General features: G+C 41.9%; 1 protein-coding gene across 1 annotated transcript; it reads left to right on the forward strand.

Annotated features, from left to right (window-relative positions):
* Positions 1 to 43,612: 43,612 nt before the first annotated feature.
* Positions 43,613 to 110,638, forward strand: grpr (gastrin-releasing peptide receptor). Its single transcript, XM_073045835.1, has 3 exons — positions 43,613 to 44,072; positions 58,317 to 58,668; positions 101,735 to 110,638. The coding sequence occupies exons 1-3, from the start codon at positions 43,669 to 43,671 to the stop codon at positions 102,131 to 102,133; spliced, it is 1,155 nt and encodes a 384-aa protein (XP_072901936.1). The 5' UTR covers positions 43,613 to 43,668; the 3' UTR covers positions 102,134 to 110,638.
* The last annotated feature ends 33,541 nt before the right edge of the window (positions 110,639 to 144,179 follow it).

Here is a 144,179-nt window from a genome sequence, read left to right on the forward strand (position 1 = left end):
TCACCAAACAAGAAACAGCCTATCCTGATACCTTTCAAATCATTGTTGGGGTCTTCGTTCAGGCTTTTTTGAAGAAATATCTGCACAATTATCATCAACCTATCACCTGCAGTGCCAGTGGTCCCAACACATTCAGCAACTGCTAGTCTATGATTAAGAATCCCTATCATTCTATGCCTAGACTTCATTTTGAGAAACCTGATCTCTTGGCTGTCCTCCTTCTACCTGCATATAGACAAAGGTTAAAGAGCAAGGCTCCAAAAGTCAGGACAGCAAAGAGGTGGTCATTTGAGACAGAAGCGTGGCAACAGGATTGCTTTGAGTTGGTGGACTAAGCTGTGTTCAAGGACTCATCAGAGGATTTGAACCAATACATTATGGATGTCATGGACTTTATAGAAACAGCTGTAAATGTCTATGCCCCACAAAATCATTCAGTTTTTTCCAAACAGGAACACTTGATGAACAATGAGATCTGCAATCTGCTGAGGACAATGTCCACCTACAAAGTGAAGCCAAGCAACAGACAGGGTACCTGGACAAGTACTAATGCTCTGTGATAGTCGGTTGGCTGGAGTGTTCACCAATATCTTTAACCTCTCGTTTTAGCTGTCTGAGGTACACACCTGCTTCAATTATACTGGTGCCTAAGAGGAACATGATAACCTGCCTCAATTGCTATTGTCCAATAGCACTTGCATCCACTGTGATGAAATGTTTTGAGAGATTGGTGATGAAATATATCCTACCTGAGAAGTGATCTGGATCCACCCAACAGGTCCACAGAAGACGCCATTTCATTGGCTCTTCACTCAACCCTGGAATATCTGGACAGGGAAGATGCATACATCAGGATTCTCTTCGTTGATTACAGCTTAGCATTAAATATGATCATCCCTTCAAAACTAAACAATAAGCTCCAAGAACTTGACCACAATACCTCTTTGGATCCAAATTTCCTCACTTTCAGACCCCAGTCAGTTCAGATTGGCAACAACATCTCCTTCACAATCTCCACAAAACCCCATGCTCTACTCACTTTACACCAATGATTGTAGGTTAAGCAGAAGTCCAATGCAATATTTAAGTTTGCTGACGACACCACTGCTGTTAGCCAAATCAAAGGTGGTGATGAAATCAACATATAGAAAGGAGATTGAAAATCTAGCTGACTGGTGCCATAACAACAAGCTCTCACTCAATGTCAGCAAGACCAAAGAGCTGATTATTGACTCCTGGAGGAGGAATCCAGGGGTCCATGAGTCAGAGCTCTTTGGGGGAATCAGAGGCAGAGAGGGTCAGCAACTTTAAACTCGGTGTTATCATTTCAGAGGATCTTTCCTGGGTCCAGCATTGACATAAGTGCCAGCATGGCAGCTCCTCTACCTTCTTAGAGTTTTGTGAAAATTCGGCATGTCACCTAAAACTTTAATGAAATTCTGTGGATGTGAAATGAAGAATACATTGACTGGTTGTATTACGGCCTGGTATGGAAACACGAGTGCCCTTGAATGCAAGATCCTACAAAAAGTAGTGGATACTGCTCAGACCATCTCAGGTAAATTCTTCCCACCATTGAGCACATTTACACTGAGGGCTGTTGCAGGAAAGCAGCGTCCATCATCAGGGACCCCCACCATCCAGGCCGTGCTCTCTTCTGGCTGCTGGCAAAGAAGGAAGGCACAGGACACTCAGGACCCACACCACCAGGCTCAAGAACAGTTATTACTGCACAACCATCAACTAGAGGGCATAACTTCACTCGTCCCATCAGTGAAGTGTTCCCACAACCTATGGACTCACTTTTTTAAAATTGCATATTTATTTACGTTTATTATTTTGTTTTTATTTTCTCATTTTGTACTGTATTTGCAAGTTGCCTTTTGCACATTGGTTGTTGCCTATCCTATGGGGTGGTCTTTCATTGATTCTATTGTGTTTCTTACATTTACTGTCAATGCCCACAAGAAATTAATCTCTGGGTTATGTATGGTGTCATTTATTTATTTTGACTTTGAACTTTGATATCTGTTAAACAAACAAAGTGCATTGAGAGATAAAGAAATAGCAGGAACAATAGACAGTTAAAGCCAGGATATCAGCAATTGTAGCGTGTAATTACAGCTGATTGGGAATGGATAGAGAAGGGTTTATGATATTTGGGCTAATGTATTGACATCAATAAAAGCGGATTTAAATAGCACAGCTAAATATCTATCCATGAACTTGACTTATGTCATTACTTGCTGTATTCAATCTGCCATTTGACTTGTTTACTTCATAACAGCTGCTGTGTTCTCAAACAATAACTTGCAATGACACCTTCAGTATCCGAAGGCAATGATGGAACAATTGTCGTACATTAGAGAACGATCAAAACGCCAGAGCACAGAAGGCAAGGATGAATATTTGAGGTGTTGAACTGCAAGGGAACAAACAGCTGAGATGCAAAGATCATTGGTCAAGAGAATTCATTGTAATTTAAATTTTGCAGTTGGTGAGATGCAGTGAATTTTGCAGTGAGTTGTATCTCACTGTTTTAGATATTAGAAGATATTGGCGAGTGAGCTTTATATCAGAGTTAGAAAAATTTTTGGTAAAAATCCCAAGAGATAGGATTTATGTACATTTACAATGCAGGGTTTGATATGGGAGAGACAGCATAGCCTTATGTGGGGGATATCCTGCCTTAAAGACACTTTTGAGGAGCAACTAAGAAGACTGATGAAGGTAAGGCAGTAGATTTTAACTATATGGACTTTACAGAAGGCATTTGACAAGTTCCTGACATGGTAAACTGGTTAAGGAATATGGGATCCGAGGCAAGCTGATTAATCGGATCCAAAGAGGGCTGTAGTGGAAGGATGGAAGTGATCAATAGTGTTCTGCAGAGATCAGTGCTGAGACCCTTGTGTAATGGCACTGATGTGAAGGTAGCAGTTATGATTAGTAAGTTTGCAGAATACATGACACTATGGCTGGCAAGGTGAGTTGTCCAAGCAGGACATAGATCAGATGGAAAGTTCAGTGGAGTATTGGCAAGTGTAGTTTAATCCTGACAAATGTGAGGTGAGGCATTAAAGAGTAGGTGAGTTAAACAGAGGTAGGACGTACAGAGTAAATCGTGGGCCACTAAGGAATGTTGATGTACAGAGGGACTTGGGGGTTCAAGGCTAATGTACCCAGAAAGTAACAACACAGGAAGAGGACATATGGCAGGCTTGCCTTTGTAGGCAGGGCATTGAATATAAAAGTTGGGATGATATGTTGCAACTTTACAAAACACTAGTTAGATTGCACTTGGAATATTGTGTGCAGTTTTCTTTGCCTCACTATAGCAAGAATGTAATTGTACCAGAGAGAGTGCAGAGCAGATTCATCAAAACGTTGCCTGCAATGGAGAACTTTAGTTATAGGGAGAGATTTTTAATAGACTGGACTTGTTTTCCCTGGAGTGACAGAAGCTTAAGAAGTGATCTGGAAGATGTATATAAAAGCCATAGAAAGGACAGATAGTCAGAATATTTCCCCTGTGATGGAGGTATCAAAACAAGAGAATGAGGGGACAGAAGTTTAAAGGGGATTTGAAGGGAAATGCTTATTCAAAGAGTACCTGATATCTGAAATGCACTGCCGGAAGAATTGATGGAATCAGACACAATCACAATATGTAAAAGAAATTTAGACGGATATTTAATAGAAAATGCGTGGAAGGATATGGACCTTCTGTAGACCATTTGGATTTGTGTAGACAGTGCAAAAGATCTGCAAGTATGTGATGAGCCAAAGAGTCTGTTCCAGCTCTGTGACACTGTGTGGAAAAAATACTGAATTAATTGCAGAGCAATTAAAATAAGATTTTGAGGTTACTGCAACTTTATGGGGAAATGCCACGATCTTTATATTGTCATGTTGGCTAAGTAGAAATATTGTCCTATTGAATCTGTACTAAATAAGCTAGCTCTCTAGTCCAATTGCAAACTCCATTCTAAAACCATTGAATCCTTCCCCTTCCCAAGAAACACTTCGTAACATAATCAAACCGGTCACAATTTTGGATTTACTTTCTAGCCCCAAAAGAGCTTCAGACCACAAACATACTGAGATGTACATCAACTGTTGCTGATAAGCAATAAACTTAATGGAAGATGAACATTTGATGAACCCTGAAATTTGCTGGGTTTCCATTTAACAAGTGCCCTGTGTTTGAATGCTGGCATTTTCCAAGAGGGATGAGCGATGCACTGTGCTCAGTACACTTACTGAAAAGGTTACTTGGGTAAAGACTTAGGACCCTCTTGTCATGGGGACACTGAGGGGCTGAAACCTATGTGAAAATTCTTGGGCTCATCACTCTCTCTTGTTGTTGATATTTTATGTGCCATTCTGGATGCCAATCTATTTCTGTAACGGATGTGATTTGTAAACAATGGGTGAATGTCTGATAAGTCAATGACAACATAACTTTTTCTGACCTTGTAGCATGTGGGGTCTGTTAACTTCTGTAAAATGTTTGTTAGTGAGTAAACACTGAGAAGGTCTGTCAAGTGGTTTGATAGTTGGATTAATTAATTATTTGTGGATTCAGGCTTATTGCTTATACATGTAAACTTTCATGTACTTCGTAAGCCCAAGGAATGTTGAGTAAATTGCTTTTGTGGATAGAAACCTAAGGGCAGTCCAGACCAACTTGCCCACCTCTTGCACTGCAGTCCGATTGATAACTACATATGAGAATATGAGATAATGAGGACTGACCATTATAATGTCTAATTGGTCTTTGAAGTAATGTCAAATGCTGTATTAATGGACACATTTGAATGAAAGAAACCGGACTGTGTTAATGGGTGAGAGCAAAGTGTTTGTCTGTCCTGTGGCTGCTCTGTACTTGTGAAGCTTGTGGGTATATTTGGCTGTTTTTTCAGTTTTCTTTGAACTTCAGCTGGGACCGGCATTGTGATCAGTGCTTGGGACCAATGAATGATTTCATGAGCTGGAAATTGAAGCTCCGCTGGCAGCAAGAAGTAAGTGGTGACTAAGAATCTTGAGCCCAGAAGTCTTTGTGACTTGCAATATAATATTTTTCATTGTTTATTTATGCTATCTATTTTATGGTATTAAATTAGGCTTAACTTATTTCATTGTGCTTATATATTCATTATCATGTCTCCTGGATACTTGAATAGTTGGGTCTGATTAACACAGCTCATTGCAATTCTTCAACTTAAAACTTCCGTACCAGATTCTTAAAGCTTCACAATAGTTAAACTGACAAGTCAATGACAAATTAACATCTTACACAAGCACTTTTCTTCTTGATCTCCAGTACAATTACGTGCTTCCTTGAATGTAGCGATCAGAAATGTACAAAGGATTCATTTTGTGGACTCACACACAGTTCATAATTATAACCCCCCTTTCCTTATATTCTATGCCTCTGTTAAAAACCTTGCATGCATTGTGAAGGACAATGAGCAACCATTTTATAAGGCGTCAGTTGCTGTAGTTCTCAATCCAACCGCAGTGCAACAGGCGGGCAGGTTGGTCTGGACTGCCTTCAGGTTTCTATCCACAAAAGCAATTTATTGAATCAGTTGCTCTGGTAAAATTAGACTTAGAGAAGATGGTTGTTCAAGTGATCACAGTATCTGATTCTAGATTATCTGTGTGGAAATCTTGCTAGCATGTTAGTCATGATTAATCTACAGTGTTATTGGGTTATTTTAGGACCAGGCTACTGTTGGCGCCACCAGAGGTCTAAAGCAGTGCAGCAACTCACCCAACTGCTTTTTAATGAGAGTAAATTCAAATCTACTTTGCCAGTTTCAATTTTCAGAACCTCAAAGTGATGCTGAATAGCTAAAGATTAAAAAGCCAAGTGAGGATTTTTCAATTTGCTTTCATTTTACAAACTTACAGGCAGAACAAAAGCATGTCTGTGGACTGCTGCCAAAAATTCCTTGCCATTTATTAATCCTGGTGAATAGCATAAAAAAACATGGAATCATTCCGAACAAGAATTGTGATTATTAATGGTGGGTGTTGTTGTTAATGAATTTAAGCTTCCAGGAAACAATGGAGTGAGTTGTATTTTTCTGGCACATTCACCTCACTTTCAACTTCTTTGACAATTTTTCTCCATTATCTCTTCTCTGCTGATAATTCAAGTAGGGCATTACCACATTTATCAGTCTACTGGACTTGACCTTTCCCAGAGGAAAAGGGCTGAACAAGCTGGTCCTTCCCACCCAATTAACTAAGAAAGCAATAAAAGAAAAATGTCTTGCCTTTTACAACATCAGGATGACTGTCTTTGGTCAGTGGTATTTCTGATGTGAGGTTGTTGTTGCGGTATAGAAAGGAGACAAACCAAGCTGTTACAAACATAGAGAGGCCTCTTTGCTGTGGGAAACACCATTGCCAGGATCTTTCTCAACCACCTTCTCGCTATCCCCTAGTCACGGTATGGATTTCATCATCTAGGAACAATAAGACCATAAGACATAGGAGCAGAAATACACCATTCAGCCCATCGATTCTGCTCTACCAATCAATTATCGACCATTCATTATCCCTTTCAATCTCATTCTCCCACCTTCTCCCCGAAATGTTTGACGCCTTTACTAATCGAGAACATATCAATCTCTGCTTTAGATATACCCATTGATGTGGCCTCCAAAACTATCTTAAGAGAATACTCTCTGGCTAAAGAAATTACTTGTCATCTCTGTTCGAAGGGGAAGTCCTTTTATTCTGATGTTGTGCCTTCTGGTGCTAGACTCAGCTGCAAAAGTAGAGTGTGAACAACCAAAGGACCTAACCACTAACCGTAGCCACCACTTACTCTCGTCCACACTGCACCACAATATGCAAACCTTGGATCAGCCTCTTAAGGACACACCAATGGACAACCCCTTAAGAGAACATCATACCTGATCTGAGTGAATTCACTACTAATGCTACTAGACACTCCCACTATTGAAAACACCATCAACATGCCCATTCTATCTCGGCCTTTCAATATTTGACAGCTTTCAATAAGATTCCTCTCATTCTTCTAAACTCCAACGAGTACTGGCCCAGAACCATCAAATGCTGCTTATACATTAAACCTTTCATTCCTGAGATCATACTTCTGAACCTCCTCTCCAATGCCCCCTTCCCTTTTTGGATAAGGGCCCCCAAACTGTTCACAGTGCTGTCTGATCAATGCCTTCAACAGCCTCAGAATTACTTGCTCACTTTTATATTCTAGTCCTCTCGAAAGTAATGCTGACTCTGCATTTCTATTTCTTAATACCGACTCAAGCTGCAAGTTAATCTTTAGGGAACCCTACACTGGGACTTCCAAGTCCCCTTGCACCTCCAATTTCTGAATTTGTTCCACATTAAGAAAATAGTGTATGTCCCTATTCATTCTACCAAAGTACATGACCATAAACTTCCCTACACTGTATTTCAACTGTTTCTTCATTGTCCATTCTGCTGATCTGTCCAACCCCTTTTGCACAGTCCCTGCTTTGTCAACACCGTCTGCCTCTCCACCATCTTTGTATTGTCCACAAACTTGACCGCAAAGATATCAATTCTGTCATCCAGATCATCATCATTTATCATGAAAAGAAGCCAGCCGCTGTGAATGAAGGAGATAGAATGAGGTAATGGACATATACAGTAATGTAGGCATAATGGCCATGCAATGAGTTACACTTTGTACCTAGGGAAATGCAGAGATCAGCACCAATCATGATATATGGCCTTCTTTGACCTCAAAAAATTCTTTGATTCTGTCAACTGAAGTCTGCTCAGAGAAGAAATCCTTTAACATTCGGCTGCCTCGGAAATTTGTCTCCATTCTATATGAGTTTCCTGGTGACAGGTAAGCCATCTAGCATTCTGTCTAGATGCATCTCCCTTGGTGTAGCAACTGCTCTTCTCAAGCTGCAAGCAATTGGGGATAGATGTGCACGCAGTCCAGTCTATCATAAAAACCAGTCTCCACTTTATTAATTCTTTCTAGACATCTCACTGTCTTGGGAAAGCAGCCAGTATAATCAAAGACCTTTACCCCTCTGGGCATTCCCTCTCTTGCCCCCTTCCATAGGCTAGACAATACAAAAGCCTGAAAGGATGTACCACCAGGCTCAAGAAAAACTATATCCCTCTGTTACCAGACTCTTTAATGGACCTCCTGTGTGATAAAGATGTAGTCTTGGTCTGCCAATCTACCTCATAATGGCCTTCGCTTACCTGAAATGCACTTTCCTCTGTAACACCATATTCTAAATTATTCTATTGCTTTTCCTGTTTGTACTATCTCAATATACTTATGATTGGAATGATCTGTCTGGATAGCATGTGAATAAAGCTTTTCACTGTACCTCAGTACATGCGACGATAGTAAATCAATTACTAGTTACCGAGTACTACTAAACCAATAGTCCTACAAAAGCCCTGATCACAATGCAGAATGATATCAAGCACACCAACATCATTATCCAACAGTTTTCTTAATAATTCTCAAGGCATTAATCCATTTCACCTCCATAAAGCTTCAGGCTGGAGTGATGCTAATCTACAGAAGAAGGAATAGCAATGTTCAACAATGATCACCCAGCTTTGGTCATGAGTCTGCACAGAACAGATGCTTATATGCAAGTCTTGAAGCCAAGCTCCAATCATCACCAACTTGTTCACTATAACTTGCAAGAGAATATGTCCTAAGCATATCAAAATTGCTCTGTCATCTGAACTCCAACACTTCCCTAGACAATAAAGGTTCAAGAATAAACCCTGGAAAATAGAGACAGCTCTCCATATCTTGGGAACAACTTCTTGGCAAAGGCAGACATTGATGATGGAATTCATCAGTGTTCTCCATGCATCAGCACAAACTTTGGTCAACTGAAGCAGAAAAAAAGATTTTGAAATCAAGACCTCAACCCCAACACAATGCTCATGATATACTGTACGGAAAGATCCTTGTCCTCCAGTTTGCTAGAAAATAAATAAAGTCCATGATTTGTCCTGATAATTTCTCATATCACCAAGATTCTCTGAGAATTGTCCAATTGTAGTATTGAAATAAGTGCCCAGTTTATAGCAGGAACGGCAAGTGTCTTGTGAAGCAAAGAATAGAATATAATTATTATTTCTTTTTAGTTCATTTTCAGGATCCTGACATCACTGGCAAGGGAAACATTTATTACATGTCTCTAATTGCCTTGTGAAGTTTGCAGTGAGCCACTTTTTTGAAATGCTACACTCTTTATGGTGCAGATGCTCCTTACAGTGCTGTTGATATAAATCAGGGGTTCCCAACTTTTTTTATGCCATAGATCCTTACCATTAACGTGGGCCCCAAGTTGGGAACTCCTGGTTTAGTTCCTGGAACTCCAGTTCCAGGACTTAGACACATTGATAATGAAGGGCTAGAGATATATTCCAAAGCAAGATGGTATGCAACATAAACGGAAAGACAGTGCTGCTGGTGTTTCCATGCATGGGCTTGGGAGATGATAAATTGCTTTCACTTAAATAGAAAAAAAATTACACAGTTATGTTAGATCATTAAACACAGGGCTGTCCAAAAGTATGCAAGCAATTATATTTTAAAAAATTGGCATTTAAATGTACTGAGGATATAGAGCATAAAAGAGAGGGAGATAATTAGCAATTACTGTATGGTAAGATAACTGGATAAATCTCAAGCCACAATAAGGTGGTTCAGTAAGAAAAAAAATGGAATTATATACTGGTGCACTTAAAAAAAAGACAGAGTGTGAGACCGAGAGTCAGGTACTGAATCAACAATACTGTTAAATGGTTGTTGAAAAGCTGCTGGAAATCTGAGAAAAAAACAGAAACTGCTAGAGCTGCACGGAAATACTGAGTTTATGAAATCATGTCGGACACAGATAAAGTGAAAAGCCTATGTCCATTCCTCTAGTCCAGAACTTAGAGGGCTTAGATGAGGGGGTGCAGCGAAATTTAAAGAGGCACAATGGCAAGTTTTTCCACACACGGAGAGTGTTGCATATACAGAAGGGGCTGCCAGAGGAAGTGGGAAGGAAGGAAGGTCCAATTATGGCATTTAAAAGGCATGTGTACAACTACTAGGAAAGGTTCAGAGGGATATGGGCCCAGTGAAGGCATATGGGGGTAGTGCAGTTAAGCAACTTGGTGTCACGGATGTGGGTGAAGGGCCTGATTCCATGCTGTATAACTCTATAACTCTAGGTCCAAGAGCATCCGCGGAGAGAGAAACATAGTAAACATTTCAGGTTTAGAGAGCTGTTGATCTAAAACCTTAACTCTGCTTCTCTTTCTGAAGATTTGCCTTGCCTAGCCTAATGTGTATTCCCACTCTTTGCTATTGCTACAAGAGACATTCTAGACAGAGTAGGGAATTTGCATAATGGTGCCCAGAAAAGGTTGAGCAAGTATAGGATCCGATTTTCATTCTTGACAGAATTAAACTAAGAAAAATTCAGAAGGAGATCCCAGAATTATGTAACAACAAATTTAAATTATTATAAAGACCATGATCAATCATCATTGAACAATATAAATGTTGATAGAATCTTTTGTGCTTGATTGAAGATTATAGATTGTGATACATCATTGCCATAAATTTGCAGAGGTTGCATAATTTATGTGCTAAGGCTCAGACTGTTTTCACATGTGGAACTGGGACATGCATATTCCAATATTCTGTATGGTCATCCATTCAATGTATCAATGAATCAACCCACAGTATTAATGTTAAACACTGGTAATTCCATCCCCCTCCTTTCCCCCATCCCAGTTTCACTCTGCCTCCTCCTCCAGCTGTCTATCACCTCCTTCATGGTTCTGCCTCCTTCTACTACCCATAGTGCTTTCTCCTTACATTCCTTCACCTTTCCTGCCTATCCCTTCCCTGCTTCCCATTACCCACCCCTTGATCTTTCCTCTGATTGGTTTTTCACCTGGCACCTACCAGCCTTCTCCTTCCCACCCTCCCCCCACCTTCCTTATAGGCCCCTGCCCCTTCCCTCTTCAGTCCTGACGAAGGGTCTCAGTCCGAAACGTTGACTGTTCGTTCCCAGGGATGCTGCCCGACCTGCTGAGTTCCTCCAAGATGGAAGATAATCAGCCAGATTGAATTTGTCCTTTTATTGTGAACAGAACATACAGGCTGTAAAGTATTCTACTGGATAACAATATGACTGACCAATGTAGGACAAAACAAATTGAACTTTGAGGCTGTGTAAAATAATTTACCTACAGTATATTTTTAAATTCCATGAGTCAGTCCAGATGCTTCATAATGAATAAAGATTGTCAAATGGATGAATTTTTATCAAAAGGAAAATCTCTAACACAGATTATTCAACTTCAGAAAGAAACAAATTAAAGAATGAGTTCAATAAATGACAGTAAATAAATGAAAAATGTAAACCCATGTTTTTAACTGAACGGCAATTGGTATGGAACAAGTAAGAATCTAAACCAGGAAGGATGCCATAAATGGAGCCAGCATATTATCATGGTTGGGAAATGTGTGAAGATTTATTATGGATAAATCTGTGAAAGTGCTATCGGAGTATAGGAAGACGATAATTAATGACTATGTTGCATTAGTTAGGACATTCTATAGAATGAAAAGGACTAGCAAAGTTGCAATAAAGAGATCCAGATTAAAAATGATCCACGTGTATTGCCTACAGATATGGTAACCTGATCTCTACAAGCCTTCAGTGTCTATGAAAAGGCTACATACCTGAATGAACAAAGTGATTTTCCATTTTAAGAAAAATAAAAGAAGTTGGAGAAGGGATAATGTTGAAGTTGCAGATTTATGAATGGAACTGACAAAATCATTTGCAATGATTCAGTTTGTAGGATGATATGTAAGACCATAGCCCTCCATACCACTCCATACCCCTCTCATCCATGTACTTAACCAAATTTCTTTTTTTTCATTTTTTCATTTTTAGAATCTTTTTATTGATACGTAATCATCAACAGCTATAAAATAATACAAAACTTTAACAGATTAATATCCATACAATTAACAAAGCTGAAGAAAAGAAAAAAACTGATCTTGAAATATAAAAATGGAAAAAAAATTATATATAGAAAAAAGGAAAAAAAGAAGCATTTATGAAGGAAAAAAGAAAAAACGTAAATTCTTGTTCTATATGTTCCAACCATTGTTTAATTCAATTTAAAATTGTACACCGTTATTACTTAACAAAGGAGAGGCTACCTAAAATATTTTCTAGTATAGATAACTATTGTGATAGATGTAAAACTGAAGTAGCTACTTTGTCACATATGTTCTGGTCATGTTCTTCTTTAAAATCGTTTTGGAGATTTTTCCGGTGATGTCATCGTCGAGAATGGCAGCTTAAGTCACTAGCTCCTATAACTTTAAATACTCCTAATCTACAGGTTTTAGTTTTTACCTCTCTTTTAGCAAGAAGAGCAATCTTGCTTAAATGGAAGGAGTCTACCCCTCCTACGCATCTTCAATGGCTACGTGATATTATGTCTCATTTAAATTTAGAAAGGATCCGCTGCTCAGTCTTAAATTCGAAACAATCTTTTTATGATATCTGGGGACCTTTCCTAAATTACTTTTCCAATTTATAAAGTTTAACAGTGCACAGACTTTTATGTATATTTTTATCTTCTCTTCTTAAGTGAATATTTTTTTTCTAATTTTCCATTATCATCCATCAGCTTTTTTCTTTGGTAGTTGGTAAGGGGTTGACTTTTTTTATATAAAAAATTTATTTTATGATGTATGACTTATCTTTAAATTTTTGATTACAGAGTGGTATACATTTATGTATTATGCTATAACATTTTGATCAATTTTATCACAATATATGAATGTACACAAGTTATGTTGAGATGTATCTATGTGTTGCACTCTGTAAATCTTTTTTTTCTCTTCTGAATAAAAATATTGTAAAAAGAAAAGAAAGTCACTAGCTCCTCCGAAAAAACACGTATTAAGCCCTGTTAACCCATCAAATATAATATTTTTCAAAAAATATTTGAACTGAAAAGAGGGGCAAGAATGGGGAAAAGAAATGGAAATTTAAAAAGCGACACTGCGGAGCCTGCATAGGAGAGGAGTACAGTGATCGGCTCTCCGACCCGACCGCATGCTAGCGAGGCGACTGCTGGGCCTCGTTCAGATGAAGCGGCGAATATGTTCAAAATCCTGAAAGAGATAAGGGAGGTCTGGAAAGATATAAAGCAACAGCTCCGTGATATTAAGGCAGAGCTCGCCAGCGTTAATCAAAAAATAGCGGTGGCAGAGACTCGAATTCAGAAGGTGAAAGATCGCATTCAAAACATGGAACGGATACTGAGCAAGACAATAAAAATAATACATCACCAAGAAGGTAAACTGCTTGACCTGGAGGGAAGATCACGACAGAAAAATATCAGAATCTACAACGTTCCCGAAGGAGTAGAGGGCAGGTCTATGATGGAGTTTGTCGGAAAGTTACTGCGGAACACATTGGATCTTCTCCCGGCTATGAAGCTGGAAGTCGAAAGAGCGCACCGCGTGCTCATTCCAAAACCTACCCAGGATAGAAAGCCACGATCAATAATAATTAAATTCCTTCGGTACAGCACCAAGGCGGAGATTCTACGAAGGGCCTGGGGTAAGAAGAGAGTGTTTTTAGAGGATAAATTAATATACTTCGACCAAGATTACCCCCCCCCCCCCCCGTGGTCCTCCAGAAACACAAAGAATACTCTCAAGTAAAGCGAATACTAAAGCAAAATAAGATTAGATTTCAAACTCTGTACCCTACTAAACTTCGAGTGTTTTATGACAACGGGATGCAGTTGTACCAGACAGTGGAAGAGGCGACTACAGACATGAAGGCCAGAGGGTTGTCCGTCACCGTGACCAAACCGAGGGAAAGCCTGACTGAAGAATTATCCCGCTCTGCTTGGGAAATAATGCGAGAATCGAGAAAGCAGGAGACGGGAGGAGGCCGAGAGAAATATATCAGAAAGAGACCGGGAGTTTCCCAAAAACAGTCCTCACCCCCTTCAGAAGAGCCATAAGGTTTGGCTAACTTTAAAAATGTTGAGAAGCTAAATGGAAGCAAAAGTACATGGTGATATACCTATCTTGAGAAATACTTATTATAATGTGGATTTTATATTACTTAGTTGTTATTCTTTATTCGCTCACTTATTCCTTTTTTGCCACCAAAATGAGAATATATATATATGTATGCATATATGTGTATGTGTGTAATGTATGTGTGTATGTATGTGTGTGTGTGTGTGTGTGTGTATATATATATATATATGTATGTGTATATATGTATATATGTGTGTATGTATATATATATATATATTTGTGTGTGTGGATATATATATGTACATATAGGAGGAGTACACAGGGAAATCTTTTCTGTGTAATGGATTTGTTCACTGACTTTTATGAATACTGCAATGGGGGCCCTCAACTCACAAGTAGGAGGGGTTATCCCACACAGCTAAACATTTCCTCTAGCTCAACGCAGGGTCATCTACTAGAGACCTCAGCCTTGGAATCACACGTTTGTTGCCATTTTTGTTATTATTTGCGTTTCTTGGTTCTTATTTGTTCAGGGAGTAGATCGATTAAGTTTTATTCTAATTTCAATGATACATTGACAGATAAATACAGATGGCTAAGGACAAGGTAAAATTCATTTCGTTTAATGTAAATGGGCTATTAAATCCAATCAAATGTAATAGAATTTTATCCAAAATGAAAAAAAGAACAAGCCCACGTAGTATATTTACAGGAAACTCATTTAAGTGATAATGAGCATAAAAAAACTAAAAAGAATGGGCTTCACTAATCTGTTTTTCTCCTCATATAAATCAGGACATAGCAGAGGAGTTGCTATTCTTATCTCAAGTAAGCTAAATTTTGAAAAAGTATTCAAAATGGGAGATAAAGAGGGCAGATATATTCTGGTAAAGGGGAATATAGAAGGCAATTCAGTTACTTTATTGAATATATACGCACCCCCAGGAAGTAATATTGGTTTCTTTCAGAAAATTACTGATATTATGGTAACGAAAACAGAAGGTCTCCTGATATGTGGGGGAGACTTAAATTTACAATTACAACCAAACTTAGACTCTTCCAATAGAAAAACCTATGAAACAAAATGTTTACATAAGGAAGTTAATACACTTTTTGAGGATGTTGGTTTAATTGACATATGGAGGGACTTTTCCCTGACAGAAGGGATTACACTCATTATTCTGCTCCCCATTCTGTATATACAAGAATAGACTATTTCATAACATTTGGAAAAGACAAAGACAAAATAAACACCTGTGGAATTGGGACAATAGATGTAAGTGACCATGCACCTATATATTTATCTGTTGATTTTGACCTACAACCAAAGAATACTATTTGGAAACTAAATTCAAGTCTACTCAATGAATTAAAAAAGAAATTGGTCTCTACTTAGAATTTAATGATAATGGAGAGGTTTCACCTCCCATTTTATGGGATACTCTGAAAGCGGTCTTAAGAGGGAAAATTATAGCGATATCTTCATATAAGAAAAAAATAAGGAATAAAACATTAGAGGAATTACAGAATAGGCTGAAGGAACTAGAGAAAAAACACAAATTGAATTTGGCACAGGATACATTAGGGGAAATTAAAAGAATTGGGAATGAAATAAATAATTTGGCTACGCAAGAAATCCGGAAAAACTTCATGTTTCTGAAACAGAGACATTATGAAAGTGGATTGAAATCTATGAAAATACTGGCATGGAAACTGGAAAAAAAAGATAGCAGAAAATACAATTCATAGAATTAGGGACCCAAGAACGAAAATGATAAAAAATAAGCTAAGTGAAATTCAAGAAGCTTTTGAAGTGTTTTACAAAACTCTATATTCCAAAGTTCCAGGGGGAAGCATAACCCAAATTGACACCTTCTTGAATTCTCTAGAGTTACCCACTTTAAGTGAAGAACAAAATAGAACGATGACTGCTGACATAACTGAAGTTGAATTAAAAGCTGCAATTAGGAGGCTTAAATTAAGCAAGTCACCAGGATCAGATGGGTATACGGCAGAGTGGTACAAATAACTTAAAAATGACTTAATTCCTGTTTTACTCCCCACACTGATCTGGGTCCTAAAAAAGGCACAAATGCCACCCAGTTGGACAGAAGCGATAATCTCAGCTATACCGAAAGACGGCAAGGATAAAATGGAATGCGGGTCATTTAGACCAGTATCCATTCTTAATGTAGATTATAAGTTATTTACCTCCATTATGGCCCAATGATTAGAGGAGTTTCTACCCATACTGATACGTAATGATCAGACAGGTTTTATACGACAACGCCAGACACAAGACAATATACAAAGGACACTTCACATTATAGATCATATACAAAAAAATAAAGTCAAAGCAATAGTGATAAGCGTGGACACTGAAAAAGCATTTGTTCGGTTAATTGGAATTTTCTTTACAGAGTTTTATATAGATTTGGTTTCCAAGACACAATTATTAAAACTATACAGACACTATATGACAATCCTACTGCTAGTATTAAAATCAATGGATATTTATCAAATAGTCTTACCCTAGAAAAGGGCACAAAACAGGGTTGTGCATGGTCACCACTACTCCGCATTATATCTGGAACCATTAGCTCAATACATCAGACAAAATGAAGATATCAGGGGAATTACTATTAAAGGAACAGAGCATAAATTGGCTTGTTATGCGGATGACATTTTGATCTACCTAGGGCAACCAATATACTCTTTACCTAAATTGATGCAATCCTTTGAACAATATGGTCAATTATCAGGATACAAGATCAACATAGATAAAATCCAATTACTTTCATTTTTCTGTAGCCCACCAAGAGAAATTGAAAATCGATACCCCTGGGCATGGCACACAGAGTCTTTCAAATATTTGGGCATCATTATGCCAAAAGATTTGGCAAAATTATCAGAATGTAACTATCTGCCTTTATATAAAAATAATTAAGGAAGATGTGGTGAGATGGAACCTGATTCCTTTTTTCAGTCTCAGTTCAAGGATTGAGTCTATTAAAATGAATATACTGCCCAGACTGTTATATCTCTTTCAGACCCTACCAATAGAGATTAATCAAAATCAATTCAATGAATGGAACAAGATGCTATCAAGGTATATTTGGCAGGGTAAAAGGCCTAGAGTTCATCTCAAAACTTTGCAGTTAGCAAAGGAAAAGGGGGGATGGGGCCTACCTTCTCTTAGAGATTATTATTTTGCAGCACAGTTGAGAGCTGTGATAAGTTGGTGCAACCCATCATATGACGCTCAATGGAAAAACATTGAGGAGTGGGTACTTCCCATCCCCATAAAAGTAATTTTGGCTGATAACAACCTGCAAAGATACGTAAATACTATTGATAACCCATGGGTGAAATTGACTCTTAAAATATGGAAAACTACTATAAAAGAATATAATCTAGAGGGAGATATTGCAATTCTTAAATGGTGTGCATATGACTCTGATTTTATACCAAATAAATTGGATGCTAGATTTAAGGACTGGACAGCTAAAGGAATAACAGTTCTTTGCAACATAATGAAAGAAGGAACACTGTTTAGTTTTGAAATGCTTAAAGAGAAACACTTATTAGAAAAACAAGATTTTTATCGGTATTTACAGATGTGACAATATGTTAATAAGACACTTAAAAATGTAACCAAGGCAAATACATGCTTGATAGAGCTCTTTAGAAAAGCATATAATTCAGATAATGGTAGTAGAATAATTTCAAGCATGTATAAGGGGTTGTCAAATCTTAAAACACATTTGACTTCATACATTAAAACAAAATTGGAGAAGGAAGAATGGACAACAATATGGAGATATCAATGGAAGTGTACCAGTTCACAGAAATGGAGGGAGTTTGGATGGAAAAACTTGATAAGATATTTTATTACACCCTCTCAGAATTCCTATTATGATAGTAACCTTCCTGTTTGCTGGAGAAATTGTGGAAATCAAAATGCAAATCATTATCATATTTTTTGGGACTGCCCTGTTATGAAAAACTATTGGAGGGGGATACACAATGCCCTACAAGACATCTTTAAATGTGAAATACCCTTGGAGAGTAAGACCATATATTCTGGATATATACCTCAAGAATGGTTGAAAAGAGATAAATATTTAATGAATATACTGTTGGTGGCTGGTAAAAAGACTCTTACTAGGAAATGGTTATCACAGGAGAGCCCAACTTTAAATACATGGATGGAAATTACAATGGACATTTACAAAATGGAGAAGATAACAGCATCTGTTAATCATAAGCTGGAACAATTTGATTCATACTGGGAAAAATTGTTTAACTACATAATGCCTCATAGGCCTGATTTTATTCTCACAAATCAATGAATCTGTTGTAAAAAAAAAAAGATCACTCCCTACTTGCAAATAGTTCTTTCTTTTTGCTTGTTTTTTTCTTTCCACTCTTTTCCATAAGTGTATACCTCAGATAAATACTTTGTGGAGATTTGTGATAAATATGATTATATGATATATATGTACAATGTCCGAAATACATCTTGTGGAAATGTTTGTTTGATGATGAACTACAATAAAAAAAATAAATTACAAAAAATTAAAATCGTTTTGGAAATCTTTATTTTCTACAATTTCTAAAGCTTTGACAATTAATTTACAACCTAATAGATTGACTGTTCTATTTGGAACAGTTCCGCATTATATTCAGGGTATCTCATCTTCAGATCAACACATAATTGCATTTGTTACACTGCTGGCAAGAAGGGCTCTTTTATTAAAATAGAAAGATATTTCTTCCCCTACATTAATTGAATGGTTTTCTCAAGTGATGTTATGTCTTAGTTTGGAAAAAATCAGAAGTTTGATTTTGATCCTTTGATCCTTAATTTGATTTTGAGAGAAGATGGGGTTTGTTTGCCAAATATTATCATTTAATTTGAATTAAGTTATATGGTTTCCTTCCAAATTTTATTTTTTTTATTATATAAATATGAAATGACGGTTGATGACTCTTTTTATATATTTAGATGCTGGTCAAACGTATTGCTCTAGGGGATTGATTCCTAATGGGTTTTTATATATTGTTAGTGGGGGTTTTTTTCTTAGTTAGATGGGGTTCTTCAAATTTCTCTTAAATGTTGAAATCACACCCACATCCATCACTTCCGCTGGTAGCTCTTTCCAGACTCTCACCACTCTTTGAGTGAAGATCCCTCTCATATTCTGCTTAAACACTTTACCTTTCACCCTTAACCTACAGTATGACCTCTCATTCTAGTCTCACTCACCCTCATACCTCTATCAAATTATATAGCTCATTTTTCTATGCTCTGGAGAATAAAGTCCTAAGCTATTCAACCTTTCTCGATAGCTTAGGTCCTCAAGTCCCAGCAACGTCCTTGTAAATTTGCTCCATACTCTTTTAATATTATTGATTTTTTTCCTGTAGGTAGATGACTAGAACTGCATACAATACTCCATACTGGCCTCACTAATGTCTTATATAACTTCAACATAGCATCCCAACTACTGTCTTCAATATTCTGATTTATGAAGGCCAATGTGCCAAAAGCTCTCTTAGCTACCCTTTTTATCTGTAATGCCACTTTAAAGGAATTACGGATCTGTATTTCAGATCACAGGTCCCTTAAGGCTGTTATAGCTGGGGTGGTTATGCGGATAAACTCCCACTACCTAATAAATGCCCCCAGTGGCATGTGTCTCTAATAGCCTCTGATAACTAAGTCCATCTCCTTGCCTTCAATTTTGGCTCAGCTTAGTAGCCTGGAAGAACCGCTTCTACTGACAGGAGAAGGGACAACAGCAGGTTACTGGCACCTTAAAACCAGCTGCTTAGGGCAGGTGGGACTCATCAGCTGTTGTTGGCAGCTCATCTAGGAGAAAGAAAACTCTGATCTCAAATTTCTGCTACCTTGCGGCTAAATCCATTGACGTGGACAGTTTTGGGAGTAAAACCCGAGGAAAGATCTGGAGCTGGGGTAAGTAATGCAGTCTTACTTTGACTTCATCGCTGACTGGCAATTCCTGAAATGCTGCTGGTGCCAAACAGCGTCGGTCTCTGCCGTTCCTTTGGATTCAGCAGCTTTGTGGAAAGGGTGAGCCTGCTACATGGGCAACAGCTTGTTCTCCATATCATACTATCCTGGCTTGCATATCATGTAGATAGTTGACGCAATAGACATGGTCAACCCCGACCAACAGAAGGGCTCTTTCCAGATCCCTCTGTTCTGCCACACTCCCCAGTTCCCTACCATTCACTGTATATGTCCTACCCTGGTTTGTTCTCCCAAAGTGCAAAACCTCACAATTTTCTGCATTAAATTCATTCTGCAATTTTTCAACCCATTTTTCCAGCATGCCCAGATCTCGCAGCAAGCTTTGATAACCTTCCTCGCTGTCCACTACACTCCCAATCTTTTGCTGATACAGTTTACCACATTATCAGAATTCAGCACATTATTGTCCAATTTGTTAATATAGTGAGATGCTGGTAAATTGTGATATCTAGAAGAATATGGGCAAAAAAACAGAAATGAGATTGGGAAATTGGTAAGTAGGTATTGCACCCATGTACTCAGGCACAGTGAAATATGTGCCTTGCATACTGTTGACGTATATCAATTCATTGTAATGGTGCATTGAGGTAATAAAGGGAAAAAACTAACAAAGTACAGTACAAAGTGTTACAGTTGCCGAGAAAGTGCAATGCAGACAGACAATAAGGTACAAAGTCAGGACAAAGTAGATCGCAAGGTCAATATTCTATCTTATCATACAAAGAGACTATTCAATAGTCTTAGACAGTGGGATAGAAGCTGTCCTTGAGCATGGTGTTTTCAGGCTTTTGTATCTTCTGCCCGATTGGGATGGAGAGGGTGGGGTGGGTGCTGATGGAGGAGAAAATGTCCAGGGTGGGTGTGGTCCTTGACTAGGTTCACTGTTCTACAGGGTAACCGCGAAGTGTAGACAGACCCTGAGGGGAAGCTGTTAGATACTTAATGCATTTGAGACTACGATGAATTGATCTTACTGAGCAAAAGAAATGGAGATCAAGCTGAAAAGTGGATGAAGTAAAAGGTCGGTCATAACAGGAGAGTGGGACAAACAACTCAAGAGTCTATTTCTAATTGTCTTATCATTTAATTATGTGATCTATTTAACTCAATATAATGTTAATGACACTTTGCAGAAGCATCATCAAACCAACTCTGACACTGAGCCATGGGACATAAAAGTCTGATCAAAATGTTGATTTGAAGGAGCACATTGAAAGAAGAGGAGTAGATAGTCATAGACATTTAGACAGTTAATCTGGCAGCAGAAAACACAGCTCTGAGAGTGATCCAGAAGCCAAATTTAGAGGAATTCAAATCCCTTTGATATTCAACAAGAGGCAGCAAAAGAGATTGAAAAGACATGATGAGATTGAAAACAAGAATAAGAAGCTTAAAACTGAAGTGTTTTTTCTATTGCCCTTGTAGTGCATGTATACAAAGCTATTCAGTGAGTTAAACATCTTGGTAAAAATCACCCGAGATGGAAGCTTTCTTCAAGGTTTGTAACAAGATCTTCTTTGTGAAACTGCAAAAAGTTAAGTAAAATACATAATAAATTCAATACAGAAGCATTGCACACCTGAATATGCTTGTACTGTTGATTATTCTCATAATCTGTGTTAACCAATGTAATAAACACACACAATATTCCATAATGGTGACATGTATACAGGAGTAAACTTGTGTTGCAACAATAAATGATAAACATAATAATTCTTTCAAAGTATATCTACTAAATATTTACCAATGTCAGGAAAAACTTAAATCTCTCAGATATTGTGGTTTCAAATGTAAATAAAGAGAGGAGGGAAATGGCTGTCTTTTCACCATGAGCTTCAAACTGAATCCAAATTAACCCATACAGGAAATGATATAAAACACAGCTTATGTGCAATCAAAAGGAACTGTGCCTCCGGAGGCCAGAAATCTCCTCCTTGTATTCATAGGATGTCAGACTTAACTGCTGAAACTAAAAGTCAAGTGACCACTTCATTAAGTCTTTAGTAAAAGAAGGATAGTCTCAGAGACTGGTTCTGAAAACGATCTTACTACACAATCTTTAATGGTTCTCACTTTGAAAATACTTGATGACATTCCTGGTGGAGATCAGCAAAATATGCTGGGCTAGTTAACCATGAGGAGACGGTGAGCTGATTAGCTTGGAGCTCTCTTGTGGCATAATCAGCTGGGTTAAGATCAGGAGTTCATAATTCCATCAGCTCCTCGGAATTGATCACCTAATATGTAGGATCCATTTCTATATAGGAGCATAGAAACTTCTTGTTTCATTAAATATATAATCAAGTACAACCTTACTGTTGGTAAAGAGCTTGATATCATCTAGTTCCGTGTCCAACTCTTTAGTTATCATCTCTACCATCTCTGGTCACATGGATTGCTTACCTGCAAGCTTCTCTTTCGTACAGATTCTGCTCTTACATGGTTTGAAATAGTTGGGCACCTATTCTCCAGAACATTCATCTTAAACGTGCTGACATGAGCTGATGAGCACCATCGAGCTGACTTCAACAAGTATGGCCCAACTCAGGTCCAGTTGTTGAGCATAAGGTGCACTGTGCCAACCTTTGCACTGTTCACATACCTTACGTGCGAGGATAAGCAAAAGGAGAATCTCAGCAGAAGTGGGAAGATCTTGTCAGTGTAGCTTTAAGCTGTGAATGATTGTGCGCAGCTTCAGGAGTTGGGATTTCATCCCTGTTTTGGGAATGTGGTCACAGTCTCAGTGAGGGTTGGAAATGGTAAGCAGACCTTTCCTCTTACTGACTCCATGACAAATCCATTGGCTCTCTTTCCAGCAACTTCTGATGTTGCAGAGCATGTCCTGAGAGTGATAGATAGATAGATAGATAGATACTTTATTCATCCCCATGGGGAAATTCAACTTTTTTTCCAATGTCCCATACACTTGTTGTAGCAAAACTAATTACATACAATACTTAACTCAGTAAAAAATATGATATGCATCTAAATCACTATCTCAAAAGCATTAATAATAGCTTTTAAAAAGTTCTTAAGTCCTGGCGGTAGAATTGTAAAGCCTAATGGCATTGGGGAGTATTGACCTCTTCATCCTGTCTGAGGAGCATTGTATCGATAGTAACCTGTCGCTGAAACTGCTTCTCTGTCTCTGGATGGTGCTATGTAGAGGATGTTCAGAGTTATCCATAATTGACCGTAGCCTACTCAGCGCCCTTCGCTCAGCTACCAATGTTAAACTCTCCAGTACTTTGCCCACGACAGAGCCCGCCTTCCTTACCAGCTTATTAAGACGTGAGGCGTCCCTCTTCTTAATGCTTCCTCCCCAACACGCCACCACAAAGAAGAGGGCGCTCTCCACAACTGACCTGTAGAACATCTTCAGCATCTCACTACAGACATTGAATGACGCCAACCTTCTTAGGAAGTACAGTCGACTCTGTGCCTTCCTGCACAAGGCATCTGTGTTGGCAGTCCAGTCTAGCTTCTCGTCTAACTGTACTCCCAGATACTTGTAGGTCTTAACCTGCTCCACACATTCTCCATTAATGATCACTGGCTCCATATGAGGCCTAGATCTCCTAAAGTCCACCACCATCTCCTTGGTCTTGGTGATATTGAGACGCAGGTGTACAGGGCAACCAAACTGAAAATGTCAAAGAATAGTGCTTTTCCCAATGACACGTCACTCTGATCATCTAATAACAAAGTTTAACGCACATTTATTATCAAAGTATTTATACATTATACAACCTTGAGATTCGTCTCCTTACAGGCAACCACAAAACAAAAAATTCCAGAAGAACCCACTTAAGAAAAGACCAACTACACCCGATATGCAGAGAGAAGAAAAAATAAATTGTGCAAGCAATAAAAATAAGCAAACAGGATTAGCATGAAAGTGAGTCCACAGACACAAAGCCTGGAACAGTCGGAGCAGGCCACAGACTCAGCCTAAACTTCAGTTCAGCATGTAACAGAGCCTGGAGCAGACGGAACAGGCCACGGACTCAGTTCAGCACGTAACTGAGCCTGGATCAGACGGAACAGGCCACGGACTCAGTTCAGCACGTAACAGAGCCTGGAGCAGATGGAACAGGCCACGGACTCAGTTCAGCACGTAACAGAGCCTGGACCAGCCGGAACAGGCCACGGACTCAGTTCAGCACGTAACAGAGCCTGGACCAGCCGGAACAGGCCACGGACTCAGTTCAGCACGTAACTGAGCCTGGAGCAGCCGGAACAGGCCACGGACTCAGTTCAGCACGTAACAGAGCCTGGAGCAGACGGAACAGGCCACGGACTCAGTTCAGCACGTAACTGAGCCTGGAGCAGACGGAACAGGCCACGGACTCAGTTCAGCACGTAACTGAGCCTGGAGCAGCCGGAACAGGCCACGGACTCAGTTCAGCACATAACAGAGCCTGGAGCAGACGGAACAGGCCACGGACTCAGTTCAGCACGTAACAGAGCCTGGAGCAGACGGAACAGGCCACGGACTCAGTTCAGCACGTAACTGAGCCTGGAGCAGACGGAACAGGCCACGGACTCAGTTCAGCATGTAACTGAGCCTGAAGCCACTGGAGGAGACCACAGCCCCAGCTCAGCCTCAGTTCAGCACATAGTGTAAATGTCACAAAGCTCTCTGATACAGAGCCTGGAGCAGCCGGAACAGGCCACAGCTTCAGCCTCAGTGTGACTAAAAGCAGAGTAAACAATACAGAGCAGCGAGTAGAACTGGCCTGACACTTGCCTCCAGTCCTGACACCCTGCCTTTTCAATCCATCTGACCAGGCGTTTAAATTGTTCAAACATCAGGTCGTTCCTCGGTCTAGGACCCTGCTGGAGTGCTATGATTCCGGTGCAGATCAATGGGTGTGGGAAGCTTAAATGATTTTGGCATGGACTAGATGGGCCGAAAGGTTTGCTTCCAAGCTGTATTTCTCTATGACTCTCTGATACGCTTGGGCCCTGAACCCCACTGTCACGTTTCGGCCCATAAGCGGCTCCTCACATATGCTTTTATTTTTTGCTCAGGATGTCATTTTGGGTAGATGTTGACCAGACATACTTTAGAGCAGGAATTGTATTGGAATCCTTTCCTGCATATCTCTGAGCATGAAGAAGTAGCTACATCTGATAGGAGCTCAGCTGGCTCCCTGCTGTGCTTTGCAGCGGCTGTGCTGGAACCAGTAGTAGCCCAAGGTGCGGGCCCTGAATGAAATGCTGGTAATATATTCTGGTCACTGTTGCGCTCTCTGCAGAGTATGATAGCTTTGCAGACTTTTGCCTGGTGTGCTGTTGAAGCACAACGTTTGAAACATATTCAGTTTTCTTTGAGAAATCAGCTTCGGACTGCACGTGTTTTTTCTCTGAATCTTCTGCAGTTCCTTGAGGTTTCCTCTGGGCAGGGCATTGTCTATCAGGGTTCATGACTGAGTTTTCTGCTTCAGTTTTGCTGACTGTGATAGGGGTTCTGGCTTTCTATGCTTTTTTCTGGAGACGGCTCTTTGGATGATGTTTTACTGGAAGGTAAGAGCATAAAATTAGGATCATTTCACATTTCTGCATGGTGGCAAACAAATTCTGCAAAGAATGAAAATGGTGGACAGGGACACGACACTTCATTCTATACTTGAAACCACTATTCTTGGATAGCAGTTTCTCCGTTACAGAGTTTACTCCTCTTGCTGTCTCCAAGTAACTCTGCCCTGGTAGTAACTCTCAGTTTTTTGCGGCTGTTTTTTAACTCAGTTTTTCACAGATCTTCAAACTCCTGTAGCTTCTGTGGATCTTTGTGTGACAGCTTTGGAAAATTATCGAGTCTGCTGAAGAGAGATTCTTCAATTGTCTCAGGAGAAGCACAGCATTGTTAGATAGCAAGGCAAATTTAATGTGCGTGGAGCTCCTGAATGGAACATTGTGCAGACTGGTTTGCCAAATGTATGTCCTGGGACGGATGGAAGTTCAGTCTGTCCATGTCTGTGCAGATCAGACTGGTAACAATAGCAACACTTGAGTGAGACCTTCACTGTGATGGAACTGCAAGGAGCGTGTTGTAGGTCTGTGCTGACCTAGGTCTTGAATGTGAATAGCTGGACTATGTGAAAGGTAGGTTGGCTGTGTGGTATGGACATCTTCTCCTTGTAGAGCTGGTTGACTGTCTTTTTACAGCAAAAATGCATTTGGACATATCCTTTAGTAAGATACATTGGCTGTTGTGATGGAAAAGCATTAATTCTGGTTATGAACACACCACAGTCCAAGCCTGCAGCTGCTTCACACGACCTTGCCTCTGCTGAGGCAGCCTCAGCTTTACGTTCTTCCCTGAGCCTCTCAACTTTGTGCTTTGCGTAAGTGATGCACCATCAATAACTCTCGGAGACGTGAGGCGAGATAGGCTTTTATTAGCCGGAAGAAAGCTCTGTCAGCAGCAAGAGACCATCACACAACATCCTGGAGACTGAGGGAGGAGCAGTGCCTCCAATCGCCTTTATACAGGGGTCAGTGGGAGGAGCCACAGGAGCAGTCAGCAGAGGGGCGTGTCCAGACAGGTATATGTAGTTCACCACAGTAAGCTTCTCTCATTCTGCCATTTCAGCTCCAGTGCAGGTTCGTGCTGCAGCAATACTAATTGTCGATCCTTTCGAGCATCACCAAGGCACGACAAATGCGTAACATTCTGACCTCACTTTCAGCTCTTTGCGATTGACATTTCTCAGGTCAGAAGCGTTTTCATCTATGGTGTTCAAATATATCTCTAGTCCACGGGCGATACGTTGTAAGATGAGTCATCTTTTCACTCTACTGTGTTATGAATGTACCACAGCTCTGAGGGGCCGAAGGGTGCGGGGGTAGCCCCCTCCTTTGTGAGAATCGCAAGATCACTATTGAGTCAATTCAGGAGACGCAGGAAATGAGAGAAAGACATGCAGAATCCACAAAAGGGTTAGAATGTGTCCTGGCCTCCGAAAGGCGGACCCATTGATACCGGCTATTGTCTCTTGGAGACGGACTTGTGTATTGCATCCTGGACGATGCAATCAAAGCCCCAGGCAATGAACCAAGGAGGAGGTTGGTGGAGGGATTGCATCATCCCCAACCTGATTGACACCTGAGACCCTGTGAGTCAGGATAAAAAGAGGGTCTGTGGGAACAGCCCCTCAGACGCACCAGAAGAAACGCTAGCGATCCCGTAATAGCGAAAGCTGGTGGAAGGCCACGTGCGTCCGCTTCCATTTGCCTGGAATCGGTGACCTTTGCCTCGGAAAAACGGTTTTTAACTAACAACGGGGAACTCAACCCTCAACGACTCTCGAAGGATTGACATCATAAACAGAATGGGCAAGTTTTAACCCGTCTCTCTCTCTCCAACAATTGCCACACAGGGTCCCCAACGGCGGCAGCCTGTATGAACTGAACGAACTATATATTTCCATCGGACAATTCATTATCCCCTAGACAATGATACAGCTTATTTCTTATTGATTATTATTATACCCGCACTTTTAGATTTAGTATTGATGACGTATATTATCTGTATGTTTGCATTGATATTATTTTTGTGTATTTTTACCAATAAATGCTGTTAAAAATAGTACCATCAGACTTCAACGGACCTCTCTATCTTTGCTGGTAAGTGACCCAGTTACGGGGTACGTAACAACTGCCATCACGGTGTGTACGTACAAAGCTGTACAGCAACTTAAACACCTTCTCAAAAATCACCCGAGGCAGAAGATTTCCTCAGGAAAAGATATTGCTGTTTCAAGTGCAAATAAAGAGAGAATGGAGATAGGTGCCTTTCCACTGTGTGCTTCAAATTGAATCCAAATTAACCCATAGGGGAAATTATAACAAAAGCAGCTTACGTACAGGAAGTGATGTTCATACCAAATGTACCGTGCCTCTAGAGGCCAGAACAGCTGTTGAAACAGAAGCTGATGTGGACCAACGACCATGTGAATTGAGTCCATTGCAGGTTAGTACACATGCACGACAGAATTGACACAGAGGCCAAATGTAGGAGCCTGGCAAGTACTGGAATCAAGCTGGCATAAGGTGCCAGGAACATGGAAAAGGGCTTCAACATCAGATAATCTGAATTAGAGAGGTCATTGGACAAGGTAATGGAGGTAGAATAAAAGTAGCAATAGCGTTAATAAATAGTTCAAAACTTAAATCAAGGTCAAATGTCAAAGTGCAAAGAAGCTGGTTCAGTTTCACACTGGGAGAAAGGTGAAGTCAATAGCTAGGTAACAGAATCTGTGTTAATGTGACAAAAGGGTAAACCATTAGGCAAAGCTTTTCATGTCATGTCTAAGCATGGGAGTACCATTCCTGCCAGCTGAATTTCTCCAGCAATTACCAGGCTGCAGCCTGCTGTTAAACTCCACATGAAATCGAGAAAACCTGTACAACGTTATAATTCTTCAGCAATAACAGTGGAGAACATGCCTACTGAATCTGCTGTACATTAACAAACCCTTTCATTTAAATGGAGAGAAGAGTCTGAAGAAGCAAATTAATTAACTTTGTTGAATTGGTTGCATAGTATTATTTTTATATACTTGCTTAGATATGCTATTTAATGGTCTTAAGTGATTTAATGATGCAGCTCTATAAAACTCTGGTTAGGCCACACTTGGAGTTCTGTCCAGTTCTGGTTGCCTCACTATAGGAAGGATGTGGAAGCATTGGAAAGGGTACAGAGGAGATTTACCAGGATGCTGCCTGGTTTAGAGAGTATGCATTATGATCAGAGATTAAGGAAGCTCAGGCTTTACTCTTTGGAGAGAAGGAGGGTGAGAGGAGACATGATAGAGGTGTACAAGATATTAAGAGGAATAGATAGAGTGGACAGCCAGCACCTCTTCCCCAGGGCACCACTGCTCCATACAAGAGGACATGGCTTTAAGGTAAGGGGAGGGAAGTTCAAGGGGTATATTAGAGGAAGGTTTTTCACTCAGAGAGTGGTCGGTGCGTGGAATGCACTGCCTGAGTCAGTGGTGGAGGCAGATACACTAGTGAAACTTAAGAGACTACTAGACAGGTATATGGAGAAATTTAAGGTGGGGGGGGGGTTATATGAGAGGCAGGGTTTAAGGGTTGGCACAACATTGTGGGCTGAAGGGCCTGTACTTTGCTGTACTATTCTATGTTCTATGTTCTAATTCTTGTCTTAATTTCTAAAATATGTTACAATTTTTGATTGATTAATTAGTTCTCCCCAATGTCTGAATAAAAGAGACATGATGCAAAATTCATAGACCTTTTGAATTTTGACAGCAGTCATAGCTGGAATTGTGGTTTTGCCAGCTATAAGAGGGGTTGTTCTCACCTCCTACCTGTGAAGGGATTTCATCATGCGTAGCCCTGCCACTGGGCATTTTGTTATGTGTGGCCCTGCCACTGGGCATTTTGTCATTCATGACCCTGCCACTGGACATTTTGTCATGTGTGGCCCTGCCACTGGGCATTTTGTCATTCATGACCCTGCCACTGGGCATTTTGTTATGTGTGGCCCTGCCACTGGGCATTTTGTCATGCATGACCCTGCCACTGGGCATTTTGTTATGTGTGGCCCTGCCACTGAGCATTTTGTCATGCATGACCCTGCCACTGGGCATTTTGTCATTCATGACCCTGCCACTGGGCATTTTGTCATGCGTGGCCCTGCCACTGAGCATTTTGTCATGCATGATCCTGCCACTGGGCATTTTGTCATGCATGACCCTGCCACTGGGCATTTTGTCATTCCTGACCCTGCCACTGGGCATTTTGTCATGCATGACCCTGCCACTGGGCATTTTGTCATTCCTGACCCTGCCACTGGGCATTTTGTTATGTGTGGCCCTGCCACTGGGCATTTTGTCATTCCTGACCCTGCCACTGGGCATTTTGTCATGCGTGGCCCTGCCACTGGGCATTTTGTCATGCATGATCCTGCCACTGGGCATTTTGTCATGCATGACCCTGCCACTGGGCATTTTGTCATTCCTGACCCTGCCACTGGGCATTTTGTTATGTGTGGCCCTGCCACTGGGCATTTTGTCATGCATGACCCTGCCACTGGGCATTTTGTCATTCATGACCCTGCCACTGGGCATTTTGTTATGTGTGCCCCTGCTACTGGGCATTTTGTCATGCGTGGCCCTGCCACTGGGCATTTTGTTATGCGTAGCCCTGCCACTGGGCATTTTGTCATGCATGACCCTGCCACTGGGCATTTTGTCATTCATGACCCTGCCACTGGGCATTTTTCATGCGTGGCCCTGCCACTGGGCATTTTGTCATGCATGATCCTGCCACTGGGCATTTTGTCATGCATGACCCTGCCACTGGGCATTTTGTCATTCCTGACCCTGCCACTGGGCATTTTGTCATGCATGACCCTGCCACTGGGCATTTTGTTATGTGTGGCCCTGCCACTGGGCATTTTGTTATGCGTGACCCTGCCACTGGGCATTTTGTCATGCATGACCCTGCCACTGGGCATTTTGTTATGTGTGGCCCTGCCACTGGGCATTTTGTTATGCGTGACCCTGCCACTGGGCATTTTGTCATGCATGACCCTGCCACTGGGCATTTTGTCATTCATGACCCTGCCACTGGGCATTTTGTCATGCATGACCCTGCCACTGGGCATTTTGTCATTCCTGACCCTGCCACTGGGCATTTTGTTATGTGTGGCCCTGCCACTGGGCATTTTGTTATGCGTGACCCTGCCACTGGGCATTTTTGGATTGGGAATGCACTCAACGTCAGTAGATTTAAGAAAATAAAGTCCATAGTTTTGTAAAAATGCAAGAGGTAAATGCAAATGGAAAACTTTGCAGATGGTGGCAAATATAAGTTGCAAACTGAAAGCTGGATCAACAACTTTAGAAGATACATAAGTTGTGTGGAGATATAGGGAGGTAGGTTGCTTTAGTGAGTTATCATAAGGATTCCAAATGGAAATGGAGTATAATGAGTAACATGAAGAATAGGAAATCAGCATAGTTCTTAAATGTACTTTGGTAAAGCCATAGCTGGAGTACTGAAGGCAGTTTGGTTTAATGTAAAGAAGGACATCATTTATTTACATTGTAGTAATTGAATTGAATTGAATTGACTTTATTACTTAAATCCTTCATATACACGAGGAGTAAAAATCTTTACATTACATCTCCATCTAAGTATGCAATATACAATTTATAGTAATTTGTAAAATATAGTATGTACAGCAGGAGAGTCAATATAAAAAGAAATGTAATTGTATCAGCATGAATTAAGCAGTCTGATGGCCTGGTGGAAGAAGCTGTCCCAGAGCCTGCTGGTCCTGGCTTTTATGCTGTGGTATCATTTCCCGGATGGTAAAAGGTGGAACAGTTTGTGGTTGGGATGGCTCGGGTCCCCATTGACCCTTCGGGTCCTTTTTACACACCTGTCTTTGTAAAAGTCCAGGATAGTGGGAAGTTCACCTCTACAGATGCACTGGGCTGTCCGCACCACTCTCTGCAGAGTCCTGCAATTGAGGGAGGTACAGTTCCCATAGCAGGCAGTGATGCAGCCAGTCAGGATGCTCTCAATTGTGCCCCTGTAGAAAGTCTTTAGGGCTTGGGGATTCATGCCAAACTTCTTCAACCATCTGAGTTGAAAGAAGTGCTGTTGTGTTTTTTTCACCACACAGTCAGTATCTACAGACCATGTGAGATCCTCGGTGATGTGGATGCCAAGGAACTTAAAGCTGTTCACCCTCTCAACTCCAGATCCATTGATGTCAACTGCGGCTAGCCCATTTCCATTCTTCCTGTAGTCCACAACCAGCTCCTTTGTTTTTGCGTCATTGAGGGAGAGGTTGTTTTCTTGACACCATTGTATCAAGGCGATGACTTCTTCTCTGTACGCTGAAAGAAGTTTCACATCAATATTTTATTCCAGATGACTAGAAAGGACCTCAAAGCAAGTAATCTCAGGATCACTTGAAATTCCATGTGCTAATAAACACAGAAATATGCCATAGAGTCATATAACCTAGTCCAAAAGGTTCACACTAATCACAATTCCCACCTATGCTAGTCCCCTTTGTCCACATTTAGCCCATATCCCTCTAAATCTTTCTTATCCATGTACCTGTGCAAGTATCTTTTAAATGTTGTCGAGGTACCGGCCTCAACCACTTCATCTGGCAGCTCATTTCATATACTCATCATCATCTGGATGAAAAAAGGTTGTCCCTCAGGTTAAATCTGTTCCCTCTCACTTTAGTTCGTAATTCCCCAACCCTGGGAACAAAACTGTGTGCATTCACCCTGTCTATGCCCCTCATAATTTTATACACCTCTACAAGATTATTCCTCGTTCTTCTATGCTCCAACCCGTTCATCCCCTCTCTGTAATGTTGTTCGTTGAGCCCTGACACATCCTTATAAATCTCCACTGCACCCTTTCCAGCTTAGTGACATATTTTCTATAGCAGGGTGACCAACCCTAAACATAATATGTCATATGTGGCTTTACCAATATCTTAAGCAACTGAAACACAGCAAACCAATTTCTATGCTAGTGTGTCACAGCTATTTTCCCTATCTTGTCTGCCTACAAAGAGGGGTGGCAATTTATGGAGCTGATGGGCATGTTAGATTTCTGAGGAATTGGAACCATTTCTGAGGAAGGTGTGACCTGTACAAATAGGAAGGATTACATCTCAGCAGGACAAGGACACATGCCCTCTGAGAGGAAAGTGACAAGTGGGGATACATTCCTTGGGCATCTGAGGAAAGTTTAAGATTGCTTGTTTTCCAGAGTTAAGGATAAGCAGATCGATGTCAGTAATCTTTACCTGACTAACATTCCGAACATCGAGCTCCTGGTTAGTATCAGTCAACCAAATAGGCAGGTTTACATGCCCAACACCAGATATTCCATGTCAGGAGAGTGCCAGACGGAGAAAAAGAGTTTAACAATGTGCTAATGCTTTCTTAAAGTGCCACATCTCTACCAACACCTAGGAATTTCCAGCACATGATTACCCGAAGTAGCAGGGGAGGAGGATTCAAAATCGTATTGAGAATCACAAGGTCATCTTCAGGAACACGGAATTTCTAGGCATGAAAAGACTACACCACCTCACAGACAATCCATTCACCCCATCAGTCATCTCCTATCTCATTTGTGGACATTCAGTCATCTTAGAACCTGCAAAATCTGAGTGGAGGCAAATCATCTTTGATCACAAACAAATTTCTGAGAATAAATAAGAGAAGAAACTACTTTGGCAAGAAATAGGATTCTTAGAGAGAATTCAGGAAAGAGGGAAACAAATCAGGAAGTGAAAGTTAGAAAAGTAAGAAGTGAAATAAATAGGCAGAAGAAATAGCGATAAGCAGCAGAGGTGCTCAAGTTACTGTCAAAAGTTCAAATTCAAAGGGAATTTATTATCAAAGTACCTATATGTCACCATATACAACCCTGAGAGCCACAAATGACATGCTTGTGGCATTCTCAATAAATCCATAATAGAATAATAACCATAATAGAATCAATGGAAGACCACACCAACTTGAGTGTTCAACCAGTGTGCAAAAGACAACAAACTGTGCAAAAGCAAAGAGAAAGGAATGATATATATGAATAAATAAGTAAGTAAGTAAGGAATAAATATTGCGAACATGAGATGAAGAGTTCATGAATGTGAAGCCATAGGTTGTGGGAACAGTTCAGTAGTGGGCAAGTAAGTTATCCCCTCTGGTTCAAGAGCCTGATAGTTGAGGGGTAATTACTGTTCCTGAACTTGCTGGTGTGAGTCCTGAGGCTCCTGTGCCTTCTTCCTGATGGATCAACAAGACAGGAGTGTGATTTGGGTGGTAGGGGTCCCTGATAATGGATGCAGCTTTCCTGCAACAACGCACCGTGTAGATGTGCTCACTGGTGGGGAGGTCATTACTCATGATGGACTGGACTGTATCCACTAGTTTTTGTAGGATTTTCCACTCAAAGGCATTGGTATTTCCATATCAGGCTGTGATGCAGCCAATCAATAAACTTTCCACTGCACGTACAGAGGTTTTACAAAGTTTTAGATGTCACGCTGAACCTTCGCAAACTTCTAAGGAATTAGAGGACCTAGCATGTTGTCTTCATGCTGGGCTCAGTACATGAGCTGTGACATAATAACGCCAAGGAGTTTTAAAGTTGCTGATCCTCTCCACCTCTGATTCCCCAATGAGAACTGGCTCATGATTCTCTGGTTTCCTCCTCCTGAAGTCAATAATCAGCTCTTTGGTCTTGCTGAAATTGAGTAAAAGGTTGTTGCTGTAGCACCACTCGGCCAGATTTTCAATCTCCCTCCTACATGCTGATTCATTACTCCCTTTGATTCAGCCTATGACAGTGGTGTCAGCAGCAAATTTGAATATGGCATTGGACCGTATAAAGCCAGTGGAGCAGGGGGATAACCACACAGCCTTGTGGTGCACCAGTGCAAATGGAGACTGTGGAGGAAATGTCTTCCAATCTGAATTGACTGGAGTCTACAAGAGAGGAAATCCAGGATGCAATTGCACAAAGAGGTATTGAGGCCAAGGTCTTAAAGCTCTTGAGGTCTTAAAGGGCAAGATTAAAAGTACACCAACCAAATTCATGCACAATTCAAAGCAATGCAAATAAATAAGATGCACAAATTGAAGAAAATGAGTGTGATCTCATTCCAGCTCCGGTTACGTAGCCGCAAATGACCAATGCTTGGAGGGGAATGTTAAAAGATATCGGACATATGACAAAGATAGCAATAAGGGTAAGTAAAAAAGGTTGTGCTATTAATAAAGAATGCAGCCAGGCCTGTAGTGAGAAGTCATCCTGGCTTGACAGATCATGATGTAAAATTAAAACCATTTTGAGTGGTGCTATGAAGCAGAAAAATGAACAAAAATCATGGGTGAGAATTATTTACAGCCCATCAGTGAGAATCTGCAACAGTAATCAAATCAATGAATTAAGGATTAATATAATAGAATAGTACAATGATCATGAGTGGCTTTAATCTACACATGGACTGAACAAGTCAAATTAGGAGTAATAAAATGAAGTATAAAATTCATGCACTATATTTGGAATTGTTTTCATGATCCTTTATGTTGAAGAATGAACTCAATAAAATACAATTTTAGATTTTGTATTACACAATCAGAAAGAATTATTATGAAGGGACCTTTGGAAAACAGTCAATATAACATGATAGAATTGTACATTGAGTTGAAAATTACGCAATTTAATTCAAAACTATACTCTTACATTGGATCAAATGAATGTTGAGTTGGCTGTAGTTGATCAGGAAAATGCATTAAAATCATGATAAGACCATATGACCATAAATACTGTTCAAGGGGTGATAAGTAAGTTCGTGGCCTAAGGTAGAAGGAGTCAATTTTAGAAAACCTAGCACATTTATTTTTCAACATAGTCCCCTCCTACATTTACAGACTTAGTCCAGTGGTTGTGGAGCATACAGGTCTTGGACCTCCAGTTAGTGTCCACAGCAGGGGTGATTGATAAGTCTGTGGCCGAAGGTAGAAGGAGATGAGTTATACAGGCCAGGCAGCACCTATAGGAAGAAGCACTGTCGACGTTTCGGGCCAAGACCCTTTTGTCAGGACTTACTTAAAGGAAAGATAGTAAGAGATTTGAAATTAGGAGGGGGAGGGAGAAATCCGAAGTGATAGGAGAAGACAGGAGGGTGTGGGGTGAAGCAGAGAGCTGGGAAGATGATAGGGAAAAGGGATACAGAGCTGGAGAAGGGAAAGGATCATGGGACAGGAGGCCAAGGGAGAAAGAAAGGGGGGAGGGGAGCACCAGAGGGAGATGGAAAACAGGCAGTGATGGGCAGAGAGAGAGAAAAAAAAAGGAAGGTGGGGAAATCAGAGATGGAGTAAGAAGGGGAGGAGGGGCATTAACAGAAGTTAGAGAAGTCAATGTTCATGCCATCAGGTTGGAGGCTACCCAAACGGAATATAAGGTGTTGTTCCTCCAACCTGAGTTTGGATTCATTTTGACAGTAGAGAAGTCCATGGATAGACATATCAGAATGGGAATGGGACGTGGAATTAAAATGTGTGGCCACTGGGAGATCCTGCTTTCTCTGGTGGACAGAGTGTAGTTGTTCAGCGAAATGGTCTCCCAGTCTGCGTCAGGTCTCACCAATATATAAAAGACCACACTGGGAGCACCGGACGCATTATACCACACCGGCTGACTCACAGGTGAAGTGTCGCCTCACCTGGAAGGACTGTCTGGGGCCCTGAATGGTGGTGAGGGAGGAAGTGTAAGGGCAGGTGGAGCACTTGTTCCATTTACAAGGATAAGTGTGAGGAGGGAAATTGGTGGGAAGGGATGGGGGGGACGAATTGTCAAGGGAGTCGCGTAGGGAGCGACCCCTGCGGAAAGCAGTAAGGGGGGCAGGGGAAGATGAGTTTGTTAGTGGGATCCCGTTGGAAGTGGCGGAAGTTACGGAGAATTATACGTTGGACCCGGAGGCTGGTGGGGTGGTAGGTGAGGACAAGGGGAACCCTATCCCAAGTGGAGCGGCAGGTGGATGGGATAGGAGCAGATGTGAGTGAAATGGAAGCGATATGTTTGAGAGCAGAGTTGATGGTGGAAGAAGGGAAGCCCCTTTGTTTAAAAAAGGAAGACATCTCCTTCATCCAGGAATGAAAAGCCTCATCCTGAGAGCAGATGTGGCAGAGATGGAGGAATTGCGAGAAGGGGATGGCATTTTTGCAAGAGACAGGGTGGGAAGAGGAATAGTCCAGGTAGCTGTGAGAGTCAGTAGGCTTATAGTAGATATCAGTAGATAAGCCGTCTCCAGAGATGGAGTCGGAAAGATCAAGAAAGTGGAGGGAGGTTTCGGAAATGGACCAGGTAAATTTGAGGGCAGGGTGAAAGTTGGAGGCAAAGTTAGTGAAGTCAACGAGCTCAGCATGCGTGCAGGAGGCAGTGCCAATACAGTCGTCAATGTAGCAAAGGAAAAGAGAGGGACGGATACCTGTATAGGCTTGGAACATGGACTGTTCCACAAAGCCAACAAAAAGGCAGGTGTAGCTGGGACCCATGCGGGTGCCCATGGATACACCTTTAGTTTGGAGGAAGTGGGAGGAGCCAAAGGAGAAATTATTGAGAATAAGGACTAATTCCACTAGACAGAGGAGAGTGGTGGTAGAGGGGAACTGGTTAGGTCTGGAACCCAAAAAGAATCGGAGAGCTTTGAGACCTTCCTGGTGGGGGATGGAGGTATATAGAGACTGGACGTCCATGGTGAAAATAAGACTGTGGGGGGCCAGGTTACTTAAAATCATTGAAAAAACTCAAAGAGGAATTAGTCCTCCCCTTCTTACCCCATCCCTGATTTATTTATTTTTCCCCCCTCCCCTTTTTTGTTCTCTCTCTGCCCATCACTCTTTGCCTGTTCTCTATCTTTCTCTCTAGGCCTCCCATCCCATGATCCCTTCCAGCTCTGTATCCCTTTTGCCAATCACCTTTCCAACTCTCCGCTTCACCCTACCCCCTCCTGTCTTCTCCTATCATTTCAGATTTCCCCCCTCCCCCTCCTACTTTCAAATATCTTACTATCTTTTCTTTCAGTTAGTCCTAACGAAGCGTCTTGGCCCGAAACGTCGACTCTGCTTCTTCCTATAGATGCTGCCTGACCTGTTGAGTTCCACCAGCATTTTGTGTGCGTTGCTTGAATTTCCAGCATCTGCAGATTTCCTCGTGTTTGAGTTATACAGCTCTCGTTACATGTACATGCAGTTCAACTCTTTGAGTGAGTGTGCAGAAAGTTTGAAGTTAATAACTCATCTCCTTCTACCTTAGGCCACAAATTTATCAATCACCCCTGATGAGTTATTAACTTCAAACTTTCTGCATAATCATTCAAAGAGTTGAACTGCATGTGCATGTAACAAGAGCCGTATAATTCATCTCCTTCTACCTTAGGTTATGAACTTATCAATCACCCCTGCTGTGGACACTTTCTGGAGGTCCAAGATCCATATGCTTCACGAATGCTGGACTAAGTGTGTAAGTGTAGGAGGAAACTATGTTGAAAAATAAATGTACTAGGTTTTCTAAAATTGACTCCTTCTGTCTTATGCCACGGACTTATCAATCACCCCTCATATAGGAGCAGAATTAGGCCATTTGGCCCATCAGGTTTGCTCCACCATTTCATCATGGTTGATCCATTTCCCTTCTGATCCAGTCTCATGCCTTCTCCTCATATCGTTTTATACCCAAACAATCAAGAATCTATCAAACTCTGCCTTAAATATACCCTATGGCTTGGCCTCCACAGCTGTCTGAGGTGTCACGAATCCTGTGATAGGTTGAAAAGGACCACCAGAAATGGAACACACCTGGAGTCTGATTTACTATAAATTAAGACTATATTTATTACGTCTATGAATTAATATTATTAAAACCAGATAATACGATACAGGTTATAAATGAATTTATATATATATATATATATATATATCCGTAAATGTGTATGTGGATACAAAGATAATGGTCCCAGAGGTAGATATCAGTCTTATGGTGTCAGGTAAGCTTAAACAGTTCAGTTCACTTTGTGTTGCGTCGAGTTGAATTGATTGAGAGAGAGAGAGAGTTAATTGAGTTGACGTTTACGTAGGCAGCTTTAGTTGTTCTTGCTTCCGAAATCTTTAGAGTCACTTCGTGTGAACCCCACACAGACACAGATGGACAGAGCCCCTTCTAGGGAACGGTCTACTAACCCACGGCATGGGTTCACCACCAGCAGACCCCCACAGGCAAGCTCTTACCTGCACTGGTAATCACGGGTCGAAATTAATCGGTCCGTGGCCTCCACCCTCATGGTGGTCTTAAACTCCACCAGTGGTTTCTCCGGGTAGCTTCTGCCATCCTCTTGTGTCGTGTCTCCTTTGCCGTTATCAGACCAAAAGCCTCAACTTTTTATAATCCATTCAAAATTCCAGCCGTCTGTTAGCTCAACTGCCCTGAGCTGTTACCATGGTGACTTCCCAGCTCGTGTCTCAGCTGGCGCCGTACTCTCTCTCTCTCTCAAGGTCACAATTAAAAGTGTTATCAAAACCAAGTCAGAGTCCTCTCTCTCTCTTAATTGCCTCCTTGTTCATTAGACTGCTGAATTTTCTAGCAGTTTCTCACCTGCGTGAGAGAGGCAATGAATTCCACAGATTGCCCACCCTCTGGCTAAAGAAATTTTTCCTCATTTCTGTTCTAAATGGTCATCCCTCTATTTTGAGGCTGTGTTCTCTGGTCTTAGAATCCCTCACCATAAGAAACATCCTTTCCACATCCACTCTATTGCCTTTATGTCCTAGTTCTCATTAAATGAACGCTAACATTGCATTTGGCTTCTTCATTACCAACTCAACCCACAAATTAACCTTAATGGAATCCTGTGTGAGCACTTCCAAATCCATTTGTACCTCACATTTTTGAATTTTCTCTCCATTTAGAAAATAGTCTACATTTTTTTACCAAAGTGAATGGCCACACACTTCCCAACACTGTATTCCATCTGCCACTTCTTTGCCAATTCACCTAATCTGTCTATGTCCTTCTGTAGCCTCTCTGCTTCCTTAAAACTATCTGCCCCTACACCTATCTTCGTATTGTCTGCACACTTGGCCACAAAGCCATCACTTTCATTATCCAAATTATTAACATATAATATAAAAATAAACAATCCCAATACAGACCCCTGTGAAACACCACTAGTCACTGGAAGCCAACCAGAAAAGGCTCCCTTTATTCCATCTATTTGTCTCCTGCCAATCAGCCAATGCACTATCCATGCTAGTATCTTTCCCATGATACCATGGGTTCTTAACTTGTGAAGCAGCTTCATGTGTGGCATCCTGTCAAAGGTCTTCTGAAAATCCAAGTACACAACATCCACCAATGCTCCTTTGTCTATTGTGCATGTTATTTCCTCAAAGATCTCCAACAGATTTGTCAGGCAAGATTTCCCCTTAAGGAAACCACGCTGACTATGGCTTATTTTATCATGTGCCTCAAAGTACCCCACAACTACATTCTTAACAATTAACTCCAACCACTGAGGTCAAACAAACTGGACCATAGTTTCCTTTCTTCTGCCTCTCTCCCTTTTTGAAGAGTGGAGTGAGATTTTCAATTTTCCAGTCCTCTGGAACTATGCCAGAATCCATTGATCCTTGAGAGATCATTAGTAATGCTTCCACAATCTCTTCGGACATCTCTTTCAGAACCCTGCAGGGTAGGCCAGTTGGTCCAAAGTCTTCAGACCTTTCCATTTCCTAAGTACCTTGTCCATAATAATGACAACTTCACACACTTCTGCTCCCTGGCACAGAACTTCTGCATACTGCTAGTGTTTTTCACAATGAAGACCGATGCAAAATACTTATTCAGCTCATCTGCCATTTCCTTGTCCCCCATTACTACCACTCCAGCATCATTTTCCAGCAGTCCAATATCTACTCTTGCCTCTTTTTTACATTTTATATATCAGAAGAAACTTTTTGTATCTCTTTAATATTATTAGCTTGCTTACCTTCATATTCCATCTTTTCCTTCTTTATGACATTTTAGTTGCTTTCTGCTGGTTTTTTAAAAGCTTCCCAATCCTCTATCTTCCCACTAACTTTAAGAAGTCTGATGGAGAACAACCAATAGTTATCAATCAATGAAATCCTGTGTGGTTTGCAAATATATATATATATTCCTTTAAGACACTAAAAAAAAACAGAAGGGAAGATGACCCATTCATGGCTAACAGACAAAATTAAGAAGTATATTAAACCAATGGAAAAGGCTCATAAATTTGACAAAAAGCAGCAGATCTGATGACTGGAAACAATTTAGAAGCTCAGCAAAGGAAGGCCAAAAAATGTATTAAAAACAGGAAAAAAGAATATGGAAGTAAACTGGAGAGTTATGCAGAAATGGACTGTAAGAGCTTTCACTGGTCTTTAAAAAAAAAGGAAGACTATCAGGAACAACTGTGAGACCTCACAGGCAGAGATAGAAAAATACATTACAGGGAAAAGAAAAAGCCAAAGAAATGTTGGTCCTCTATGTGCATCTTCAGAAAAGAATTCTAGAAAACTAAGTGAGAGTAAGGAATTAAAGGAAATTGGCCTCAGTTAAAAATGAAATACTAGAGAAATTTATAAATATAATGGACCCAATGCTCTACATCCCAGAGTTTTGAAAGCTATAGAGACAATGGATGCTGTCGTTAACTTCTTCCAACATGCCACAGATTCTGGAATTGTATAACATTTCCTTCCCACACAGCCCTCCATTTTTCTATCATCCATGTGCCTATCCAAGAGTTTCATAAATGACCCTAACGTATCTGTGGCTACCAACAGCTGTGGCAGGCAATATGGAAGGCAGTACAGATCTCAGAGTAGCCTCTGTGAACAACACTGCTGGCTCATATAGTGATCACTCAATTTGTGTTTCTTTTTTCACCAATATGGAGAAGCCCACATTGTGAAACCTAATGCAGCACACTAGACTGGAAGAAATGGATTTTTTTAGAATTTTGTTTCACCTGGAAAACCTGCTGTGATCACTGGATGGATGAAAGTATAAGCCTTGGGTTTCCTGTGACTGCATGGGAAATTTCCATTCAATGGGGAGTGCTTGGTGGGATAGTAGAGAGGGCCAGTCATGAAGTGACTGAAATGAGATGAGAGAAGAGCAAAGGGTACAAATGTGCCAGAGGGCCACAATCTTACCGAGACTGATGGAAACAATAAATGTTGGATGCAGAGGATGGTGAGATGGAAGGTTGGTGGGGATATCTGGCTTTACTTTGTCCATAGTGAGAGGGGCTAAGAACAGAGATGCACAGAATAGATGAGTTGCAATCAAGAAGTTTGTCATCTATGGTGGTGGATAAGAAGAAGGAAGCCACATGTGTGGAATATCTATACATTAGAACAAATGTGTTAGAAACAGAGGAGCTACTAACTTGGAATACAGTTCTTACAGGGTGCAGGGAAGGCTGAAGTATAGAGACTGCTGTGGCATCTGTGAACTTGTAATAGATGTCCCAAGGAGGAACTCCTTCAGTTAGGGTGGTGAACCTATGGCAGGTTCTTGATTGGTAAGGGAGATAAGGGTTACAGAAAGAAGGCTGGAGAATGGTGCTGAAAAATCATTCATAAGTGAGTGGCTGAGAAACTCAATGAATCAAATGGCCTAATTTACTACTGTATCTTTTGGAGACACGGTCTTTGTTATTTATCTATCAATCAATCAATCAATCTATCTATCTATCTATCTATCTGTCTGTCTATCTATCTATCTGTCTATCGCCATTGGCAGTAGAGCAGGGACACAAAAGGACAGATTGTACTAGGAGTAAAGCAATTATAAAATTAGCAGCAAAAGTATTTATTTCTGAATTCTGTAGAGTGTAGGAAGAGTCGGCAACCTTTCACTTTTCTAACTTTCAGAGGATACTCACCTTCTCTGCCCACTTTGCCCATCCCTGAGATCAGTCTAATAAGATTTCCCAGAACAAGTGTTAACACCCTTCATGGAACTGGGAATCAAATACTGTACACAGTATTTCAGATGTACACTAGCAAATGCCGCGTGGAACCGACGCATTACAACTTCACTGCAATAAATGGCGACATGCAGTCTGCTGATCACCTGCAATGCCTGCGTTACCAAATAGTATTTTTAGAACTAAGCTAGACATTGGAAGAGATCGGGAAAGAGGGAAATAGTGAAGCACTTCAAAAAAAGAGAGGAGACTGCACCTCCTGGAATTTGGATGGATACACGAAATGCCGGAGGAGCTCGGCGGTCCAGGCAGTTTCTGTGGAGTAAAATGACACTGGACTTTTCGGGTCCAGTTCCAAACTGGGGGAAGATAGTCCTGTCCTTTTCCCTCTCATGAATGCTGCCTGACCAGCTGAACTCTTCTAGCATTTTGTGTGATGCTTCAAACTTAAACAAGACGATGCTGGAAATCTGAAATAATGAATTAAGTTCCTTCTGATGGCACGTCCTCAACCTGAATGATCAACTCCGCCTCTCCCTCCCACGGGCACTGGTTGCGCCGCTGAGCGTTTCTGGTTTTGCTGTGTCCTTGGGTTTCCGGGATTGCGCTCACTGGCCAGTTCCAGCGAGTGAGTGGGAGAGGGGTGGAGGATCTCTCCAGCAGGTGGCCGTGTTCCGTGCGTTCGCCGTAGTAGGTGCTGTAAAGCCAGTACTGTACATTTGTGCATCCACGGTGCAAGTGACGCCAAGTACTAGAGAGGCAAGACGCACGCGGGGAGCTCGCACTTTAAATCTTGCCGCGGCCGGGGCTGGTCGCGCAGCAGAAGGGGAAGCAGCGGGACCACAGGACTCGGGGGACGGGAGCTGGGAGGGAGGGAAAAAGGGAAGTCTGCTTTAAAACCCAGAGCCGCCCCACACAGGTCAAGAGAGGTGGCTGAACGTTTAAGCCCTGGACACAATGAGTGCGGAGGACTTCTCCCAGTCGGACTGGGGGTGGCTGGATTTTAACCAGTCCCTCAACGAGAGTGGGCAGGCGTTCGATCTCGAAGCCCAAGGGATCCTGTTCCTCTACGCTATCCCGGCCATCTACGGGCTCATCATCCTGGTGGGGCTGATCGGCAACGTGACCCTCATCAAGATCTTCTGCACCGTGAAGTCCATGAGGAACGTGCCTAATATCTTCATCACTAGCTTGGCGCTGGGCGACCTGCTGCTGCTGCTGACCTGCGCCCCGGTAGACGCCAGCAAGTACATCACCAACGAGTGGCTGTTCGGTCGGGTCGGCTGCAAACTTATCGCCTTCATCCAGCTGACATCGGTCGGAGTCTCAGTCTTCACGCTGACTGCGCTCAGTGCGGACAGGTGGGTGTCGGCAGGATATTTCCCCTACCCCCACCCTCACACACACCCTTTCTTACTGTGGAAAGATGCTTTAAAAAGGGGCAAGCCAAGCCCCCAGAAAGTCTTCTGTAGAACAGCACAACTGGTCCTTCAAGCGAAACTAAATCTCTTCTGTCTGCTCGTGATCTATATCCCCCCCATTCTCTGCAAGTTCGGGCGCCTGTTGAAACCCCTCGTAAACGCTACTATCCCATCTGCTTCCACAGGCCGTTCCAGGCACCCGCCAGTCCCTGTGTAAAAAAGAAATCTTGTCCTGCACATCTGTTTTAAACTTTCCCCTTCTCATCTTAAATGAATGCCCTCTAGTTTCCCTTCCACCCTGGGAAAAAGATTCTACTCCGTCAGTGCATCTCTCAATTTTGTAAACTTCGGAAAACTCAGACCCGCGTTCAGTTCCGGGTTCCTACTGCAGATGATCCCTTCTGCTTCGTACTTCCTACCACCTCTAATGCGTGTTTCGGTTCTATTTAAAATACATGTTGCTAAAGTACTTCTCCCACTGCGATGTTGCTGAGAAACTTGTTGGCAATATCAGACTCGGTAAAATCTTATAGGAAGCCTCGGCGGTGGCGTGTGAGGAAAGGGGCTGTTGCTTTTGAGGGGTAGATGTGTCCCAAAGTTCGCAGCCACATCAGTGACAGAGGCCATGGGCAGTGGGGGCAACAGATATTTGCCTCGCTTTACATTTACAACCCACTGTCAGAGCAGTGTCCTCAGATATCAGAAGCTGTTAAGCAAACTGAGTTTTAGAATCAGTCCTGGTGTCTGCGTTCAGTTTCAAGCTACTTTAGTCTATACCCACTCCTATTATGGAGCTCCTTTTAATGAACCGTGCACTCCCAGCCTGCAGCCCAGAATAGGCACAGAGCGAAGTGCCATAGATGAAACACGTCGCCCTATTTGTTGCGTTGATATAAAAAATATAATAACGCCAGTCTGCCGGCCTGTCCGTTCGCGTTATTTAGCATTGACTTGTTCTGGGACCCTCCGCCGCTTTACCCCGTCCGCTAACAAACAAAAATCACGGCCCCAGTCTGCGAGACACCGCGAAACCACAGTCCTCATTCGATCAATCTAGATCTAACCTCTTGAAATGTCAAGTGTTTCGTAACTCTCGGTTGCAGATTATCCCTTTGAGTAAAGTTTGTGGCCGCGGAACAGACTCCTGCGCTCCAGCTAATGTTTTGATCCTGTCACTGAACCAAAGAATCCCATCTGTTAGCCATCTGCCAACAGATGGGGAAGCGGCCCTTCGCCAGTGCGGTAAGGTGAAGCGTCCCTGTTGTGATACTGGTGGCGTAGCGATGGGTGTAGGAATTTGCTAATGTTGGGCTAACTAGTTAAGATATAGTGCAGTTACATTAATTCTGTACACCATCCAGTGGAAGTTATGCAGAGTATCTTCATTAGGACCCTCTCCAGATATTTAGCCCTCTTTCCTGCTGAAAACGAGGAGGTAATTGTGCTAAATGTGACGATTAATGACTGGTGCAAGTAGCCAAGGGGTGTCCTGCAACCTCCGGACTCGCTTATGTTCTCAGTATTATATTTCATTTGCACAGTTACTCTTCCTATACACATCCGTTCTTTGCCAGTCTTTGCTTATGTATGTTTTTCCCTGTACCTGCAATGAAATGCATCTCAAGGTAGTATATGATAACATATACATAATTTGATAATAAATTTAACTTGAACTTTGAACTCACATATTTCAAAAAATACACCAGCAAGAACGTTTAACTGCGGGGCAACTTTTGTGAAGAGTTCTCTGTTATCGAATATCGTTTATGTCTAACTCATTTAGAAATGTATAAACTCGAGAAAGTCTGCAGATGCTGGAAATCCAAAGCAACGTACATAAAATGCTGGAGGAACTCAGCAGATCAGGTAGCATTTATGGAAATGAATAGTCTTTCTTCAGGACTGAAGAAGAGTCTCCGCCAGAAACGGCGACCTAGAGGCTGTTTGACCTACTGAGTTCCTCCAGCACTTTGTGTGTTCAATAGAAAGTTAGGTGGGGCAGGTGTGAAACTTATCACCGTCTGTCAAAGACCGGACTTACGCCTAACGTCTAATGCGGAAAACAAAACGCACACGTGCTGTCCAATTTCCCGGCCATAACGCGCCGTGTTCATTGTGATTTGTTAGCTTATTCATTTTCTTGCCCTGACAATTCATAGCTATTCACGTTCGCGTGCGGAAGTTCGCAAGCAGGGTTCCTCTCTGGCTAGCCGCATTTAGGTTTTGACAGAATACCTGCGTAATTTCTTCTTCACAAAATCCGCAATTTGAAATAAAATTTTGCAAAAAAAAAAGTTTGCTCGAAGAAACGAACTACAAGAGTATAGAAGCATCGCCCATCTCAACTCTCCGTCGGGATTATTATTCTCGCTTTGAAGCGGCGGTAGAATCAAAAACTTGTAATGACACCTCACAGAGTCACGTCTGTATCTGTCTAAAGGCAGGTCTCCTGTCTTGCTCAAGTCTATTCAAAGTGTAAGTTGAGAATGAACACGGCCATACACCAGTGAAAAAGGGTTTCAGATGTGTGCCAAGTGGAAGTGCAACGCAGACTGATAGTCCACTCCCCTCAGACTGAGGTGCATACCTCAACTTTAAGCCGGTTGTTAACAGATCTGAAAGTACTGGATGAACTCAGCAGCTCAGGCAACATCTATGGAAATGAATAAACATTCAACATTTCGGGCTCAGTCTTTGTCCGAAATGCCGACAGTTTGTTCATTTCCGTAGATGCTGCCTGACCTGCTGAGTTCCTCCAGCATCTTCAGAATCTCTTCCTGTTATGAAAGTACTGAATTCACTTTCAACGTTCTTACTATTGGAAAACGGGTCACTGCCATCTGTGGTCTTAAAGTAACGCTGACAGGACCCCTGTATGTGTTTCTGTGCCTGCTTGCAACAAACTTCCTGCCATTCTCTCAGCCCGAGTTGAACATTGTTCTGAAACCAACATTGTATTTTTTTCCGAAGTACAAACAGAAAATGCTGGAAGGGTTCAGCGAGATTCGGATGTCCAATGTTTAAAGCAGTTTAGAGTCTGGTATGGAGGAGCCACTGCAAAAGGCTGCAGGAAGTTGTAAACTCAGCCAATTCCATCACGGGCACTAGCCTCCCCGGCACTGAGGACATCTTCAAAAGGCGATGTCTCAAAAAGGCGACATCTATCATTAAGGACCCCTCTCGCCCAGGACATGCTCTCTTCTTTGTCCTAGTATCGGAGAGGAGGTCCTGGAGCCTGAAGACACATACTCAACGTACCAGGAACAATTGTCCCCTCTGCCATCAGATTTTGAACGGACGCTAAACTCTATGCACTATTTCTTTTTTTTTAGTTTTCTCTCTTTTTGTGCTACTTATTTAATTTAGTTTATATACGTATTTCTTATTATAATTTATAGTTTTTCAGATTATGTTTTGCAATGCACTGCTGCCGCAAACCAACAAATTTCATGACATATAGTAGTGATACTGAAGCTGATTCTGAGATTCCTGAATGAACAATGAGCCAACCCAAGAACACTATCTCACTATTTTTGCTCTCTTTTCCCTCTAATTAAAATGTTATACATAATTCTTTATGTCCAGCTGCCAGAAGGCAATAAATGTCATGACATACCTGTACGATGTCAGTGACATTAAACCTGATTCTGATTCTGAGTTAAAATTGCTTTAACGTGGCATGGTTGAGCTTATGAGTTCATTACGCTGGTTGTTTGGATCAAATAGCAGAACGGCACGGCTCTGGAATTATTACACTGACCATGTTTATTGATCTAGAGTGCAGGATGTTTAAAGCAGAAGCATGTTAAAACATCGCATGCAAGATGCTGGTTTTTCTGCTCGCTCAGATGCTCAGCGTACGTCAGCAACAGATGTGCAAAGACCCTGTACTGGAGTATGAAATGACACCAATATCACCCCAGTACATTGGTCGTCTTGCAACTAATATTTCAGTGCTTCAATCAATCTTAAGTAAGATTACAGATCAGTTCTTCCAGAGACACTGTGAAACTCAGTCAGCAGGGCAATCTGCTTCATCTGACAGAGTAGCATATTTCTCATGGTTTAGGAGAACTAAACTGGCCTTTTTTCGAGTTTGTTTTCTTTCCCCTGAAAGTGAAATACAATCTATAGGTAGATCAGGGCAGATCTTTAGATTCATATGCCCTTCACGTCAAATTGTTGCCCTTTAAAGCATATTTAGCCTGGCATTGCCCAGTTCTTGGATATTTTCCGTATGTTGGTTACCCTATTTATTGACCTTATTCTGGAGATAATTGGGGGCCAAAGTTTATCGTTCAATATAAAGACTAACGTTAGCTCATGCCTTGAAAACCCCACACAGCTCCTTCATGCATATAACCAGAGCAAACCAATTCCAAATAAGCATTCTTTAAAAGATGTATGCTTCACTTGTACATTTGAGAGGCAGCTACGCAAAGAAACATCCTTGTGGAGCTCTTGCCTCCGATAAATGCAAGATATTACAAATCTCCTTTGTTCGGAATCCCAAAGTGCTCTGAGTTCAGTGTCATAGAGATGCAACCTTAACCCTGTCTGTTGTTCTGGATTCAAAACCGCTGATGGTGGAATGGAGATTGTCAGTTGCACAGCCTTTCAGCTTCATTGTAATGTCCTTTGGAGATCAGGCTGAATTGTGTTCACATCGCTGATAAATGTAAGTGCCCCCCTTGACACCGTGCACTGAAGCTTCCTGTTTTAATGAAGAGCAATGAGTCATAGAGCTGTAACACATTGAAATAGGCCCTTTGGCCCATTGAGTACATGCCAGTTATCTCACACCAATTTAGACTAAACTATATTATTCCCATATTTTGGGTTTCCTTACACTTTCTGCACTTACCTACTCTAAAGATACCACTTACCTACACTAGAGATAGTTCGTAATGGCCAATGCTCCTATCAGCTTGAACATCTCTGTGATATGAGAGAAAGCTGGAAGCTTAGAGGGAACCACATGGTCACAGAGAGAATATACAAACCCTGGACAGACACCACGGAGTTCAGGATTGAACCTGACACTGTGAATTATAGACTCTACCAGCTGTACAATTGTGCTGCCCTCACTTTTATCCCAGCCCTGATTGAAATTTATCCCTGAGCTAAAATTGGAAGCAAAGTGCCTGATCATTTATCAGGAGCTGTTGGGGGTGCCTGCTATGTAAAGTTGACGACTGAGTTCCCTACATCACCACTGTGGCTAAACATTGAAAGTTAACCATCTGCCATTGAATGCTTCAGAACATCCTGAGGTAGTGAAAGGCGTGACATAAATGGGAAATACAGAACATGGCCAATTCAATGGGAGTCAGTGGGAAATGAGCCCAGTAATTGTAAGATGATTGTGGTTGATCGTACAATAGCCCAGCTTGTAGAGCTGCTCCTTCATAGCTCCAGTGATCTGGATTCATTCCTAACTTCCCTGTGACCTTTATACCTTTTTTCCCAACGTCAAAATGTCTAATATTAGAGGGCGAGCATTTTAGATGAGAGGAGGGAAGTTCAAAGGAGATGTGCGGGACAAGTTTTTTATGCAGAATGGTGGGTTCCTGGAATGTATTGACAAGAGTAAGTGTGGAGGCAAATTCAAGTGAGGCATTTAAGAGTCTCTTAGATAGACACATGAATGTGCAGAGATTGGACGTTGTGTAGGCAGAAAGGGATTAATTTAGTTAAGCATTTCGTTACTAGGTTAATTAGTTCTGTAGAACATAATGGGCAGTAGAAGTTGTTCCTGTGCTGTACTGTTCGATGTTCTATGAGATTGTGCTTTCTTCCATGTGCTCTGGTTTCCTCCACATCTCAAAAATATGTTGGTAAATAAGCTATTTCAAATTGCCTCTAGAGTGAGTGTAAAAATGCTATTCCCTTTTCTCAGCTCCTTTGCCTCTGCCACATCCGTTCCCAAGATGTGGCTTTTCATTCCAGGATGTCAGAGATGTCCTTCTTCTTCAATGAACTGTGTTTCCTTTCCTCCACCATTGATGCTGCCTTCACCCACATCTCCTCCATTTTCCGAACATCTGCGCTCACTGCATCTCCCTGCCACCTTAGCAGTCATAGAGTTCCACTTGACCTTACTTACCATCCCTTGAGCCACTGCATCCAACACATTACCCTTTGCAACTTAATCCATCTCCAGAGGGATCCTACCACGAAGCGCCCCCCCCCCCCCCCCACCAGCTATGCGCTTTCTGCAGGGATTGCTCCCTTCATGATTCCGTTGTCCATTAATCCCTCCCCACTAATCTCTCTCCCCCCCCCCCCCCTCCCAGCACTTATCCCTGCAAGTGGCCTAAATACCACACCTGCCCACACACCTCCTCCCTCACCTCCATTCAGGGCCCCAAACAGTCCGTCCAGGTGAGGCAACACTTCACCTGCATATCTGCTGGGTTTGTCTATTGTGTCTGGTGGTCCTGATTTGGCCTTCTCTACATTGGTGAGTCCTGTCATAAATTGGGGGACCACTTCATCAAGCACCTCTGCTCCACCTGCCAAAAACAGAACCTCACGAATGCCAAACATTTTAATTCTTCTTCCCGTTCCCATTCCCATTCCAACCTGTTGGTGTTATATCCTGTACATTTCCTCTTTAACCTGCATTGCAGTTCATTGAGACACCTGCAATTACCCTTCCATTGGCAGCACCTGCTGGGGACTGCGTAGTAACAAGACCACCCCCACTCCCTCTCTCCCATTCTGCAGCCAGCACTACCACACCACACATTACCCTTTTCTCCCCTTTACCTTAATTTTAATTTAACAAATATCTTTTGTTTGTAATTCCTGTTGTGGCCTGACTCCTTTATGTAACACTCGATCTATGGCCTCCTCTTGTGCTAAGATGGAGCCACCCTCAGGGTGAAGGAGCAATACCTTACTGTCCATCTTGATAGCCTCCAACCTGATGGCATTAATATTGATTTCTCCTGGGGGGGGGGGGAAATCCCTTCCCCTTCCCCCTACCTCTATTCCTCACTCCAGCCTTTTACCTCTTTTTGTCTGCCCATCACTTCTCTCTGGGTCCTTGCCTCCTTCCCTTTCTCCCATGGTCTACTCTCCTCCCCTATCAAATTCATTCTTCTCCATCACTTGACCTTTCCCACCTACCTGGCTTCACCTATCACTTTCCAGCTAGCATCCTTCCCCTCCCCCCATTGTTTTTATTCAGACCTCTTCCCCCTTCTGTCTCAGCCTGAACCGTCGCCTGTTTATTCGTCTCCACAGATGCTGCCGAACCTGATTTCCTTCAGCACTTTGTGCATACTGCTTAGAGTTTCCAACAGCTGCTGACTTTCTTGTGTTTGTGAGTGGAAGGATCTGGGAGGATTTAGTGGGCACAATAAAAATGGGATGAGTGTAAATAGGTGTTTGATGGTTCACATGGAGTTAGTAAGTGAAAGGACTTGTTTCCTTATATCATCTCTATCTCGATGGTAGGACACAACTAGAAGAGTTCCTCTGCGGGATGGCATTTTCCAGCTATCTTCAGTTATTTGATTTCTGTATTACCTTCCCTCTGTCAGAAAAGCACAGCTAGTTACTTAATCACAGAGTTATCTATCTCTTCTTTATATAGTTGGGCCATAGTGGATCCAATCACAGTATGCATTGCCAGCTGCCCTCATTTGCTGAGAATAGATTAAGAATGACAAATGGGATAAGTTGACATGTTGCACCATACCATTAGAATGTTAAGTGTACTTTCCGTCAAATGGAGCTTTTATCATGACTAATTCTTGATCAAAGAGTAAACATGACAATAAATTAGATAAATTGTCTCCTCCAAGTACTTTGAGCAAATTCAGTTGAAAACACTTCAGAGAGCAGATCTTGCTGTCTCAGTCTATAATAACGGGCACAATTTGTCTCTGGCGTAATTGCAACATGACAACATCTCTAACTTAAAAAAATAGGAGTGAGGTGAAGGTAACAATTTATTCATTTGTTTCAGATAATATTGATATATTGTTTTGCTCTTTTATGCTCTATGACATGAGCCTTTAACTGAAAAATATGTGCTGTCTTGTTCCCAACACTTGTCTGGTCTGCAGGGTCTAATACTTGTGCAAAGGTAAAGTTGCCAAATGACCATTCAAAGGCAGTACATCGTAACGCTCACTTCGAAATTTTTTAAATGCTGGCTGTGACCATCACCTATCTTAACTTCCTCAGTACTGAGCAAAAGACTTAATTACCTGTTATCTGCCTGTTTTGAATGGAATTATAACATAATGCAGCTTAGAGTGGGGGAGAAATTAATGATCTCAAAACAACCACTATTGGAACAATGCATGCAGCTCCTGTTTATATTGATGCTTGCCTTAATAGGGAAAGAAATGTAATCTCGAAGTGTGCTAATATTGTACAGTGTGATCCCAAGACTGACAGTGACTACTGAGATAAAACAGCAATCACTATAAGAGAAAGGAAGCATGAATGAGGATAGATGGCAATTGTGCTATCATTTTATGAAAGACAATGAGCAATATAGGAACAGGAGGAGGCTGCTGAGCCCCTTATCTGTCCTGTCACTCAGTGGCTGATCTGTGACCTCATTGTCCAGCCTTCCCTGGTGCCTTTTGCTAACAAAAATAAATGCAGATTCACAGTTACTTCATTCTCATCTCTGTTTGTTTGAAAATTTCTGTTTATTTTATTATTTTTCATTGAGTTCTCACACAATGCTAACTTTTCAAAGCAGTTATTTCCTGTTGTCACTAACTGGCTGCCTCATTACCATCTATTATGTTAATCACATTCTTTAGCAGTGGACTGACATGGAGAAATTCAAAATTTGTGGAACATGGCCTTTAAACACCAAGTTTCATTTTACTTACAAAGTTGCTTAATCAATTAGTCAAAACTATCCGATGTTTCAAGATCTTTAAACTATATTTACAAATCCTCTCCCTCTTTCCTCTTCCCTCTTCCCTTTTTAACCTAATCAACCAATGGCTTCATCTTCACTTTACCACCGTGGCAAGCCTGGCCTCACCCAATGAGGGTAATTCCCCCTATTCTATTCATCCCTCCCTCTCTGCAACTGAAAACTAACTTGTTTTCTCTTTCTCAGGTCTGCTGAAGGGATTTCAACCAGAAACATTAACCCTGTTTTTAGTTCTGCAGTTGCTGCCTGGCCCACTAAGTGTTTTTAGTATTTTCTGTTTCAATTTCTGATTTTTGTCATCTGCAGGTTTTTGATTTTTCACTTTAAACATCTTGCTAGATAAACCCAAAAAAAAATTACCAAGAAGATGTGAATAGGAGAAATCCAATGAGGTGCATGAACCTTTAGAAATCTGCTTACATTGTGGGATCTTAATTATGTGGGTACAAAAATGATACTTCCTCACATGGGAGAATCTAGAGAATCTAGTTGCTGTTTAAAAATAAATACATTGTGCACTTCAGACCATCAGACTATTAATGGAGAGGGAAGTTTTGACATGGAAGAATAAGTGTTGAAATATTTAATTCTTTTGATTGATTATGTTCACATAACAGAGTAAAACTGGGATGGCCATGGGATAAACTTTAAACAAGGTTATCTAGTCAGTGAGGGAATGGGGTCTGTCAGAGAGTGAGAACATTGACAAAAGAATGCAGGGATGGTGAAATGCAGAACAGGAGAACAAATCCAACAAGCTCAGGCTGGGCATGTCATTCACTCTCAGAGAGAAAAGGAAGGAAACGTTTAAAAACAGAGTTAATATCACTGACAGACAGACTGAGAAATCAAGTTGCCTGAAGTATTCCATATTGAGTCCAGAAGGATTGCCGTGTGCCCAACCAACATCTGATGTTCTGGTGTGGGACCTCACTTTGGCAGTACAGGAGGACAAAGATCAATGGGTCAGAGTGGGAGTAGGAAGGAGAAATAAAGTGACAAGACGTGGAAAGCTCAGGGTCACCACTGCAGGCTATATACTGGTGTTTCACAAAGTGATCTGTGTTTGGTTTCTCCAGCATAGTCTCCTACAGCTTTCAGTTGTGACGAAAAGTTGCCAAACTGAAACATTGACTGTTTCTCTTCCCACAGTTGTGGCTTGACTTGCTGAGAATTTCGAGCATTGTCTACTCTAATTTTGTTATTTATTGCCTTGATTCTTGCCTTCTCAAATATCCCAGTCTTAAAGTGGAAGTAATGAATTGATTGCACATTTAATGGATTCTGTGCTACATTACTCAAATGTGGTTAAGGATTGTAGGATAATGTTTTATGTTAATGATATCTCATTGAGAAAATTGTAACATTTAGATGTTTGATTTATAATGCCTGTATATTATAATAATGGCCAGTGCTGAAATGGTGAATAATGCCATTTACATTATTCATTTTAAGATATGGAATGCAAATGGTTTTCCATTCTGACTCTCCAGTGTTTTGAGCCTCTGGCAGTTCCGATGCTGTGGATGGATAACAGAATATGTACAATATGCCCATGCTAATCTTTCAGAACAGCGATTAGTCATGGACAACATTCTCTCTAATAGATTAGGTACAGAAGTTGAAACTTTATTAAACCTTTCCACACTAAGACAAATCATATGAATATTTGTTTTGCAGAGAGTTTTCATGCAATCAGTACTTCTACTGATTGCTATTAAAGAACAGTTGTTATTAGTGACAAGTATTTGTGGTTTATAGTAATCCACGCATTTATTTCATTGCTTCTTTAATGTGCTGTCTGTTTTAAATTGATGTGATCAGTAGTTGTGGCTCCAGTATAGATCCCTCAGAATATGTGGCAGATTCATATAGTGCCAAACCAAGCTATTTAGCCGAATCGACCTGTGTTGATTCATTACATTTAATGGCTGATTTTAGGCTGATCAAACAAAATTTGCATTGATATTGTGGAAGATGAATGGATTTAGACTAGTATGTTGAAGAGCCAGCTGGGGAATTGGCTGTACAAGAATGGGTACTGTGTAATGGGGTAGATTAGTTGACAATTTTGTTATTTGTGGTCCTTTAGGGAAGAGTGCTTGTGACAGGAGGGAATTCTTTATCAAGAAGGAAGATGAAGTAGATCAGTCCAAGATTATGGTTAAAAATCTTAACCAAGGAAGTTACGAAGCGGCGTTGGCTCAGTTGGATTGGGTATCTTTGAATGGTACTACAGTGGCAATGGCTAACATTTAAGAAAAGAATGGACAGAAAGCAACAATTATGCATTCCTTTCTGATGCTAAAATCCAAAAGAAAAAATAATCAAGCAAAATAATTTAAGGATAGTATTAAATCAAAGAGCAGTCACGCAAAGCTTTCAAAATAAAAGTAGCACATTTAAGGATTAGGAGCAGTTTAGAGTTCAGCAAACTTGGGCCAAGAGGTTGATTAAGGGAGCAGAATTAAATAGAGGAGTAAACTTTCAATAACATAAGAAGAGACCACAGATATTTCTACAGTATCTAAAACAAAAAAAAACAATGTATACAAATGTAGATCCCTTACAGTCAGAAATAGAAGAGCAATTAAACAAATACGTTAATATAGCCTTCCTGAAAGAGGACACATATGGCTAAACAGAAATATTGTAGAATATATCTAATGAAATACACAAATAAAAGGAAATTGTTTTTTTAAGAAAAATTTGTTTAAGAAACTAATAGCACCAAGCTGATAAAGTACTAGGGGCTTATAACTTGCACTGCAGGCAGTACAACAGACAGACATGGAAACAGTGGATGCGTTGGTTGTCATCTTCCAAAGTGCAATAGATTATGGCTATGGTTCTATAAGAAGGGGTTGTTGTATCAAGGTATGGGGTAGGGCACTTGGAACAATGATTAGTAGAAATTTCTTCCCTCAGGAACTCTGGGAACTCTTTTCATTGACTGTTGTGGGCATCAAGTTGCTGAATGTATTGAAGAAAAAGAGAGAGTGGGAATATGAAGTAGCGGAAGTAAAAAGATTATCTGTGATCATGTTTACTCCTGTTCCTACTTTTTTTTGTCTCTGTGCTTCTATTACAAGAGCTATTCAATTACCCAGCTCATTTGTTCTGCCTCTTCAGTATTTTCCCCATCAAGTCTTTGTCTAATGACCCTCTGATGGTCGGTTTTTGGTATATTTCCCTCATTCTTTCTGGCAGACTACTCCAGGTCAAAACATCTCATGATGCAAGGGAAAATCTCTTCTCTTCCCATCTTCGTTTGGAACTAATTGCCTTAGATGTGTAATATGAGAGAAGCTCAGATGCTGCAAGTCCAGAGCAACACTCACAAAATGCTGGAGGAACTCATCAGGTCAGGCAGCATCTATGAAGGATAATAAACAGTCAATGTTTCAGACAGAAACCCTTCATCGTGACCTTAGATCTGTGCTCTCTGGCTCTTGCCAGTGGAACAGTTTCTTCCTATTTACCTTTTCAAAGTTCCACATAAGTTTACATCTCCTCCCCCCCCCCCCCACCCAGTCATCTCTCCTTTGAAAACAATTCTAGTTTTCTAATCTGTCTATATGGCTTCCTAATTACAGTGTCGGTGTGGTGCACAGTAAAAGTGATGATAGAGCCACATAAGACTGTAACACTGAAACAAGCAGCCCTGTAGCCAACAGCACTGCATTTTCCGTGCAGATATTGGCAGAGGACAATATCTGGAACCAGACTGGCAGGTGGACTGCAGGAGAAGGGGCAGTGATATGTGGCTTCAGAGATCACGTTGCATCTGAAGCTGGACTCTGCAGTACCTTGTGCAGTGTGTTGAAAATATCGGGGACGGGATAGGGAGGGGGGTGCAGAGCAAAAGGGATTTAGAGAGGGAATTCCAGCAGACTGGTGCTAGAGCCACACAGATACAGCACTGAAGTAAAGGGCAAACAAGAGGAAGTCTGCAGGCGCTGGAAATTCAAGCAACGTACAAAAACCGCTGGAGGAACTCAGCAGTCCAGGCAGCATCTTTGGAAAAGAGTAAACAGTTAACATTTTGAGCCGAGACCCTTCATCAGGACTCATGCAAACAGGCAGCAGGATTGTAGTCCTGATGAAAGGTCTCGGCCCAAAACATTAACTGTATTTTCCATTGATATTGCCTGGCCTACTGAGTTCCTCCATCATTTAGTGTGTGTTGACTGAAGTAAAGGGTTTGCCTAAGTCTCTGTGCAATGGTATACACATATTCTAGCAGTATGCTCAGAGCATAACATATATTTCCTCCTTTCTTCGCTTCCTTACTGTTGTGTTAAAACATCTGCAGCAATTTTTTGCAGTTCTGTTGTGAATTGTGCTTTCTGCTCATCCAGGGCAGTCAGATTTATTCACCATTCATGTAAATTCCAATTAGCCAATGCTTCACAAATGGTCAGTGTAATTATTACCTGTGTTTTAATAGGTTAATCAGTCTTTAGGGAACATAAAACTTCTAGCGGTCAAAAGATCACATTCTTGCAGCATTGTGATAACGTTATGTGCAAATATAATGGTGTTCTGATTATGTTAGTTGACTGATGTTTCAGTTGTAACACGAGAACGTTAATACTGCTGCAGAGAACCTCTTATCGTGTTCTTATCAGTAATGCATCAGTGCCAAAGCTCAGCAGGCCCTTTTACAAGGCTGTCTTCGAAAGTTGTGGAAAATGTGCCACCGTTGATGTTTGAATTCCCCGCACCGCGTGTTTATGAGTCGTAGGATCATAAATCATAGATGACAGATCTTACAGTGATCGTGCTGTGCGTTAAAACGGTAAGCATCAGGCCAGTGGTCTTGGAGATTGCACTTTTCTGCACACACAGAGAATTGCACCGGGGGGATCAGCTTCCTTGGTGCCTTTCTTATTGTTGAGAATTCCAGAATTTAAAGGAGCAGCTGATGGAATGATGGTACTGAAGGAGTTCAGAAGGAATTCTTTCAGCATTAGGTGAACAGATCACTGCGTATGCTTTCCGTGATTCCTCCTGGGAGTAATATATGTTATAATTTATTTCTAATTCAGATGAGGAATGAGGGTATAGGCAGCAATTGTTGAACTCTTGCTGAGAAGTCTAAAGGGTTCCTTTCTTTCTTTAACAATTTAACCTGGTGAAGCAAGGGTAATAACTACACTGACCACCTGTGAACTGAACACATTGTGATCTCTTTCTTTGCAACCATTATGATTTGTTAGGCACCATTTAGAGTCTTGTTACATGTTGTTCATTTGTTCCTTTTGCAGGTATAAAGCTATAGTCAGACCGATGGACATCCAAACCACCAATGCTCTGATGAAAATCTGTGTGAAGGCTGCATTCATCTGGGTGTTTTCAATGCTGTTGGCTGTTCCCGACGCCGTGTACTCTGACCTGCATTCTTTCAATAACTCCGAGATCAACAAGACTTTTAAAGCTTGTGCCCCGTATCCACACGGCAATGACCTGCACCCTAAAATCCACTCCATGGCATCCTTCTTGATTTTCTACGTCATCCCTCTCTTCATCATCTCTGTGTACTACTTCCACATTGCCAAGAACTTGATCAGGAGTGCATACAATATTCCAGCAGAGGGCAATCAGCACATATTGAGACAGGTAAGCCCACAGATTTCAGGTTGCTCAGCTCTAGATGAGATGCCATTGTATCTTTACATAATGAAGGCCATTTTCAGTTGGCACTGACAGTGTGCGAATCAATCAGTTCACTTGGACAAATCAATTTCTATTCACTTCAAAGATCACAATAAATACAGATTCTGCTTACAATTAACACTTTGTACTATACTTGTCAGCTTAGGTTCTTTGTGTGACTTGTAAGAGCTCTCATTCTCTTGGTAATGTTCCGATGTTCTCTGCTATTCATTCCGTTTGGTACAGCTGGCTATGATTGTCAGCCTCTTTATTTATAGACGTCAAGAGGGAGATGCCTGGATCCCATTGCTATTGGAGAGTGCTGTGTGGACAGAAAATGGCAGATGTCCATGTGCTTAGGCAGCAGCTCCCAGGGAGTCTCTGGCACCTCTTGTAAACCAGGCAAAGTCACATCCTCACTTGTGTTACGGCTGAGTAGTGACTGTTGCCTGATGCCTCAAGGGAATAGGGAAGACCTCTTTTGATTGAAGTGAGTCTATGAAAGTACATAACAATGGGCATTCTCATTAGCTAACTCCAACGGGGTCTGTCAGCTATTGGTAGAGACTTACCTTGGGAAGAATAGCCTATATTTAACATAAAAAGCACAGGTAGGCTATTTAATACCATATATAATAAGATCTTTTACTTCAGTGTTGCTTTCCTGCTGTAAATGCTACACCTGCCCATACACCTCCTCCCTCACCTCCATTCAGGGCCCCAAACAGGTGAGGCAACACTTCAGCTGTGAATCTGCTGGAGTCGTCTGTTGTGTTCACTGCTGCCGATGCATTGGTGAGACTCATGGTAAGTTGGGGGACTACTCTATCGAGCAACTCTGCTCCATTCTCCACAAGGAGGACTTCATGGTGACCAGCTGTTTCAATTCTGATTCCTGTTCCTCTTATGATGTGCCAAGATGAAGCCACCCTCAAGGTGGAGGAGCAACACCTTATATTTCATCAGGGTAGCCTCCAATCTGATGGCATGAATATTGATTTCTTCCTCTGGTAAACAAATTTGTCCCTGCCCCCACACTTCCTCTGTTCCCCATTCTGACCTTTTACCTCTTCTCACCTTCTTATTACTTCCCCCAGGTCCCCTACTTCTTCCCTTTCAACTATAGTCCACTGTCCTCTCCTATCAGATTCCTTCTCCAACCATTGACCTTTCCCACCCACCTGGGTTCACCAATCACCTTCCAGCTAGCATCCTTCCCCTCTCTCTACCTTTTTACTCTGGCACTTTCCTCCTTCCTTCTCAGTCCTGAACATGATCCTTGGCCCAGAACGCCAACTATCTACTCATTTCCATAGATGCTGCTTGACCTGCTAAGTTCCTGCAGCATTTTGTGGGTGGTGCAGGAACTCTATATCCTTTGATGCCCTTTGCATTCTCAAACCTTGTGTGGAAGTTCTTATAGAGAACGTGCTTCATCTCTGGTCACAAGTGAGGTTCTGGAAGACTAGAGTGTCTAATGTCTTGTTTAGAAGGGGTAGCAAAAACAAGCCAGAAAGCTGGGGACTTAAGTAATAAAGAGAGGTTGCATAGGCTAGGGCTTTATTCCCTGGAATGCAGGAGATTGAAGGGAATCCTGATGGAGGCATATAAGATCATGAGGGGCATAGAACAGGGTGAATAGCACACAGACTTTTTCCCTGGAAGTGGGTGCTAAAAACAAGAGAGTGTAGATTGAAGATCAGATTTTTTTTTAAAAAAACATCAGGGGCAACATCTTGATGCAAAGGATGTTGCGTATTTGGACTGAGCTGCCAGAATTAGTAGCAGTGGAGAACACATGAGCAATATTTAAAAGCCTTCTAGATAAGTGTATGGGCAGGAGAGGTTCAGAGGGCTAAGAGTCAAATACAGGCAGATGGGACTTGCCAGCTGGGCGATATAGTTGGCATGGACATGCAGGGTGAAGGACGCATTTCCATGCTATATGACTCTATGACTATATTGTTTAAAGATCCATCAATCTCTGTCTTGAATATAGTCAGTGACAGAGCCTCTGCTATTGTCTTGGGGATGGATTTACCACCCGCTGGGTGAAGAATTTTCTTCTTGTCTCAATCCTGAATAGCTAGCCTCTAATTCTGAGACTGCTGTTTCAAGATGGCCCAGCTAGTGACAACATCATTTACCCTATTAAGCTGTGTAACCATTTTGAATACGAAAATGAGATCAGCACTAACTTTGTTAAACAGAGTACAGGCCTTGTCTGCCTAACCACTTATGTGTTAAACTGAGCAACGCACGCAAAATTCTGAAGGAACTCAACAGGCGAGGCAGCATCTTTAGAAAAGAGTAAACAGTTGATATTTCGAACTGAAACCCTTCCTGGTCCTGATGAAGGCTCTTGGCCCGAAACATCGACTTTTTATTCTTTTTCCACAGATGCTGCCCGGCCTGTTGAGTTCCTCCAGTATTTTGTGTGTGTTGCTTGGACTTGCAGCATCTGCAGATTTTCTTGTGTTTGGGATAAACCTGCCAGGAATCAGACTGGTGAACCTTTGCTGTGGTGCTTCTAGTTTGCAGGGATCGACCGTGTTCTGCTGTTTGTTAACTAATAGCATACCCCCCTTTCAAAATGGTGGTGCATCCAGCTGTAACTGTTATGCTTGTTCTTAATAAAGACATCTTAGCGTGGGTTTAATGCCAGAATATTTTATTTATAGAATGGCTTCAGCTCAACAGTTAGCTTGTGTGACCAGCTCACCATTGTCACTTCTGGTTCCGTGGTAAACCAATCACATTGCCCACTGGGAAATGAAGTTCTTTATTATGCACACACATAATAGCCCAGATTCCTCCTTTAAAGATAAGCAAACAAAGGACTGGTTGGCATCTATCTGTCTCAAAGGGCAATGGGTGATGATCATCACCATCATAAGCCTGGGCAGAAGGTATGGAGACCCTGAGATGCCCAGTTATCAAGATCCCTCCCTCAGCTCACCAGTATAGTCCAAAGGAAAGGTTTTGAAGCAATATGTTTGGCACCAGCTTGGCTGCAGGAGCTGCTGGAAGGATGTTCAGTGACGTCCAGCCACCTTAGGGGCTCCACTCTGGATTCGCTGTCTGGGTTTACTCTCCCGAGGCTGCCCACAAGGCAGAGCGGCTATTAACCTTTAGCTGGGAATCTGTCCACAAGTACCAGGGCATGTCCACACACCAGTGGGCCAGCGTGCTATGTGTGCAGGGGCCAGACCTCCTCCCTGCCCTCTGTAGTTCAGCCTGAGTCCAAAAGGAGTTCAGTTTCCTTATGTCACCAGTGAGGTGGCACTACATGAGACTTGCTGTTGGATAAGCTTATGTACTGGCAGGGAGAGATGTACACATTCAGCTCTCTTTTTCGCAAGACTGCTAGCCAGTGGAAGCTAAAAGTGAGAGTAACAAGCACTACCCACTACACTACAACACTGGACACATCACAACAATCATTTTGACACAAAAGACTTTGTCCTTATAAACCTACAAGGAACATTAATCCTTTCCAACAAAGATACTTGTATCTAAATTAACTTCAATTTTAATGAGCAAATTCAGTCCCTTATTCACTCAATTACTTTCAATCAGTCTCCGAGGTGGTTTGATAATCTTTTTGGTCTGCTATTTGTTTTCACAGAGGTATTGCATTAATATTAGTGTCTTTCTGAGAACTCTGACCAACGTGTTCATTTTTTCACATCCTTCTGCCAAGATCCTATCTGTTCGTCTCTCTTCTTGTTCTTGCTGTGTGACCATAATTCGTTCCATATGGAGGCCTAGACAGCATCCATATGATCAGCCACTCTTTGCGCAAGTTCTGACTGATTCTGTCTCAATTCACAAAGCTCTTTCCGTTGATTGCATGTCATAGATAGCAACTCTTCCTGCTGGTTTGTGTGGAACTGTTGGTATTGTTCTGACTTTGGGAACTGTGTGATCTCCTCATCTTTTTTAATTTTCCTCTTTAACTTCAAAGAGAATCATGGAGATATTTTTGATTTCCAGGGTTTAATTGGAAGTCAATGAGAGACAGATTTTGAGGCGAAGAGTGCATAACCTGGGTGGTGGGAGTCCCTGATGATGGATGCTACTTTCCTGTAATAATTCTACACATATATGTGCTTAATGATGAGGAGGGCTTTACCCGTGATGGACTGGGCCATCTCCACTACTTCATGCAACCATATCTGTGAAACCAGATACATGAGACAAAGGTGGCAGAGATTCCAGACCATAACAGACTAAAAGTCTACCCTGCACATCAACGACAGTGATGCTTCTCTTCCTGACAGGCTGATAGTTTTTTTAATGCTCAGTTAGATGTATGGAATGATGTGCCGGTGAGGGAGACCTCCCCCAACCCCCCACCCCAAGGAGTAGGCACTCAGTCTGGCCAGAGCTGATGTGAGGAATCAATATATAGAAACATAGAAAACTTACTGCACAATACAGGCCCTTCTACCTCACTACCATCCAGGACCCCAAACAGTCCTTCTAGGTGAGGCAACGCTTCACTTGTGAGTCTATTGAGGTCATTTACAGTGTTTGGTGCTCCTGGTGTGGCCTCCTGTACGTTGGTGAGACCTAATGTAGATTGGGAGACCGCTTCACTGAGCATCTACGCTCCATCCACCAGAACAAGTGGGATCTCCCAGTGCCGCCCATTTTAATTCCACTTCCCATTCCCATTCTGATATGTTCATCCATGGCCTCCTCTACTGTCGTGATGAGGCCACACTCAGGTTGGAGGAGCAGCGCCTTGTATTCTGTTTGGGTAGCCTCCAACCTGATGGCATAAACATCGATTTCTCTAATTCCCGGTAATCCCCCCCAACACGCTCCCCTTCTCCAATTCCCGTCCCCTTTTCCCTCTCTCACTTCATTTCACCAATCAACTTCCCAGCTCTTCACTTCATCCCTTCCCCCCCCCCCCAGGTTTCACCTATCACCTTGTGGTTCTCTCTTCCCTCTCCCCACCTTTTAAATCTACTCAGTTTTGTTTCTCTAGTCCTGCTAAAGGCTTTCGGCCTGAAACATCACCTGTACTTTTTTCCATAGATGCTGCCTGGCTTGCTGAGTTCCTCCAGAATTTTGTGTGTGTTCCTTGGATTTCCAGCATCTGCAGATTTCCTCTTGCTTGTGCTTCCAGTCCAAGCTTGATGTTCACTCTTGCCATCCCATTCTGATGCCCTCCCCTTCTGATCTCTAACCACTACCTGCCTGTTCCACCAACCCCAGGCATCTCGGAGCTCAGTCTTCTACACAGGCTAGGAAGAATTATACTGATTCTGTTCCTGTAATTCAGAAATGGAAACTGCTGCAAACTCCCAGCATTAACAAGCACTAAAGTCACTGACATAAAGATATTTATTAGCTCATTACCAGAACCCAAAGTAAATAGTCAAGTTAAAACTAAATCCCAAAGATGACCATGGTAGGAGCCATGTTGTGAAATGCAGGCAAAGAAATGTGTTTATATGGAAGTGTTCTGCTTGTTGTGAAGATAAAATTTTGCTCTGTTTATAATGAGTGGGCTCATGTTGTTGTTAAAATAGCCTTGCAAAGAAACTTTGCAGGCTTTTTAATATTTTCTGAGCAATACCCAATGCATTTTCACCTCCTACGGTTGTATGAAAGCACTTTTGAGACAATGACATTAAGTAACAGCCGAGTTTCAATGAAGCTTTCTGCTCTTATATAAATCATATGGAAATAAAATTCCAATCAATGTTTGTATTTATACTATTTGTCTTCTTTTGCACATTGGTTGTTTATCAGTGTTTGTTTATGGTTAGTTTTTCAGTTCTGTTGTATTGCTTTATTTTTCCGTAAAATCCTGCACAAAAAATGAATTTCAGTGTAGTATATGTTGATATATATGCACTTTGACAATGAATTTATTTTTATTTTGATTTGAACCACTTTTAGTGCATTCCTGCTTCCAAGCCAGTAACTGGAATATGTCGTTCAAAGTGAAAAGTTCAGCATTAAACTCTCAGTGGATTCTTATTAGGACATTACAGCTTTAGGCTCAGCTAGTTAGAATTGTCAGGAGTTATGTTTAGCCATATGTCTGGGGTAGTACGACTGCGATTGACGTAGCTCATGGTGACATGAAGACTTGTTTATCACATGCAATAAAACAAACCAATATTTCTACATTTTGTCTCTGAGTCATGAATATTATACTAGAGCTTTTTTATTATATCAAAAATGTCATAGTGCCATGAAGTATAATAGTTCTTAAAAATGTCCAGCATTAGTGTATCACATGCATGCTGTATGGATTAGGCTAATTACCTCAGGAAATACCTTTAATGATCCTATTTGCTGTGTTAGAAATCTCAGTGCACTAAGAATTGCAATAATCCACAATCCAGTGTACAAAGGGCAGGGAACTAATGAATTTGTGAACTTGTAATTTTCTAAGCAGAGTTTTCTCACTTAAAGGAAGTCATCCGCATTAACGTGTACATGGTCCAGAAGCAGCAGGAAGCCATGACAATCTGCTCACTGCTCTCTTCCAGCTCTCTGTCTTGTTACAGCAACTCTGCGTCAGTCAATCTCTTCTGTCGGGGCTTTGGATTCCGGTGCCCGAGCGCCTTGACGGATTCCCAACCCGAATCCAGTGTGTCTTGCACTTTGAGCCATAGCCAACTCTGTGTTCTATGGACTGAGCCAAGATCGCCTTCGTCATCTCTCTCTTGACTGGGCGAACTCTGGCCTGGCCCACACTAACTGGGAAATAAAACTACCATCTATAAGAAATATGAGGAACTCACCATTGAGATGTGCTGGATCTTGGACCATCCGGCAAGTGGATCAGATATTTTGCCTGCATCAAGGCTCATGCTTGGTGCTGGGTTACATCATGGAATTCGGGATCCTCGTGACAGAGTGCGTCTGGAATTTGGAAGCATTGCTGACTCATTACCAACATGGCCTCCCAGAGCACTTGAAAGGTGAGCTGTTTACCCAGGATTTGCCCACCAACCTCAAAAGCCTCGTCCCTCCCTCTGAACTGACAAACACCTTATGGGACAACCCTCCAGATCACCAGCCAGAACCCCAGTTCCATTCTCAGAATCATTTCAGGCTGCAGGACCCTCACCAGCAACGTCTGTAGAACCTATGAAGGTAAGGAGACTCCCTCCCAGCCCCAAGAGCATAAGTGTCAGTGAAGAAACACCTTGGACGCTTACTGTGGAGCATCTGGTCACCCACGCATCAAATGCCCCCTGCATCCTGGAAAACGGAACAACCAGGTAGAGACAAGGGCCCTTCTATCTGGTAAGCTCCTCCCCCCTCCCCCCCAGACCCTCGTGACCATAGCCCAACTCACTTTCTCTGTCCTCCTCCACACCCCGATGGCTCTACGAGCACAGGAGGCTCCGGTGGATTCTGACGCTGCAGGCAACACTTTGGATCAGACTCTGTGTGTGTGCAGCTTGGACTCTCGCACTCCTTCTGCTTTACAGCCACTGACAAACATCCCTTGAGATCTGAGACAGTCAAAGTGTGCAGACGGTCCGTGCATATGAACATCGGAGAGTAGCACAAGTCCATCCAATTCCTCCTGATTGACTCACCCAACACTCCTCTCATCTTAGGTAACCCCTGGCTCTCCACTCACAACCCTCATTTCACCTGGTTGTCTAGTTCATTACTGAGTTTGGGACCCACCAGCCTGCAACCTCAGGTAACTAACTTCACCCTGTAAATCCGTAGAGGCTGAGGAAACCCTTGACTTCACCAAACTCCCGCAGGAATTCCAGGATTTAGCCATTGCCGTCAGTAAAAAGGAAGACAGCACCCTGCAACATCAGAGACGACATGACTGCGCAATCGACCTCCTCCCGGGCACCTCACCTCCTAAGGTCATGTGTTCTCCCTCTCCCCTCCTGACACCAAAGCCGTGACTGACTACATCACCAAAGTGCTATGTTATGGCTTCATTCGACCACCCCAGTCCCCAACCTGTGCAAGGTTCTTTATTGTCAAAAAGAAAGATGGAGGTCTTGTCCCTGCATCGACTATTGTAGACTCAACAGTTGTGCTACTCTCTCTCCTTGATGGACAGTGCATTCAAAACTTCAGAATTTCCAACAGTCCAGCCTTTTTCCAAGCCTTCATTCTTCTGAGATATGCTACACACGTATGTGTTTGTCTACCTAAGTGACATCCTCATTTTCTCTAAGACCCCAAGACCATGGCTGTCGCATCCATTTATCGGCTGATGGGAAAAACTGAGTCCTTCCTGATTTGAACTGACCACCAGAACCTCATGTCCATACAACCGACCCACCAACTCAACCCAGCTCAGACTCATTTGGCACTCTTCTTCAAACAATTGAACCTCGCCATCTCCTAATGAACTGGTTCCAAGAACACTAAGGCAGATGCCCTGTCACAACAGTTCAACCCAGCTGAAATGGAGGTCGATCATCAGCTCATCATTCCATCCTTGCAAATACTTGCCCTGATCAACTGGGATCTTAAGAACCAGATCCACCTCTGACAACCTTATGTATGGCTGGTGGCCGGGTGCTCTAAGGCACTCCAGTGGGCCCACTCTGCATCCTTCTCTGACCATACAAGCACACGACAGACCCTGGATTTTCTGCAATGCCGGTTCAGTTGGCCCACCATGATCACAGATATAATTCAGTTTATCGCTGCCTGCCCAATTCAATTACTCCAACCAGAGACCCTCTGGGCTCTTTTGGCCTCTACTGGTATGTCAGCCACTGTGGTCCCAAATTGCCATGGATTTCATCATGGGTTTGCCACCTTCTGGTGGGGCCATGGTGATCATGACAGTGGTGGACTTGTTCTCCAAGGCAGTCCATTTGATTGCTCTCCCCAAACCCATCAGCCTCTGAGATGGCAGATCTGGTTCTTCAATATGTAGTTCATCACCAAGGCTTCCCTGAGGACATTGTGCCGGACCAGGGCTCACAATTTATCAACTGCTTCTGTCAAGCCTCCTGTTCCCTCCACCACACCTCAGTGAGTTTGTCCTCTGGCTATCACCTGCAGACCAGTGGGCAGTCAGAAAGCGTTAATCAGCAACTGGAGAAATTTCTGCAATGTTTTGCCACCTTTAAACCTTCCACATGGAAGAAGTATCCACTCTGGGCCGAAGTGTTCCCCACAGAGGAGCCAATGGTGGAGGTATCCTCCACCAGGGCCCTGGTTTGCCACTTCCAGAGGCTTGGAAGATGCACAAAGGGCCGTCCTAGTTGGCATTTCAACTGCCAGTGGTACCCAGCCAGACTACTTCAGTCTGGGGACCGTGTCTGGCTGTCCACCTGAGATCTGCCCATGTGCACCAACTCCCGCAAGGTCTCAGCCTGGTCTATCGTTCAGAATCACACCTACCTTCCACGTGCCCTGCCTCAAGCTCATTGTCCATGGACCACACGGACCCACCTGAGCCTGCACTCTGGAACCTAGGATGATGGAAGGTGATCCCAGTGTATATGGTTCACCAGTTGATGGGTGGGGTGCACATTACCTTGTCAACCTGGAAGGTTATGATGTAAAGGAGAGACATTGGGTACCATCCTGTTTCAACTTGGATCCATCGCTCATCAAGAAGTCCCATTGGATCCATCCAGATCATCCTGGGCCTGCCCTGGGGGTGGGGAGGGGGTTTCTGTCAGGCCTGCACAGGCAGGCACCTCCCAGTCTCTACCTAGCTAACCGGAATCATCTGCCACTTGTTTCAATCTCATCACTTGCAGCCTACTTAAACCCAGCTCTCATCCACATTTGTTCTTCGCCATCAAACCAGCTAGCCTCAGCTAGTTGTTCCTAGTCTTCAGTTACCTTATTGCCTTGTCGTGTTAAGTGTCTGTTCTCTCATGGCTTGTTATTTTGCAGTTTACTACTAAGGTGATCCATCACTGCTATATCATCTCCGCTGCTATGCATTTGGGTCAAGTCTCCTCTACATTCCCTAATAGATTCATTGTAGGGGGTTGGCCAAGTGCTGACATTTTGTCCATCTCATCTGCCCCCTCAGGTGCACAAAATGTCATCACCAGGCCAACCCCTATGATTTTATACACAGCAATTAAATCTTCCTTCAGCCTCTTCTGCTTCAAAGAAAACAAACCCAGCTTATCCAGTATTAAATACAGTTTTTGAGTCCTGGCAACATCCTCATAAATTGCCTCTCTAGTGCTGCAATGAGTAAAGCTGATGCCACCCAGATTGAGTCCTGACCTTGGGTGCTGTCAGTGTGGAATTTGCTCATTCGCCCTGTTACTGGGTGGGTTTCCCAGCATGCTCCATTCCCCTCTCACATGCAGGTTGTAAAGTTAATTGGCCACTGAGATTGCCCCTAGTGTATTGGTTAGTGATGGAATTTAGGGAGAGTTTGTGAGAAGAAGGGGAAAGTAAAATGGGATTAGAGTAGGATTGCTAGAAGTAAGTGCTTAATTGACAGTACAGATGGGCTGAAGGTCATGTACTCATTCTGTGTAAATTTATTATTCAACTTCATCACAGCCTTCTTATATTGTAGTGACCAAATTGATAGGTAGCTCTGGAGTAATTCATTTTTTCAGTACACCTTTGGTGAATGGAAAGAAAACACATGGAACTCTCTTCCAGAGGAACAAAAAGCTCTTCATCTATTTCTAATTCCTTCCCGGTCATCTCATTGAGCGTCACCAGTGAGGCCTTACATTTGCCTTGTGTTCATGTCGGTGTTGCATCATCTATTTCTCTTCTGTTGTATGTTAAATGGATGGCTGGTCAGAAGTTACACCCCGATGGTGGGTACTGCAGGTTTAATCTGCAGGTGTCACTACCTGCAGCTGCCCCACAGCTTCAGCAATGGGGGGGGGGGGGGGTGGAGTGTGTGTGTGTGTGTGTCTCCTCCAGTCCCCTGCCACATTCCAAAGATACACAGGTTGGTACATTAATTGGCCTCAGTAAACTGTACGCACAACCCCACCTCCTGAACTTTTGAAAGGGAATGCTGAAAGAGTCAGGGCGGAATGAACAGACATGTGAGAGACAGAGAGAAACAAGTAAGGGAATGGAATTGATGGCATTGCACTGAGACCAAGCATAGACTCGATGGGCCGCATGGCCACCTTCTATAAGGATGATCACTGAGAAATGGGAGTATTTTAACTCCCAGAACTCATTAGGATATAAAGTAACCCTAACAAGATTTGTGAGTGACAATGCATAAGGCCTGTATCTTGCAGTTACAAGTGGGTTTGAAGCTGTTTTGCAGACTGCTCTCCTAAAACCAGCTCAGAGTTACAATCATGCTGTTGTTTCTTTAAATAAGCTGGTTAAAGTGAGGGAGCTTAAGTGAACAGAAATATTTCTTTCAGCGCAAGTGAAAAATCATGCAGTGAAATGCAGATCCCATGATGTGAAATACTGCTTTGCCCTTTATTTTGAATTATGCCTGCCTTCTGTGTGATCCACAACAGCATACAGCCAGACCCATTCGACGGTTCGCGTCACAGCAGCAGCACACTTTGATACAAACCTGGGGAAAAGCCGCTTATGGGACTACAGGTCAACCCTGAGGAACGTACCTCCTGGTGGCAAATCAAGGCACTGTACTGACATGTAGCACGGAAACAGGTCCTTCGGCCTGCAGAGTCTTTGTTGCCCATCAACCCCCAGTTGCACTGATCCGACATTAATCCTACATGGAGGGATGAGACACAGATGCCGCCTGGCCTGCTGAATTCCTCCTACAGTTCTTTTTTGTTACATTAACTCCGTCTTTGTTATTCCTTCACCCTTGCCCCACCTGGCTCCCTCGTTCATACCACCTCTCCCAGAGTCTACCTCTCATCCACACATATTCACAAACGCCAATCCACTCATCTTTAGGATGTGGGAGGTAACCAAAACCTGCAACGGAAAACCACCCGGTCGTATGGAAAATGTGCACCACAGTCGACTCCTCTGACTGAAGGCAGAAGGGGTTAACTCTGGCCTCAGCATTTAGAGGGCAGAAACAATTCAGTAATTTACACTTGATCATGTGTTGATTAGCAGTTAGTGTGCTGTAACCTTTATATTAAAATGTTATTAAAAAGCACCAAGGTTAAGGTTATCACTATAAAAATATTGGAAGCTATTTACTCTCGACTGAGGGTAGGATATTATAAATGCAGATGGATTCAATTGCTATGAAATCCCTTTGTGGAAAACAGATGGAAAATCAGTACCTTGGAGGGGTAAACACAGCATTCACAATGTTAAATACAAACGGAAAATGATAAAATAGCTCAGCCAGCCAACAGCTTACCAATATTATTTCAGACTTCCTGTATTTGCAATTTTTGTTTTGATTTTTCACTCCCAAGGTTAAATTGCACATGAAGCGTGGCAATTTTAGCAGTAGGTTCTGAACCCCTTATTCCAATTTGAAGATTCAAACTTGAGTCTCTGTCGATATTCCAAGACTGGAGATTAAGGGGAATCTGCAAGGCTCATCCTGCTTTTAATGGGTTGAGTTTCCTCTGTCTGGACTCATCTTTTATTGTGACAGTCCATTGCCGTGTATCCTGTGAAGCTACATAGCACTGAGCAGGCTGACCCTCACCACCCGCCCAACAGGCAAAGTGGGGAGAACTCCGACTGGTGAGAGATTATATATGAGACTCTGTCCTGTTTGAGCTTGTAGGACTAGATTTATCAATCTCTTTGATAAGCAGATCCTAACTTGGATCATAGCATAGAGATCTTGAGGTGGGTCTTGGGGGGGGTGAGATGCTTCCCGGGTCTTCAGATGTGCACCCCCCATTCTTAGATATTTCATCAGTTTAAACCCACTACATCTCCAGAGGGCTCAACAGTGCAACCTGGCATCCCAGGTGCACCCCCTTCACATCTGGCCACCAATGAGTTATTTTAGGGCCCAGGTGCCATCACTCATAACCAATGGCTACTTCGCTCGGCTACCTCAGGGAGTTCCTTTATAGCTTGCTGCTGGCCCTGGCCTCAGACTCCCAATCCCTTCAGCAATCTGATCGTGGAAGTAGCCACAAATCAGCACCTTCCATCCACACCAGCTCAGCGTATCTTACATGTTCCCATTGATATGCCTCGCAGACTGCATCTTCCCAGGGCACTGTGAGCTCTGAGCCTTCAGACTGCTGGACCACAACACCAAGTTTGGTCTGAGTGTTGTAGTGGCTATCTCTGGCGGGAATATTAGCCTTTTGTCAAAGTTGACAGCCATGTCCCAGTCACGAGCAGGCTCCAGTAGGCCTGACACCAACCGTGTCACTGAGGGTGGCACTGTCTGTCCTTGCCAGACAAAGGGGATGGTGGTTCTTCCAGTCATATGGGGCTTAGAGTTGTGGTTCAGCCTTTGCTTCTCCACAATGGATGCCAAACATCTGAGGACCTGGTTGTGTCTCCATGTGTATCTTCTTTGAGTGAAGCCTACTTTGCAAGATGAGAGGATGTGCTTGAGGTTTGCTATTCTTCCACATAGTTGACAAGCTGGGTCTTCACTGAGCCATTGGTTTAGATTTTTCGCAGTTGAGAGAACATCATAAACAGCTCTTACAAGGAGCTAGTCCTTCTTCCTTCCTTTTCCCTTAAGTCTTTCCAGCTGAATTCTCTTTTCTCAGTGTTTTCTCACCTTGTCCACTGCCCCTGTTTTGCCTGGGACACTGCTCCTGCATACCTCATCTGCTCCTCCTGTCGCTGTACTTCCACCACCACCATAGCTTGCCTCTGCTTTTGTGTTGTGCCAATGAGCCTTCTTCCAGATTGCACCTGGCCCACCATGTCTGCAAACCCAAATGCTGCTCTTGCCTGTTTCACTGACTCTGCTGGACACCACTTTCTCCTTGTTAAGGTCCTGGGTGTAGTATCCTTGACAACACTCTCATGAGATTCCAAGAGAGTCATCTCAAGCCTCACCTTGGCACACTTGAACTCTTCAGTCAGCTCCGTGACAGGCAACTCCGGAGCTCAGTTGCCGTACGGGTAGATGTTACTTAGCAATCTCAGTAGACCCATCCACTTCTTAATGAAGGAACCACCTTTTCAACATGAATGATGGGAACTTCATATGGAGTCAGTGGCCACAACACCTGAGGGAGCAATCAAAAACTGAAGGTACCAGAGCTTGAGGTTTCCTAGCAGCAAGGTCTTATCGATAGCTTTAAGCCCTTTGGTGATTTCTTCTCTCAGCAGTTTCACTTTATTTGTATCACTGAGGTTTACGGCATACCAATGCCCCAAGCTTTTAACTGCCATTTCTGAGACAGTAGGAATTATTTTCCCATCCTCATGGAAACTATAGTCGACCAGCCTTTCCTATAGAAATGCTCCTAGACTTCTTTGTTTTAGTAATCATTCAGACCCATTTGATGTTTGAATGGAGCTTCTCAAGCAACTGTTTGGTACATGGGATGATAGTTATCAGGATGGTTAAATCATCCATAAATGCCCAGATTGGGGGTAGTCCCAAATTCAGTCATTCTCCTCCTACTACCCATTTAGAAGCTCTAGTGATTACTTCCATTGCCATGGTAAAGGCCAGAAACGGTGCAGCCTGCCATTATGCCCATCTCCACAGGCTCCAGGTTGTGTTGTTCTCTGTGGTTATCAATGAGAACCAGAGATCTCAAAAGAAGTCTTTGACCAGGGTTGTGACACATTCTGGTACATAGAAGAATTCAAATGAAGACCACAGGAGGTTATTTGAGACTGACCCAAAGGCGTTGGCTAGGTCTAAGAACAAGACATGGAGGTTTCGGCTTTCCCTTGTAGCAGATTGTCTTTGCTGCCAAATTATACCTGTGTGTTTAAATCAGCCAGAGAAACCCGGCGTTCCGCCTCCTGCACATGTATGTTGATGAGGTTGTTTTTCTCCAGGTAAGAAGACAACCTTTGTTCTATGACACTGAAAAATATTTGCCCTTCAAAATTTAATAGATTTATTTGCTGAAACTGTCCAAATTCTGAGGAATCTTTTCCTTTAGGAATTAGAATTCCACCTGCTCGCCACCATGCTATAGAAATAAGTTTATTCTTCCAAACCACCTTCATTTGCTTCCGTAAGAATTTCAGAACTCTTGGTGAAATTTTGTAGAGTTTGTACGTAACTCCATTTGGCCGTGGTGCTGAAGCAGCCCTTGTCCACTTTACTGCTTTTATTATCGCATGATATCTGGGGGGGGACTGATGTCAAACTGCTGATGTGGAGGTGGGTGGGTGGCATATCTGAAGGCATGGAGATGTGTTCAGCCCTCTGGCTGTCAGAGTATGTCAGTCAGCCTCAGATGATCTTCCAACTCTTCCTTTGACATCTTATCAGTTCCATTCTTCTGATTTGTGAAAATGCTTTTCACAAAATTTTAGGGGTCCTTGTCAGTGGTGTGAATAGTGTAGAGGGCTGTCAGAGGTTATAGCAGGACATCGATAGGATGCTAAACTGGGCTGAGAAGTGGGAGATGGAGTTCAACCCAGATAAGTGTGAGGTGGTTCATTTTGGTCGGTCAAATATGATGGCAGAATATAGTATTAATGGCAAGACTCTTGCCAGTGTGAAGGCTCAGAGGGATCTTGGGGTTCACGTCTATAGGACACTCAAAGCTGCTGCGCAGGTTGATTCTGTGGTTAAGAAGGCATACGGTACATTGGCCTTCATCAATAGTGGGATTGAGTTTAGGAGCCGAGAGGTAATGTTACAGCTATATAGGACCCTGGTCAGAACCCACTTGGATTACTGTGCTCAGTTCTGGTCATCTCACTACAGGAAGGATTTGGAAACTATAGAAGGGGTGTTGGCTGAATTGGGGAGCATACCTTATGAGAATAGGTTGAGTGAACATGGCCTTTTCTCCTTAGAGCGATGGAGGATGAGAGGTGACTTAATAGAGGTGTAAAAGATGAGAGACATTGATCATGTGGATAGTCAGAGGCTTCTCCCCAGGGCTGAAATGGCTAGCACGAGAGGGCACAGTTTTAAGGTGCTTGGAAGTAGGTACAGAGGAGATGTCAGGGGTAGGTTTTTCACACAGAGAGTGGTGAGTGTGTGGAATGGGCTGCCGGCAACAGTGGTGGAGGCGGATACGATAAGGTCTGTTAAGAGTCTCCTGGATAGGTAATGGAGCTTAGAAAAATAGAGGGCTATGGGTAACCCTAGGTAATTTCTAAAGTAAGTCTATGTTCGGCACAGCATTGTGGGCTGAAGGGCCTGTATTGTGCTGTAGGTTTTCTATGTTTTTATGTAGAATCATGTCCAGGTGCATTCCCTGACAACTCACTCACTATCGAATAGTTCTAAATAGTTTATAAAACTCTCTGCTAGTCATGGCAATTTATTAGTAGTTTAAATAATGAAAACATGTAAAAAATAACAATGGATTCAAATACTAACATGTAATTCAAAACATAGAAGTGAAATAAATCAAGTTCCTGTTCCCTCAGAGCTGTCCATAAGCCAGCCAGTCTTTAGCATCCAAACATTCTCCTCAGTGCGTTTCACCACCTGCCCGATAATGTGTCTCGATTTGGTGCAGTTCCCTGGAAATCATCACCTGTCAGACAGCACAATTATGGCAAATAAGTAAAATGTTTAATCTCATGCTGACACTACTTGATCATAGACTTCAGAAAAAGTGTCTCAGTTGTCTAAGGCTTAATTTTATTCCTTCTGTTTTGTTTTTGTAGTGTGTGATTTATTATTTACAATGCTTAGCAACAGTATATTCTTGGCAATACCAAGATTTCCTTCCAACTATAAACCTACCTTTTCTTTCTTTCTTGTTCTCTGAGATGCCGTGAAATGTAATTCATGCGTATCTTGTCATATGAAAGGGTCTGATGTGTACTAGGACACCACAGTAGTGTAGAGGTTAGCATGACACTATTATAGCTCAGGGCATTGGAGTTCAGAGTACAATTTCGATGCTGTCTGCGAGGAGTTTGTTTGTTTTCCCCTTGACTGCATGGGTTTCCTCCAGGTGCTCTGGTTTCCTCCCACATTCCAAAGACATATTGATTAATAGGTTGTTGTAAATTGTGATTAGGCTAGTGTTAAATTAGTGGGTTGCTGGGCAGCACAGCTTGCTGGATGGGAAGTGCCTGTTCTGTGCTGTAATTTTAAATAAAGCAAATAATAAATATAATGCAGAGGGTCTTGTCTATTACAATGTACTGCAGTAGAATCTATAGATGTCTTTTAAAATGTGTAGGCCTCAATACTTAATGTAGGCAGAATGTTTCAATCTCTGAAATTCATTGCACAGACGTTCCAGTTTAGTTTAGGATGGAGAATGAGTGGGATTCCCTCAGGTTCCCCCATTTCCTCCCACATTCCTAAGACTTGTACGCTATTAGTTGAATATGCCACTTTAAATTTCCCCTAATGTGTGGGCAAGTGAGAGAATCTGTGGGAGTTAAAAGGTTAGCTTTATTTGTCACACTTACATTCAAACATGCAGTGAAGTGCATCATTTGTGTCAAATCAAATCAGTGAGGAGTATGGTGGGCAGCCTGTGAGTGTTGCCACTCTTCCACAGCTAACGTAGTGTGCCCACACTCACTAACTCTAACCCTGCGTCTTTAGAACGTGGGAGGAAACTGGAGCACTCAGAGGAAACCTACGTGGTCACAGCGAAAATATACAAGCTCTTTCCTTGCTCTGTCACTCTACAGTTCACCTACCGACACAACCAATTGACAGATGACACAATAGTCACAGCTCTACACACCACCCTTACACATCTGGAGAAAAAGATGTTTATGTGAGAATGCTGTTCCTGGACTACTGTTCAGCAATCAACACTGTAATTCCCTCCAGCAAGCTCAGAGATCTCGGCCTTCACCCTGCCTTGTGCAGCTGGATCCTGGACTTCCTGTCAGATCGCCGGCAGATAGTAAGAGTGAGCTTCCTCACCTCCACCCCTCTGACTCTCAATACAGGAGCCCCTCAGGGCTCTAACCTAAGCTCCCTCCTTTACTCTCTGTATACCCATGACCGTTTTACCACCCACAGCTCCAATCTGCTAATTAAATTTGCAGTCAATATTGCATTGATTGGCCTACATTGATTATCTCAAATAATAACAAGGCAGTCTACAGAGAAGATATTATCACCCTGACACAGTGGTGTCAAGAAAACAACCTCTCCCTCAATGTCACAAAAACAAAGGAGCTGGTTGTGGACTACAGGCGGAATGGAGACAGGCTAACCCCTATAGATATCAATGGATTTGGGGTTGAAATGGTGAACAGCTTTAAGTTCCTTGGTACACACATCACCGGGGGTTTCATATGGTCTGTACACACTGGTTGTGTGGTGAATAAAGCACAATAGTGGTTCTTTCATCTCAGATGGTTGAAGAAGTTTGGCAGGAGACCCCAAAATCTAAGGACTTTCTACAGGGACACAATTGAGAGCATCCTGACTGCATCACTGCCTGGTATGGGAACTAACTTCCCTTAATTACAGGATTCTGCAGAGAGTGATGCGGAGAGCCCAGCACATCTGTAGATGCGAACTTCACACTATTCTGGACATTTACAGAGACAGGTACGTAAAGAGGGCCTGAAGGATCATTGGGGACCCAAGTCACTCCAACCACAAACTGCTCTAGCTGCTACCATCTGGGAAATGGTACTGCAGCATAAAAGCCAGGACCAACAGGCTCTGGGACAACTTCTTCCACCAGGCCATCAGACTGATTCATTCATACTGATACGATTATATTTTTATACTCTTTTGACTGTCCTGTTGTACATACTATTTATTGCAAACTACTATAAACTGCACATTGCACATTTAGATGGAGATGTAGTGTAAAGATTTTTACTCCTCATGTATGTGAAGGATGTAAGAAATAAAGTCAATTCAATTCAATTCAAACTGTGATGCTTGACACAACCTCAACAACAAATTTGCTGAGGATTTTGACTGCCACTTAAACTTACATAACTATTTTTGTTCAATTCCAGCTGGCAGCTTGAAAGGAAATTGTGAAATATATTGGTATACTGTCTGTCCCTATTAACACTTATTCCAGAAATGTTCAGAAAATGTCAATAAATGTACAACTCGTGTCACACTCTACATTACGTTATAGAATAAAACCAGAAACACAAAGATTGTGTTGAATCATTGTTTGAGTACTAAACCTGTGTGTGTCTCTGTCTGCATCTGTAGCCAAGCTCGTTCTTCCTAGCACCACACCATTCAGCATCAGGTTAGACCATTTCAGCCAAATATCCACTTCCCCATTCCCCCGCATTCTTTCCTATAAGTAGATACCTGATCTACAATTTCACTTCTGCAAAGTGTGAAAATGCATTTTGACGTGCATTTACAGATTTGTAAACCATTAGGAAGCAGCAAAAGTTTCCAGAGTTTTCTCCCACTCTTTGCTAAATGACCCTGAGGGCTTTTGCAAAATTCTATCACCACCTTTGCTAAAGACAGCTGACAAGAGGTGCCTTGCTTTATATAGCTTGATAACTCAGTGGTTTGGGATTTATACGTTTGCAAATCAGAGTTTAAGTAGCATTTATCTATTTCTCATTTGTCACATTAAAAGAAAAGCTTGCATTTATATGATGTCTTTCACAAATGCAGTGCCTTACAGCCAATTAGATAATCTTTTAAAAATGCAACTGCATTGTAATGAGGAAACATAAAAGCTAATTTTTATGCAACTGGATCTGTAAGATATATTGATCTATAGAAGACTAGAACTTTAGCACAACACTGTGATTTGAAAATAATTATGACAGCAGTCTGTGCCAGAGATGTCTGGGACACTAGCAGAAGAACTGGTAGAAACAAATAAAAGGTTTGCATGTTCACACCATTGGCTTTTCAAGGCATATTTCCATCTCTCTGAAGTAGTCACGGAAATACATATGTTCCCTGCCTTTGAAGTTTATATTGATGTGATCCATATGGGTATTTTGAAATAAAAGTTCACATTGAACATTAAAATTTAAGGATTTGATGTTCAGCAGTGGATGTGGTCTTCAAGAAATGCCAAATGTGAGGCAAAAACAAAGATGGGGATTAAATGAGAGATTGTCAACAGGTCAGGCACCACCAAGTTCATCTTTCAGTCTGAAGGATTAACTCTGCATCCCTCTTCATAGGCACTTCTAGGCCTCCTGAGTATTTCCAGCGTTTACTGGTTTGATTTCAAATAGAGATAGGATAGTTTTAGCTGTCAGCCCAAAGCCAAGGCTTAAGTAATCTGCCCAGGACTGACTGAAGCAATTTAAATAAGTTTTGTCAGGAAAGATAGAGAACAGCAAACATTTTGTACGGGTAGTGCAAATTTAATATTGAATCATCCCTTCACTTAATGAAACCAAATGCATTGATGAAAGGCTAAAAGGGTATATAGATTTACAGCAGGAGAATTGTTTCTTTCAGAGGCTGTTCTTTGCTGGTAGAGGGAATCTATTAAAGCTGAAAAATATATTGTGACATTTCTGACAGAATTATTCACATCAGGTAAAGAATCAAGCCCATGAGAAAACTCTTATCAAGTTTCCAGCCAGGTACAGATATTATCTATAACTGATGTTTCAATGACCAACTCTGCCATCGAAACGTTGGTTAAAATCAATACCTGTACCCGGCTAGAAACCTGAGAAGAGTTTACTTGTCAGATAAGCTGGAAAAGCACTAAATCATTTTCAATCAAACCATCAAAGTTAGCAAATAGCTACAGAAAGTGTTCTTTTTCTACATAAATTAAGTTTTTAAATGGGAACTGAATATGTTGGAAGCACTCAGCAGGTCAGACAAGACCTGGGGAGAGAAATAATTAACCTTTCAGGTCCAGGACTGGGTCTCAGGCCTGAAGTGTTTTACCTTTTTACCACAAATGCTGTCTGATATGTTGAGTCTTCCTCTTGGGCCCTCAGCTCCCAGTGGAGCTTTGGCCATTGATGACCTCCCGTCTCCATCATCCAAAGTTGATGGTATGGTTGGAGTTCATCAGTGTTTCTGGAATCCATTGGATCCACTGTACAGGGGACTGGCCTATAGAGCTTCATTAGAGCCCTGTTGACCAGCCTTACCCATTCCCACCTCTCATGATGGGGACATAGAGTTGGACTTTGAGAGGCCACATGTTGAGTGCTTCAAGCATCTTCTATGTTTTATTTCAGATTTTCATCATCTGCAGGTTTTCAATTTTGATTCTAACTCATCTTGTCAGAACCAAAGTTTGCAGAATAGAAATGCACAAATTTTAACAAGCAGCAGGACAGCTGATAAGATGATGAAATACTGTATACCTGGCTTTCCAAAGAGGGGTCTTCCCAGCAAAACAGGGAAGTAATAGTACAAACCCCCAACTCACTAGTGAGACCTCCACAGGACACCTGACCTTGAGAAAGATGTTGTGGCCTTGGGCAGGCGACAGTGATATCCATTAGAAATCCAAGGGATGCAGGAGATTGTCTCAATATGCAAAGACTGTAGAAGCTCTGCGAATTACAGTAAGGTTTTAAAAAAATCACAGAGCAAGGTTTTTAGGGACACTTGAGGAGGAACAGGAGAGGAAATGAAACATAAACCGTAGTCAATGACCAGATTATCTAGAAGTTATATCTTCGTTGCATGCCATACTGTCTGCAAATTGATTACTGTCTTTGCTTTATTACAAATGTATATTCAACTTATTTAATTTTTTATTGACTGCAGTATCCTTTTGGAATGTTCTTAGTTACAAAATTTGTTACATGCTATTTCATTATTAAAATTAAATGGTTGGAGCTAAGTATAATGGACTATTGAGTGTATGGCTATCTTATCTGTAGCTATCAGGGCCTGTTATGTAAAGCTTTTAGATTTATGGTTCAATATGACATATTTGTGTGAATTTTCCAAGTCAGTATTTGTGGCATATACAGTAACTGTGAATTCTTGAGAATTGCCCTTGAGAAGAATGTGGTGAGTGCCTTTATTGAAGCAATACACTTGATCATTAGGTAGGGAGTTCCATGTCTTTGATCCAGTCACGTTGAAGAATATGGACATATTTCTAAGTCAGGATATGAATGACAATAGCTAGGAGAAAGTAATCCCTTGCATTTACTGTCCTTAATCTTCTGAGCCGTTGAAGTTACAGGTCTGTCTGGAGCTGTCAAAGAAATCCTGGCAAATTGCTGCAATAGATTTTGTAGATGGCATACAGTAGCGGTGTGCTGGTAGTGAAATGAGTGAATGCTTTACCTGCTGCCCGGCATGCCAGTCAAATGGACTGCTTTGCCTTAGATAATGTAAAGTCGCTTGAGTTAAATTTACTTTGCAGCCTCTGTGCCAAGTTTTGATTAAAGCCAGAACGTTATTACATGTGACCCTGTCCATCAAGATTAACTTTGTAAAACTGTGTGCCAGGAGGATCAGTGAGAGTTTGTAGCAACTGAAATTCCCGTACTCAGGCAGCAGCACTAACTGCACTATACAGAAGAGGCAGTGTATAGTATGCAGCCCCATAAATCATTTCCATTGGCTTTAGTTGCTGGCAACATTGAGATGAGGGTACATATATTTCTGAGAGAAGAAGATGATGGAGCTTTCTTCACACAGCAGGATAAGAAAGATAACATCCCTCAGGTATCTACAGTCAGTCTAGACTTTCCTCTTCTTGAATGGATGAATTCCATGTCTAAAGCTGCACAGAGAAATTAGTTAGGTGGTTCAGTAAGTTGTATTAATAGGACAAGGAAGTATCAAAAGGCAATAGAAAGATTAATTGAGTGGGAATATGGATAATCATAAACCCATTCACTTTGAATAAAAAATATTTACTTCAGATGAGAGATCAGAAGTTCAAAGTTCAAAGTAAATTTATTATCATAGTACAAATATGTCACCAAGGTATACTACCCTGAGATTGAATGCTAAGCTGTGAGAAAACAGAATTAATTAAATGTACCACACAAAATGCTGCAGGAACCCAGCAGGTTAGGCAGGATCTGTGGAAATGAACAAACAGTTAGTTTACTCATAAAAGTTTCGGGCCGAGACCCTTCATTAGGACTGAAAAGGAATGGGGATGTTGCTAGAATAAGAAGGTGAGGGGAGGGGAAGGAGTACAAGCTAGAAGGAGTTACGTGAAGCTGGGTGGGTGGGGGAGGGAGGTGAAGTAAGATTCTAAGAGGTGATAGTTAGAAAAAGTAAAGGGCTGAAGAAGAAGGAATCTGATAGGAGAGGAGAGTTGAACATGAGGGGAAAGGAAAGAGGAGGGCCACTGGGGAGAGGTGATAGGCAGGTGAGGAGCAGAGATGAGAGTGGGACTAGAGTGGGGAATTGAAGACGAGTGAAGGGGAAGGAAATTAAAAAAGCCAGAAGTTTGAGAAATTGACGTTCATGCCATCTGGCTGGATGACTACCCAGATGGAACGTGAGATGCTGCTCCTCCAATCTAAGATTGGCCTCATCATGGCAGACGATGTAGGAATAGGAATGGGGATTTGAAGTCAAATAGTTGGACACTGGGCAATCTTGCTTTCTGCAGATAGAGTGGGGGTGCTTGACAAAGTGGTCCCTCAATCTACATTGGGTCTCCCTGATGTAGAGGAGTTCCATTAGGAGCACTGGGTACAAACGATGACCCCATTAGTTTCGCAGATGAAGTGGAGGGGATTTGTGCAGATTTGTTGGAACATTCAGTGGCTTGAGATATAAACATGTAATAGTTGTATTAAGTCTATGCAGCAAGCAGATATTTTATATAATTTTCATCTTCCTTAGTGATATGTATAACGGCATAACTTCCATGATTGGTTATACTGACCTGTACTTGGTAGTACAGAATTTTGCAATATGTATCGTATTTTAATATTTAAAAGGTTTATCTGCATTGGTAGATCAGTAAGTTTACTTCTAACTACATCAGTTACTATTTAGATAGGAACATAGAGACTCATTCTATTACTTACTACAATCGCAGCTAATCTCTCCATCAAGACCATGTATTCACCTTTGCTTTTATTCCCTAATGTACACAGCCTATGGTTAGTCTCAGCCATACACTTTCCTATGGCACTTTCTATTACTTTTTAAATTTCTATGAAGTTTTCATTTTTCTTATGGCTGCCAGTAGGGTTGTTTGCGAATGGGAAAAAATCTTAGAAGTCAATTTAGCCTGCACGCTAAGGGAGGAGGGTGGGAACACGGAACTTAAGATCAGCACCTGAACATTCATTTCCTTGAACATGTTCCACGTTCAACTCAATTTCCATTTACTAGGTTACATCCTAATTCCCTTCTGACCCATAAACAAATCCTAGTCTCTCAGTCTCGGTCTGGAAAATAGCAAGTATTTCAGTGTCCCAGGGAGCAATTTTTTTCACAAAGAAGATGGTGAGTATAAGACCATAAGACAAAGGAGCAGAAGTCGGCCATTCGGCACATCAAGTCTGCTCCACCATTTTATCATGAGCTGATCCATTCTCCCATTTAGTCCCACTCCCCCGGCTTCTCACCATAACCTTTGATGCCCTGACTACTCAGATACCTATCAATCTCTGGCTTAAGTACATCCAATGACTTGGCCTCCACTGCCACCCATGGCAACAAATTCCACAGATTCACCACCCTCTGGCTAAAAAAATGTCTTCGTGTCTCTTGTTCTGAATGGGGGCCCTTCAATCTTAAGTCATGCCCCGTCGTACTAGGCTCCCCCACCATGGGAAACAACTTTGCCACATCCACTCTGTCCATGTCTTTTAACATTCAAAATGTTTCTATGAGGTCCATATGAGTATATGGAACAGCTGCCAGAGGAAGTGGTAGCGACAGATACAATTACAACATTTAAAAGTCATTTGGATGGTTACATGGATAGGAATGATTTAGAGGAATCTGGGCCAAATGGAGGCAAATTGAATAAGCTCATTTATGTATCATATTACAAAATAAACAGTAATATCTACCTTAAATACAGTATACCAGCTACATATACACAGCATTGACACATTCACAATAGTAAAGAAGTGGAATATTCCGCCATATATTGCGGGAAAGGCATTATAAAGCGCGCGCATGCGTGCGTGCGTGTGTGTGTGTAAATGTGCACATGTACAGAGTGTGTTTACAGAGCGCTCTCTGGCTCTCCCTGACAGTGTCCATGACATCGGGACTTGTTTTAGAGTCACAGAATTGTACAATACTTCAGCCCACCACCGCCATTTTGATCTTTTAGCCTATCTATGCTAATCCCATTTGCCTGCATGAGGACCGTATCATTCTTGAGGGCTGCTACTTTCCATTGTCAATACCTATAGTTTATTGAGTCAGCTTGAAAGTAATCATATGACAGTAGTTACTTCTGATCTTCCTCCCCTTAAGGCTGTGTTAAAGTAATCTCTGTTGTCTCTTGACCCTGCCATTTATAGTTAATTTACTTGCTGCCTTGTCAATTCAGCCTTCTTTTGAATCACATACGGAACGTCGGGATATGGCCTAAGTGCGAAGAGAAAGAGAGGGAGACACTGAAGGGAGTGGACAGTTTACTGTCTTTAATGAGGACTGTTGCAGAATTTAAAGGAAAAGCAAAGCAATAAACTCTAGGCCAACAGAGCTATTAACTAAAACTCTCAAATTGAATGTAAAATGCCAACACCACGGCTGAAAGCAGGACCTAAATGCAAAATGAATACCGCTCCTTTCAGCGTCAGTTAAAGTGGTAGTTCTCTTACCCAGGCAAGGATGAGGGTAAGCGGAGAGCACAACTTTGTTGAGTTTTGACAAGCCTACAATGAAAAGAAGGGAGTTAAAATACTGCCATAATTAAACAGTAATTAGCTGGAACTTGCACGCTCACGAGCACATTTAGCAAGCCTGTTGCGGGACACATAGAGCCCCTGCAGCAGAGTCCATGGTGGCGACATTGGTAAAATCGCAGTTGGACACTGCTGACAACTTTGATTTCCTTAACCAGAACCAATCTATTAGCTCTTGCGCAAGTGCAGAAAAGATTCACCAGACTGGTCTCTGGGATGTGGTATCTGTCAGACTGAGTGTTTGTCTGACTGAGCACCTTTTATTGTGATCACATCACATTCTTCAAAACGTCTCTGGAGTGAAGAAGAATGGGAGGTGACCTCATCGAAAAGTACAAAATCGCTCTGAGGCTCAACTGGGCACACGCATATCAACTAGTCTATTGTAAAACTGTTTTATTGAACGTTTATATTTCAGTATGCTAAAGAGTATATAGACATGAAAACATATTTCAATAAATTGAAACTAAATCCTTCATCTTGGTAGTTGCTGTCTCAAAGGGTTAGGACATTTAGATTTGAAATAATGAAGCATTTCTTCTTTTGGTTCTTTGAACTGTTCTAGCCTGGAGGGTTTTGAAGGCTAAGTCACAGACTACATTCATAACATATTGATTGATTCGGATATTGAAAGGATCAGGAGACAAAGTGCTGATGCAGGTGATCAACTTGTTGAACAAGGGAGAAAGTTCGTGGAACAGAATGGTTTATCCTGGTTCCTATTTCTTACTTTCTTCATTTATAATAACCTGTGAGAGCAAATGTGTTCAGAAGATTGAGCTGGTGTTGGGAACTAAACATTCAATTTTCCAGCTGTAGATGGAAACCTGATCTACTCAAAATTCCACTGTCAACCAATATCCCTGGAGCTCTTCATTTCTGGGGGTGGGGGAAGGTAGTTTGCTGTTATTCCTCCTGCGGATTCTTTAGTATAAAATCCTGTTTCATAATCAATTCTGCAGAGCATCTGGGGATGTTGCAATTCAATACTCAACCTGTGTGCTTAAGGTTATGTTCATGCTCAAAGAAAGGATTTTTATCCCGACTATGATTTGTCTTGGAAATAATTTGCTTTCGTCTGGCAAGGGCATCCTGTGTCCTGAGCTTGGTTTAAAGAGTTGAATTCAACGTAAAGTACTTTTCTGTCCTTTTTTAAGCATTCACTTGTAGGATTTTGTGAGAGTCAGTTTACGTGCTTAACAAAAGCCACAGCCCTTTACTTCCATTACGAACAAAACAAAAGCAGTTGCCTTACACCGACATCATTACGTCAGACATGGTCTATTAAAGTGAACGTAACAACTGAATGACGGTGTTTGTGAATTATGTAGAACAGTTTCTGTTATCGGCAATATGTATCATCTGTCATCCATTACATTACCCTACAACTTCCATCCTGACTTAAGAACATGCTCCATTAGGTCATTATTTCATTTCCCAAAGCAGCTGTTTTCTGTCTTTTTGAATCAATTAGCCAAATTAGTGCAATTAGTATGAAAATGTAAGCATTTTTAAGTCATAAAGTCCACACCACATGGTATTCTGATTGCCTTAGTTCAATCCGTGCAGTATACTTAACAGTGAAATTTACAACATGCTGATCTGTGCTGCATTTTAACCTGGCTTTCAAACACCAGCCCCCTTGTCGCATTAGAACAGCCTTCTCAGTGACAGCCTCATGTTACGGAGAACCATTTCTGGTTAGTTGCCATAAGAAAGTTTCTGCTCTCAATTGTACTGCTAGAGCTGGGTGAAAAGCAGCTCTCATGGGCCTGGGGATTAATGACCTCCTCCTTGGAGCTTTTTTTACCAGAAGATTCAGTGGGCAAAGTACAGTCAAGGTGAACCTCGCGATGAGTGCTTTGTGGAGATTTTTGGTCTGGCTTATTTTTCTGGACCATTTTCTGACCCTCGGAGTCAAAAGTTCATTTGACAAAGCTCGCTGGAGTTCATTACTTCATAACGCAGATGTCATTTTGCGTCTAGTCCAATCTAAAATTGACTGATGGGAAATAACATTCCACAGCTGCCCCGGTAAGAGTTATTAGTAAACCTTGGCTTAGCTGATACTTTAAGAATTAGTATTCCTATCACAGATTTTTTACTGACAGCAGCATCTTTAGGGGATTCAAATAAAATGATCAGTGTATCTGATTCACAGCCAACCTTATTTGTTGCATCTATTTATTTTAATGAGGATAGCATGTGCACTGTGATTGAATATGCTGAACATGGGATCCAGCGACAAGCCTCTCAGCCCTGTGAGCCTATTCCACTGTTCACTTAGATCAGTTTACCTGTAATTCAGCATCAATTATCTTCCTTTGGCCCATGTTCCTCAGTGTTAAAAGTCTCCATGTTGAAATTCCAGTTCTTGCTGCAGTCACAGTTTTTGGTAAAGAGACAGTTTAAAATTTTGTGTGAAAATCTGTTTCCTGAATCCATGCCTGAATAGGCTAATGTCCTCATTTTAATTACGTTGTATCTCATTCCTGAAACCCTCAGTGGAGGGAAATGTCTACCCTCCTGAATCCTTGTAATGTTTTAAACACTGAACTAATCACTCTACTTTCTTATACTTAAATGGACAACAACACAAGTTTATGCAGGCTATTTATCTATACATGCTCCATTTCATGTAGATGAATTAACATGGAAGAGCAACTGAGACTATTAAGATATAGTGCTTCTGGCACAGAATTTAGATTGTCTGCAGCATTCATTAGCAATTGCTGCATCTTTCTTTTATATTCATTTTCAGGATGAATAAAAGTCAGCAAGGCCAATGTATTTCCATTTTCACAACCATTTTTTTTCCAATTTTCCATTTTTTATTCTCCCAACTATCGCATTATCACCAGGAACATCTAATCTCTCTCCAATACCAAGATGACTTAAGGAAACTAAAAGACTTAATGGGGCAGTTAAGTATTAGGTTAAGGTCTGTCATCTGCAAAAAGTGCCACTAAGGGTAATATAGGATATTCAAGAAGGCCAGAGTACACAAAAAGAAACTGAGCCAAAAAGGTCCTGATGAAGGGTCTTAGCCTGAAACATTGACTATTTACTCTTTTCCGTAGATGCTGTCTGGCCTGCTGAATTCCTCCAGCATTTTGTGTGTGCTTCAGCAACTTCCTGCATTTATTTAAGCTATTCAACAAGCTGAAAATTTGTTTTTTAATGAACTTATAACTTATAAGTTAAATACCCAATTGATGAAGGCTGAATAAGATATAGGAGCATAATTAGGCCATTTGGCCCATCGAAATGGTTGGCCACTTTATCATAGCTGATCCGTTTTCCCTTTCAGCCCCGATCTCCTTCTCCCCATATCCCTTCATGCCCTGACTAATCAAGAATCGATCAAACTCTGCCTTAAATATACCCAATGACTTGGCCTCCACAGCCACCCGTGGCAATGAATTGCACAGATTCAGCACCCTCTGGCTAAAGAAATTTATCCTCATCTCCATTCTAAAAGCACTCCTCTCTATTCTGAGACTGTTGTTATAAGATGCTCCCAACCACACCAGCTTCTGGGATATAGACACTCTAATTCTCCGGAGTATGGATAGCTAGCGCGGTCTCTTAAGGGATTCAGGATGTGGCCCTGCTAACTGGCAATCATGTTTTGGGCTCCAAGAATCGAGTATTTAAAGAGCACCTGAACTGAGGTTTGTGCTCAGTCGTAAGTCCTACTCATGATTCCATCTAGCATTTGTTTTGTTTTGTGCTCAGTTCACGATCCAGCTTGATACTGCGTCTCACTTCTGGCTTTGGATATTCCAGCATCTGGGTCTGATGCACCATCAATAACTCACTCTGAGACGTAAAGGCGAGTTATCGGCTTTTATTGACTGGAAGAAGGAACAAGCAGTGAGTGACCACTATACTACATCCTGGAGACAGAGAGGCCGGGCTCAGACCTCCATCACCTTTATACAGCGGTCTGTGGGAGGAACCACAGGAGCAGTCATCAGGGGGCGTGTCCAGACAGGTATACATAGTTTACCACAGGGTCCAAACCAAGGACTCTTGCCACAGTACAACTGAGCCAGTATGGACCCAGAGGAATATCAGAGCGTTTCGCTTGCTGTGGCCAACCACAGTGAGAGAATTTCCAGACAGAGCCTGGAGATTCAGGAACTGCAGGTAGACATCCGTCAACTTTTGCAAGAAGGAAGTCAGAGTCACTCAGGAGAGCCAGTCAATACATTGGAGAGATTTGACAGTGACTCAAATTCTTGCTGTAGCTTCCTCATCCAATGCTCATTCGTGTTTGAACTCCAGCCATCCCGGTTCCCTTTGGAGATCAGAAAATTGGCCTTCATTATCTCACTTCTGAATGGGAGAGCCCTGGCCTGGGCCACGCACATTGGAAACATAGGTCAGAGATTTGCTCGGAATTGGAAGAATTCATGGCCGCCATGAGGAAGGCGTTCCATCACTCTGTCGGAATCAGCCAAGCGGCAGACCGCCTGATTCAACAGGGTGGACGGTCAGTGCTGACTGTGCGATCGAACTTCGGACCTTGGCCCAAGAGCGTGGCTGGAACGGGGAGGCCTTGGGCACTCTATACCGCCACAGACTCCAAGATGAATTGAAGGTTTCCCTTGCCTCGGGAGAGCCAGCAGAAAACTTAGAGGTTCTGGTCGATCAGTCCATTCATCTCGATAATTGCCTGGCAGAGTGAGAGTGGGACTGCTTCAGCTGGTCGAAGAGGGCTGGTCCAGGTCCCATTGCAGTGCATCGCAGTTCCACTCCCCAACCTTGGACTATGACAAGCCTGTCTCCTATTCATGATTTGTTGAGCCTATGCAGTTTGGTTGCACTAGACTCACCACCAATCAGAGGTCCTGGCATCGGAGTCAAGGTAGCTGCTTTTATCGAGGGGAAGCATGAATGTCCCAGGCAGCATCCACTGGGAAAACTGCTAAGACCGTCCTGTGTCAGGAGGACTATGACGGTATCAGCCACTTTGCCCAATCCCACGGATTCTGGTCTCGTACTGAAGGCAGAGTTCACTTGGGGCAAGAACCCTAGGTAGGTGAAGGCTTTTGTGGACTCTGGGGCAGCAGGTAATTATCTGGACTTAGGAACCACCTGTCGGCTTGACATTCCGCTGTGAGAGTTGAGCTAGTCCATGCCTGCAACTGTCTTGGACGGCCGCCTGCTAGTTTCTGGGCAGATACAGCAACAGACTGGGGTTTTGTAGATGACTATAGGGGATCATGTGCAGGACATTGCTTTCTACACCATTATCTCGCCACTAATACCCCTGATCCTCGTGTACGCTTGGCTATTCCAGCATAAGCCATCCATGGACTGGAGGGAGGGTAAAATCATTATTTGGTCTGGTCATTGTAGGAGGTTTGTTTGCAGGGTGTTGTGTCAGCCTCCCCAGACTCTCCGAAGACTAATAACCAACAAGGAGCCAGCCTTCAGTGCGAAATAACCTGGGGCCTTCTGGAGACCCAGTCCTTCCCTCAGGAATAGGCAAGCCAGTCCTGGCTGTGTGTCTGTGTGTCCCATCCCAGTCTAGTCAGGATCACACATAAACTAGAGAGAATCCGTAGTTGAGGAGAGGACCAAGGAGATGCCTGAGCAGTCTGGAAAACTTGGAGCTAAGCCTGAGGAATCCAACTCGAGGAAAAGAAAAGGCTCTGATATGCAGATCCTTGAAGCTATTCCCAGGGGAACAGGGGCCATCTGTACATCGCAGAGTTATCACCCAAGGATACAAACAGGGATTTGGACTCCGATTTGGGCATTGTTTCTGTGAAAGAGTTTTGTGAACCTAGGGAGGGAACTCGGAGGTCTGTTGAATTATGTCTGCTACCTAAGAAGCCTCAGGAGTTCTCCTCAATCGAAGGTCCGGACGAGATTGCAAAACCCAAGCCAGTCAAAATTCCTTCAGTCTAGAAGGACTTTGAGGAGGTGTTCAGTAAGAGAAAGCCCTCAACTCTTCCACTGCACCAATCTAGCAACTGTCCTATAGACCTACTGCCTGGTTCTTGTCCTCCATGATGTCAATTATAAATGCTCTCAGGCCCAGAGAGAAGCTCAATGGAAGAGTATATGAAGGATACTCTTACCATGGGCTTTACTTAGCCCTCCAACTCAGAAGCCGGTGCAGCCTTCTTCATCATACAAAAGAAAGATGGAAGCCTATGGCCATGCATTGATTATAGGTGGGTTAAACTGCATAATAGCCAAGAATCATTACCCCCTTCTACGAGTGAATATGGCCTTCAAGATGCTCTAAGGAGCAAGGGTAGTCATGAAGCTAGACCTGCAGAGTGCATACAGTCTGGTTTGTATGAAGGAGGACGATAAGTGGAAAACCGCATTCAATACTCCAAGGGGGCACTATGCGTACCTGGTTATGCCCTTTGATCTTGTGAACACTGCAGCAGTCTTTCAAGCCTTTGTAAATGATGTGTTCCAGGATACTCTCCATAAGTATGCCTTTGACTACTTGGATGATAACCTAATCTTCTCTAAGTTCATGGAAAAGCATGTCACTTATGTCAGAGTTATCTTAAAGAGATATACCATGGAATTTATGTTAAGCTGGAGAAGTCCAAATTTCACGTGGCAACCTTTTTATGTTTGGGTTTCATTATCTCCAATGGCAATCTCAAGATACACCTTACTAAGACCCAGGCATTTAGAGACTGGCCTCAAACATCCAGTGTCAAACAAGTCCAAAGATTCATGGGGTTTGAAAACTTCTACTGGAAGCTCATCAGGAACGTTTGCTTGGTGGCAACTCTGCTGACAGCACTAACTAAGAGATTCACGGGGCCCCTTTATCTGGACTACTGAAGTGGGGGTTGTCTTTGCAGAGTTTAAGCAATGGTTCACATCAGCTCCCATTTTGGTTTCTCCCAACCCGGACCTTCCCTTCTTTACAGAGTTGGACACTTCAGACATCGGAGTAGGTGCCGTCTTGTCTCAACAATCACCTCCGGGCAGTAAACTATACTGTTGTGCATTCTTCTCCAGGTGGCTATCCCCAGCAGAGAGAAACTATGACATCAGGAATTGGGAGCTTCCTGCAGTTAACTTAGCCTTGGAGGAATGGTGTCACTGGCTAGAGGGGGCTAAGAACATTCCTCCTCGTTGGCTGTTCAGTCCCTGATACTCCAATGGGGACATTCATTGAGAATGACCACTTACCCAGAGGTTTCCAGGACCCTTGAGTTTATCAAGAGGAGGTACTGGTGGCCTGGAATGATGAAGGAGTTTCGACAGTATGATCAGGCATGTTAAGTGTGAGCCTGGAACAAGGAGCCCCCTATCCAACCTCAAGGGCTTCTCCATCCCCTACCTGTTCTGGAAAGACCATGGGTGCACGTCTCTATATCCTTTGTCAAGGGTCTTCCGCCATCCAGGGGGAAGTTGGTCATCATGATAGTTGTCGATCAATTTTCAAAAGCCTCCGAGTTCATTGCCTTTGAGAAGCTACCATCTGTGGCGGAGATGGACAAAATTGTCCTGGACCAGGTCTTCAGAATCCATGGATTCCCAGTGGACATTGTCTCGGATCGTGGTCCACAATTCACATCACATTTCATGACATTCAGTAAGCTGATTGGGGCCATAGCAATCTTTCCTCTGGGTTTCACCCACAGTCCAATGGCCGGAGGAGTGGACCAACCAAGATTTAGAATGTACCCTAAGATACCTAGCCTCTGCAGGACCTGATGAGTGGAATGGCCATTTGATGTGGGCAGAGGTTGCCCACAGCACCTTACAGCATTTAGGGCATGGGGTATCACCGTTTGAGTGCCAGTTTGGTTATCCTCCACCTCTCTTTCTGGAACAGGAGGCTGAGGTTGGGGTCCTTATGGACAAGGGTCTCTTCCGACACTGCAAACAAAAATGGATTAGGGCAAGAGAGATTCTGCTGGCCTCTACTTGGAAGGCAGAGACCAAGGCAAACCGAAGGAGAAGACAGGAACCTGCTTTGCAGCCTGAACAATGGGTCTGGCTGTCCACTCATGTCTTGCCTTCTCGGGTGGAATCCAGAAAGTTGGCACCCAAGTTCGTTGGACCATTCAAAGTCCTGAGGAAGGTAATATCTGTGGCTTACATCTTGCAGCTCCCCAAGACCCTAAAGATCAATCCCACCTTCCACATCTCTAAATTAAAACCTGTCTGTACCAGCCCCACCATCATCAGCCCTGCCACCTCCCAAGTTTATTTATGGGAAACAGGTCTTCACAGTGAGAAGACATTTGGACTCACATACTGTTTGGGATGTTCAGCAATACCTCATGGGCCGGGAAAGATTCGGACCCAAGGAGAGATGCTGGGTGCATGAAAGAGACACCTTGGATCCAGCTCTCATCTACAACTACCATCACTGCCTCTCCAAGCAGCCAGGGCTGTCAGGAATCAACTGTAAGGGTGGGGGTCGTGTATTGAGATGCTCCCAGCCGCACCAGAATCAGAATCAGGTTTATTATCACCTGCATGTGACGTGAAATTTGTTAACTTAGTAGCAGCAGTTCAATGCAATACATAATCTAGCAGAGAGGGAGAAAAAAAAAAAAATAAAAGTTAATAATAAATAAACAAGTAAATCAATTACATGCATTGAATAGGTTTTTTAAAATGTGCAATAACAGAAATACTGTATATTAAACAAAAGTGAGATAGAGTCCAAAGCTTCAATGTCATTTAGGAATCAGATGGCAGAGGGGAAGAAGCTGTTCCTGAATCACTGAGTGTGTGCTTTCAGGCTTCTGTATCTCCTACTTGATGGTAATAATGAGAAAAAGGCATGCCCTGGGTGCTGGAAGTCCTTAATAATGGACGCTGCCTTTCTGAAACACCACTCCTTGAAGATGTCCTGGGTACTTTGTAGGCTAGTGCCCAAGATGGAGCTGACTAGATTTACAACCTTCTGCAGCTTATTTTGGTCCTGTGCAGTAGCCCCTCCATACCAGACAGTGATGCAGCCTGTCAGAATGTTCTCCACGGTACAACTATAGAAGTTTCCGAGTGTATTTGTTGACATGACAAATTCTTCAAACTCCTAATAAAGTATAGCTGCTGTCTTGCTTTCTTTATAACTACATTGATATGTTGGGACCAGGTTAGATCCTCAGAGATTTTGACACCCAGGAACTTGAAGCTGCTCACTCTCTCCAATTCTGATCCCTCTATGAGGATTGGTATGTGTTCCTTCGTCTTACCCTTCCTGAAGTCCACAATCAGCTCTATCGTCTGCTGGAATTTAGATACTCGAACTCTCTGGAATATGGATGGCTGGTGCGGTCCCTTTAAGGGTTCAGGACGGACCCACTAATTGGCAATCATGTTTCTGACACCAAAAACTGAGAATTTAAAGAGCATCTGAACAGAAGTTTGGTGCTCAATTGTAAGCCCTACTCGTGATATCATCTAGCGTTTGTTTTGTGCTCAGCTCTCAATCCAGTTTGATACCGTATCTCGATCCTTGTTTCAGACACTGCAGCATTTGGGTCCAAGCCATCCTCTTCAAGGACTCTCATCACAGCTGTGTCCTCTGGTCTTAGACTCCCCCACCACAGGAAGCACCCTCTCTACATCCACTCGAGGCCTTTCAACATTCGATAGGTTTCAATGAAATAACCTCTTGTTCTTCAGAATTCCAGTGCAGGCCCAGAGGCTATTATATGCCTTCCTTTCCAAACAATCATTGCATTTCTTTTTAAAAGCACAACTAAATCTTAAGCTTCGGCTTCTGATATTCTCTTTTTTTAATGTGGCTGCCTGAGAGCATGTGAGTGTATGTTCAGCAATTTTGCTTACACCCCAGTAATGTAATATTATTTAAAATCTACCACATCTTCTTAATAAGCATTGTGTTTCTATTACAGAACAAATACTGTATCCATGGGTTGTGCACAGGCCTTATAATGCATAATAATCATCCCAAACATGGACTAAAATATTACAAAGTTGTGATGAAATGACTTTTGTTCAGCCACAGTACTGAGCCTTATTCTACATCATAGTGACAGACATTGCGAGATGGTTCTATCAATATATACCTGCAGGCGTGTAGTGCTGTGAAAAAGCTTCTATCCTAGATTTCTGAGATGAATGTTCAAAATATCCATGTTTTGTGGGATTGGAGTTAAAGCAAAAGGTTGCCCTAATCTCTAAACAACTTGACAGATAATTTTCAATGCACTAATACATTAAAGCTTTAATTCAAAATTTAAGTTTCTTTTGCTAGTGGGTTGACGTAGAACATAGAACATAGAAGTGTACAGCACAGGAACAGGCCATTTGGCCCACAATGTTGTGCTGAACCAGGTAAAAAGCAAATCAAAACCACCCAAATGCTAATCGCTCCTAACCTACACAATGTCCATATCCCTCCATCTTCTTTACATCCATGTGCCTGTCCAAACATGTCTTAAAAGCTTCCAATGTATTTGCCTCTACCACCATACCAGGCAGCACATTCCAAGCCTCCACAACCCTCTGAGTGAAACCCTTACCTCTCACATCCCCTAGAACCTAGCCCCTCTCACTTTCAATGAAAGCCCTCTGGTATTAGACATTTCAACGCTGGGTAACAGGTAGTCTCTGTCCACTCTCTCTATGCCTCTCATAATCTTTTAAATCTCTATCAGATCTCCCCTCAGCCTCCAACACTCCAGAGAAAACAGCCCAAGTCTATCCAGCTTCGCATGATAGCACACACCCTCTAAACCAGGCAGCATCCTAGTAAACCTCTGCTGCACTCTCTCCAAAGCCTCAACATTATTCCTATAATGGGGCAACCAGAGCGGTACACAATATTCCAGATGTGGCCTAACCAGAGTTTTATAAAGTAGCAACATAACCTCCGGAGTTTTTCAACTCAATGCTTTAATTAATAAAAACAAGCATTCCATAAGGTTTCTTAATCACCCTATCGAACTATGTAGCCATTTTCAAGGACCTATGAACTTGAATCCTAAGACTCCTCTGCTCAGCAACACTGTTGAGACGTTGTCCTTAACAGCATACTGTCTCTTTGCATTTGTCCTACTGGGGTGCAGCTCCTCACATTTATCTGGGTTAAACTTCATCTGCCATTTCTCAGTCCATAACTGCAACTGATCTATATCATGTTGTAGTCTTTGCCAATCTTCTACACTATCCACAACTCCACCAATCTTGGTTACATCTGCTATTTTACTAACCCAACCATCTACGTTTTCATTCAGGTCATTTATATACATCACATACAGTGAAGGTCCCAGCACAGATCCCTGCAGAACACCTCTAATTAAAGACCTCCAGCTTGAATAAGTCCCTTCCATCACAACCTTCTGTCTTCTATGCACTTCTATTCAGAGCTCATACATTACAGGACAAATAGATCCTACGGCACTTTACAGGAATACTAAGTAACAACAAGGAATTTGAGCCAGGGAGATGTTACACAGGTTGGGGATTCTGATATGGGTCAAAGCTTTGAGATGGAAATGGTGATATTGACATAGAAAAAAAAGGAATAGGAATTAAGACATTTCCTGGGATGTGGAAATGGAAATTGTGACAGACAGAATAAAGCGACTGGAATCACTCTGCCCTTTCTGGTGCTGGAAATGTACTGTTTGATTTATAACAGTCATAAGGCGACACCTTTAGTGAGTGCTGAGACAGGGGGTGGTTGGAAATGAACAGGAAGTGTTACAGCAAGAGTGGAAACACGAGGAGAAAGTATGACCAAACAAGAATATGTGAATATCTGCCACATTCTCAGGATATCCTTGGAGCCAGTGAAGTACTTTTGAAATATGTTGATCTTGTGCAATGCTTTATGGGCAGTCTATGAATGAATGTGCAGGCAGACAGATATGACTGCACTGTGTCAACAAGAAAGCATTGCTTCCTATTTTGAAAATACTTTCTACAAACACTAACCCATATCATAGCAGCTGGGAACAGTGGCTGGATGCAGCTGAATATGTCATATAAATCAGAAACCAACAGACAAGTCTAGAGTTGCAAGATGCTGTCCCTTCCTCTCCTGTGGAATATCACACACTGTGTTAATTGTTCAATATGAATCACTTTGATTTGTTAATTCAAATGGAGTTATTACTTAATTACATTATTAATCATGAAGTTATGAGCTGAGGGATTTCATGTTGACTTTGTCCTGGTTCTGCTGCTGTGTCTGTATTCTTTATGCTAGGAGTGTTTAATTTTGTAACCCAGGTTGAATGTTATCTCCCGAACCACTGCCGTCTGCCTAGAGTCCATGCCAGTAGCAAGCTGCCTGTACTCCCAGCACTACAAAGCAAACTGCTGGAGGATCTCAGCATGGTTTCAGGTTGAGACTACGTATCTGTCCTGATGCAGGATCTCAACCCAAAACATCATTCATCCCTTTGTCTCCCCATATGCAGCTGGACGCATTGAGTTCTTCCAGTGGTTTCAACCGCTGGAGATCTCGAGAAAAATATAAAACTAGTAGAAACAAACCATAAACAGCCAGGAAGGTGAGAAATGGAAAAATTGCCTAATTCGGCTACAAATACTCAACATCAAACAACCAACTAAGAATAAAGCTTTTTTCACATTCCTTCTAGCTACAGTATATTGTGATTACCCCGTTATACTTACCATGCCATGTGGTGGACCTCCTTGGTGTCCAGTTAATATTTAACTCTGAAGAATGGATACTTCATTTTGTTTTTATTGCTATTTGTAGAAATTTGTGAATACAGGCCCAGAGCCAACATATGCTCTTCATATGAAAAGCTGTTCAATCCTGGAATCATTTTCGTGAACTTCCTTTCTACCCTCTCACATCCTTTATAAGATAAGGAGCCCAAAACTGCTCACAAAACTCCAAGTAAAGCCTCACCAATGCTTTATAAAGCCTCAACATTACGTCTTTGCTTTTATATTCTAGACCTCTTGAAATGAATGCTAACATCACATTTGCTTTCCTCACCCCAGACTCAAACTAAAGTAACCATTAGGGAATCCTGCACAAGGACTCCCAAGACCCTTTGCGCCTTTCTGAATTTTCTCTCCATTTAGAAAGTAGTCAACCCTTTCACTTCTTCTACCAAGGTGCATGACCAGAAACTTCCTGACACTGTATTCCATCTGCTACTACTTTGCCCATTCTCCTAAACTGCCTAAGTCCTTCTGTAGCTTCAGCACTTCCTCAAACTACCTGCACTTCGACCTATCTTTGTATCATCTGCATACTTTACAACGAAGCTATTAATTTCAACATCCAAGTCATTGACATATAACATAAAAAGAAGTGGTCCTTAGCAATTGATACCAACATCTTCCCAATTACTGAGGTCAGACTAACTGGCCTATAATTGTCTTTCTTTTGACCCTCTTCCTTCTTGAAGAGAGGAGTGACATTTTTAATTTTCCAGTCTTCTGGAAACATTCTGAAATCTCGAGTTTCTTGAAAGATTATTACTAATGCCTCCACAATTACTTCAGTGCACCTCTTTCAGAACCCTAGGGTGTACACCATCTGAGCTATGATTTATCAACTTCAGACCTTTCAGTTTCCCAAGAACATCCTCCCTAGTAATGGCAACCTCACACACTTCTAACCCCTGACACTCTGGAACTTCCACTATACTTCTAGTCTCTTCCACAGTGAAGAGTGATGCAAAATACTTATTCAGTTTGTCCACCATTTCATTGTCCCCATTACTACCTCTCCAGCATTATTTTCCAGATTTCTGGTATCCACTCTCGTCTCACTTTTACACTTTATATATCTGAAGAAACTTATGATGTCCCCTTTAATATTATTGCCTAGCTTATTTTCATATTCCATCTTCCTTCTTAATGACTTTTTCAGTTGCCTTCTGTTGGTGTTTAAAAACTTCCCAATTGTCTAACTTCCCTCTATTTTTGACTTCATTATATGCCCTCTCTTTGGCTTTTATGTTGGTTTTGACATCTCCTGTCAGACACAAAGTGTCATCTTGCCTTTAGAATACATCTTCCTTTCTGGAATTTATGTATCCTGTGCCTTCCCAATTACTTCCAGAAATTTCAGCCATTGCTGCTCTGCCATCATCCCTGCCAGTGTTCTTTTTGTCACGAGGTGGGGACAAGGGTGTTGGGAGAGGACCCACAAGCAGGACACAAACACGTCTTTCTTAGGTACAATAAAATAGCGTTTATTACTCGCTACACAGAAGATTGGGAAATCAAGGAGGACAAAGAGGAGCACGAACCTCGGACTAGGGGACTAGGGACTAGGATCGCCGTGGACCTGGGACATAGAAACAGGGAACTGGGATCGCCGCGGCCATGACTTGGATGGGGGAACATGGACAGCCACGGACCTTGGATTTGGACAGGGGGAACGTGGACAGCCACGGCCATGACTGGGACCCTGGGGACTGGGACCACCACGGCCCTTGGACTTGGAGACTGGGACCTTGATTCACCACCGCCAGACACTTGGATACCATGGATCGCTGCAGCCAGAAACATGGACACCAAAACACAGGACAAGGAATCTTGAACCAGGACTCCTCCTCCAGATCAGGCATCGAGCCGGGACTCTTCTTCAGGGGTAGACACAGACACTGAATATGACATCGAGCCGGAACTCCGCCTTCAACTCAGGCACCGAGCCGGGACTCTTCGAGGGGTAGACACGGACAAGGGGCATGAACGTCGAGTCAGGACTCCGCTTTCCACTCACCCCTGGTAGATTGACCTTGCCCGGACCCACTCTGGCGACGGAAGGTGAATTGCTGGTACTCCGATGCGGGCTGGATCACTCTGGCTTGTGGTAGCGACGGCAATTTGCGAAGGCTCCTTTAACACTCTCACCCTAAACGGCTAAAGCCAGGGGCTTATAAGCTGCCGGTTCGGGTCGAGGGTAGATTACCTTGATTGCCAAGCTCAAGGGACGCGTGAAATGGAATTAGAAGGGAACAAGGCGTCAATGGTCCGGATCGCAACCTAACTAAATTTAAAGGGGAACCGATCTGGACCATGTCACTTTTCTAATCAGTTTTGGCCAACTCCTCTCTCATGGCACTGTACTTCCCTTTACTCCACTATAACGTAGATACATCCAATTTTACCTTCTCCTTCACAGATTTCAGGGTGAATTCAATCATCTTATGATCACTTGCCCTGAGAAGTCTTTTACCATAAGTTCTCTAATCAATTCCTGTTCATTGCACAGCACTCAGTCCAGAATAGCTGATCCCCTTGTGAGCTCGACCATGAGCTGCTCTAAAGAGTCATCTCATAGACACTCTAGAAATTCTCCCCTCTTGGGATTCAGCACCAACCTGATTTTCCAAATCTCCCCGCATATTGAAACCCCAAATGACTATTGTAACATTGGCCTTTTGGCGTGCATTTTCCATCTCCCATTGTGATTTGTAGACCACATCTTTACTGCTGTCTGGGGATCTGTATACAATTCCCATCAGGGTCTTTTTACCAATGCAGTTCCTTAGCTCTACCCACAACGATTCAACACCTTCCAACCCTATTTCACCTCTTTCTGATGATCTGATTTATTTCATTTTTACCAACAGAGCAACAACACCCATCTGCCTTCCTGCCTGTCCTTTTGATACAATGTGTATCTTTGGACATTATGCTCCCAGCTGCAATATTCTTTCACCCATGATTCAGTGATGCCTACAACATCATACATATCAATCTGCAATTGTGCTGCAAGTTCATCTATCTTATTCCATATGGTGTGCATGTCGTAACTGTAGCATTGAAGCATTTTCTGTAAGTACTAGTAAGTTATATTTGTGAATTAAAGCTGAGCATTTTGGGGTTCTCCATTTTGTCTAATTGGATTTTTGGATACCAATTAAATTACTGATTCCATTAACTGTATTCTTTGTAGTTAGCTTTAATTATATGTAAGAACTTTTTGTAATTGAATCATCTTTTCTTGAAGTTAGGAGAGAATCATATTTTTCATTTAGTTTCAATTCTATGGATTCAATGATTTCAATTCAATGTCAAAGAGATCATTTCTCACTTCTTGACTTGGAAAAATAACCAATACAATCAAAAACCCCTTCCACCACAGATATTCTCTCTTCTTTCCACTCCTGTCTTTCCTTGCTCAATGTAGATCAACCCAGGCTTCTGCACTCCATCCTTTTTACCATAAACTATCATCACCAGCTTGTGATGCAACCTCCAATTATTGTTTCATTTGCATGCTCTACTTTAGGATTAATATCTGCTTAAATATTTCAGTTTGAGCAATGAGAATTTTGATTCTTTAGGGGTCACCTCACCTTGACTCTCTGTAGCATTTGCCAACCAATAGTCCATTGCACTGGAAACTGCTGCTCAGCTGACTGACTTCTTCACTTTTCTTCTGATTTATGTCAGGTCTGTGTTTAAAGGAGAGTTTGACTCAAAGGGACTCTACAACTTGAAGCGTAGGTCCAGTCTAGATGAGAAGCAATCAGGGATACAAACATTCACGACCACCCTCTGCATAGTTGCTTGGCCCAGTGTCAATGGAGTGATCAAAAGCTGCTTGTCCCACTCCTCATTCTCCGAGTCCAGATGAAGGATCTCAACCCGAGACATTGACTGTCGATTTCCCTCTACTGATGTTGCAGGACCTATAGAGTTCCTCCAGCATTTTGTCTGTAGCTTCCTATTCTACAAACTGTTCAAAGGAAAACTATAGAGTCATAAGCAGAGAAACAGGCCATTCAGATCACCGTCTGCGTTGACCATCAAGCACTGATTTACACTGATAATGTACAAATCATATTCTATCCTCCCCACATTCCCATTAATTGCCTTCAGCTTCAACCAGTCACCCACAAAATTTACCACTGTCCATTAGCCTATTGTTCTGCATGTCTTTAGGATGTTGGAGGGAACCCACATAGACAGGGAGGGTCAGCCCCACACAGACAGCATCAGGGGTCAGAATCGAACCCAGATCTTTAGAGCAATGTGGCAGCAGCTCTTCTGGACCGGCACATTGTATGATGAATAAATAACCCACCTCTACCAGTTCCTTATGCTGTTCAAAGATCTGTCAGAAACTGTCCCATGAATTCAAAGGTTATAATCCTTTGGTCTGCTGAAAAATTGTGTTTAACCTCTTGTCTCTTTAGTTTCTTGTCGGTGTTGTTCCTGATTTAGTTTTCTTATGCAACTCTAATCATGCTCAGTGTTCATTACAGTCTTAAGTTTTCCACAAATTGCTCATGCTTTGGAAAGTCTCAATCTTTCTGTTTCATTTCATTCACAGATGGAGTCCAGGAAAAGACTTGCAAAGACGGTGCTGGTATTTGTGGGCTTCTTTGCTGTAAGCTGGCTCCCCAGTCATATCATCTACCTGTACCGCTCCTACCATTACAGGCAGGTGGACACTTCCTTGGCACACTTGGTTGGCAGCATTTGTGCAAGGATTCTGGCCTTCAGCAACTCCTGCATCAACCCCTTCGCCCTCTACCTGCTAAGCAAGACCTTCAGAAAACAATTCAACAACAATCTGTTTTGCTGCAGGAGCCATCTGCTCATTCGATCGGCCAGCATGGGCAAGAGCACCACGGCTTCACGCATGACATCCCTCAAGAGCACCAACCATTCAATTGGAAGCTTCAGTCTAATCAATGGGAACTTTGCTCATCAGGAAGGTTATGTATAGGGCTGCCAGGCAGCACCATTAGACGATGCACATCTGACTTTCAACCATAGCATGCCCAGTGAGTACCAGTCTCAGTGAAGAGAATGTGAAAAGAATCTTTGGGCCAAGTGGAGAATGTTGGGACTTGGAACAAAGGATTTTAGTTGGGTTTTTGACAGAGTAAAGGACGTAATTCAGATTAAAGCAGTTTACTTTGAAATGCCAGGAATAGTTTTGATATGCAGTGGGCCCTCCCTATTAATGGGGAAGCCATCAGGGAGCTAAAGGTTTACCAAAGATAAGCCACAGAAGTAGTGGTTTGCCAGACTCTCTCTCAGGGCAAGTTGCGGGAGGCAATAAATAATATTGTTACCTTGTTACAGAAGGGCCATTTTGGTATTCTTTCAAAGCATGGACATTTATTAATATAAGTGTAAAGTAAAGCATTTGTTCAAATGTTAGATGGATACATGACATCTAATACTGAGGTATATCAAGCATGTTTATCATATTGAAAGGTACAATGGATATGGGATGTGTATCCACACAGAGTTCCTAATTTGTACTGTACAGAAATCAGGTAGAAATTTGTTCTCATTGAATGTGCATTGTAATAGGTTATGTACTTACCTGTTTCAGAAATTCCATCGCCATCAATAGAATCAGATTTCACAAATGAAGTGCAGCACAACCATATCGTGCTTTTACTGCACCCGACAAAGGACAGCTTTCTATCCCTAAATGTTTCCCCCAATGAACAAGAATGAGGTGGAATGTCTCTGGTTGTAGTGTACTGTGGTGATAATTTCCCAAAAGAACTGGATGAGAAAAGTGAAAATAAGACTATCAAGTGTGATTTTGTGGACTCAGTTTAAAAAGAAACCATTTTAATGTACATGTGGCTGGAATGTGGGCAGCACTTGATCACTATCCAGTTACCTAAGTGGGAACTTTGCAGTTACCTTGCATGGAACCCAATTAAGGACAGGGCTCAATCTTGATGTTATTATCATCAAAACCACACTGACTATCATAGTTTTTCAGCTGTGTAGGATGGGCATCGGTTGAGATATCAGCTAAGTAGCAGTCTTAAAATGATATCAGACAAGATTTTCAGATTTCATGAGAGAAGCAATGAAAAAACCGGAAGAAAATGGAGTGGATCATGGTCATTTGAAGAATTTGTTTAACCTGAAGGACTGGAACTCTGAGGAGATGTACAGTCCTGAAGGTTAGGGAGCAGCATACAGTTTTTCACCAAGGAGCTCCTGTCGTGTGTCTCCACAGGTGTCAAACTTATAACAAGGTAAACTGAATTAGAAACAAAACCGAATGTTAATTGTGGTTCTGCATTCAGTCATGAGCAAGCAAGATATACTTCTTGGTATTAGAGGAGGACTTGCCCTTTTGAGTTGGGAAGCTCACCGAGTTGATAAGGTTATGGACAGGAATGTTAAGAAAACATATTTTTAAAAGAAAGAGCTGGATTTTACCACTGGCGGTAAACAGAACATGTATATAGTTATTGACACAGATACTTTTCACTTCCAGTATGAAACCATTCTTTGTTTCATACAAAGAAACGATAATACATTCAGTGGCCACTTTATTAGGTACACCGGTTCACCTGCTTGTTAATACAAGTACATAATCAGCCAATTATGTGACAGAAACTTGGTGCATAAAAGCATGCAGACATGCAGTCAAGAGGTTCAGCTGTTGTTCAGACCAAACATCAGAATGGGGAATAAACGTGATCTAAATGACTTGGGCCGTAGAACGATTGTTGCTGCCAGATAGGGTGACTTGATTATTTCAGAAACTGCTGCCCTCCTGGGATTTTCATGCTCAGCAGTCTTTCTAATTTATAGAGAATGGTGTGTAAAACAAACACAAAGCATCCAGTGAGTGTCAGCTATATGGGCGCAAACACCTTGTTGATGAGAGGAGTTAGAGGGAATCAGCCATACTGGTTCAAACTGACAGAAAGGTGACAGGAACTCAGATAATGGTGTTTTGCTGCAGTGGTGAGCAGAAGAGCATCTCTGAATGTACAACACGTCGAACTTTGAAGTGGATGGGCAACAGCAGCAGAAGACCGTGAACATACGCTCAGTGGCCACTTTAATAGAGACAGGAGGTATCTAATAGTGTGGCCACTGAGTGTATGTATTCTGTTAAGGTTAATGCACTGCTTCTGATAGCAGAGAAAAGTATTCTGCCAAAGCAGGAGAAGAAAATCACTACATCATAAACAATTTTTAAAAATATTGTAAGGATAACATTTCAGAGGTGTCTGTTTGGGACTATGAATATCTTGTAGGTTCAGCAAAAGGCAGCCCTGTTTCTGCCATTACACCCTGTGGATAATGACTTCAGGACCAGGCCAGATCTAAATCTATCTTGTTCTATACACCTGGACACAAGTGCAATCATATAGAGGACACTGTCAGTATCAACAAAAACTCATTGGAGTGCAATCAAAATCCCAAATGGATTCTCAATGCTAAATGAAAATCTAAGGGATCATTGCCAGAACTTGGGACCCCTGTTGATTTCAATTCAATCTAATGATACAGTATATCAAGTTTCAAACCTGGAGATGATCCTTACTTACTTTAAACAGGTAAGTGTTCCAGTAAATTACCAGAACAAAGGATTATCTTCCGCCTGCTACTTTTCCACCTGCTCGCTGCTTTGAATGCTGCTTGCAAATATTCGAATTTCCCCACAGTTCCAATGAAGTCATTGCAATTTAAATTTGCTCAACCAGTGATCTGAATGAAATCAGCTTTAGTTAAATAGATGGTAATATTAGTAGAAAAAGAATCAACCCCAGACTGAACTTAACACTTAATTTAGCATTTTTTCATTGATTATGTGCCTATCGAATTATACAGGGGAAAGCTTTTTCATAAAATAAGATCTACTCTGAGGAGTGTGTGTGGTCATTCCATTCCCTGCTGCTGTTGGTGTTCCTCAATGCTGAGCATGACATGAAAATGAAGCAGGATAAACTTAGTCGTAAAAAGGATGCTAAGCAATTAATAAGCACCACTCTTAAATATGGAGAGACCAAAGGGATATACGTGGCTTTTAGGGTAGTTATTGAAATCACTGGAAAGAAATCAAAAATTAAAGATAGCAACCTTTCCCAAGCATTTATTGTTGGAAGATATAAATTTGGGTGTTGTGTCACTCCTTGTAAACTTTACATTGTCATGAATTTATGAGCTCCAAAACCAAGCCTGCTAAAGTCCTAGTTTTTAACTACATGTGTCTTCTTTGTAACTTGGCTCTTCTAAATGCACAATGTAGGGGAATAGTATAGTAGGGGAAATTAAGGGTTAATGGGGAAAAGGCAGGTAGGTGGAGATGAGTCCATGGCCAGATCAGCCTTGATTTTATTGAATGGCGGAGCAGGCTCGATGGGCCAGGTAGCCGACTCCTGTTCCTATTTCTTGTGCTCTTATGTTCAATGCAAGCATGCTTGAGTGGGAATGAAACCTATAGTTTCCATCCCATTTCTGTGACTCCAAAATTTTCAAAGGTTTTCTGCCCAATTAATGCAAAAGTGTTGTAATTCATGTAAAGGCTCAACAATGGATTACAATCCTGTAACATGTAATGTAATTCATCATTTACCTTTAATATTGAACCACTACCTTACCGTTAACACAAGAGATTCTGCAGATGCTGCAAGTCTTGAGCAACACAGAGTGCTGGAGGAGCTCAGCCAGTCAGACAGTGTCTATGGAAGGGAATGAACAGCCTACATTTTGGGCTGACTTCCTTCATCAGGACTGGAAAGGAAGGGAGAAGAAGCCAGAGTAAGGAGGTGACAGAATGGGAAGGAACACATGCTGGCAAGAGAGAGGTGAAACCAGGTCAGAGGAAAAGTGCAAATTCTGATTCCCCTCTCTTCCTTTCTCTTCTCCTCACCTAGCAATCACCTGTCTCTGGTGATCTCCTCCTTACCCTTCTTCCATGGTCCTCTGTCTTAGCCTATCAGATTCCTTCTTCTTCAACCTGTCACCTCCCAGCTTTCTACTTTCCCCCATCTCCACCCATCCAACTTCCTCTTCACCTGGTTTCACCTAAGACACTGCAGTTTGTATTCTTACCCCTCCCCCCAGCTTCCTATTCTGTTTTCTTCCCTCTTCCATTCCAGTTCTGATGAAAGGTCTCAGCCCAAAACATCAGCTGTTTATTCCCCTCCATAGATACTGCCTGACTTGCTCACTTCCTTTGGCACTTCAAGTGTGTTACTTATAGTTAAGCCGTTGTGTTTAAAACTCTCATTAAAGATCTATCCTGGAAATCCAGTAGTTTCCAATCTTATTTACTTTTCAGGAATCAAAATGACTGACAGTCATAAATGTGAGAGGAATCTCACACAGCGTAAAACGAGCATCACAGCTGTAAAGTTCATTCAAGAGTTAAAACAGGTTTTCTGTCTCTTCTGAGATGTTCTTTAAGGGCCATGTGCAATGGAAAAATGTAGTGCCTTAGTGAAGAATCCCTTCAGGATCCCTTTGTGAAGGAGCCCTTCATAACTTTCTTGTGTCTTTGTGCCTTGCAAGTTCTGGAGATTCTCCGGTCACTTTGGGAAATAAAATATAAATTCCTCTATTCTTCAACTTGTTTGGATGATTTTGCATTTGGAAAACCACAGATCTATTGTTGTTCATTACACATTTTCAGTATTTAGCAAATCAATTAATGTTAAATCTGATGCTTTGTGTTTTTGATAGAATACTCTGTGATTGATGGATTATAAGATGCTGTCATTTTAATTTTGATTTTCACACCTGAGCCTGATCAAATGCATTGTCCCCTGTATGAAAGTCTCAAAAGTGTGCAAAGAAAATTATCTGCATATTCACTTCTCTAGAACCTCTAATTTGTTACTAAGAAGTATGACAATCTATACAGTATGTTTGTTACATATGACTAATATAGTAATTGTAAATAAATTGTGCATACTTTACTGAAATACCTTTAGGAAATGATGCATTAATAGAGTTTGTGATGTCAATGTTTGTACTTTTGGTTTTGCCAGACCTAGCAATCGCTAGCAACCAAAACTAGCTGTCATTGTCTCTTTGAATCTCTGAATTTCGTAGAAAGGTGCAATGATAGATCTGAAGAATGCATGACCTGCATGTATTTTGACATGGAAAATGCAAATCATGGTTGTAATTTGAGCACTTTTCCGGAGTAAACTAGGAGGTGCGGATGATACAATATATTGTGCATTCCTTTCTCTGAATGATGAGATGATGTGTTCCAGGTCCTTAATGAAATGGGTTAAACTACCCTTAGTCCCAGGTAGCGCCAAGACCATTCCTTAGATTCATTTGTCCTTCATGCATATCTCTAACTCCATCCAATTTTCATGTCAACTGTGCACCGGTGGACTTGACTTCAGCATCTGCATACCTTTGTTTCATCGCCCCTTCCTCCGCTTACAATTGGAGCATATCTGTTCCAAACTTTACTAAGCCTGGGTGACATCACTTTCCACTGGATCCCATTGCAAGCATACAGTGCCTATAAAAAGTATTCACACCTCCTCCCACCTTGGAAGATTTCATGTTTTATAGTTTTATCACATTAAATCACAGTGGATTTAATTTGACTTTTTTGACACTGATCAACAGAAAAAGACTCTTTCATGTCAAAGTGAAAACAGATCTCTACAAAGTGATCTAAATTAATTATAAATATAAAACACAAAATAATTGATTGCATAAGTATTCACCCCCTTTAATATGACAGACCAAATTATCACTGGTGCAGTCAACTGATTTTGAAAATCACATAATTAGCTAAATAGAGATCACCTGTGTGCAGCCGAGGTGCTTTAATTGATTGTAGTTAAAAATACATCAGTATCCTGGCAAAAACTACGCTGTGAAGACAAAAGAACATTCCTAGCAACTCTGTAAAAAGGATATTGAAAAACATAAGCCAGGAGATGGATACAAGAAAATTTCCAAGTCACTGAATATCCCTTGGAATACAGTTAAGACAATCATCAAGAAATAAGAAGAATATGGCACAGCTGTAAATCTGCCTAGAGCAGGCTGGCCTCAAAAATTGAATGACTGTACAAGAAGAGGACTACAAAGAGACCTAAGGCAACTCTGGAGAAGTTCCAAGCTTCAGTGGCTAAGATGGGAGAGACTGCATACAATAACTGTTGCCCAGGTGCTTCACCAATCACAGCTTTATGGGAGAGTGGCAAAGTGAAACTCAACTGTTGAAAAAAAACTCTTATGAAATAGAGTTCTGGCTACAGTTTGCCAGAAGGCACGTGGGAGACTCTGAAGTCAGTTGGAAGAAGGTTCTATGGTCTGATGAAACCAAAATTGAGTTTTTTGGCCATCGGATGAAAGGCTATGATTGGCATAAGCCAATCACCGCACATCATCAAAAATATGCTATCCCTATGGTGAAGCATGAGTGGGGATCCAGGATCAGCCATGATGGAATGGAGAAGCAGACTTGATGGGCAGAATGGCCTAATTCTGCACCTATGTCTTATGGCTGCATCATGCTGTGGGGATGCTTCGCTGCAACAGACCCTGGAATGCTTTGAAGGTAGAGGGTAAAATGAATACAGGAAAATGCAGGGAGGTCCTGGAGGAAAACCTGATGCAGTCTACAAGAGAACTGCGACTTGGGAGAAAATTTGTTTTCCAGCAAGACAATGACCCCAAACATAAAGCCAAAGCTACACAGGAATGGCTTAAAAACAGCAAAGTTAATGTCCTGCTGTGGTCAATCCAATTGAGAAGTGGCTGCACTTAAAAGGGGCTGTTCACTCGAAAGGGGCTGTTCGCTCATGATCTCCATGCAATCTGACAGAGCTTGAGCAGTTTTGTAAAGGAGAATGGGGAAAGATAGCAGTGTCCAGATGTGCAAAGCTGTTAGAGACCTATCCACACAGACTCAAGGTTGTAATTACTGCCAAAGGTGCATCTATTAAATACCAGCTTGAAGGGGGTGATTAATTATGCAATCAATTGTGTTGTTTTAAATAATTGTAATAAATTTAGAGCAATTTATAGAAATTTGCTTTCTGTTGATCAGTGTCAAAAAAGCCAAATTAAATCCACTGTAATTGAATGTTGTAAAACAATAAAATGTGAAAACTTCCAGAGGGAGGGGTGAATACTTTTTATAGATACTATAGTTTTGAGTGCCACTTCACCTCACTATCTCAAACTCCGATTATTCTTCTTTCCTTTAATCATCTTTGGCTTTCCTCTCCCACTCCTCTTTTTCTTCCTACTCAGTCATTTTCTTATATTCCCCTGTCATATACTTTGCCTCCCCAAACCTACCCTAACTTTTCAATATGGGACAATAAAAAACAGAATGGATTACTTTCTAGAAGTGTGAGAAGCAGGAAATAGTAGAGTTCCACAGAGGTTTGGTGATTATCAGAAATAACCACAAGTGCTATTGAAATACTAGCCTTCGAACCTGGAGAGCTGGTGTATTAGCTATGCCATACCTTTTTTTGATAGGTTATCGCAAATCAAGATATTATGGATATGGAGGAACAGTAAATATATAAGGTTATGTCACAGATGAAGCATGACAACACTAAACAGGTTCAAGGGCTAAATAACTGACTTCATCTCCTATGTTGCCATGTTCCTAACTTCCTGTTCTCCTGTTGCCAACCCCAGGCCTGACTCTCTCTTGACCAAGACTTTAGCTTTCTCATTTTACCTCCCGATTTTCTCTGAAGCCATACATTGCCATAGTTCTCATTGCCAAACTTCTCCTTCTGAGGCATCCACACTCGCAAGATGTACTAATAATCCCTCTCACGAGAGAATATCCCATCCATTGTAAAGATGCCTCCATACACCTCTGATACCCTGTTAGTCCATTTGCTACTGAAACACACATTTAGAAAGCAGAATGTGGAACATAGACCAGTAAAGCACAGGAACAAGCTAACAGGATTTAAAGTGTTACATTAGTGCAAGAATATGGACATTAAGTCTGTGGTGATGCATTGCTCTTGAGTTGTGTGAACATATGGAACACAAAAGGACTCTTTGTATTGTCTGCAGTACCTCTTATTCTTTATGGCTTACGATGCTGTGATTGTCCATTTGTCTAGTGGCATGATATGGATGGTAGCCTTGTACAGCTGAAGCCACCATCCCTTTCCCTTTATTGCATTTTCCTTCCCAAAGAAGTAAACTTGTAATATGGTAAAGATATTTATTTTTTTCACCAAAATCAAGAATATATCGAGAGATAAGTTACCACTGAACAATTTTATTACTTAGAAAACAATGGCAAAAGTATTTATTGTTTTGTATATCTGTGTATATTTTGTAAGTGAGGTGGCAATTGTCATACAATAGTGAATCAGTGGCACTGCATCTGATGTGTGCTTATTACTTTGGAAATGTTTGCACTGAAGTGATGCAGAATACTTTGTATGCTTTCTTGTTTACATTGTGCCTGCTGCCCTTTCTTTTCAATAAAACAAATGTCATGTGAACCGGCACTTGTGAGTCATTTTTATCCTCTTACCTTAGTTTCCTGTTCGAAAGTAGAAAGTAGAGAAAATCCCAGCATTCCCATTGGTCCTTATTCTTTTCTTCTGGCTATACGTCAGATTTATGACCTTGTTCTTATGATGTGAGATTTGTTGTTTTGTAATAGCAAGTCAGTGCAAAGATATAAAATACTACATAAATAAATTAGTGCAAGAAAGGAATAATGAGATGGTCTTTGTTCATGGACTGAAATAAATGTGAGGTGCTACATTTTGGTAGGACTAATCAAGGTAGGACATGCATGGTAAATGGTAGGGCATTGAGGAATGCAGTAGAACAGAGTGATCTAGGAATAATGGTGCATAGTTCCCTGAAGGTGGAATCTAATGTGGATAGGGTGGTGAAGAAAACTTTTGGTATGCTGGCCTTTATAAATCAGAGCATTGAGTATAGAAGTTGGGATGTAATGTTAAAATTGTACAAGGCATTGGTGAGGCCAAATTTGGAGAATTGTGTACAGTTCTAGTCTCTAAATTATAGGAAAGATGTCAACAAAATAGAGAGAGTACAGAAGAATTTACTAGAATGTTACCTGGGTTTCAGCACCTAAGTTACAGAAAAAGGTTGAACAAGTTAAGTCTTTATTCTTTGGAGCATGGGGGGGGGGGGGGTGGAACTTGATAGAGATTTAAAATTATGAGGGGGATAGATAGAGTTGACGTGGATAGGCTTTTTCCATTGAGAGTAGGGGAGATTCAAACAAGAGGACATGAGATGAGAGTTAAGGGGCAAAAGTTTAAGGGTAACACGAGGGGGAACTTCTTCACTAGGAGAGTGGTATCTGTGTGGAACGAGCTTCCAGTAGAAGTGGTAGAGGCAGGTTCTATTTTGTCATTTAAAAAGAAATTGGATAGGTATATGGACAGGAAAGGAACAGAGGGTTATGGGCTGAGTGCAGGTAGGTGGGACTAGGTGAGAGTATGCGTTCAGCACGGACTAGAAGGGCCGAGATGGCCTATTTCCGTGCTGTAATTGTTATATGGTTATATGAAATCTGATGGTGGAAGGGAAGAACCTGTTCCTGAATTAGAGTTTGGGTCTTAGGGCTCCTGCTTTCCCTCCCTGATGGTAGTAATGAGAAGAGGGCATATCTTGGATGGTGAGAATCCTCAGTGATGGATGTTGCCATCTTCAGTGGTGGGGTACATTGTGCACTTGGCTGAGAATACAACCCTGTGCAGCCTCTTGCAATCCTGTGCACTGAAGCCTCTGGACTGGGCTGTGATGCAAACTGTCAGAATGCCCTCTACCATGCATCTGTAGAAACTTACTACAGAGTCTCTGTTGTCATTATGGTGTGTTTTCTTCCTGAAGTCCTCAGTCAGTTCCCTGGTCTAGCTGCTGTTGAGTTTCTGGTTGACTTTTGCAACACTGGTCATCCGGCTCATCTATCTCACTCCTGTAAGCCTCCTTGTCGCCATCTGAAATTTCACCAACTGTGCTATCACCTGCGATATTATAGATGACATTTGAGCTGTGCTTAGCATAGAGAGAGTCGAGCATTGATCTAAACAGACATCCTTGAAGTGCACCTGTGTTGACTGTCAGTGAGGAAGAGATGGTATTGATCCACTTCCTGTTTATTTATTGAGATACAGCACAGAATAGGCCCTCTGGCTCTTTGAGCTGTGCTACTCAGCAATTCCCCGACTTAATCCGGTCAGTTTACAATGACCAATTAACCTGCTGATCCATATGTCTTCAGACTGTGGGAGCAAATCAGAACATCAGGAGGAAATCCAGGTGGTCATGGGGAGAGCGTACAAGCTCCTTACGGGCAGTGGCAGGAATTGAACCCGTGTCGCCTGTACTGTGAAGTGTTGTGCTAACCACTATGCTACTGCGCTACTTTCACTGGAAGTCAAGGATCCAGTTACAGAATGAGATGGGGAGGACCAGGTTTTAACGTCTGTTGGTTAGTTCTGAGGTGTTGATGACAGTGAATAATGAGCTGTAATCAATAAACTCCAACCTGATGTGTGCTTTGCTGTTGTCTAGGTGCTCCAAAGCAGAGGGGAGAGCCGGTGAGATTACGTCCACTGGAGACCTGCTGCTGCATTAGGCAAATTGAAGCGGTTTTAGTTTCTTGTTCGGGCAAGGGTTAATTCTAACCATCACCAGCCTGCTGAAGTTCTTCATTATGGTAGAACAGAATCAGAATCAGGTTTATTATCACCGGCATGTGTCGTGAAATTTAACTTTGCAGCAGAAGTTCAATGCAATAAATAATATATAAGAAAAAATATATAATAATGATAATAAATAAATTTCATGGTTTCTGTACCTCCTATTTGATAGTAACAGTGAGAAAAGGGCATGCCCTGGATGTTGGAGGTCCTTAATAATGGATGCTGCCTTTCTGAGACACGATTCCTTGAAGATGTCCTGGGTACTTTGTAGGCTAGTACCTAAGATGGAGCCAACTGAATTTATAAACCTCTGCGGCTTCTTTTGGTCCTGTGCAGTAGCGCCTCCCCCCTCTTCCCCCCCCCCCCCCACCAGACAGTGATGCAGCCTGTCAGAATGCTCTCTATGGTACATCTATAGAGGTTTTTAAGTGTTTTTGTTGACATACCAGATCTCTTTGATATGAGTGCAACTGGTCGATAGTCTTCTTGTTATTCTGAATTTATCATTTGGAGCACATATTAGGGAATTATAGCCATGGTGAAGTGTGTACATTCAGTTATTGTGATCCCAATGAAATGTGCCTCTGAACCCTTGTACTGTTCAAAATTCCAATGAAATAACTGCTTACCAGAGCTAAGATACCCTGTTTTTGTTTAGGTACTGAAATAGTGACTTGAATTATTGAACCCAACCAACAAATGGCAGCAGTGAAATTATTTCTGCACAGATGTAAAGCCTAATTCTCTATCAAAGTTTGAAGAAAATGCTCTGAAACTTCCCCAGGGATTCTGAAGCATGAGCCTTAATATAGGGGCTCCTCAGATGCCATGACCACACCTGCCAATCATTTTGGTGTCCTTGTGCAAATAGTCAGTTTTAATCCCATCTGATTTGTAACATCCACAGGAAAAATTGCTTTTCTTTGACAGTTAAAACACTGCAACTGATGGAAGTGTGGGAAGAAACTTTTAGCAACACTCAGTAGGTGTAAAGTTGTATTAGGTTCACAGGTTTGGCGAGTGAGACAGAAAACACTGACTGCGATTAAGTATGTTAATCATTTATTTACAAACAGTAAAAATTCGACCAAACATTCATGTTCCCCCAGGTTACAGAAACTACAAAGTTGAACATTCAACAGACGCACTTAGCTAAGAGTGAGGAGAACATACCTTCCCAATGGTTATGTGCATCGCTTGCCTTAAACAAAGGAAGAGAGAGAGCAAGCCTCTTCCATGTGTTATTTTATACCTGGGATATTTGAAACTGGACCTCCAGGCGGCCAACCAATGGGAAAAGTAGATGCAGTTTCTAAACTAACCAATCATGACGGAAGCAGCTTTCAACGAGCAGAATAAGCCACACACCCCACAGGACAAGAGGTCAGTCAGCAACTATGGAAAGAGAAACAGAGCTAATGTCTCAAATTGAATGTCCTTTGCCAGAAATGTGAAAGATTAAACAGAACATAGTTTTAAGTTGTAGGCCACATGGCAGCGAGTATGGATCTGATGAAGAGAATATCAGTGATAATGAGGTAAGGTTGCTGCGAGGATAAGTAGTCATTGAGTCAAATGGGTTAATGAGACTGGTTGGAGAGTGATTCCATGGACAAAGAAGCAAAACAAGTTGCCGATAACAGGGCTGTGGGATACAATCAGCGGACCAGCAGAGAGAAATTTTAATTCGTCATCAGATGGATGGCGTGCAGCAGAAGTCACCAGTTTTGATACAAAGAATGCAATTCCCAAAGTAGGAGAACTTGAGACTGAGCAAGGTTTACAGATACTCAGACAGAGCTATCAGCTGGTGGTTTAGATGGAGTTGGCTCTTTGCTGGACCTACTGAGCCAGGACACCCAACTCTCTCAATTCTGGATCCTTCCAGGCCTCTTTGAGGAGGACATATGTGAGTGGGTTGTGCACAAGGGTGAGTAATTGATGTAAACTCCTCCATTCTCTCTGCTGCTTTGGAGGATGCACTTGGCTTGGTCAACTCCATTAGTAGATGGAGGCAGTGCATTAATTGAGACTGACTTTGATATAAATAAATAAAAAACAGGGTGAATAGAAATAGTGAATTTTACAGAATAGATGGACTGAAGGGCCTGTTCCTGTACTGCAGTATTCTGTGACTCTATGAATATATTAAACTTTATTGGAAATAATGTAAAACTATCAAATAAACTGACTACTTTAGCTTCTATAGGCCAAGATTTGGATGCTGCATGAGTTTCCACGTGTTGGAAGTGAGTTTGGCAGCAAGATAACCCATTGGCTTCTTGTACAATTCATGCCACCCACACAACTTGTTCTGCTACTGACAGCCCTGTGAATGTTTGATTCATTGATCCCATATAAGAGACCAACTTTCTAAATTACCAGATATCAATAAGAAGGCAGCTTCTGTGTGGGAAGGATGGTAATGTTCTGGCACAGCTCAAATGTGAAATGAACAGATTTGTAGTCTATAATCTCCTTAATTGTAACAATTAATTTTGTCCCTCGAATTTCATTCCACCGAGATGCAGAGGTGGCACAGTCATAACTGTACTTGGTGGATGAGCATGTAAATGGAAATTGTAAGTGCTCAACTCTCCCTGAAGTCTGGGAGCTTTCCCCAGCTGGCAACAAATCAGTTGACCTTGGGCTTGGTCAGAGGAAGGGGTGAGAGTGAGAGGCAGGAATGTGGTGTTCAGGACCTGGAATCCTACTGGGATGTGGTTTAATGATTTAACCAGCTCGAGAAAAGTGAGTATATGTGTCAATTGAAAAGAATCCTGCAGTTGGAGTAGTTCCCATCAGTTCATTCTCACTTCACAAATGTGCACATCTCTGTGCAAATCCTTTTGTGAACATTCTGACCATGCCAGGCCCTCACAGCCTCCTTTAGTCTTTGTCTTCGGAAATGCCACCAAAGCATCAAGCTTGCTTCCCCAGCTGCCTCTGCCAATGTCACATCCTCTGTTAACAGACAGTTATGTGCACAGAAGAACTCCCCACAAACCTTTGCCAGAGCAAATTTGGGTACCAATTCAAGGAAATTTTATTCGTAAGGTGCTGTAAAGTTTTTTTTTATGTCTACCTGAATATCTGTGCACACTTATCAGTTCCTTGAAGCCACAAAAGCAATTCACTGACAGAGAAAATCTAGAATGCAGCTTAAAAGAAAGCAGAAAAGCCTCATTAGTGTCAATTGAGGTTGTTAAATATACTAGCATGTGCTTGCTTGTGTGCCTAAAATCATTAAGTGGTTACAAACGTTTTTTGTTAATATGCAGATAAAATCAGGAGGTGGGAGTATTGATGGCAGGTTGCATTGATCAAAAAATTTAGACTTTTAATCTTTTCACCCACACTTAGGAGTAAATTTATCTCATGTTTTTTGATTTAAATTTGTTTTTCAGTATCATTGCATCACTGACATGCCTAATTGCACTTGAGATACAGCAAAGTACAGGCCCTTTGACTCGTGATGCTTTGCCAACCTTTTAACCTACTCTGAGATTAATCTAACCCTTTCTTCCCACATAGTCCTCCATTGTCCATCATCCATCATCTTAAATGCCCCTAATGTAGCTGCCTCTGCCATCCTTGGCAGGGCACTCCATACCCCCACCACACTCTGCACAAGAAACTTACTTCTGACATCTCCTATATTCTTTCCTCTGATCACCTTAAAATTATGCCTCATTGTATTCACCAATTCTTCCCTGGCAAAAAACATCTCCAACTATCCATTCAATCTATGCCTCTTAACATCTTGTACTCCACCATTAAGTTGCCTCTCATTGTTCTTCACACCAAAGAAAAACACTAGTTTGCTCAACCTGTCTTCAACAGAAATGATTTCCTATCCAGGCAGCATCTTGGTCAATCTCCTCTGCACCCTCTAAAGCTTCTATATCCTTCCTATAATAAGGCAACCGGAACTGAACACGGTATTCCAAGTGTGATATAACCAGGGCTTTTAAGAGCTGCAACATTTCCTTACAGCTTTTGAACTTAGACCCTTGACTAATTAAAGGCAACACACCATATGTCTTCTTAACAACTCTACAAGCTTGTGCAGCACTTTTTACGGATCTATGGATGTGGACCCCAAGATCCCTCTGTTCCTCCTCAGTTAAGAATCCTGCATTAACCCTGAATTATGCCTTCAAATTCGACCTTCCAAAGTGAATCACTTTACACTTATCCTGGTTGAACACCATATGCCATTTCTCTGCATAGCTCTGCACCCTGTCCATGTCTTATTGCAACCTATGACAACCTTCTACAATATCCGCATCTCCACCAACCTTCAAGTCACCCGCAAAGTTACGAACCCATCCATTCACTTCCTCATCCAAGTCATTTATAAAAATCAAAACAGCAGTGGTCGCAGAACAGATCCCTACAAAACGCCACTGGTCACCGACCTCCAGGCAGAATATGCTCCATCTACAACAACCTCCTTTCTTCGATGTACAAGCCAATTCTGAATCTACACAGCCAAATTTCCCCGGATCCCATCATGGTTCCAACAGAACAACAGCAGATATCGAAGTTACGACGCTCCAATTCACTGGAGTATGGTTACCTGCTCCTGTCTCTTTAATTCTAAAATTTCAAAAGCTCCAGCGCAACTTCTTTCTCTTTCATGTTGACATGTTCTGGAATATCAGTGTGCTTTATGACATCCTCACAAACATCAAGGTCTATCTCACCGGTGACTAGTTCAAGTTGAAGTTTAATTACTATTCAACCATACATGAATATAGCCAGTTGAACACATTACCGACAGCACACCGCACATAGCACAAATAGCACATATAGTTACGATTGCAGAAAAACATACTAAGAAGTGAAAGTATAGCCTAAGTCCCTGAGTGGCATGACGAAACTGATGGTAAATTGTCCTAGTCCAGCTTGTTCTTCCGACTAGCTCACTGAGAGAACACTTGAGAGCAGCACTGAGCGGGGTGGGGGGCACAGCCCTCAACCCAGTACAGATTCTTGTGCAATATGGAAGAAAGGTATTTATTATTATGGACTTTCCCTACCTCCTTGGTCTGCAGGCACATGTTTCTTCTTCAATTCCTCCTTGGTCCTACCCTCACTCTCGTCATCCTTCTGTTCTTCACATACATGTTGTACCCCTTGGGGTTTCCTTAGTTCTATTTATCAAAGTCTTTTCATGCCCCCTTCTAGCTCTCTTAAGTCCATTCTTCAGCTCCTTCCTGGCTACCTTTTAACTCTCTAGATCCTTGTCTGATCTTTGCTTCATAAAACTTAAATAAGTTTCTTTCTTTCTCTTTTTTATGTTTCTCATCTCCTGTCAGCAAGAAGATGATGCTGACTCATCTGCTTAAACTGCTACTGTCCCATTGAAGGTAAAAATGGATGGTATAGATTTGGGGAAAGTGATAGGAGATTTAGAGAGGATATGTTGGGGAGTTTTCCCATCCAGAGAGTAGCTGGAATACAGTGTCTCAGAGAGTGCTGGAGGCAGAGTAGCTGACAGCATTTATGAAGTGTGTAGACAAAGCATTTGAATCATCTAGTCATGGAACAGCATGCATTAACTGATGGAAGATGAGATTAATAACAGATGGGTCAGTATGGACATGGTGGTCAGAATGGCCTGTTTCCATGCCCCATAACTCTGTTGTATTCCATGAGTACTCTCAAAGGCTGTTAGGTTGACAGCTTGACCCAGCAATGATGAAGAATCGATGATTATACCGTTGCAAGTCAGACTGACATGCCAATTGCAGAGGGACCAGCAGGCAGACGTTCCAGTTTCAATATGGTTTAGAGCAGCATCTGACAGTTATGATAAGGTGTATTCAACTTTCTCAAAAGAGCATCCAATCTTATCAAGTTAAATAAAAATGGATGTGTGAAATTGGATATACTTTTGCTATAATGCTGGTGAAATTATTTTAGTGAGTCAGCGGTAAACTAACACAATGTACAGCATAAGATGAATACTCCAACAATTCAGAAACACCAGGATCTGCAACCCTACATCTTACAAATTTCTCCGTTTTCTGCAAAGTGCTCTGATGATTAAAGGAAAGGTTCATCAACTACATTATGATGTAATGCTAAGCTTAGTGTACTTCGGTTTATTGCTGAAGATTATTTTCCAGTATATATAAAAATACAATCCTTAATCTGTTATCTTGCTCAGTCTGAAGCCACTGGGATTAATTTCACATCTCATTACCTTTAATACACACGCATAATCTTCCCACAAGACAGTGATTGGGTCATCTACTGAAGAGAAATGCAAGACCTGTAGAACAGGTAAGAGTTTGAAAGGGATTGGTGTTGGAATGACTTGGTACACTAAACACTAAAAATTAACTTGAAGGTACAACAAGCAATCAGCATGTGTGCATGATTAGCATCAATGGGTGGCACAACAGTGCAACGAGTAGAACGGTCTCACCGCTTCCATGACCCGGTTCAATCCTAACTTTGGGTGCTGTCGATGTGGAGTTTGCACGTTCTCCCTGTGTGAGTGTGTGTGCCCGCCTGGTTACTATGGATTCTGTCCACACCCCAGAGACATGTGAATTGGTAGGTTATTGGCCATGGTAAGTGTGCGGGTAAGTAGTAGAATCTCAGGGGATTTGATTGGAACGTTGGGGGACTATCAGTATAGGATTAGTAGAAATTGGTGCTTGATGGTTGACTCATAACTGTCTAGCATAACTCAATGAAAAATGTAAAGCCATTACTTTGTGAGCTTGCGTGACCTGCTTGCAATAACGTGTACATAGCTGGTATCCCTGCCTAAAGAACATACACTTCCAATAAAAGGAGTACAGCAAAGGGACGTGTTGTATGAGGAGGGGTTAAGCAGATCAGGCCTGTGCTGCTATGTGTAATAGTAACACCCCAACTCTCCGCTGCATTAATAGTGATAGAGTTCCTCTTGTTCTTACCCACCAGCCCATCAGCCTCCACATCCAATGCATTGTACTCTGCAACTTCCACCATCTATTCGTCTCGACTATCTATTCATTTCCATAGATGCTGCCTGAGCTGCTGAGTTCCTCCAGAGCCTTTTTGTGTGCTGCTTTGTAATAGTGAGAGAAGTGGGTCCATTGAAATGTATAGAATTCTTATCGGCTTGATGAGATAGATACAGAATGGAGTGCCTGAAACCTAAGATCACAAATGCAAAATAAGAGAACCGTTTTTCAGTTCAGATATGGCAAGTGGTTTCTTCCTGACCTGCTTTTAATGTTTATTTCTTTATTGTTCTTTTAAATATTGATCTTCTTCAGAAAACAGTGAGCAATAAAAGTCTCAGTTTGCTTCTAGTTATTTTGTAGTTTTACAGGTGCTGTATCACAGTCAAGAATTTGTCTGTTCCCATCTCCAGCTTCACTGTTTCCTCCACTCACTCTTTGCAAAAGGCTGCCCCCAGGATACATTCTCTAACATATCAAATCAATTTTGTCTCCACAATTCTGGACTCTCTGAAAGTAACAGACTCTTCCAAAACCATGAAATTTTCTCCTGTTGGGGAGTTTCTGCCAGCATTTCTTCCACACTCTTGAAGAGGCAATCCCCAATACACCTCCAACATCTGCCCCTATTGTCTTTATCTTTGTTTGGTGATCCACTGCCTTTCCTTTTATTCTCCTTGTGACTTGACATTGATATTCATTAGACCATCAGAGTTCTCTCTGTCCTTGTCAGTACATCAGGCTTGTTGATTGCCTTTCCTTATTCATGCTTATGAAACCACATTTTCACTTTTCCTCTAGAATACAGAACAAGCACAGGTAAGAACATGTCTGCACCATCCATGATGTCCCATCTCCTGCACACAATCTGTTCCCATCTATTTACTGCCTGTTCATTTGTTGCTCTGTTTGCCTCTTAAATGTGCTATCGTATTTGCTTCCACCACCTCTCCTGGCAGCACACTCCAGGCAATTACCATTCTATGTAAAAAGATACCTTCATAACTCTTTAAACTCTTTCCCTCTCACCTTAAAGCCATGCAGTCTATTCCTAATAAATCCATGCTTTCCACATGTCAGTAAATCCTGATTTTTTCCCCCTTCAGTTTTCATACCACTGATATAAAGTTGCCTGACCTTTCTTTTCCTGTATTATCCCTGTTCTTTCCACATCATTTTGATGCATTTCTCTATGGATCATAACTGCCCCCTAACATGACTGAATGTTCCTAAACAATTGAGTGTGCATCTTCAGGCTCCCCAATAGCAGAAATGAGAAGAGGGTATGTCCTGGATGGGGAGGACACCCAATGATGGATGCCACTTTCTTTTGAATATGCCATTGATGGTGGGGAGGGTTGTGCCCATGATGGAGCGGTTGATTCTACAGCCCTTTACAGTTCTTTTCATGTGCATTGGAACCTCCATACTAGGTGGCGAGGCAACAGGTCAGGATGCTCTCCCCGGTGTATCAGTAGGACTTTGCTAGTCTCTGGTGACATCCCAAATCTTCTCAATCACCTAATGAAGTTCAACTGCTGGCATGCCTTCTGCATCAATATGATGGGCCGAGGATAGATCTTCTGCAATGTTGATGCCCAGTAACTTGAAGCTGCTCATTCTGTTAACCCCTCGACGAGGTCCAGTGTGTGTTCTCCTGATTCCCCCTTCCTGAGTGTCCACAATCAATTCCTTGGTCTTGCTGGCATTGAGTTGTTGTTGCGACACCACTCAATCAACTGATCTATCTGATTCCTGTACACATTCTCATTATCATCTGAGATACTTCCAGCAACATTTTAGAACATACCAAGGAGAAATCGCATTAACACTTTCCTTACAAGACAGAACTGACAACTCGACATCCAGTGGTTCCATTACTTCAGACATGATTAAAATGGTGGGAGAGTTACACTACTGACAAGGAAGAATGTTACAGCAGGATTCAAAGGTTACACTGGAGGGCTTTTACACAGAGGCTATTTAGATGGAGCTCAAAAATAAATGTGTAATTACACTGAAGGGATTGTACTTTAGCCCCCTCCCTGCAATAACTAAAATAGTCTGATTATGGAAAGGTGCAGAAACCACAGGGTTGTCACTCTGAGAGGACATGAGCTTCCCTGGATTGATTGGCGCCTCCTTAAATCTAAAGGCTTAGATGGGGCAGGATTTCCTCAAGGCATCCAAGTGTGGCTCTTGAAACAGTATGTGGAGATTCCAACTAAAGGAGAGAATATAACGGGTTTGGTTTTTGGTAGCGAACTGGGCCAGATGACAGGCTTGAATGTGGGTGAACATTGAGGAAATAGTGACCACAACTCACTATATTTTGAGATAGTGATGAGTAAGTTTAAATTAGATCTTACAGGAAGGTACTAAATTGGGGAAGGGTAATTTAAGACAGGATGAGCGAGGAGCATTGTGGCGTTGAATGGAAGCAGTGGCTATCAGACAAGTCCACATCTGATGTACGGGAGCTGTTTAAAGACCAACTCATCTGAGTTCAGGATCAGCATATTTTAGTAGAGTTAGGACAAGATGGTAAGTTAAGAGAATATTAGATGACCTGAGAGGTCCTAAATTTAGCCCGGAAGTGAAAAGAAACATATGTATAGATTAGGAAGCTAAAATCAGACTGGGGCCGTGTGGGATATAGAGAAAACAGGAAAGTGTTCAAGCAAGGAACGCTAGTGGCCATGAAATAGGAAAACCAAGAGGCCATGAAATATCCTTAGTGAGAAGGATCAAGGAGAATCCCAAGGCATTTTATACTTGTATTTTAAAAAAAGTGGATAAATTGGCTTGGGTATTAAATAGATCATAAAACCATAAGACATAGGAGCAGAATTAGGCCATTCAGCCCATTGTATCTGCTCTGCCATTCCATCATGGCTGATTTATTATCTCTCTCAACCTCATTCTCCTAATTTCCCACCTTACCTTTAACACCCTGACTATTCAATAACCTATCATCTTCTGCATGAAATATACCCAATGATATTGCTCCACAGTCACCTGTGGCAATGAATTTCAGAGATTCACTACTCCCTGACTAAAGAAATTCCTCCTCACCTCTGTTCTAAATAGGCTCCCTTCTATTCTGAGGCTGAGCCCTTTGGGCCTAGACTCCCTCTCCATAGGAAACATCCTCTCCACATCCACTCTATCAATATTTGATAGGGTTCAATGAGATCCTCCCTCATTCTCTTAAACTCCAGTGAGTACAGGCTCAGAATCATCAACTCCAATGCACACATTAACCTGTTCATTCCCAAAATCATTCTCTTGAACCACCTCAGGACCCTCTTCAATGCCAGCACATCGTCACTTAGATCAGGGGCCCAAAATTGCTACAATATTCCGTGCGGTCTGACCAATGCCTTAGACAGTCTCAGTATTGCATTCTTTCCGTTTTATTATAGTCGTGTTGAAATAAATGTTAACATTGCATTTGCCTTCCTTACCACTGAGTCAACCTGGCATGTGTGCTGTTATAGCCCAAGTGCAGAAGGAAAGGCACCGAAGCAGATGAACAGTTCACTGACATTTAATATGAACTGTACAAAATTAAGAAAAAACAATAAATGCTCTGCCAACAAGGCTGTTAACTAAAATCCTGAAACTGAAAGCTAATACTGACACTGTGTCTAGGAAGCAGTAATTTAACACTAAATTCCTGCTGCTCTTTTACAGCTTCAGTCTAAATTGTAGTCTTCTTTCTCAGAACAAGGACAAAGGTAAGCAGGGAGTGTAGACACTGCTGTGCTTTTGGTCCAATCTCCACAAGACCAGAATGAGAGAGGAGAGTTAAGTACCACCACAATGAAACACTATTTGGTTGAAACATGCTCAGTCACAAACGAGATTGCTGAACTCTGTTTCCTGAGGAGAGTGAGGTCCTTTAACATCTGCTGGACGATGCTGAGGATGCTCTATGAGTCTGTGGTGACCAGTGCTATCATACAGACAGACATACTTTATTGATCCCGAGGGAAATTGGGTTTCATTACAGTCACACCAACCAAGAATAGTGTAGAAATATAGCAATATAAAACCATAAATAATTAAATAATAATAAGTAAATTATGCCAAGTGGAAATAAGTCCAGGACCAGCCTATTGGCACAGGGTGTCTGACACTCAGAGGGAAGAGTTGTAATGTTTGATGGCCACAGGCAGGAATGACTTCCTATGACACTCAGTGTTGCATCTCAGTGGAATGAGTCTCTGGCTGAATATACTCCTGTGCCTCATGTTTGCTGTTGTGTGCTAGGGCAGCAGGCTGATGGTAGCAGACACCAACAGAATCAACAAACTCATTCATAACTCTGTCCATATACCTATCCAATTTTACCTTAAATGACACAACTGCACTGACCTCTACTACTTCTACAGGAAGCTCATTCCACACAGCTATCACTCTCCGAGTAAAGAAATACCCCCTCGTGTTTCCCTTAAACTTTTGCCCCCTAACTCTCAAATCATGTCCTCTCATTTGAATCTCCCCTACTCTCAATGGAAACAGCCTATTCACGTCAACTCTATCTATCCCTCTCAAAATTTTAAATACCTCGATCAAATCCCCCCTCAACCTTCTAAGCTCCAATGAATAGAGTCCTAACTTGTTCAACCTTTCTCTGTAACTTAAGTGCTGAAACCCAGGTAATATCCTAGTAAATCGTCTCTGCACTCTCTCTAATTTATTGATATCTTTCCTATAATTCGGTGACCAGAACTGTACACAATATTCCAAATTTGGCCTTACCAATGCCTTGTACAATTTTAACATTACATCCCAACTTCTGTACTCAATGCTCTGATTTATAAAGGCCAGCATTCCAAAAGCCTTCTTCACCACCCTATCTACATGAGACTCCATCTTCAGGGAACTATGCACTGTTATTCCTAGATCTCTCTGTTCTACTGCATTCCTCAATGCCCTACCATTTACCCTGTATGTTCTATTTGGATTATTCCTGCCAAAATGTAGAACCTCACACTTCTCAGCATTAAACTCCATCTGCCAACGTTCAGCCCATTCTTCTAACCGGCATAAATCTCCCTGCAAGCTTTGAAAACCCACCTCATTATCCACAACACCTCCTACCTTAGTATCATTGGCATACTTACTAATCCAATTCACCACCCCATCATCCAGATCATTTATGTATATTACAAACAACATTGGGCCCAAAACAGATCCCTGAGGCACCCCGCTAGTCACTGGCCTCCATCCCGATAAACAATTATCCACCACTACTCTCTGGCATCTCCCATCTAGCCGCTGTTGAATCCATTTTATTACTTCAGCATTAATACCTAACGACTGAACCTTCTTAACTAACCTTCCATGTGGAACTTTGTCAAAGGCCTTGCTGAAGTCCATATAGACTACATTCACTGCCTTACCCTCGTCAACATTCCTCGTAACTTCTTCAAAAAATTCAATAAGGTTTGTCAAACATGACCTTCCACGCACAAATCCATGCTGACTATTCCTAATCAGATCCTGTCTATCCAGATAATTATAAATACTATCTCTAAGAATCTCTCTCATTCTGTCTTAGTAGCAGCCCCCTGCCTTGCTCTATTGAAGCAGACATTAGCTAACTTTGTTTTCAGTCAACGTCAGGGGGTGTTGTAAAATATACCAGCCTGCATTCTAAATTCTGCCTAGGGTTGCTGGAGTGGTGTAGACATTTCCTTCGAGATGGTCCACTAAGCTGTGACTAGAATAGCAAGTGGAGTGATCAATGTATGGAGTGAAGGATACCCTGATCCCCTAAGACCCATCCTTAGGGGCAGTATGCCTCTTGAAAGCTACAACTGGCTAGGAACAAATAAATAATGGTATCATTGGAACTTCTGATGGTCTCTGTGATGAGAGGCCTAGGCAAGGATGGTAAGGACCCAACTGCTGGAGTATCCGACACTAGAATTGAAACATGATTTCGAGGCTGAGAAGAGAACAGGGTCCTTGACCAGATGCTAGACAAGAACCTGACGAGATAAGACAAGAATCCAAACAAGACAGAAATCCTAAATGCAATCACAGACTGAATCAAAGTTGAGTTTGAGTTCAGGTGCTCTTTGAATATCCAAACCTTGGCACCAAAACAAGGCAGCCAATTAGTGGAGCAGACCCCGAATCTTTAAAGGGAACATAGCAGTAATCCATACCCCAGAGAACTGGAGAGTCTAAGTCCTGGAGGTTAGCAGGGTCGGGTGCATACCGTAACAGTCTTGTGCTAAGCACACAGTTTTGCTTGCAGCAAAGGATGAAAGGAAGGGTTAGTGTTCAGTACAGCAGAAAGTTGTGAGTGCTTCAAGTGTGTTGTCTATGAATGCTGGTTCATGTCATTGGCTATTTAATTAACCTTTTTTTCAGGAGAACATAGCTTCTTCCTTCTTAAAGACTTCTTTTTGGCTGAGTATGGGAACTAACATGGCCGCTGGAGTGTAGTGAGCGAGAGGCTGCACTCTGGGGAAGCCTGAAATTGACTGATAGAGAAATAGATGTACCTGACTAGAGAGCATTAGTGGCCTCCTCAACGACGCAGAGATCAGAAAGGTATGGGATGTGACACATCCAGCAGCTGCAGAGTCTAGGAAGTTGAGAATCATCTTAACTTCCACTTAGGGGCAGAACAAGCATGTGAGCCCATAAAGCCCATGTGGCTTTATGAGGTCACAGTCAGCATGAGAGTGACCCAACAGAAACCTTTGGTTGCTCAGGAGGCATCTTTTATTCATCTGTGTCCTCATGTTAGGTCTGAACAAGAAGTATCAGAAGGCAGTTTTGTGTTTGTTTGAAAAGACGGGTCAATGGTCAGAACAAGCAGTGTGCAGAATAACCTGTCTATAAGGTGACACAACTATGAACTGGTTCATGCCATTGGTTTGTAAATTAATTTTATTGTTCTTCTGCAGCCTTGATAAAAATTGCTTCTTCTGCAAATGAAGAAACCAACTTGCTTGAAAGAATCACACACAATAAAGTTTGGGAGTTGCACCACTGCCTGGACAGGATTAACTGCAGAAAAAATAGCAGAACAAGTCAACACAACAGTATCAGCAAAAAGTGACAATGAATAAATAATGACACCTGAAGCATTCCCAAAATTACTTCACTCTTTGCTAATGCAGGAGCTCCCAGGAGCCTATTGTACATGGGGAATGAGGACCCACATCTCTGAAAGGTAGGTGTGGAAGGCATCTCCTCCTGTTGCAGAGAGGATGCTCCAAGCCTCCACATTTAATTTACAATTTATTAATTTTCTAAGACAGTGCACTCAAATATCAATCTGCCAGAAGCAAGCCCAAAATGAAGAACTATTTATAAATGCTGAAAATGTGAAGCAAAATCAGACTTGGGTTATTGTTTCTGAATTCAAATGGCTATATAACTGTATGTGCATCTCTGTGTTCAGCTCACCAGTGCAGAGATACCTTCACCTTGTTGGCTGTAGCATTACATTTCCAATTAGCACTTTCACTGAATTACTTGTGCCGCCTCCTCCTCTGGCTGTTTTCTTAGCTCAATATTATCTACTAGTCTGTGGTACCATGGTGTCAAGAGATTTTCAAAGGAAATATATTTTATTGTGAGCCCTTATTAAATTCACATACTGAAGGACCCTACAGAGATACCAGTGCCCCCTGCTGCCTATTTGGCTCTGAGGAGGAACAGCAGCATAGCCCTTTATTAGGGTCTACTGCAGGAAATTTAAATTGAAATAAAAAACTAAGAAAGTTTTAGGAAAAGTTTAGGAAAGTTTAGAAACTAGGAAAGTTTAGGAAAGATAAAACAAGTTAATAATGGTGTTCAGGTAGTAAATCACTGTTTTAAATACACCGGAGTAGATTTCATATACTGGAATATAACTGAAAACACTTGAATATATTTGATGTTTGGTGTAACACATGAAGGGAAAGTGGATTGGATCAACACTGAGAAGATTACAAATCAGGTTGGTAGAAATCTAGTGGAGCTATTTGCATTTTCGATGATAGTATATCAGCTTTATTATTCATTAATCTCCAATCTCTGCTTTAAATTACTTCAAAAGTTCTGTACACCTTGAACAATGTTGAGTAAGTTACCAAGCTATCCCATCGGTTTTACACTGTCCTCCAATGCTGGGGCTACTTCCTTTGTGTTTTAATCTCAGCAAATACACGGAAGCATTAGCATGGTCAACAGGGTGAGATGCATCACTAGGTAGTACAAAAAGAGAGAGAAAAATAGTAAGGTGGTGTATAAAGGTTCAGTGTCCATTCAGAAATCTGATGGCAGAGAGGAAGAAGCTGTTCCAAAAGTGCTTAGTGTGTGTCTTCAGGTTCCTGTACCTTCTACTTGATGGTAGCAATGAGCAGAGGGCATGTCCTGGATGATGGGGGTCCTTAATAATGGACAAAGGTGACACATCACTTTTTGAAGATGTCTTCATTGCTGAGTAGGCTAGTACCATGATGGAGTTAGAAACATAGAAACATAGAAAACCTATAGTACAATACAGGCCCTTCAGCCCAGAAGGTTGTGTCAAACATGTCCCTACCTTAGAAATTACTACGGTTGCCCATAGCCCTCTAATTTTCTAGGCTCCATGTACCTAACCAAAAGCCTCTTAAAAGACCCTATCGTATCCGCCTCCACCACCGTTGGTGGCAACCCATTCCACATACTCACCACTCCCTGCGTAAAAAACTTACCCCTGACATCTCCATTGTACCTACTCCCCAGCACCTTAAACCTGTGCCCTCTTGTGGCGGCCATTTCAGCCCTGGGAAAAAGCCTCTGACGATCCACATGATCAATGCCTCTCATCATCTTATACACCTCTATCAGGTCACCTCTCATTCTCCGTCACTCCAAGGAGAAAAGGCCCAGTTCACTCAAACTGTTCTCATAAGGCATGCTCCCCAATCCAGGCAACATCCTTGTAAATCTCCTCTTCACCCTTTCTATGGTTTCCACATCCTTCCTGTAGTGAGGCGACCAGAACTGAGCACAGTACTCCAAGTGGGGTCTGACCAGGGTTCTATATAGCTGCAACATTACCTCTTGGCTCCTAAATTCAATTCCACGATTGATGAAGGCCAATACGCCGTATGCCTTCTCAACCACAGAGTCAACCTGCGCAGCTGCTTTGAGTGTTCTATGAACTTGGACCCCAAGATGCCTCTGATCCTCCACACTGCCAAAAGTCTTACCATTAATACTATATTCTGCCATCACATTTGACCTACCAAAATGAACCACTTTGCACTTATCTGGGTTGAACATCTGCCACTTCTCAGCCCAGTTTTGCATCCTATCAATGTCCTGCTGTAACCTCTGACAGGCTTCCAAACTATCCACAACATGGGCAACTTATCAAATGCCTGGTTGAAATCCATATACATTACATCTACTGTTCTTCCTTCATCAATGTGTTTAGTCATATCCTCAAAAAATTTCAATCAGGCTCGTAAGGCACGCCTGCCCTTGACAAAGCCATGCTAATTATTCCTAATCATATTATACCAAATGTTCATAAACTCTGCCTCTCAGGATCTTCTCCATCAACTTTGCAACCACTGAGGTAAGACTCACTGGTCTATCTTCCTGGGCTATCTTTACCCCCTTTCTTGAATAAGTGAACAACACCAGCAACCTTCCAATCCTCCGGAACCTCTCCTGTCCCCATTGATGATGCAACAATCAGCAGTCTCTTTTCTTGCCTCCCACAATAGCCTGGGGTACACCTCATCCTGTCCCGGCAACTTTTTCTTAATATCTACATGCTGAAGCTTTTCAGTCCTCTGAAAGTCATCATGACAATCGACAAGATCCTTTTCCATAGTGAATTATGAAGTAAAGTATTCATTAAGTATCTCTGCTATTTCCTTCGGTTCCATGCACACTTTCCCACTGTCACACTTGATAGGTCCTATTCTTTCACATCTTATCCTCTTGCTCTTCACGTACTTGTAGAATGCCTTGGGATTTTCTTTAATTCTGCCCGCCAAGGCCTTCTCATGGCCCCTCTGGCTCTCCTGACTTCCTTCTTAAACTCCTTCCCATCAGCCTTATAATCTGCTAGATCGCTAAAATTACTTAGCTCTTTGAACCTCTCGTAAGCTTTCCTTTTCTTCTTGACTCGATTTATTACAGCCTTTGTACACCACAGTTCCTGTACCCTACCATAACTTCCCTGTCTCATTGGAACGTACCTATGCAGAACTCCACACAAATATGCCCTGAACATTTGCCACATTTCCTCCGTACCTTTCCCTGAGAACATCTGTTCCCAATTTAAGCTTCTATGTTCCTGCCTGATAGCCTCATAATTCCCCTTACTCCAATTAAACACTTTTCTAACTTGTTTGTTCCTATCTCTCTCCAATGCTATTGTAAAGGAGATAGAATTATGATCACTATCTCCAAAATGCTCTCCCACTGAGAGATCTGACACCTGACCAGGTTCATTTCCCTATACCAAATCAAGTACAGTCCCTCCTCTTGTGGGCTTATCTAGATATTGTGTCAAGAAACCTTCCTGAACACACCTAACAAATTCCACCCCATCTAAACCCCTTGCTCTAGGGAGATGCCAATTGATATTTGGGAAATTAAAGTCTCCCATCACGACAACTCTTATTATTACACCTTTTCAAGATCTGTTTCCCTATCTGCTCTTTGATATCCCTGTTACTGTTGGGCAGCCTGTAAAAAACACCCAGTAAAGTTATTGACCCCTTCCTGTTCCTAACCTCCACCCACAGAGACTCCGTAGACAATCCCTCCATGACGTCCACCTTTTCTGCGGCCGTGACACTATCTCTGATCAACAGTGCCACACCCCCACCTCTTTTGCCTCTCTCCCTGTCCTTTCTGAAACATCTAAAATCCGGCACTTAAAGTAACCATTCCTGTCCCTGAGCCATCCAAGTCTCTGTAATTACCATCACATCATAGCTCCAAGTACTGATCCACGCTCTAAACTCATCCACTTTGTTCACAATACTCCTTGCATTAAAATAGACACATCTCAAACCGTTGGTCTGAACACGTCCCTTCTCTATCAGCTGTCTATCCTCCCTCACACTCTGTCTCCAAGCTTTCTCTATTTGTGAGCCAACCGCCTCTTCCCCAGTCTCTTCAGTTTGGTTCCCATCTCTCAACAATTCTAGTTTAAACTCTCCCCTGTAGCCTTAGCAAAGCTCCCTGCCAGGATATTGGTCCTCCTGGGATTCAAGTGCAACCTTTCCTCTTTGTACAGGTCACACCTGCCCTAAAAGAGGTCCCAATGATCCAGCAATCTGAATTCCCGTGTTGCACGGAGCGACTGAGGAGAACCCAAGTGCAGGACACAGGCCCAGTGATGGAGTTGGGATGCTTGTGCAGACATGAATGTTGAACAGCAACAGAAGGAATCTTGACATGGAGCTCTAATATGGAGTCTTGACATGAAGACGGGGTTTTTAGGGAATATCTTTTTTTAAAATATTATTTATTTATTAAATTTTAGAGATAACAAAGAATAAATGCGGTGATAAAATAGTAAGAAAAATTATATTAACCCTCCCCCCTCCCCTTAACCCTTATCTAATGAAAGAAAAAAAATGAAAGAGAAGAAAGATTGCCTGGATATTGGAGGATGCCCACATGCTCCATGGAGTTCAAAATAATTTTGATATTTATTTTCACTTTCCCCAATTACTATAATTTTATCTTCAAAGGACCTATGTATCTAATCCTATCTTTTGTAGGTATGGGGACCAAATTTTCAAAAATATATCATATTCATTTTTTAGAATCTCCTATATTAAGACATTTGATTGATTTATGGAATAAGGTAAATATGGATGAGATAAAGAAATCTTTATTAGCAAAAAGGACTTCAATTCAAAATAGGCTTATTCCTTTTACAATGGATAATAAACTTTTACATAATTGGTTTCAAAAGGGGGTTAAATATATAGGTGACTGTTTTGAAGGAGGTATATTGATGTCGTTTGATCAATTAAAAAATAAATATAAAATATCAAATAACTCTCTTTTCTGTTATTTTCAATTAAAAGCCTATTTACGAGAAAAGCTGGGACAAACAATGTTGCTGCCAAAACCTAGTGAAATAGAAATATTAATTCAGAAAGGAAAAATTAAAAAATTTACATCTTGTATGTATAATTTGATTCAAAAGCAATTAAATTAGGAATTCATAAATCAAGTCAAAAAAGGGAATATCTTGAGACTGCAGCGAAACCTAGAACTAATGGTTCTAAGCCGTCGGGAAATGAAGTTATCACACGGGAATAGACCAACAAACCGCCGACCAGTGGTTGTGACGCCAGAGTTCTTATACCGCCGTACTTGATGGAGATCAGGTGTGTTGTCATCAAGCGAATTAGCAGTAAATGGGAAATTAATGATTGGAATCAAGGCATAACTGAAGGAGATTAGGGGCAAGATAGGGGATTGGCAATCGGGAGCATGACACCCTGCCCCCTACTCCAATCCCTCAGCCATACATTTATCCTCCACCTCATTCTATTCCTATACTCACTGTCACATGGCACAGGCAGTAATCCTGAGATTACTACCTTTGAGGTCCTGCTTCTCAACTTCCTTCCTAACTCCCTGTAGTCTGTTTTCAGGACGTCTTCCCTTTTCCTACCTATGTCATCTGTACCAATATGCACCACGACCTCTGGCTGTTCTCCATCCCACTGCAGGATATTATGGACGTGATCAGAAACAACTCAGTTGGCTGAGTTTGCAGCTTTCTGATTCTGTGCAGTGGCCTCTCCATAGCAGACAGTGATGCAACCCGTTAGAATGCTCCCCACAGTCCATCGGTAGAATTTGCTTGGGTATTGGATATTTGCTTCCTGGAATAGGGGATCTCATGTTTTGCCAATCTCAGCTTCCTAAGCATAGCAGCTGTCATTTGCAAGTTCAAACAGTGTAAGTTAAAATTCAAACTGTATGATTTGTTTAGCTTCCAGTTGTAAATGGGAGCCAGTTTTCAGTTCTTACAATGTAAATGGAAAGCAGTAATCAGCTTGAAGTTAAGAACACAGGGTCAGCTTATAGAGCAGACTGCAAGGCCTTAATCCTGTCTAACTGCTCAAGAGGTGCAGTATAGGACAATGGCTTGTTTCAAAACAGATAACACCAGCTAAGTTACTTAGCTCAAAGAAGCTTGCAGAGCAGAGGGAAACAAATCAAGTAGCCTATCAATAACAGATCTGTTAATAAGTTGGGAGTTTTATGTACTCAAAGAAATTAGCTTCACAGTACAAATGGTGGGTAGCTGGGACCTGTGGCTCCAAAAAGCTTTTAGACCTTTTGTATAAAAATTGAAAATTGGATCACTTGACTGTCTTTCAGGCAGAGGCTAAAAAGCAAAGCTCCAGAGATTAGGATGACAAAGAGGTGGTCATGTGATTGCTCCAAGTTAGTAGAATGGGCTGTGTTCAAGGACTCATCTGTGGGTCTGAATGGTTGTCACAGACTTTATTAAAGTTGTAGATGAGTGTATCGCCCAAAGTCATTCAGGATCTTCACCAACCAAAAGCCCTGGATGAACCATGAGTTTCGCAAACTGCTGAGGGCTAGGTTAGAGGCATTCAAGTCTGTTGACCAAGAAAGTTACCAAAAAGGCCCAGGTACAGTCTCCAGAAAGCTAACTCACAGGTGAAGAGGAATTCCTGACTAAACTTGAATCAACAAAGGATGCTCAACATTTGTGGCAGGATTTGAATATGATTACCTCTCATAGTAATATCAAGAGACAAGGGCATCAATAGGGTTTCACTTCCAGATGAGCTCAATGTCTTCTATGCTTCTTTGACTGACAAAGCATGGAGGAACCATCAAGAACTGCCTCAGCCCCCAATAATCCTGCAATTTTAGTCTCTGAGGCTGATGTGCAAGCAGCTGTCAGGGGGGTGAACCCACAAAAAGCATCCAGCCGAGATGGGGTACCTGGCCATATACCTAAACAGTTGTGCTGATCAACTGGCTGGAGTGTTCACTGAGATCTTTAACCACTTGCTTTGGCGATCTGAGGTACCCATATGCTTCAAGCAGTCTTCAGTTATACTGGCGCCTAAGAAGAACGTGGTAACATGCCTCAGTGACTATCGTCCATAGCGACAAATTGTTCTGAAAGATTTGTTATGAAACATATCAACTCCTACCTACAAAGTGACTTGGATCCACTCCTATTTATCTACCAGCACAATAGGTCCATAGCAGATGCCATTTCATTGGCTCTTCACTCAACCCTGGAATGTCTGAAGAGTGAAGAAGCATACTTCAGGATGCTCTTTATCAACTAAAGCTCAGCATTCAAAACCATCCTCAAGATCTTGGCCTCTATAACTCCTTGTGCAATTGGATCCTTCACTTGCAGACCCCAGTCAGTTCAGATTGGCAACGACATCTCCTCTACAATCTCCATCAGCACAGGTGCAGACAAGGCTGTGTGCTTAGCCTCCTGCTTTATTTGCTTTGCACTTATGACTGTGTGACTAAGCACAGCTACAAAGCCACATTCAAGTCTGCTGACAACACCACATCATAGGCCAAATCAAAGATGGTGATGAATCATTATTGAGCAGGGAGATTGAAAATTTGTGGGTGATGTCATCACAACAACCTCTTACTCAGTGTGAGCAAGACTGAGGAACTGATTTTAACTTCAGGAGGAGGAGACCAGATATCCATGAGCCAGTCCTCATCAGAGAATCAGAGGTGGAGAGAATTAGCAACTTCAAATTCCTCAGTGTTAATATTTTGAAGAACCGGTCTTGGGCCCAGCACTTAAAGTGCAATTACCAAGAAAGCACAGCAGCACCTCTAGTTTCTTAGGAGTTTGTGAAGAACCGGCACGACATCTAGAACTTCGACAAATTTCTATAGATGTGTGGTGGAGGGTGTATTCAGTGGCTGCATCACATCCTGATATGGAAACACCAACGCCCTTGAATGGAAAATCCTACCAAAACGTAGTGGATATGGCCCAGTCCATCACAGGTAAAGCCCTCCCCATCAACACGAAACACTGTCGCAGAAAACTAGCATCCATCATCAGGGACCCCCACCGCCCAGGACATGCTCGCTTCTCACTGCTGCCATCAGGAAGATGGTACAGGAGCCTCAGGATGCATAACAACAGGTCCAGGAACAGTTATTACCCCTCAGTCTTCAGGCTCTTGAACCAAAAGAGATAGATTCACTCAGTTTCATCTGCCCCATTATTGAAATGTTTCCACAACCTCTGGACTCACTTTCAAGGACTCTTCATCTCATGCTCTCAGTATTTATTGCTGATTTAATTACTATTATTATTTCTTCTTTTTGTATTTGCTCAGTTTATTGTCATTTGCACATTGTTTGAGTACCCAAGGTGGTGTGGTCTTTAATTGATTCTTCTATGGTTATTAGTCTATTATGTATTTATTGAGTATGCCTGCAAGAAAGTGAATCTCATGGTTGTATATGGTGACATATACATATTTTGATAATAAATTTATTTTGAACTTTGAATTGAGGAAATACTATATAAATGTGAAGTCACCTAAGTCGCAAAGAAATGGCATAAATGTATAGAGCAGTTTTGATTTATTAGGAATGGGGTAAGGAACATCAAGAAATATGAAATGAACACAAATGGGCTGGAGTAAATTCCTTTGTCTTCAATTTCTGAGAATGACAATTTCTTTGAATGCATCTTAGGTATTTCTTTTTAATTTATAGGAACTGTATGTGTGTTTTAGAAATCCTTTGTGATTTAGAAATGGTTTGTAATTAGGAAATGTTTAAGATTGAAATCCTCTATGAGTGTTAAATGTGTTTTAAGAATGCTGTTTGGTTTCTAACATGCATAACTGAAAATCAATGAACTGTGTTTAAATTACTTTATTTGCTGTAAGTATCTCCTCCTAAGTAGGGAGGGGGGACCTGCCACTCAACGAGTGGATGTTGGCAGCTAAACTCGCCCTGGAGAATAAACAGGAAAGTGAGCTAATCTTTGAAGATTGGGTAGTTCCATTATAATCCCCATTTAGTGAAGGTACTCGTGGCTATTTATATCCACTTAAGGATTTCCCTTGAGTTTAGAGCTTCGCAGTCAGCAAACCCAATACCATCACACTAGAGTCTTTGGTGACATACCAAACCTCCTCAAACTCCTAATTAAATATAGCTGCTGTCGTGTCACCTTTGTAATTTCTTCAATATGTTGGGCCCAAGATAGATCTCCAGAGATGTTGACACCCAAGAATTTGAAACTGCTCACCCTTTCCACTGCTGACCGCTCGATGAGGACTGGTGTGCGTTCCCTCAACTTTCCATTCCACAATCAATTCCTTGGTCTTACTGATGTTGAGTGCAAGGCTGTTGTCGTGATACCACTCAACCAGCTGATCTATTTCACTCCTTCATGCCTCTTCGTCACCATCTGATATTCTGACAACAATAGTTGTGTCATCGGCAAATTTAATAGATGGTGTTTGTGCTGTGCCTAGCCACACAGTCATGGGTGTAGAGAGAATAGAGCAGTGGGCTATGCATGCATCCTTGAGGTGTGCCAGTCTTGATTGCAGCAAGGAGGAAATGTTATTTCCATTCCGCCATTGTTTGTGGTCTTCTGATGTGGAAGACGAGGATCCAGTTAGAGGAAGGTATAGAGGCCTAGTTTTTGAAGCTTATTGATTAGTACTAAGGGTATGATGGTGTTGAATGTTGAGCTGTAACCTATAAGCAGAAGACTAATGTAGGTGTTGCTATTGTCCAGATGGTGCAGGTCTGAGTGGAGAGCTCGTAGAATTGCATCCGCCATAGACCTATTGAGGTGATAGGCAAATTGTAGCGGGTCTAGGTCCTTGCTTAGGTAGCAGTTGATTCTGGCCATGACCACCCTCTCAAGGCACTTCATGACAGTAGATATGAGTGCAACTGGGTGATAGTTGTTGAGGGGGTAAGATTGTTGCCCTTTTGAAGCAGGTGGAAACCTCTAAACCCAGCAGTGAGAGATTGAAGATGTCCTTGAACACTCACACCAGTTGGCTGGCACAGATTTCCAATGCCCTACCAGGTACACCATCAGGCTCTGATGCTTTGTGAGGATTCACCTCTTAAAAGATATTCTGACGTTGACCTCTGAGACAGAGATCACAGGGTCATCAGATGTTGCAGGGATTCACTCAGGTATAGTTTTAATCTCCCATTCAAAGCATTCATAAAAGGTGTTGAGCTCATCTGGGGGTGAAATATCCCAGCTATTCATAATGTTGGGCTTCACCTTATAGGAAGTAATGGCCTTCAAACTCTGCCAGAGCTGATGTGCATCTGATTTTGTCCCTAGCTCAAAAGGAGTTGTTTTCTGAATGTACAACAGCCACTTCATTTCTACTCAGTCCAATCTCTTGCTTATGGACAAGTTTCAGCCTTTTCCATGAGAACCATGTACTACAATATTATTTGATAACACTTGTATCTATCCTACCCAAACACTAAAGGAATGCAAGGATAGAATGAAGACTACCCAGACTGAGAATGTGCTGATTTCAGTATATCGATCTGTGTTAATTTCAAAGCAGCCCACAGTAGGGAAGGTGTATAAACATCAGCATGGCAATTGAGATAGTTTGCCAATGAGATATCAATCACTTCCATTAGTTAGCAACCTGTTATGCATATTCTATGAGTAATCTAAATACACATTAAGAATTCATGTTAAGAGTAAAGCATGTTAACTCATTCATTAAAGCACCCATCTGTTTTTGATACTGGTATTAAAGTCTTAAAAGAAAGCTTAATTTTAAACGTTGGCTTTAATAGAAGTAATTAACCCTGAGCACCTGAGGCAAATGCAGACATTTACTAGGTAGTAATGACAGTGACCACTTATTTAAAGAAACAGATCTATTGGTGGTACAGAGGCCAGGATTTCCCATTCAAATCCAGGTATCCACTTCAGAGAACAGATAAATGTCAAAAGTCTTGGTATGTTCAGATAGCTAAAGAAAAATGAGTTTCCTTCTTTGGAGCACCTCATGAACCAGTGGAACCTCAATTGTCAATTGGTGATGCTATGACAGCACAGAGTTCATTGCAATATATTAATCCTTCAGTTGTATCATCCACACTTACTCACTAATCATCTCAACTTCCACACCTGATATTTGATTTCGTTTTACAATTAAGATCAATGCTGTTGTTGGCAGACAAGTACAAGACCTGTTCTAAATTTAGTGTGACAAATGATGTTGCTAGTTGCAATTATTCAGTTGTATCTGGTTCATTAAATCATTCAGTCTTCCATATAATAATTACTACTATACTTCTGTTCAGTAGGTAGTTGGGCAAAAAAATTATTGAAAGCATCAGTTTGTAACCTCAATTATGGGAGAAAGTTCCTTCATTAAAAGACAACAAACCTTTCAAATTTTCCATGCTGATGAGATTACTAAAGCTTTCAGCAAAAAGAGAGGGCAGTTAAGTGAATTGTATGATTATGCTTAAAATGGGTGTGTGGTACTATGGTGTGGTGAACTACATATACCTGTCTGGACACGCCCCCCCCCCCGCTGACTGTTCCTGTGGCTCCTCCCACTGACTGTGGCTCCTCCCACAGACCCCTGTATAAAAGCGATTGGAGGCACGGCTCCTCCCTCAGTCTCCAGGATGTCATATGGGGATTTCTTGTTGCTGACTGCTCTCTTCCAGCGAATAAAAGCCTATATCTTGTCTCACGTCTCCAAGAGTTATTGATGGTGCATCATATGGTGACATTATTGCACTAGTATCTGGGAGGAGGCTGGCATTTGGAAGCATTAGTTGAAATCTTCACTCCCACCTCAATGCTGGATGCAGAATTTAAATTCAAGTTACAAAAAAAATAATAACTGTAAGCATGAAACCAGTGAAGTGTTGTAAATACCCAAATTCCTTCAGGGCAGGAAATCTGCCATCCTTAGCCTATCTGTCTTACATGTGTTTGACTATTCAGTTGAGTGGAAATTAGGAACAGGCAATAAACGTGAGAATTGTGACATCCTGTAAGGAAGCCAGCAAACTGAAATGACGGACATTAGAAGGGCCTTCTCCTGCTTCACATCCCCAATAAAACTTGAAAGACCTTTGATAAGTTAGTTGCTACAGTTGGTCATTTTATTGCTGCAGTAGAATTAATGGTGATTTTAAGTGCCAGTGTGGGAAAGAAGTGGAAATCCAAATCTATCCAAGACAGTGCAAACTGATGATAATTCAAACAGTTATGAAATGTGACCATGCACTGATAGAATTGAATGCTTCAGATGAGGAAATTCAGGAAAGAGCCACACAGGTGTTATAATAAATAGTCAGTGGTAATAAAACATCAGCAATCCGATGGTGACATTTTTATCTGATGGTAGTCTTCAATGAAGTAAGCCTTGTAGCTGCAAATAAATTCTATCACCTCCAACACCTTTACCAAAACCGTTAGTTCAGAGAATTGTTTCTGAATTAAGCTGTATCTGAACACTTTTATGAATCTCATTTAAAAAATCTGTTTTACTACATTAAATTGTCAGTGATTTGACCATCTGACAGATTATTTAGCAATATCTTTGATCTTTACATGAAGGAGGAAGTGTCTAATCATAAGATATTGCTTCAAGGATTTGCATTGAAATATTGCATTTCTTCAGCTCAGGACGTCAGTGAATATGTTGCAACCAGTACTGGTACTTTTGAAAGATAAGTTAGGAAGTCTGGCTGCATAATGACGCATAGCAAGCGCCTACAAAAGCAGGGGAAAAGTAAATATGTAGCCTGTTCCAGGGCTGTAGGAATCGATGGACAAATATTGCTCAAGAAATGTTCTGATGAGTGTTATATTTGAATGCACACAATATACGGAATAAGAGAGATGATCTTGTAGCAGTTACAGATCAGCAGGTATGACATTGAGGACATCACTGAGCCATGGCCGAAAGATCATAGTTGGAAGCATAACATCCAAAGTTACACGTTGTATTGAAAGAACAGGCTGGTAGGCAGAGGGTTCAGTGTGCCTCTATTGGTAAAAATACATGAATTCAAATCCACAGAAAGAGGGGACGTTGGATCGGAAGTTGTAGAATTCTTTGGTGAAGAGTTAAAACACTGCAAGACTAAAAATACCATGATGGGAGTTATATACAGGCCTCTGAACAGTAGTCAGGATGTGGGATGTAAACCAATACAGAGATAGAAAAGGCATGTAATAAGTGCAATGTTATGATAATCATGGGGGATTTCAATATTCAGGTAGATTGGGAAAATCAGGTTGGTGCTGGATCCCAAGAGAGGGAATTTGTAGAATGAGATAGCTTTTTAGAGCAGTTTGTGGTTGAGCCCATTAGGGGAAATGCAATTCTGGATTTGGTGTAGTGAACTGAACCAGATTATATTAAGGAGTTTAAGGTAAACGAATCTTTAGGAGGCAGTAGTCACTATGATAGAATTTACCCTGCGGTTTGAGAGGGAGAAGGGAAAGTAGGTGTATTGGTATTATAGTGGATTAAAAAGGAAATTATAGAGTTTGGAAAGAGGAGCTGACCAAAGTTTTTTGGAAGGGGACACTGTCAGGGAAGATGACAGAACAGCAATGGCTGATCTGTGTCAATTCAGAAGGTGCAGGGTAGATAAATCCAAAGATGAATCAGGCAACCGTGGCTGACAAGGGAGGTCAAAGATGAAAAAAAAAGTGTACATAATATAGCAAAAAGTGAGTGGGAATTTAGAGGATGGGAAAACTTTAAAAACCAACAGCAAGCAACTAAAAAGCCATAAGGAGAGATTAAATATGAAGGTAAGCTAAACAATATTATTAAAGAGGATACTAAAAGATTTTTCAGATAGATAAAGAGTAAAAGAGAGGCAAATTTGGATATCAGACTGCTGGAAATTGACACTTCAGAGATCATAATGGGGACAAAGAAATGGCAGATAAACTGTGGAAGACTTCAGTAGTATGCCAGAAATTTGAGAGTATCATGGAGCAGAAGTGAGTGTAGTTTCTACTGCTATGGAGAAGGTGCTTGGGAAGCTAAAAGGTCTGAGGGTAGAAAAGTCACCTGAACCAAATGGACTACACCCCTAGGGATCTGAAAGAAGTGATTGTGCAGGCACTAATAATGATTTTTCAAGAATCAGGAATGGTTCTGGAAAATCGCAAATGTTACTCCACTTCCTTACAGGATGTCACAATTCTCACATTTATTGCCTATTCCTAATTTCCACTCAACTGAATAGTCAAACACATGTAAGACAGATAGGCTAAGGATGGCCGATTTCCTGCCCTGAAGGAATTTGGGTATTTACAACACTTCACTGGTTTCATGCTTACAGTTATTATTTTTTTTGTAACTTGAATTTAAATTCTGCATCCAGCATTGAGGTGGGAGTGAAGAAGGGAAAGAGGCAAAAGAAAAGAAATTATAGCCTTACCTCAGTGTTTGGGAATCCATTATTAAGAATGAATATTCAGGGTAGTTGAGCATGATAAAAAAGTGGTTGGTTGCTAAGTTGATGAAAAGGATCATGGGAGGCAGGAATTATGAACATTTGGAGAAGCATAATATGATTAGGAATAGTTAGCATGGCTTTGACAAAAGTAGATTGTGCCTTATGAGCGAGATTGAATTTTTTGAGGATGTGATTAAACACGTTGATGAAGATAGAGCAGTAGATTTAATGTAAATGGATTTCAGCAAGGCACTTGATAGGGTACCCCATGCAAGGCTTATTGAGAAAGTAAGAAGGCATGGGATCTATGGGGACATTGCTTTGTGGATCCAGAATTGGCCTGCCCACAGAAAGCAAAGAGTGGTTGTAGATGGGTCATATTCTGCATGGAGGTTGGTGACCAGTGATCTGCCTCGGGGATCTGTTCTGGGACCCTTTCTCTTCATGAGTTTTATAATTGACCTGGATGAGGAAGTAGAGGGATGGGTTAGTAAATTTGCTGATGACACAAAGGTTGGGTGTGTTGTGGATAGTGTGGAGCAATGTCAGAGGTTACAGCGGGACATTGATAGGATGCAAAACTGGGCTGAGAAGTGGCAGATGGAGTTCAACCCAGATAAATGTGAAGTGGTTCATTTTGGTAGGTCAAATATGATGGCAGAATATAGTATTAATGGTAAGACTCTTGGCAGTGTGGAGGATCAGAGGGATCTTGGGGTCCAAGTCCATAAGACACTCAAAGCTGCTGCGCAGGTTGACTCTGTGGTTAAGAAGGCATATGGTGCATTGGCCGGGGGATTGTGTTTAAGAGCTGAGAGGTAATGCTAAAGCTATATAGAACCCTGGTCAGACCCACTTGGAGTACTGTGCTCAATTCCGGTTGCCTTACTACAGGAAGGATGTGGAAACTATAGAATGGGTGCAGAGGAGATTTACTAGGATGTTGCCTGGATTGGAGAGCATGCCTTATGAGAATAGGTTGAGTGAACTCGGTCTTTTCTCCTTGGAGTGACAGAGGAAGAGAGGTGACCTGATAGAGGTGTATAAGATGATGAGAGGCATTGATTGTGTGGATAGTCAGAGGCTTTTAACCCAGGGCTGAAATGAGTAGCACGAGAAGGCACAGTTTTAAGGTGCTTGGAAATAGGTACAGAGGAGATGTCAAGGGTAAGTGTTCTATGCAGAGAGTGGTGAGTGCGTGAAATGGGCTGCCGGCGACAGTGGTGGAGGCGGATACAATAGGGTCTTTTAAGAGACTCCTGGATAGGTACCTGGAGCTTAGAAAAATGAGGGCTATGGGTAACCTTGGGTAATTTCTAAGTAAGTACATGTTCAGCACAGCATTGTGGGCTGAAGGGCCTGTATTGTGCTGTAGGTTTTCTATGTTTCTATGACCCATTTCAACGTCACTGAAAAGAGCACATTGCCGTTTTGGAGTATTTTGCCATGCTCAAGTTGGCCATTTGTCAATGCCCTGCAAAAAGATGACCTGGAATTTGGGATGTTTTGGGAAATACAATACCAATAAAATATTCTTCTTCCTTATGAATCCAATCTTACCTATTCTTCAAATGGATTTGCTATTTCATACTTAGCACTTCCTGTCCTTTATTACCTGTAGTGATATTCCTCAATAAGAAGCACCAGAAGAGCCATTTAGCTTAGCAATTGAACCAACTCAGTGTAAGAAGCATTAGCTGATTCTGCTTGATCGGCTGTTACTGATAGGCTGTGAAGGTTTTACAACCTTATTGTCCTGAATATATTGTCAGTCAATAAATTCAGAAAATATATAAAACAATATAAATTTAGAATTTGATTTTATAGTGAACTTAAATGGTGAGATTTCCTTTGTAAACTTTTCCTTGTCAAAGGAGTATGTGAAGGCTTTTGAAATCCTTGCACACAGACTATATAAAGTCAGAAAAGCTTGGTTTAACTTCTGAATTGAGATATCAATTGCACATTGCATGATAAGGCATAAAGCTGATGCTACTAAAATCATCTATATTTTAGAATGTCGAATTGAAGGCCCGTTTAAGAGACCCCTGGATGGGTACATGGAGCTTAGAAAAATAGAGGGCTATGGGTAACCCTAGGTAATTTCTAAAGTAAGTATATGTTCGGCACAGCATTGTGGGCAAAGGGCCTGTATTGTGCTGTAGGTTTTCTATGGTTCTATGTTAAAATAGACTGAAGTCAGACTGGTTTACTCAAGAGGAAATCTTGTCTGACAAATCTGTTGGATTCCTTTGAGGAAATAACAGGCAGGATAGAAAAGGAGAGTCTGTGGATGTTGCTTATGTGGATTTTCAGGCCTTGACAAGTTGCTGCACATGTGTCTGATTCGAGACAGGAAAAATACTAGCATCGATAAAAGGTTGGCTGACAGGCAGGAGACAGAGTGGGAATAAAATAAATGATTCTGGTTGGCTGCCAGAGACTAATGGTGTTCTGCAGGGATTGGTATTAAGGCCTACAAAAAGGCTGGATGAACTCAGCAGGTCGGGCAGCATCCGTTGAAAGAAGCAGTCAACGTTTCGGGTCGAGACCCTTCGTACTTAATACCCTTGGTATTAAGGCTGTTTCTTTTCATGTTATATGTCAATGATTTGCATGATGGAATTGATGGCTTGTGTTTAATTTTGTGGACGATACAAAAATAGGTGGAGGGGAAAATAGTGTTGAGAAAGCAGGGAGTCTGCAGAAGGACTTAACCAGATTGGGAAAATGGACAATGAGGTGGCATATGGAATATAGTTGAGGGAAGTATATGGTCATGCACTTTGGTAGAAGGAATAAAGGCATAGACTATTTTCTAAATGGGGAGAAAATTCAAAAATCAGGTTAAGTTGGTGGTAAAAGAATGCAAATGAAATATTAG

The sequence above is a fragment of the Hemitrygon akajei genome, chromosome 5 (assembly GCF_048418815.1).
Source record: "Hemitrygon akajei chromosome 5, sHemAka1.3, whole genome shotgun sequence".
Classification (NCBI taxonomy): Eukaryota; Metazoa; Chordata; class Chondrichthyes; order Myliobatiformes; family Dasyatidae; genus Hemitrygon; species Hemitrygon akajei.

Excerpts from the sequence above, each read along its gene's own strand:
- grpr (XM_073045835.1), top strand. The coding sequence starts at position 43,669 with ATGAGTGCGGAGGACTTCTCCCAGTCGGACTGGGGGTGGCTGGATTTT. Across the intron at positions 44,073-58,316 it reads ACTGCGCTCAGTGCGGACAG|GTATAAAGCTATAGTCAGAC; the intron begins GTGGGTGTCGGC and ends TTCCTTTTGCAG. Across the intron at positions 58,669-101,734 it reads ATCAGCACATATTGAGACAG|ATGGAGTCCAGGAAAAGACT; the intron begins GTAAGCCCACAG and ends TTTCATTCACAG.